General features: G+C 33.7%; 3 protein-coding genes across 5 annotated transcripts; all 3 read left to right on the plus strand.

Annotated features, from left to right (window-relative positions):
* Positions 1–12,793: 12,793 nt before the first annotated feature.
* On the plus strand, positions 12,794–73,087 carry LOC146534229 (uncharacterized). Its single transcript, XM_085192493.1, has 2 exons — positions 12,794–13,950; positions 71,090–73,087. The coding sequence occupies exons 1-2, from the start codon at positions 13,221–13,223 to the stop codon at positions 72,460–72,462; spliced, it is 2,103 nt and encodes a 700-aa protein (XP_085048619.1). The 5' UTR covers positions 12,794–13,220; the 3' UTR covers positions 72,463–73,087.
* On the plus strand, positions 40,258–41,371 carry LOC146534230 (uncharacterized). The gene has a single exon (XM_085192704.1). It carries the CDS (start codon positions 40,280–40,282, stop codon positions 41,369–41,371), a length of 1,092 nt encoding a protein of 363 aa, XP_085048830.1. The 5' UTR covers positions 40,258–40,279.
* A 25,180-nt stretch (positions 73,088–98,267) lies between the features above and the next one.
* Positions 98,268–132,808, plus strand: ich (zinc finger protein ichor). Of its 3 annotated transcripts, XM_085193174.1 has the most exons (4): positions 98,268–98,506; positions 98,919–98,955; positions 99,027–99,149; positions 129,620–132,808. In XM_085193174.1, the coding sequence occupies exon 4, from the start codon at positions 129,699–129,701 to the stop codon at positions 131,088–131,090; it is 1,392 nt and encodes a 463-aa protein (XP_085049300.1). In that variant the 5' UTR covers positions 98,268–98,506; positions 98,919–98,955; positions 99,027–99,149; positions 129,620–129,698; the 3' UTR covers positions 131,091–132,808. The 3 variants fall into 3 exon arrangements, with proteins under 3 accessions (XP_085049300.1, XP_085049297.1, XP_085049299.1); XM_085193171.1 differs by lacking the exon at positions 98,919–98,955; XM_085193173.1 differs by lacking the exon at positions 98,919–98,955 and having other exon boundaries at positions 98,283–98,355.
* Positions 132,809–144,179: the final 11,371 nt, after the last annotated feature.

Below are 144,179 nucleotides of genomic sequence, written 5' to 3' on the forward strand. Positions count from 1 at the left end.
CGCCAGGTCAATTATAAATAAAACATGTTTCCTCCTCGACTCTGACTTAACCAATGCAAATTTTTTCATCACCGACAATTAACTATCCACTAGATCAATCGGAAATCAAAATTAAATTACAAGAATTATTATTAAAAATTAATACCACATACTATTTCTATAGAATTATATTCATTTGTATCAATTTCAAAAAAAAAAAACAATTTTAATAGATTTTTGAATACATTTAGATTGCAATTAAAGATAACTAGTTTATGTTTCCGCTATACTTAACACATAAATCGATTAACGTGTTTGATGACGATAGTATTATCATTTGCAAGTTTATGTATGGAAATTTATCTACGCTATATATTAATATTGTAAAAATTTGTGAGTTGCTGTAGAGTTGGTTGGATTTAACACACTCATCTCAGGAAGTGCCGGTTTGAATTGTAAAATCATTTTTTATGCGAAAGTCCGTTTAGCGATTAATAGATGGCCATAAGGTATATGATGTCAATCGTTTGGCGCCGGTATCAGCATGAAGCTAAAAAAGACAAAATTATTTATTAGCCAGTTATTTATTTTGACGATATCAATAAGAAATTAATATAAAAAAGTAACTCTTACAACATGTTACAACTGCCGGCGAAAGCTATTGAAAGCCTATACTTCCTCATAGATCTTCAACCAATATTTATTACTCCGTAACTAAATCCCGGCGGATAACTAACCACACTGTATAAGTCTCAGCTACCAGTACATTTATTAAGCGACGATTTACTTTAGTTTAGTTCTTTTTCTCGAAATATATTAACGTCTCAAAGTAAACGCGGTTTTGGGTTCCATTCCTAGTCCCGATATTGAATCAATTAGATCCCTGCTTAAGCAGGACTAAAATGCGGCGTTAAGTTGCATCACGAATACAATACATTTTGAATCTTATCGTGCGGGAAAAAGAATGTATCTTTTTTGCTGTAAATATATTATACCTTAATGCCGTTATAATATGTACTTGATCATATAGAAAGATGGCTATGTTTCAGAAATATAAACATCTGTATAGCCAGTTAGGGATTTCGTTACTGACAAATCCCGAAAATTGGCCAACACAGTATCTTATAATTATGAGTATCCCACATAAGATAGGGTAGGCAGAGGGAACCTAGCGTTAAGAAATCGTTTCTCAATTCTAAAGACTCTTATAGCAAGTTAGCGCGCTTTTGGGTTCCGTTACCGCAATACCAGGATTCGCCGCAATTTGAAACAGAAGTATCTTAATGGGAACGGGGTATCTTAACATTAGGTTCCCAAAATAATTTTCCTATACAAACTCCCCAAAATATCTGTCCTCATATATTTAGCACAGACGGCACACGTACGTACATACATTATTCAATAGTGTATTAGCATGCGCGCGGTGGACGTGATTGCCTCATTACTATGCAATTGCGTACTACCGAATGTACAGAATGATATATAACATTATTTTAATGTATGATGGATTGTATTAATAGTTTTAGCTCAAATTTGACGAAAAACGGAGAACGGAGTATCTTAATAGTAAATTTTCTGTTTTTATTTGGTACAACTGGTAAAATCATTATTTTAGCTCAGTTGAGCGACACTCAACGTCTTGAAAATTGGGAACTCAACGCCGCGGTTTGTCTAATAAATTCTATATTTAATCTCAATAACAGACTGAGATATGAACTTGCTATCATCTACACTCAAATGCATAACAATTGCGTCAAAACGGCACCAACATAACAAGCTATTATCAATTTTATTATTATAACTATATAATTCAAATTACCTTAAAATGAAGGTATTAGATTAAATAAGGATTTAGATGCGTTATCATTATGTGTATTACAGTTTGCTCAGCGATGCATTAAGTGCATTAGCAAATACTGACATTGTACAGTTTCATAATTTAAGTTTGTTTTGCTAAGTAAACTTAACTTTAGTGTGTCGTTGTCGGTGGAATATTTATTGCGTATAATAATGGAATCAAATTTCACTTAAATATATATATTTTAATATTTCCTTGACTTGACTGTAACCGGTTTTATACCTATTTAGGGGCATTATCTATATTAATCTATATTAATTATCTATATTACTATTTTTATATAAAATACAAAGGGGGAGAAGCTGCACGGGGCCGCTAGAATTTAAATAAATTAAAATAAAAAATAAATAAAAGTTAAAATATTTTTAAATTTCAGCTTTGGTAAGTAGAAAACAAAGCGCTGAGCTCTGCCACTTAACTAACAATATCTCGGTAATTAGATAAAAATGAGGGAGGAAGGATTTTAACATTAAACTCCATCTTCCTTTGCAGGATTGAGGATCGAATCTAAAACCATTGCGCTTAAAGATAATAAAATAAATAAGGCTTAATAAAATTTTCTTTAATAGGTACGTACTATGTAATTATCCTGATCTAAAAATATAAATATGAGGAAAGTGGAATAAGAAGGAAGGAAATATGCACTGTAATTTATTAAATGAGTTGCATTGTGTTTTCTATTTGTATTTCATATTTATATGTTCCGCTTACTATGGCAGATTACGAAAATTTTAGATTATAAGAAAAAAATAGTATGCAATTAAAATACTGAATTGATCTCACTGAACAAATACTGAAATATGAACATAGAAATGTAAGTGGTTTTAAGTACAGTACTCCTAGTCTGTGCAATAAGTTACCTGAAAAGACTGTTTGTTTAAAGGTGCTAATCTCGGCAACTACTTTTTTTGATTGGAGTTTTATCTTTACCTTTAAGCGGCAAAATGAAAATACTAATTACCAGAGTTGGATTCAAATACAAAACCCTCGCTTTTATAGTCAAATTCTTATGAGAAAATATTCCATAGTACAACAATTTTAATCAAATCTTTATGTATATAAACCCACAAGCAGTTTGTTTATCCAGCTATGTCCCAACTATGTCAAGATAGCTTTTAATAATCTAATAGTACTCATAAAAGTGTATTGAAGAACTCAGTGTCCTTCAGACCACCTCTTCAGACGACACTCTTGGGAAATGACGTAAGCTTGACGTTCATGGGTTTTGCTTAAAATAACTCTTTTAATGTATTTTCTCAATATTTGTGGGTTATGGAGAGATGTTCTAGAGATTGGACTTGTAGACTTGTAAGGTAATATTAATTTCAACTTGTTAACACCGTTTACTTGAGAATAATTGTCTGGGTAGAGGACCGACAGACAGTGAACTGATCCTAAAAGGAGTCAGTTTGTTTTCTTTTAGGACACGGAATTAAAAAAGGAGAATTTAGTGTCCCATATTTATTGTTTCTCTATGTACAGTTGTTCTGTCTCAGTAAACGACACATGAATATTTTGACAAATATCTAGAAAACACATTAGGTATTTGAGGCCAGTCGTGGCGCAGGGGCGAAAAGCGTGACTGTAAACGTGACTGGTAGTGGAATCCATTTCCACTCAAAGAAATGAAATGCTTAAATATTTATTTAAGCTTATATTTTTATTTCTTCGCTCTGGTGTCAGGGCAAAGGGCGACGTCAACTTCCGCTACTCAACACGCAATGCCTCCAGAATTTGGCGGAAAGTGGGAAACGGAGTGTCTTAGCACTGGGTTCTCTCTGCGAACCCAGGTGTGTGCGGGATATAGCATGAAGGTGTTTTGATTTAATTTTAATTTGGTATTTATACAAAATACAATATCGTCGGACAGTAATTGCGATGGTAACAGGTTCGATTTCCTGTGGCAGTGAACTATTCTCATTTTCTTGGGCTGGTAACAAGACAAAGCGCCGCATTCTGTTATAATGAACAGACAGTCTATACATACGTATTATTAAATGTTTCTTAACTCTTACTTGAAATAACGTCGCTTCCAATAAAGGTGAAAGTAAATAAAAACTTTGATTTCCCAAGAGCTAGTGATTGGAGTCGCTATATCTTTGTGTAAATTTTGATCTAGCTTCGATATTCTCAAAGGTATTTGATATATTAATAATATATCATATAGGGTTGCGTAGAATACAGTAGTGTCTCCATATCAATAATTCATTTTTAGAGAAATATTTTTAAAATTGTCGGTGTGGGGGGAATGTGGAACTTAAAACTAGCTTCCCTCTGCCTATCCTGCTATATGCAGGTTACAGCGTGAAATATAAAATCATATATAATAATTTCCCCAGAAACCAGACCAAGCAACAGTTCCCAAAGTATTTTGTTTATAATTAAATTGTTTATTATGCTAAATTTATTTTTAGTCACGCCATATGTAGGCTAGCTGATACTCTGACGTCGGACATGACGTTCGTGAAACCAAATGTTCAGAATATGTATCGCCTCGAGTTATTACTTATAATAATAGTGTTGATATTATTCTATTTCTTATATTTAACCTTGAGTTATAAATTTTATAGTTTAACTCTAGAGTTCAAAAAGAAAATACATACTCGTATCTTTAGTAAGTATTTGTTTTATAAAGTACGAGGTACATATTTACTAGTTCAATACATTTTGTATTCAGTGGGTTATAGATGTAGAGAAATTAAAGAGATACAAATTTGAGGAAAATTATTATGTATGCGTAAATAGTATTCAAATCTAAACCAAAATTATACAATAAGGTATTGTTACAAACAAACTATCGGTTTCTATCAAAATAGAGCCCAAGTTTTTCAGAGACAAATAATAGTGTAGTTGAAGCGGGCGAAGCAGCGAGCGGGTCGCTAGTTAATTATATATCCATATATACCGTCAATCAAAGGTCAGTGCGGAGTTTTGACAATAGGGACGGAACGCAGGTGTTTCTTTGCTACGTACATCGGATGTATGACGCATTCAGTTTGCGACTTTTTAGCTCCTGTGACCTTAGACAATGAAATAGAAATAATACCATGGAGTAAATATAAAAAAAAAAAGTCTTAAAAATAGTAATGGTATAAAAAATATATTATTTAAGAAACAATCAAAAATATCAATCGTAAAAAAATGCTAAGAGACTCATAAACACACACGCACACACACATTGAAGAAATATCTATTAAAAATGGCCAATTTTTGAAGAATATTTTTTGAAGGTTTTTTAGTTTCACACTGTATCCCGCACCTGCAACCTGGGTACCTAGACATTCCATTAAGACACTTCCGTTGTCCACTTTCCGCCAAATTCTGGAGGTATTACATGTTATAAGCAGAGCAAAGCAAAGGTTCTAGAGGTGACATATGAAAAAATAAAAAATATCTGATTTCTTCGAAAGGGAATCAAAGCCACAACCCGTTGTATTTACAGCCACTGACTACATTAGGTTCCTTCTGGCAACACTGCTATATGAAGGACACAGCGTGAAGGTAATTTAAAAAAAGTCATATTTGTTGTTCTATGCGATATACGCATCTCTTCCACCTCCATATAGCGACGTCCCATTCAATATATTACTGACGCATTGTTATGTTTAGGTCGGTGCAACTTTATTAGGCCTAACTTTGTTGGCTTACACTGCTAATATTTTTTTAATCTATATATATATATAAAAGGTAACCGCTAATAGTAGAAACGTGAAATTTGGACAGATGTTTACTTTCGTTATCTGGACATCCACTAAGAAGGGATTTTGAAAAATTTTAACCCTAAAGAGGGGAAATAGGGGTTGAAAATTTGTATGGAAAAAAAATTAAATTGGCACCGATTTTTATAAAATTTGAAATTCAGACTCTTAAAAGTACGAGTATTTAATTGAACACGTGTTTCATGGTTTTCTTGAATTATTTCCCTAAGGGTGCAAACAAGGGGTTGAAAGTTTGTATGGAAACATCTTTAAAACGCCACCGATTATTATAAAATTTGAAATTTAGACTCTTAAAAATATTTAATTAATAATAATATGTGTTTCATGGTTTTCTAGAATTCACCCCCTAAGGATGCAAATAAGGAGTTGAAAGTTTGTATGGAAAAATATTTAAATCGCCACCGACTCTTAACACTAGAAGCGCCGCCGTTCCATTTTTGTCCCAAACGCAAGGTTGATTGTTTATAACTTTTTTGTTTGTTAATGTATGTAGATGAAACTTTTTGACTATTACCAATTTTACATCTTTATTTAATTAAAAATATAAATAATTTTATAGCAGTCATACTTTTTAAAAAAAAATGAGATTTACCTATAACTGCCGCTGGGTCATTTTTGTCCCGCAATTATTATTTTATTATTTGAGGGTATAATTTGACATATTTTCATGCCTCGGCGACGAGGTGGAGGTGAAAGGACGATGCGGGGGCGGAAAAAAATTGAATAGTAGATTTAGCAGTCAATACCTAAGTTTTTAGGGTTCTGTAGCTTTTAAGGGAAAAAAAAACCCTTATAAGATCATTTTTTGTCCATCCGGCTGTCTTTGCCTTTATCTCAGGAACGCTTGGAGAAATCGAGTTGATATTCATATGAGTATATGAATATCAACTATATGACGATCTACAGTCCCTTGATTTCCTGAAAAAGCACCCTTAAAAAAAGATATGACCATTTATATAGTAAAAAACGTATATTTCGACACTATAAAGGGAATCAAATTAATAAGGTACTTTCAGTTAACTTAGAATTATGAAATTTGGCGGTTAGCATCTACATGTAGTACTAGTACGGGAAAAAATCTGAAAACTATACATTTATGCATAAATCTTAAAAAATTATAGCCTGAAAAGTGTGGTAAAATTGGTGTCAATACTAAATTTTGCCGCTAGTTCAAGTGAGGTATCAGATGAAAGGATGACTAAGCTAGGCTTGAATTTCAGAAAAACACTCGATACCAAATGTGGGCAATTGTAGGGAAGGTGGAGGGAACCTGGGAACCTAGTGCTATGCACTCCGCTGGCATTTTCCGCCGAATTCTGGAGCCATTACTATGCAATGTTATAAATCATCTGTGATGTATCACTGATGAAGAATATATTAATGCATTACTTGGCCTAATAATAATATTAACTAATTTCAATAACTTATAATTTTGTAAGAGTAATTCAGTTAGTCGTCACGACCTTAGAACGTATTTGAAATATTTGATTCTTTCTTTGTGTTTGGTTTTTTGGTACTTTTATGTGTGTTAAAGAACAAAAATTGATTATTAAAGATGATCTACATATTTTACGAATTATTTTAATAACATTTTTTTGTATTATACCAAAAATGAACATAATAAGTAGAATGGGACAAATATGTCACGACGGCGGTTCAAGGGACCCCCTTCAATCTTCGGCACTTCTAGTGTTAAACCACCGACTCTTTTAGACTCTTAAAAATATTTCATTAAACACACGTTTCTTGGTTTATTAGAATTCACCCCTAAATACGCAAGCGAAGCTGCGCGCGTCCGCTAGTCGTTACATAAAAGGAGGGTATTGATTTTTATAATTAACAATATTAAGGTCGAATTAGAGGCCAGTAGTGGCGCAGGGACATAAAGTGTGACTGTAAACGCCACTGGATGTGAGTTCGATCCCCACTCGAAGAAATTAAATATTTATTTTAATTTATATTTCCATTACGCTTTGGTGTTGAGGCAAAGCGCGGTGTTGAGTTCAGCCACTCAACACGCAATGCCTCCAGGATTCAGCGGAAAATGGAAAACGGAGATGAGCACTCTGCTGTATGCGGGATACCGCGTGAAGCTGAAGGTCGAATTAATATTGATCTATATTTGTATATGAATTTTTAAACCAAAACAAAAATGTTTTTTTACGTCATTTTAATACTTGACGCAATAGTGACGTTTATATTGCTGAAGGCTAGTCGTGGCACAGTCGTCGCGTACAAGGTTGTGACTTTAAACGTGACGGGTTGTGAGTTCGATTCCTACCCCAGGAAATTAACTATTTAATATTTTCATTTTCTCGATCTGGTAACGAGGCAAAGCGCGACGTTTTATTCCGTTACTCAACACACAATACCTTCAGAATTCAACGGAAAGTGGGGAACTGAAGTACCTTTGTGGGAACGGAGTGTCTTGACAGGTTCCCAAGTTCCTTTTGCCTATTCAGTTGAACAGGATTCAGCAGTTGCGATTCCGTTGTCTATCGTTCACTCAGTAATGGATGACTTTTATATATATTGTTATAAATACACTAAAACACTATTATAATTTAACTTTTAACATGTAATACGTAATAGCATTTCCTCCTTTCATACAATAAGGAACATAGCTTCGATTCGCACCGGCTACATTACGATGTAAGCGCTAATTTGTGAAATGCCGCACCGGCGCGCGTCGTCGTCGTGCTAAATGTAGGAAGTGTCGTATTCTTGTACTGGATTGAGAAACATCGTTTAATGAACATGATTTTGTATGAGCTTATCTCATTCGTGGGTTATTAATATTTATTAAGAAAGCAGCTTTAAGCTTTTTCCTAGGGAATACAGTATTTAAACACTCTGTTCCCCATTTACCGACATAGCGTGTTGAGCGGTGCTATAACAATAAATAAAATAAGGCCGTCGTAACGTAGTGGCATAAACGTGCAACTTAAAGCCCAACGATAGTGGGTTCGATTCCCACTCGGGGGAATATAATTATCAAATGTTTTTTTGCTCGCTCTGGGAACGAGCCAAGCGCGTTACGCTCTATAACGCGTCATATCATGTTTTAACCTACTCGTAGCTTCCCTCTGCTACTGCTAACCCTTCTATTTGCGGGATATTGCGTGTAATTAAATAAACTAAAAAAAAACAACTTTAAAACAAAGTAATATGAAAATCCTAGTATTTGTAACAGCAAGAGCATCACAGCCTAGATCTCAGCTGACAGTTACCCATTGTTCTCTGACATTGTCTGTGTTCATTAACTCTTTAATACAATATTATTGTTTTCGATGTATTTTCTTAAGAAAACATGTAGAGCCGGTCGCGTCATGTGGGACGAGGTGGAATTCAATGGAATTATCTTTAAATAATAATGATCATATGATGCTGATAACCGGTTTGTATGGGTTTTTGATTTAAAAATAAAATTTAAGTGTTTAAGCCGTTGTTAAGCTTAATAATTAGTAAATTTGGAATGTGAATATATTTTTGCAGCTCTATCTTGGTACAGCGTCTGACCTTAGCAGCGACGGCTGTGGGTTCGATTCCTAGAATTAATTATAATTTCTTCGGTATTTCCGTCACTTCACACGTAATATATTGTAAACGTCACGTCACATATAATCTCAAAAAGTAGAGCGAAGTCTACATCACTTTAGAATTTCTAACAGTTACCATCGCATTTGCAAAAGCCGATAGTTAATCGTGAAAGAATCGTGTTTCAAAGTAGAGTTTTCACTTGCAGAGTGGGAAAATGAAAAATATCATTACTCAACTGGGGATCGAACCCACTACTGTTGCATTTTTGCCATTTTGACTGTCTCACCTGGATTATTACTATCAGTATCATTACTTACGTTTCTGTTTAATATAACTAACCAATTGTTTTTAACATAGACTGTGATAGAGACCCCTGATAGAGTCAACAGTACATAGATAACAGGAATATATGAGGAGGCGACACTAAATCAATCTAGCGCAGGCAACAAATCAAAATTAGTCTATTTCTAGAACTATAGAGACGCAATACTCTACGGGAGCGCTTCAATCACGATGTTGTCCACGTAGCTCTGGCGATAGTCCCTAGATATCACTCAGACATGCTTAAACACACGAAAATAACCTCTCTACCTTAAGGATATGTATTAGATTACTTTGAAGTAACGTTTTGGAGTATAAATCATATGTAAATCACTAAAAAGGACTCTATTATGATTAGGCAGAGTTCTATATCGATCAGCTCGACTCTACATCACATATATGTTGCAAAATAGATCCCGATACAATGTGAAACGTGACGGCTGCAAACATGATGTATGGTACAATAGCGCGGGACGTGCCGCGCGGTGACAGGTCAATTGTAAATATGACTCAAATGATAATGATATTGTAGAGCATTATGTTATATAGAGAATTATGCGTCAATAACGAAGTGGTATCTGTCCGTTTGAAGTAATTTCATCAAATTAAATAAGGATTTTGTAGGTTTGTTAGTACTTTAGTACACATACATAGTATTTCGTTTATAGGACGGTAGAGGGAGCCTAGTGTGGATATATTCGAGACATTGCGTGTTGAGTAGCGGAATTCACCGCCGCGTTTTGTCTAGGTATCAGAGCAAGGAGGCGATAATAATTAATTCACCCGAGTGGTATCTGATGGATTCTGCAGGCGCTAAAATATAAGTATATGGTATATCTATGAAAGACAAAGTGAAATAACAAAAGATACAATTTGGTCCGAGATCGATTTCCCCACTTCCTCGATAACACTAACCTACATTCGCGGTCTGAATTCAATTGATTTGATAAGAGATAACGGTAATGTTATAAGCCGTATTGGCGAATTAAACGTCGATGTATCCACAAAATATGCTTATCGGGACGTTTACATATGTAGGCTTGATTTAATTAAACAAAATTGTTCGAAATATGTGTTATATATATTTAGTATGTGTATTATATATATAGTAAGCCAGGTATGTTGAGCCAATCGTGTGTACAATTGTAAATGAATTTTTATTTCTTGGCTCTGGTAATGAGGCAAATCAAAAAAAAAAAACAAAAGAAAAAAATTATTATTATTACTTATAAGATTTAGTGTCAAGACACTCTGTTCTTAATTTTCAATATAAAATGCGAGAAAAAATGAAGAAAAACCGAAGTATTACATAAGGTTCTCTATAATTACTTTACTTGACGAAGGATATGCGTCACAGTAGATAAAACTAATATTACTTATAAATAAGTAATTGTTAATTAGTTCTATAAGATTTCTACGACAAACTTCACGCGAGATAAACAGTAAAGATACAAAACAAAAACTTTAGAATATAAAAGTGAGCTAACAGATTTATGGTAATCAGTAACCACAGGTGCAGGTGCTTTTCCTCGATGGTTTTGCCGTCGTGATGCGGTGGCACAGCGTGACTGTAAGCGTGACGGTCCTAGGTTTGATTTGTACTTGCAAGAATGAATTGAATCCATTCTTGCTGTGGTTTAGAGATAAAACATGGCATTGAGGTCCTCCTTATGGCACACATTATCTCTAAAATTGAACGGAAAGTTGGAAATAGAGACTTTGCCACGTTTACTCTGATATATACTTTTACATCTCTATCTATATAAAATTGGAATAGACATTGTTAACTTTTTCAATTAAAAAAAAGTTAACTTAGTTTTTGTATAAAATCTATATCTATAGATACCTACTAATGTTATACAGCTAAAGAATTTGGTTTGTTTGGTTGAACGCCCGATCTCAGGAAAAAATATTTGAGTGTAAAGGCTATACGTATGTATATAAGATCAATCATCGTTAAATTACCAGCGATCAGAATTTCAACTCTTACTCTCTCAGTTAAAAGCTGGTTATCTAATTATATTGTTATGCACTGATAAGATTTGTTACTAATAATATAATTGTAATAAGCTTAACTTTTTTATCACGTTTGGAAAAATGAGAAAATGAGACTGGAAAAAAAAATAAGACACAGACGAACGGACGGACAGACAGACCTACAGACCTTAAAACTGTTAAAGTATAGAAATTAAAGTGAAAACTATAATTGGTATATTGCCATGCATTATTACATTTGTAATAGTAATTACAGTACAGACAATCAATCATTCTTAATAATAAGTAATTATTATAAAAATATGATTATTAACTTAAAGATTCCTAGTTTTTGCTGTCATTAATTAGCTAGCCAGGTTGTGCCGGCGTTAAATATTATAATTGTTTTCTTTTTATTTAATACATAAATTATAATAATTATAATTAAAACCATCGTCACGCAAGGGTTTCGATTCCCACTCGGGGAAGAATAGATAATATTTTCATTTCCTCGCTCTGGTAGCGAGACAATTCGTGACGTTGAGGGAAAGCTCTGCCTGTCTTGCTATGTGCGGGATAGAGCTTGAGCCAATAAAAAAACATTCATTAAATTAATTCCTCGTGGCTGTCGTGGCGCAGTGGCATACACGTGACTGCAAACATGACATTGTGGGTTCGACTCCCTGCCTAGGAAATGAATTATTTTTTATTCATATTTTCAAATGAAAATGCATGTTACCGCAGTTACCAGTGCGGCGTTAAATTCGGCGGCTCCGGTTCCGAAGTGAGGAACGAACATAACACTAAGCTCCCTCTGCCTACCGTGCCTCTATCCTGCATACATAGAAGAAAAAAAATGTTTGTGACATAAGCAGAAGGTGTAAGACATTACGTTCTCGGATTTAAAATATATGCTGAGTAATGGGACCACTAATAATTTTCTAACAAGAGTAGGACGTCGTGCATCGGCACAGCCTCTGACTACACGCGACGGGTGTGGGCTCGATTATCACACCGAGCGATGAATTATTTTATTTCGTCGTTCTGATGATAAAACAAAACGCAGCGTTGAGTTTCGCCACTTTATTAAGTGTTTATGTCTCAAAAATTTGACAGAAACTGGAGAGTGTAGTGTCTTAACGATAGATTGCCATAAGAAGAAAATATTTGGACAAAAACCCGTAATAATTATAATTAGTCTTCAGACAGTTAAACCTAATAATGAAAACATAAGCATTTTCATAAAATACAAAATTTTAAACGAATCCGCGAAGCTAAACGTTTCGCAACCATTATAAATAGTTTACGATTATTTTTTCGACGTTTTTGCATAGAACATGACTTTTTGTATCGAGTAAGATTTTTTATTAAGCATTTTTATTTACAGGTCATCGCTGACAGTGGACTACTGGTAGAGTACCGGAGAGTATTACTTGCGCGGGCTAGAGCGGCCGGGTGCGCGCGCGCAGCTCCTACACGCCATACCCTCTCCGCGAGCCGCGCGAGGCGCACGCGTCGTTACACTACTTACTTTAGTTTCACCTGTATTTTTTTCAAATTCGAGTGTTTCTAATATTGCGATATCTATTCAAAGGATTTTTGTGAACGTTCTATTAACAAATTCTTTTAGAAATTAAAATAAAAATAGTGTTAAGTAAGTGCATTCCAAGCCGGTGTCGTTCTTTAGTGGACGGAGTGTGCTGTGTGTGTTGGCCAACTGGTTTAATGCTCTGTAACGTGAACTAGATAAATAAACAAGAATTATTATAGTGGAAATATGACACTTAAGTGAATGCAGAATGTAAATTTTGCATTTGGCAGCTAATTTTATGGTAAAAATGGCTCGAGGCATGTTGAGTGAAAACGAGCGCCATTGCTTGGACGCGGGCGCAAAAAGTCAGCCAGATCGTTTGCAAGATGCAGAAAAAACATTAGGTGATTGCAAATCTAACGGCCTGAGAGTTCGCTTCCTCGATGAAGAGGGGAAGACGGAAAGGACGGTCAGCACGGACGCGGTCGACTGCGCAGTATCACGAGTTAAGAAGATTCATATACTAAAAAACAGGAGTTCCAGCGAAACTAGCATACTCTTGAGAAATCCATCTCTATTTAAACGACGTGTGGGCTCAGGACGTCGGTACAGCGATGGCCAAACTGACACCCTTAACAATAATTCCATGAGCGAAAACTTGAATGGGAAGTCACAAACCGATTTAATGAAGACTGGAGACCAAACCAAAGAGAGTCAGAACTTCAGAAAGAACTGTAACGTGTACAGTGTTAATCAGGCGAAGACTTTGACTCCTGAACGGAAGAAGTTGCCATTGACTATCCCAAGATTGATAGCTCACCGAGAGTATGAGGGCAAGTCGATCCTCCCAGCTGAGGTTTGTTTGGCAGATGGAGCTTCTGGCAAGGATTTCACAGCTCGTGCTATAGACCGCCTTTCACGTGGCTTGGGCAAACTCCTTCGTCGTACCAACAGCGTCCGCATCAGCGAGCCGGACCCAGTATACAAAGTGGCATATCTCGGGAACGTGCTCACTGGATGGTCTAGAGGTAAGCTATCTATGTTTACACTGTGACTGTCATGTTGTGATAACAAATCGTTTAAATTAAACTCTATTTGACCTGAAGGGTCTTAAAAGGTTATCGAAACTGATATAGCTCGTTACGGAGATACGTTTCTACTTTGTAATATACATACATATAATTATTATTTTATTTGTAACAACCGTTTCATTATTCAATATATTAGAGACGTATAATAAATTAAAATAAAACTGTAATCTAGTGAAGTTATATAAGACACAAAGTGTTCTATTCTTACAAAGTGTACAGTGTGGTATTAAATGTAATATGTGCTGTGTGGAGGTTTCGTCAGAGGTGACCTAAGCGAGGTCCCCGTGCGCCACCTGTAACACTTGTTAGCATTTTATCATAGAGCATTGCAATAAAATCACGTTCTCAGCCAAACTAACGATAAACATACGATGATTGTTTAAAAATTTACTAATTTACACGTATTTTTGTTTCCTAATAAATAATAAATATTTGTATGACTCATACACGGAAACTTGATCCCGGATTGCCTGTTTTATAGTAATAAGGCACTGGCTTAGCAATTCAAAGTCAATAACCACTAGACTTTTCATTCTGTAGTAAGATATCTAGTTTTCGCGAATGTTGCACATTATAAATAAAAACACCTTCCAAGTGCGAGTCTGACTCGCGCAGAAGGAATTATTATCTGTAAAAATAACAAAAAAACCATGTTTATTGTATTGGGGACTCCCCCTCAATATTTATTTTATTTTTCATTTTAGTATTTATATATAGCGGCAACGGAAATACATTATCTGTGAAAATTTACACAATCTAACTATCACGGAGTCTTAATAATAAAGTTTTTTTGGTTACGACACCCTAAAAAGAGTTTTGCATACCAGAGTAGGCAACCTAGTGTTAAAACACTACGTTCCCCGCTTCCCATACCATTTTTTAAACATATGTTAAGTGGCGTAGACCAAAATCATATTATAACGTTACTAGAACGAGAAAACAAAATTGATTATTCCGAGGGGAAATCCAACTCACTCATCACGTTATAAACAAAACTATTTAAACCGTATTAATCGCGTATATTTTGTATACGCAAATTCAAAAGATACTCTACATCCCTACTTCAATGCTTCTAGTTACTATCTCTATGTTCTATGATTCAAGCTATTTACTCAGTGATTCAATTCAAATGATATCTTTAAATAAGCATTATATTATTTAGTCAAGAACTCGTGCTATAAACGAGATAGCCTGATCAAATATGAAATTGAAACTGAATTACCTTACTCTATCTTAACTTGTGTACGTATACATACGTATGTAAAGTTGATATTAAATTCGTTTTTAGGCTATTTTTACCGATTGAAAAGAAGGAGGTCATTATATTAAGGATCAGAAGGTCAGAAGTGTATGTATGTTGCTCCAGAAATTTCTCGGAATTTAAAAGTCATGTCGAGATGATACTTTTTAATTTGAATTAAATCTATTTTACCTTAAAGAACGGTTCAAGTATCGTAAAAATAAGTATCAGTTGAGATATACGTGTCGACTGCATTGAGAGGTATTTAAAGTCCTCTGGAAACCACATATTCATTCTCATAGAGTCATTGTTTCCTATAAAAAAATAAGGACGACGAAGAAATCAAACTTAATATATTGTTTTTTTAAAAGTTATTGTTATTACATCGTTCCTTGGAATAGAGTGCCATAAGGCTCAGGTTCCTTCTGCCTACCCTGTTATACGACAAATGTGAAAAATCTTTTTAAAATTAATTTAAAAAAAAAATACAACCGTTACCAATTTTTTTCCAATTACATTTCATAAACAAAAAATTATCAAATATTAACTTCTATTTGTAAAAGAATATCATAAATTTCGTGAAACCTTCACGCAGTTTGAGGGTTTAACTTAAAAGCAAAGGCCGTCTATGCGTAAGTAGTTCAAGGCGCCGCGAGTCGAGATTTGGATCTTAATGAATTGTATTTTAATCGATATAATATTATTGTATGTAGAGTGTCGAAATTGCAAGCCTTTCTACTGAATTAACTTAGTTAAATATTATTTTTATTAGGGTTTTATTTTTTTATGTAACTTAACGGTAAAGCGGGCAAAGAGAATGGAATGTCAGAACACTATTGATTGAAGAATAAATTTCTCTTTATATTATTAGTGGCAAAATCTAAACCTGTGCGGAAATAGAAAAAAACTCAAATGGGTATCCAACTTAAAAAATCGTATATAAGATGCAGTATTAGGTACATTTATGATAACAAGAAAATAATAAAATACCTAAACGTGAAGTCTTTGTTTTTATAGTATTTCTTATTAACAATAACTTACAATGTAGATGCAGGCAGGAAGGAAATATTTTAATGTTAAACTAACTAAAAAAAAGAAGGTAATCACATGGTGTTATTGAATTTGAATAATTTTAATTATTTTAATAATTGAATGATCTTTAAGCTTTCAAGTAAAGTAAATGTATGTTTGTTAGTAGACAGAATGTGGCGTTAGGTTCCTTATCCACTATCGATAATAAAACTTTTTTGAGTAAATATATATATATACGTAAATATGGCACAACGGTTGTGGATTCGATTTAGTTAATTAAAATGAATATTTTCTCGCTGGTAATAAGAGAAATCACGGCGTTGAACTCCGCTACTCACGGCACAATCTTGTAAATTGTGTGGCGCGTTTCCTTTGGGGGAGTATAATTTTAATAGGCCCCCAAAGGAATTTAGCAACACATTAAATTGATAATGAACGAAATGACAGCATTCCTTAGACTTTCATCGCATCCGTCACGCTATCATCGTTACACCAATCAACTTGTCGTTTTTGTGTCAACAGTTTTTATGACATATTTTATGTGTATTTGAATCGGCGAAATGAAATGTAAATTCAAATATTTGAGGTCTAGGAATGAACGAAAGTTTTTAGAAATCAAAAAATGTAGTTTACATTCATTAAATAAAATAAATCAAATTAAATCGTAGTTAAAAAGCAAAAAAATAATAATAAAGAAAACAATTTTTTTTTAATTTATTTTAGTTTCCAGCTAATTGAGATATTGCGTGTTGATTGGCGGAACTCAACGCCGCATTTTTTCTTGTTACCATAGCATAGTTAACTCATTCGACACAGTGAAAATAGAACCCAGAACCATAGCGCTTACAGGCACTGTGGCAGTGCGCCACGACGGTGATAAAGAATAGTTTTAGTACCGAGTTATTTAAAGAACCTTATCGCTCTATTATTATGATTAGCTTTGTTTCTTTCTATAAATACCAAATGACTTCATGTTTAGTTTAGTGTCTGTATAATAAAAATAAATAATAACTATGATATGATTATATTTTAACAATGAAATGCGGCGGTTATGGGTTCGATTCCCACTCGTGTGACTATATACCATTTTTCGCTATGTTTAAAAGACAAAGAAATTTAGAAATTTGTTGGCACGTAGAGAATGGAGTGTCTTAACACTAGGTTCTCACTGCCTATCCTGCTATATGCGGGATACGACGTGTTTCATAATTCTACAAAATTTCATTCATAATAAGCGCCAAAATTATCTTTAATTAACTACATTAGGTAATTAAACATAACTTTCTAGAATACAGTGTTTACAATTTACATCGATCACGTCAAACGAATTAATAAAGCGCAAGCATAATGCTATTAGGTCATGTGTGTCGCAACATTAGAGCATAATTATATTATCTAATATGCTATCTAACATACTAGTTTTCGCCTGCAACTTTGCTTGTGGACTGTTAGAAGTCGGTAGAAACGGAGAAATCCTCTCTCACTCTACGTTCCCTAACCTATCTATTTGTCAAATTTAAATTAGTCCAGTTGTTTTGTTTGTGCGTCGTCACTCAGTAACAGAAGCGTTTTCTATATAGATAGTATTGTATCTGTATGTACATACGAGTATTATTTGGTATATTCATCAATATCAATTTATTCCTCCAAGCGGGAATTGAACTAACAACCATTACGTTTACAGTCCGATGCTGTACCGCTGCCGTGGCATAAGCAACGACGACATCTTTGAGTTGCTATACAAAAATTAAACAAAATAATACCAAAAAAAATTACATATAAGGCCTTTTATGAAAAAAAATTCGAGCTCTCTAATTATTTAATTTCATAATAGGTAGTATACACAGAACAAAAGTTATATGATATTACAAAAACTGTAATATTATATCACGATGTAATAATCAAAGACTTCTCAATTATAATTAATTAATGTCTATTCATCTTTATATGCCTCTTAATAATTATGACACTATACAGTATAATTGTTTGACGCGGTATATTTTTTTACCTAAACACCCCTCGCATCGCAAGGTAGGTAGAGAGAATGTAGTGTCAAGACACTATGTTCTCTGCAAACTTTTTGTCTATTCTGAATAACTATAAATAACTATACTGTAGGAATAATGTCTCGAAAATTGGTCGGAAAGTAGAGAACAGAGTGACGAACACTGTTTACATTTGGCTCCTCTTTCTATCCTGCTATATGCGAGATATAGCGTGAAGTTATAATAATAATAAGTGTATATGTAAATACATGTGTGTTTACAATAGATAATATTTGGAAGATTCCACTTACGTCATAGAACCATTAAATATTCCCATTTATACATATTTATGGCGGGTGTTATCGCAATTTTTTAATATCCCAAGATTAAATAAGATAAGCTACTTGATAATATGACGGAGCATGCCTTATTTTAAGATGAGTAGCGATCACTAGGGGTCCGTAGTGGAATGGTAATAACCGGAATCTTCTTATAAAACCTTTTTCTGGACTCCAAAGCTGCAGGACTACACGATTAAAACTTAGTCTTTATATTTTTATAAAAACAATATTAGTGATATTTAGTTTATTACTATCATCTTCTATGTTCGGTACTACGGAACCATAAATAGTCCCGACTCGCACTTGGCTGTTTCTTATTTATCATTCTTTATATGTAGAGAGGAAACTTAATACAGAATATAAAGAGCAACACGCGTCACCGCCTCGTGTTAGATAAGGTTGTTTGACAAAAATATTTGGGCACTGCGGAGTGTAGACGATTGTTAAATTTTTGTCAAATTTTAACGCATTGGAGCTCATTCGTGAGCCCTTCTTTAGAACAATAAACGCGAAAGCTTTTAGATTCGATATCAACTCGAGGAATTATTATTAAATAATTTATTTTTTCTTTTTTGGCACTTCTAGGTTTTCTTTTAAATTTCACGTTGTGCATTTAGTAGTGTAGGTATGAACCTAACGTTAAGAGGTAAAGGCCTGGCGTGGAAATGAAAATCCATCCATTATTTCGAGTGGAAATCAAACCAATAAGCATCGCGCTTATGAATTAATATGAATATCAAGTAATTACAAAAAAAATGGATGAATAAATAAATTTCAATACTAAATATTATTATTATAAAACCAATACATGTTATATTATATTATTTAATTCCTTCATGTATATGACATACCAGACTAAACAAGTCTATTGGGTTCAAATGCCACTCAGTGGAATATTTCTAATGTATAACTTTCCCGGACTAGTTGTAAACACCAGAGTTATTTTCCATTATACATTATACTGAATTTCTTTTTGTTTAATTTGAGGTCGTTGTGACGCAGTGGCACAGGCGTGTGACTGTGAACGCGACGGTTGTGTGTTCAATTCTCGAGGGAAGGAATTATGTTCATTTTTATTAATTACATTAATTACATTCACTGTGCTTTTACAGCTCTAAGTTAAAATATACATATTGTTAAACTTAGTTTTGAAGTAATTGTTTAAATTACAATGAATACTAAAAAAATAATTTGTATGTAAATATCACGAAATTTATTACTTCCTTATTAAAATGGTTGGTATAAAAATCGATTCGATCATCGTCAAAATCGATATGGAACTGGTTACAAAAATAGAACTTCCTTTGTTGTCTCTATTTATAACTTATGAATACTGATCTACTGATTTAATTACCAAATGTACCTATAGAACGCAAAAAAAATATTGCCTATGTTCCTTAATTGTTATTAAATTATCACCTTATCCTTTATATAGGAGATTTCAGTAAAGTTAAGACACTCTGTTCAAAATTTTCTGCTCAATTTTCGACATATTGCATGTTGAATGGAGCTCAACACCGTAATTCGCCTTAACAAATCGGCCTTAACAAAAATGAAAATAATTTATTTTTCCGAGTGAGAATCAAACCTGATTGTATATTATATATTAGTATTATCTATAATTTATTATATTAAAATGTTCCTCATAGTGTAATGGTCGAGCATTAGATTATAATCGTGATGGTTATTGGTTCTATTCTTACTCGAAGGGAGGGGAATAAATATTTTTTCTCTACTCTGAAAACGAAAACGAAAAAAGCGTTTAGCGTTTACCCAAACAAATTCAACTTTATAATCTTATCTCACCCTAATCCTACTAATATTACAAACGTAAAAGTTTGTGAGAATAGATGTTTGTTCCATTTTTAACCAAAACTACTGAACGAATTTAGATGAAACTCTACTGCCATATAGCTTATACATCAGAAAAATACATAGGCTACAATTTATGTAATGATTTTATATAAAATGGCTATAATATAACAATAAGCTATTATTCGCTACGTAGAATCGTTATCGAGTGCATCAAGGACACTCGAGCTGGCCGGATGGAAGGCTTCCACGCTTAATTAGTGGTTAGTCGATCTGATTCGTCTTAGTTAGTATGACAGATTTGCTATGTTACAGACGTTTCAAATTGTTTTTCAAATAAAAAAACTTCCATATCTTTGTTTATTTAATGATTATTGAATACAATGAATTTTATAAAAATATTTTTGCTTTCAAACCTTATATAGATAAAAAATCACTTAACTCTTTCTTCTTTCTTTCTTATTGAATAAGTTAAAACTATTAAGCATGTGAATCTTTTAAAACAGTCACCTGTAGCGCGACCACCTGAGTCCCCTCTATAATACAACGGAAGTGCACTTAATATGCTTTGTCTCCTTCTCTCACACTATCTATCTCGCTTCCCCTATTTTAGAGATCGTTTGTCATAAAAAATACATATTTTATAGTATATTATTGTCCAATCCAATTTGTACTAATATTATAAAGGTGAAGTGTTTGTTTGGTTTAACGTACCAACTCAGGAACTACTGGTGGGAATTAAAGATATTTTTGAGTTAAATAGTCTAGAACATCGAGGCTATTAGTTAATAAAAAACTAAAAGTTATTACTAGGCTTTCCTTTTATAGGATTTATATATAATAATATATATGTTTATATATAAAAAAAAAGCCATATTTCATATCCAAAGCGTAAAATAGAACCACTATATTCATTCAAAGCTAACATCGACAAGTTTTTTTTTAACATTCCAACAGTCATTGTAGCGCTCCCACGACACGCTCTGTAGAGTACGCGGTTTTAAACGCCGCGTGTTGTGCCTTAGTACCTTGTGATAGAGTTCATTTTCATATAAACTATGTCTCTAAAGTGTTTGTCAATCTGGTTTCATGGTATTTGACAATGTACTAAAGAACTTAACGCCTTGATAGTATGGTTGAGAGGTTTTTTGTATTACGATGGTTGCGGGTTCAATTCGATTTGAATATTTTTTTTATATTTAAATTATTTCCTATAACTGACCTGGTTACACCAAATTATAATATGGTCATGCTTTAGAAGACACTGCATATAGAAAGAAGGGTAGACAGAGATGACCGAATGTCCACATTCCACGTGGATTCAACACATCATAATATATCGAGTGACGGAACTCCACGCCGCACGTTGTCTACTATACCAGAGCGGGAAAATAAAAATATTTCATTCTTCCAAGTGGGAATCGAATCTACAATCATCGCGTTTATACTACAAAATTTATACATACTGACCTTACTCTACCTAACTCAATAAACTTCTACAAATTTTTACTATGATATATTGAAAAGATTAATTCTATACTATAAACATTTCGTTAAGTATTAACAATAAAAAATTGTTTACAAGTAATCTTATGTTTAAATATATTATGTTAATTTATCATTTTTGCCAATTTATAATATTAATGCTTCTGTGAACAGTAAGCAAGTGCTATACTGATAAAATGTTTAATATTCATATATAAGGAGCTTCAAGGCAGAGAGAAAATAATGTTAAGACAATCTATTTCTCCTCTTTCGCCGAATTTCCGCGACGTTGCCTTTTGTGTGGCGCAAGTCGACGTCGCACTTTGCCTAAAAAAGTGGAGAAATGAATACATCAAAGTAAGCTATTGTAAATATTTTTACCCATCTTTCACATGATGTAAGATTGGCAGTGTGAAGAACTGTGTCACGTTTCTTGTCTACACACGTTCCGTCTCATTTTCGATACATTGCGTATAGGCTTAACGCTGCGTTATGTTCTATTTACCAGAGCGAGCAAACGAAACCTAGAAACCTGATGTCTAACTCAATCCCACGAAGAAGAATCGAATCTACAACCATCACAGTTTAAAATAAAACGGCCTTAGAGAGCTCTACATTTATTTAAAAATCAAACCACCATTACCCCGGCGCTACCCAAAACCAGTTTACGAACTGTTCATTCTAAAATAAAACATACTTCAAAGGCAGTGTGGTATAATTACGTCATAGCGCAACTAAATTTTATGTTGTTAGCTAAATGAGGTAGTACGTGGAGCACATGTGGCTAGTATTACATAACTAATTCTGTTAGTATTACTGCTTATACGTTTTATTTTAGGAGAGTAGAGAGTTTTTTTTTAGTTTCACCTGTATTCAGAATAACGCCGCGGTTGCTTTTGCTATCAGACTAGAGAAATGAAAAAAGAAAAAATTCCCCCGGGTGGGAATCGAGACGCCATGCCACTGAGCAACGATGGTCTCAGAATGGAATAAATTGTCACAAACACAATGTCTGTGTCTCATGTTCTGCTTACCCTGTTTTATGAGAAGAATTTTGGTAATCAATATTTAATCTATACTAATATAATAAAGCGGAAGAGTTTGTTTGTTTGTTTGTTTGAACGCTAAGATCTCTGGATCAACTGGTCCGATTTACTATGTTTTTGTTTTGTATGAAAGCTGCATTCTTCAGAAGTGCTATAGGCTATATAATATTACATTACACATATGTACTAATAAATTAAAATAGTTTCTAATTTGACATGCAATTTATTCTGCCATGTTAATAACAACCGTCGTTGCTAAGCACCGGTTTGCAAAGTTTCTTTGTTGTTTTAAGAAAACGTCACCCAAAATGAACTTATATTTTGATATTCATCCAATAATTTCATAAATATATTTAATAAATATTCTTATAGTTCAAGCAGGCGTAGCCGCGTCCGGGTCCACTAGTAAATTATATAATTATTATATTATTTCTTCTTTATATACTTAAGTAGTAAGTTAAGTAGTAATAACAAAGTAAATGAAAGACAATATATATTTAATATCCAGATGTTTTCTAGCAAATGTTTTGTTATATTATCGATTAATCGGTCAATAAACTTATTATATTATTTTATTTAAATAATATAATCAATTTTATAATATTAATAAAAAAATCTTTATGTATGAAGTCCCGCTACTTCATTTATTTATAATCTTTTATTTTAATGTGAGAATAACTATTTAAATATTCAAAATGTTTAAAAATGTACAATACATTGTTTGTATAAAAAATATATAATTATTTTTTTAAATGAACGCCGTTGTAGCGCCGTGTTACAGCGTCTTACTGTAAGAGCAATGCTTGTGGGTTTGATTCCCACTTGGGAAATGATTATATATACTTTCCCGTTCTGGGAGACGAAGCGCGGCGTTAGGTTCCGTCATTTAACTTTGCCTATCAAGACTGTACTATGTTAGTAGTCCACCTATATAAAATTTAAATGTATATATTTAAATACAGTTATGTTTAATTCATGAATTTATTACGACATATAGGGACATATGTATATGCACTTTTTAGTACAATTACATAATTATCTTAGTAAAGCCGGATGTTATATAACTGGTTGTAATTAGTTATTAGTTGATCTCAACCTTATAAGCAATATGCGGTAATAAAATATTATTTAACTTTTTTATTTATTATAACGTCTTAGAAACAAAAACATTTAAATTACCCCTTGTCTAATGATTGATATTGATAATATGTTTTTACTTTCACGCTGTATCCCGTATATACCATATTTAGAGGGAGCTTATTATCTAGACACCGCCGAACTTTCGAGACATTGGTGGAAGTCTTCTAGAGTTGGGAAATGAACATGATTTAAATATAATCATTACTCCGAATGGTAATCGAACTCATAAATGACGCGTTAAAAGTCAGACGATATTCCACTGCGCCACTAAAAGATGAAATAATTTCATTTAAACCATATGATCAAATAAAATGTAGAGTTGGTTTCTTCCTCTCAACACGTAATGTAGATTAAAAGTGAAGAATGTAGTGTCTTGACATTAAAATCTATAATTACAAGTGTTTATGTACTTGTATATATAACAATAATAAAGTGACAATTTGAAGGTCACACAAACATTTTTGTTATAAGTTTTGTTTGTTCCCTTCATATTTCAATATGCTTCCGCGTAATCGACATTGTGTAAAACTTTGATTAATTTTATTTTTTTATATAAAGTTATAAAATTCCTTCGTTTCGGCTGGTAGCACTGTAAAGGAGGATGTTCGCTAGTTCCCTCTTCCTACACTGCTATGTGCGGGGAACAGTTTCAAGATATAAAATATCTTTCTTCAATTTAAGGAAGCACTGACAGAGGATTTGTTGAATTTTCGTACAGGTTCGTGGACAAACGGCTATAGTATTGTAGGATATGGGTACCGTTATAGATATTTTCTTCGTTTTCGTTGTTGTTAGAAGTAGTTCTTCTTTATCGCCAGCGGGTTAGCCAGAGAGAATGCAGCGTTTAGCGCTACGGTCTTTGCATACCTGTATCGTTTCGTCACATATATGACTTATATGTTACGACTATATAATAGACGCCAAATTAATTAATAAAATTTTGAAGGTCAAGAAATGGAATAATATTCAAAAGGAAATAAGTAGGAAACTTTTTATTAGAAAATACAATTTCTTAGAACCGATGTTTTATCAATACTCAAATATAAACGAAGGTGAACTTATGTTCATGAATTATCTAGATCCTTATAGCTCTGGTTATGAATTAAAAATAAAAATTATATAATTTTTGCATTATTAAATTAATAAAAATTATAGAAGTAACGAATGCACTAGCAAAGATAGACCATCGTAGTGCAGTGGGACAGCATCTGGCTGTACCCAAATGCGATGGTCCTGGGTTCGATTGCCACTCAAGGGTATGTGGCGTTGAGTTCCACTTCTCAACATGCAATGTCTCGAAAATTGAGCGGATAATAGAGAAATGTCTCAACTGTGGGTTCTCTATACTAAATATGTACCAAAATAAAAAGCGATATTACATTATTTTGTTAAATAACTTTCATTAGTTATCCAAAGGTTGCAGCGAGCGTTGCAACTGCCTCTACCGACTCTAACTGTGCAACATGTTGTAATTGGTATTACTTTTGCAATTTTCAAGAAAACACCTTTTTATACTCCGAATGAAATTTGCTTTACGTTATGTACTCGATGGCGAATTAATTTGTGAAATATGCTTTATGTATCAAACAATATACGTAATACTGAGGCCAGTCGTGACGCGACGGGTTGTCAATTCTATTCCCACTCGAGGTAAGGAAATATATATTTTTAAGTCAATATACAAATGAGAAAGTACGTATATGTATAAGACGTATACATAATATTAAATTAATATTATTCTAGTAATAAAAATTAGAGAAATGTCTTAACTTCTGTTTGTGGGGGAAATAAAGCATTTTTTTTATTACACGTGATATCCCCTATACTGCTAAGCCTTTTTCGTGGTCTTGCGACGAAACAAATATATTAAATAATTCTTTTCTCCGTGTGGGAATCGAACCTGCAACCTTCGCGCTTACAGTCACCCTCTCTGCGCCTCGATGACCTGAACCTAGTACCTTAATATTTCTAAGTAATTATTTTAAAATAAAATGACCTTACGGTCTTTACAAGTATACCTAAATAGCAGTAACCGTTAAATTCGTTATGGCTGGGTTACCGCAGGACCATCCTTATCCAAATCTCATATCACTAAATATACATAAAAACGGGCATTTAATTACATAATTTTTTGGCATTTTTAATAAAATTTATGTAAATTTAAAAAATAAATCTGACAACATTTATTTCATTATTAAAATTTTTCTGTAGGTTAAAATAAAAAGCATTAATAATCTTAAAAACTAAGAATTTGAACTTAATTTATACACTTAGTACCTACATTCATTTATAGTATTTATTTTCACTCGGTTTTTCACAAGATGAAGCACGGTGTAGATTTTCGCAACTCAACACCGCAGTTTATCTCTGTTTGACCGGCGAGCGGAGATAGAAGTGTTTATACTCTTTCCTATCCTATATCTTATAAAACAAAGTCGCTTTTTGTGTCTGTCTGAACTTTCTAACTCTTCTTCTTCTAAACCACCCAACGGATTTGGATGCGGTTTTCACCATTAGGTCGAGTATTTCTCAGGGAAGGTTTATATATAGTTTATTATTTGTACATTCTTATGTAAATTAACATAAATACGATAAATGTGTATAAAGTCCTACCCGTTGAGACACTTTCGCGCATGCGCTGCTCTAATGGTAAGTACTACATGAAAATAATGTACTGCAGTATTGTTCTTCTTAATAAGATCTACAAAAAAGTCCGCGACGGCATATTGGTATATTTTAAGAATAACGTGTAGTGATCATATTTCTGTCTAAAAATAGTAATTTCAATATATTTTTTATTGTGAGGGATATTTTTCCGTAATGGTATTAATCCTTATCCTTTAAAATACTTTGTTAAATTTCTACGTTAAACGAAGATAAAATTTGCTTTTTAAACTATTTCGAAATTGCGAATAGTTTTAGAGAAAAACGCATTTAATTATTGACACATCACGCCGTTCACACATAAACTGCATCGAGTCAAGTTTCACTTATCCCTTACTCTCATCATATAAATAAGTATATTAGTTACGTTGGCCATTTAATGTAGATCAAAACTGTCTTTTCTGTTTTTCATTTTAATAAGTACTTTAGAAGTTGTTACAATATCTAAAAATCCTTGCTGCGAAACGCGCCTCGCGACGTTATGCTTATACAAGTGAGTCCGCCGCGGCCGCCTGCCTTACACGCATCGGTGGTTCAGTGGTAGAATGCTCGCCTGCCACGCGGGCAGCCCGGGTTCAATTCCCGGCCGATGCATTCTATTTAATTTTCGTCACAGGCAGCCACGTAGTGCTTTCTTTTCATCAGGGACAGAATACCCTCTTCAGCATTAACTACAAGCTCGAAAAAAAAACCCGCCTGCCTTTATAGCAACGAAGATTTAGATGCCAATGTCATTTAACTATCTAAAAGTAGTAATTTAAATATATTTTAATAAGTACTTGAAAAGATTAGTAGCACAGATTTAAAATTACGGTACCTACTAAAAATCCTTGCTCTGTAAAACAATTGGAAAATCCTTATTGAAACTACGAAAATGCGGGTTGCATTAGGGTTTAATTAATTTTCACATTATCTTAAGTCCTTTGCAAACATACATTATACGAATAATCCAGTAGTAAAAGCGGGCGAAGCCGCAATAGGGTCGCTAGTATCAAGAATAAAACGAAGTAAAAGAAAATATAATTATTACCCGGATTGAAGTCAAGGCCAATTAGTATTTTTATAATAACTGTGTGATTATTTTTATGTAATTCAATATTACAAGTATATTGAAGAACTATAAGAAGGTATTTAGTTCCACATCCTCATTAATAAATATATTTTTTAAAGTTTAATTTAATTTATAAAGTTATTAAGAATTGCCTGAATTTAATGTTTTCAAAATAATAATTACATAATAATGTGGCTTTTAATGATATGTAATTGGAATATTTATTTAATGAGGTGTGGGTAAGAATTTTAAGACACTCCGTTCCCCCACACAACGCTCAATTTTTAAGACATTACGTGTTAAGTGACGAAGCTCAACGCCGCCATTTGTTTTGTTAGATCGAGGAAATTAAAGTTCATTCCCACCGTGTGCATCATCGATCGAATATAACTAACTTACAGAAACCAGAAGTTTCTGGAAATTTTTATATATTCAACTTTATGATATAACCAATTTACTTTAATTACCCACAAACATAATAATTCTTATTAAATATTTATTAAATTAGGCTCTGAGGAACTTGTTTCTTTGAGAGACGAGTTTTATCATAGTATATTGGGCTTTTTTAACATAAGCTAATTTGGTTAAATGATCGATCTAGAATGATCTATTAATATTTTCCTATTGTGGCCTCTGCGTTATCCTGATGTATAGGCTATATAATTGTAAAATTTTAATCTAAACCGGTTTAGTAATTTTTGCGTGAAAATGGAACCAACCATGATCCATTCTCGCAATTTATATTAAAATATTACTTAGGTAGAATTAGTAGGAAAAACTGTCATTTTTATTATAAAATTTTAAGTACATGCACTTACATATACTCAATATGAGTACTCTGACATATCATAATACAGTAATACATTATTTTGTAAATTAAAATAAAGCAGTCGATAGTTTTACGTCGCAAGAATAAATAATAAAATACTTGTTTTTATACTGGTTGTTAAATTTATTGGAAATTAATGATTAAATCCTATAAATTAGTATAAATAAAAAAATATACATATATGTATAAAATATTTTTTGAAACTAAATGTCAATTTGCGTATTTTATTTGTGTTTATAACTGAGTACCACAGCGCACAATCGAAATGGTATAAGTTTCCTTTTAATTTTTTGTATTAACATCGATTTTTGTATAAACCAGTACACGTCACCCTTCCAAATTATAACTGACGGGCAGACAGACATGACGAATCCATAAAAGCTAAGTTAGAAGCCTTATCTACTTTAAAGAATTTTACAGATTATACATTTTTATCATAGGTACATATAAAATTAAATAAGACGTAGTTTTGTATAAATTCTCAAAAGTGGACTAACTTGAAATCGATACATCTGTATACCAATATACATAAATACTTGCCTCTCCCTTTAATGGTTATTTACATATTATTATAATAAGTTGATTATATAACGCCAATGTTTTCAATAATATAGTAAAGTTAAATAAATCTGTTAAATGATAATCTCAGGAAATACTGGTTCGGATTGATAAAAATTATTCTCGCATATAGAATATAGAAAATTATTCTCGCATATAGCAGGGTAGGCAGAGGGAACCTAGTGTTACACTCCGTTCTCATTAGGATATCTCCGCTGTGTTCTGGAGGCTTCGCGTGTTAAGCGGGACTCAACGCCGAGGTTTGCCTCGTTACCAGATCGAAGAAATGAATATATTAAATATTCTATTTCCTAGAATGGGGTTAAACCCACAACCTGTCTTGTTTATGGTCACACGCTGGTACGCCTGCGCCACGACTGGCATAATATATACAGAGGAAGTATACTTAATATTATATCAAAGTGTTCACATAACCACTTAGAGAACAGCAACTACCTCATAATAATAAATTAAAATAAATTATCTTAATTTTAAAAAGTAAATAACTTACAGTCACGTTTTACACGTCTTTAAATTTGAATATTTCTTAGACTTTGAACTTTAGAATGAACTATTTCATATAATTGTTGTTGTTAACTCAGCTTATTTAAAAGTAAAACACTTCGCGCTGCATCCTGCACATAGTAGGGTAGGCAAATTTAGTGTTATGTCATTTTATTTTTCATTTTTGGTCCAATTTTAGAGACATTTCACCGTTACCAGAGCGGAAACCTAATTATTAATTGCTGCTTTTTAAAACCCCATCTAAATAGTTCACCAAAAAATATTCTTCATCACTGACTGACCTACAAAGTAGCGTGTTCCGTACACAATGCCATATTATTTTGCTTTAAAACGACAATAGCAGTTTCCATAGCCCAGATGTCATACAGTACCAAAGGACACAAAGCTAAGGTTCGTCGTTTATTTTCGTTTAGCATTCGTTACAAAAATATGAAACTACGCGAAAAGTCTCCTTCAGAACACTCGCTTTTTGTTAATAAAATAAAATACAGCGTGCTCCCTTTTGTGGAAATGTAACGTGACCTGAATATAAGTAGAGAAGGATTTCACAATTTACATTTCATATCAGCTGTATAATGTAGAGAAATGTAGAGCAAGTAGTGTCGTGTCTCTTTATAATGGATTTAAGAACCTTAGACACCGATGTGGTGCAGTGGCACAGTAAACACGATGGTTGTGCGTTTGATTCCGAATAAAGTTTAGTTATAAGCAATTGAAAAACAATATTCTAATGAGTTAACAGACGTAGAATATACTCCTTTAAGCTATCAACTTGACTTAATTACCTTTAATTAATATCAGTTTAAAATTAAATTTAATTAATTAAATAAAATATAATGGACACTAGCACAGTATATCAGAATACTGAAAGGATGGAGGAAACGGAAATATTACAGACGTTTTTCGAGGGAACGAAACCTTCACGTATTGAGTGTGATACTTCCCAACTACGGTAACATTAAAAATAATAAAACAATAAAAATTAAAATAATCTTGTAGTGGCAAATGTAAATAGATTTAATTATAATTCTTTTATAACTGTGAGAAGACACTTTATATTCGTGTTTTTATTAAGCTGTTTTAACTAAAATATAATGATTCTGTCATGGCGCAATGGCACAAGCGTGTGACTGTTTACAATCATGAAAGTTTCGGGTTCGATTCCTAATCGAGGATATAAAATATTTTATATTTTCATTACTTCAGAATTCGACGAAAAATGTCGAATGAAGTGTGTTAATGGAAACGCGTCTAAATACTAGGCTCCCAGGTTCCCTCTACTTACCCTGCTATAGCAAAAAACTATTGTTACAATTAAAAGCGCTTAACACCATTAAATAAGGTGAGCTACATAATAAAACTACCATTAAGGCTGTACCCTCGTGGTAACCTTACTCGTAAGCCATGCGTGCCTATAATTAGATCAATGACCGAGTTTTGAATGGCTCTATAAATACGCTTCTATTATTATACGAACAGTCCTCGTATATTACATGTTTTGAAAAGATTTTAATAGTTCAGTGTTTTTGATTTAATTATATATTTTATTTTTATTGTATTTTATTATGATTATTATGAAATATAATATGTTTATTCAAGTTATTCCATAATGTCGTTCTATGGAAAATGCCAGACTATGAATGTTGTAGTTTCGCCCAATTTGGAAGAGAAGAAATTTGGGCGATAAGTAGGAAGCAGAGTGTCCTAACTGTAGGTTCCCTCTGTCTATCCCGTAATATGTGGAATATAGCATAAAAATGGAAAATAAATTTTTCCACCATTTTTTCCCGTAGCGAGGCCGTCGTGGCCTAGTAGAGCAGCTATAAACGCGGTGATGGTAGTTTCAATACATCGACTATCTTGACATTACGTTCTCTCTGCCTACCACGCTATATGTGGGATGCAACGAGGGACTAATATAAAAAAAATCCCCAACATTCAGGTAAAATTGTGCCATTGCGCTTTTATTATTTATTTTATGCTTATATTTATTATTATTCTCAAATGTCAAACTAATAGTAATATGTATATGTAAGTTTTGACCTGGTTTTAAATGGAAGAACTCAATGCAGCGCTTTGTCTTCCTAACAAACTTACTAAAAATGAAAATAAATCATTACCCTGACTGGTAATAGAACCCACAACCCACACATTTATAGTCGAGCGCTGTGCCGGTACTAGCCACGTAAAAAAATAACATTAAATTTCAATTTAAAATACATTATAATATAACAGGTCTTCAAAGCTTAAAAAGCAAACAATTAAGATAAACAATCGGTATATAATAAGGAGAGCAACGGGAACCTTGCAATTAGACCGTTATGCACTCTCGGGCGCACACTGTCGACTGCACACTGCAGGCTGTAGTGCAGTTATAATATCACTAATTAGCTGTTATAGACGCTTTGTGGAGTGGATTTGTTATATAGAGGTGGTAGTTGTAGGTTCGATTCACATTTGAGGGAATGTTTATAATAGAATTATTTTTGTTTCTAAATATATTGCGTGAAGATTCATAATGTATAGATAAGATGAAAAAGTTGAAATTTTATCAATATCCGTCCAATTAATGTTTATTTAGGTATGCACGTATTTATGAAGGTATGACATGTCTATAATATATAGGTAATTGATAAAATTAACATTAAAAATAGATATTTTAATTTCCATTCCTCCTCACCGAGGAAAATGAAAAACTGAGTGTCTTAACACTAGATTATTTATTAATTTACATAACGTACATTAAAGTAAACTTTACATAATCGCAGGTTAAGGGCACAGCATTGAGTAAATTGATTTATAAGTGTTTACGTCAGTCAATATCCGGTGGCATTATCATTCTAACACCAAGCTAAAAAACTCATAAACTTATATTAGTTCCTTTGATTTATCTGTCTGTGTTTGTGTTAATATTGTTTCTTATATTAATTATTTAGTTATTTAGTTTATCTGATAGTGTTTGATTGCACGCGATGGTATTAGATTCAATCTCCTTTTAGGGGAATGATTTATTTACATTATTTTAATTTCTTCACCCTGGTAAAGCAACACGTGGTTTTTAGTTTCGCCATTCGATACGCAATATCTCAAAAATTGAATGGAAGCACTAGGTTCACTCTACTTTCTTCGTTTTATGCGGGATATACGGAGAAAATGTCTTCAAAAGCGGAAAAAAATGTTTTTGTTTAAAATTTTTATTCCAAAATTGTGTATTATATATGAACATAATTATATAGAACTAATTGCAACCTTACGCCTTTAGTTATCTTAATTGGTTTTACAATTATCTTGTTTTGTTTAAGCTCATATCATTTGTTTTCTATAATTTTTTCTCACATTAAAATATTATGTAGTGATAAAAATTGCGGAAGTAATGATATGTCACAATTTATTGTCAATAACTATTATTTGTTAATGTTATGCATTTTATTATATTTTCTTTGTGTCCATCGCCCATTCAGACATTTAGTGTTTAACGCCGCGATTTGTCCCCATCAAAGAAAACTATTCATTCACCTAAATAAAAATCGAACTCAGAACGTCGACGCAACGGCCTTTATGAAATAATATTACAAATACCATTTCGTACGTACATTTCGTACCATTTCGTAACGCGTTACACCAACATAGGGTTTCAACATGTAACTATACACCGTGTTTCCCTTTTCCCTTCACTGGGCTCAATGGGCTAACTAACATCGTCCGTATGAGTTACTTACTCACGTTACTTAGTATATACGATATGTAAATTTCTTTCATTTTTTGACATTTGATGAGTATTGAGCAATAGAAATTGTGCCTTTTAATATATAATCGATCATTTACATTATTATCGATTAAAATATGTTTAAATTTTATATAAACGCTTTTTCTATTATAGTGGGGGCAGGGAAAGAGAAGTGTATAGACACTCCGTTTTTCGTTTTCTGAATTTTCTGATTATTTAGTGACGGATTTTTTTTCTGTATGTAGCAAGGTAGATAGATGTAGCTTTGTGTTAAGACACTACTCTTCCCACTACATTTCTCTCTATAATCCCTTCATTTCATTAAAAAACTTTTAAGTCAAGTAGCTTAGAAGTATCGTTAGCTAAGAAGTAATGTTTCAGAGAAACGGGGAAAGCTCTCAAGAAAGTTAATAAGAGATTAGTATGACCTACTTGTTCCTCAAAGTTTCGGTCTTGTAATTACTAGGGATTATGGATATTAGATACCGTCACCTCGTGGGGCAGTGATACAGTTTCTGCCTGTAAACGCAGTATTGGTAGTGAGTTCCATTTTCATTCGAGAGAGTCATTTATTTATTCTTATGGTTCACGCTGTATCTCGCGAATGACGCTGGTTAGAAAACGAACTGAATTTTGTAAGAGCGGCCTCATATAGTTTCATAATTTATTATTACAATCATTTCACCTTTTTTATTATGGTCCGACTATTACCCAACTAAACAATTTAAATAAAATAAATACATATTTTTTTATATTATGATAATATAATCAATTAGCAATCACTTTCCAAGGCACACAACTTTTTTCCATATTCACTCGTTTGTACGTAGAGCCCATCTCGGTCCTATACTGGCCACCAGCAAGGTCATCTTGTTTCATCTGGTGATATTTCATATGAAAAAAATCACTCTTGCTATATTTTTTACGACATTGACATATATTTTCAATTATATAGTGGTTCAAAATTACTTATAGATGAAGATATTTATAGGTTCAATTAAAATTTTGAAATGAAATACTTATATAAAAAAAAGTTGAGTTGAGTTTCGTATCTAAATAATAAAATTGGATGGAAAGCGAGTGTCAGTGTCTTAGATCTATGTTCTTCTGTAATTGAAAGAATCAACAAATTTAACAAGTGATATTGATAAGTGATAAGAAGAGAAAAAAAATACACATTTGATGTATGCATCATCAATACATTTGAGTCCCATATCCTTGAACAATAATCAGCTTAAATAGATACAAATTGACACAAAGTGTATTTGTATCTGCGTACGATTCAAATAAGTATTTTAAATGATGACATTTACGATGAGGACAATTGAAAATTGACGACATTAGGTACTCTTTCAGGATGAACGGAATATGATTATTTATATAAATACGTATTGTCGAGAAAATAAATATTTTTAAATAATGGCAACAGAAATCTATATAATCATAAAACTCTTATTTAGGAACCACAAACAATCCGCAACCGAATCTAGTGTCTGCATAGAAAATATTTATTTGGATATACTTTACGTCCAAAACGACAAACTATAAAACGCGGCGTTAAGTTCCGCTACTCAATACACAACGAGGAAAGATTTGCCATGTTTTGCGGGAAACAGATGGGAAGATGTAAAATGGTATTTTAACAAGTCTCGAAATTCCAAATGGAACGGGAAAAGAAGAAATCATAAAGTTCACCAAGTTTATAAACGAATCTATGTTATTTAGGCTGTTCCATTTAAGGTCTCTAAGTAGGTGTGTCTAAATTTAATTTAGAATAGCGAAATATGTCGTAACACTCCCACGGCTCAGTGCCAAAAATGGACAAGTAATCAATTATTTGGATACAAGTTCAAAGCGCTCCTTGAACTATTGAAACTTTAGATCGTGGATATTTCATGTGTTTGTTGCAAAACTTTCTTGATTTAAATAATTTATGTATTATACATATATTAGTACTAAGTTGGTGAATATTTATGAGGAACTTGTTTTTTAAGTTCACCTAATTTTTCTGTTTATTTTAGTTATAGAGACATAATAATATATTTTTTTAGTTGTAGGACAGGCAGAAGGAACCTAATGTTCCCGAATTTTCGACACCGCGTTTTAGGGTTTGCTACCAGAACTAGCAAATGAAAACAATTCGTTTTCCCGAATGGGAATCGAACCCAGTCCCGTCGTGTCAGACGAAAGATGAGCCACAACAGCCTAAGAACGAATGTAACATATACAATAACGTAAAATGTAAGAGTACATCGGAATGCGTCGTACTTTCACTTGGATCTCGAGGCTGAAGACACGCGTGAGCAACTTGCATTACTAAAACCATCCTTATAGCGGCCAAGTTAAGACGTCTTGCCAGGACACGGTAGCAGGTTCAAATTCTGATTGGTTTTTTAATAGTAGTCTAATGAATAATTAAGAATTAAGTAGCAATTAGCCACATAACATATCAACGGACTTCTTAATTTTAAAATATCATTATCATTAATGATAATGTAACTTTTTTTTTGTTAAAATTTTTGAAAATAGGCCGGTGCACAGGGGGAAAAGTGTCATAACACTAGGTTTCCTCCGCTTATCCTACTACATGCGTGATACAGCGTGAACCGTTCGATATCGTTACGTACAATTAACAAAATAAACAAAAGTAAAACTTACATAAGAAACAATACAAAATGTTTACAAAATTCGTTTAGTACAACTCTATTACCTATAGCAGTTTGCGCTTGCCGGTGACAGTAGGCTATATAGTACGTCCGTGACATTTTAATGATAACAGGTCTATTTTAGTGTTCGCACGAGCAAAAATATGTGTCGATATTCTTTTGTTTTTGGTTAAATAGTGGAAATTCCTTGAAATAGTTTCAAATAATCGAGGTCAGTTTTAGGGAGAATTTTGTAAAAAAGATAGAAATTATTAATATTATTTAGCTTCACGCGGTAATCTCGCGTATAACAGGGCACGCAGAGGAACTTAGTTTTAAGACATGCGTTTTCACTTTATGCCGAATTCTGGAGGCGAATTTAGTGATAAGACACTCTATGCTGACTCTATTTCTAGACATTACGTATTGACAGGCGGAACTCAACACTGCGCTTTGCCTCACGACTGACACGTTTACACTGAGAATATAGAAACTTTAAAACATAGTTGTGAGTGAAAATCGTACAATTTAAGTCCCAAAAGGAGTCTCTTACAAGCGATACATTCGATGCTTTCGCTTGAACTTTGACAAGTACTGGTTAGTTGCCTTTCACTCGCTTTACTTACTATATTCAATTTACTATCAAATATTATGTCTATAAGTACTCCAAGAGGCAAGTGGTTTTTATCATCAATTTTTCCACATATTCAGTACAGAATAAAATGTTTTCTCTACTTTCATTATACACTAAATTATATTTTTATTATAATGAAATAAACAAAATTGGCCAAGCGCGTTGAGTTCAGCTAATCAACAGGCGAAGTCTTGAAAGTCTAGGAAGTGGGGAAGAGAGTGTCTCTATGTACCTGTTCTATTCATAAATATTCAATAAAGCTTTTCGAATTCCTCTCTATAGCATTTCACAGTTTTATATTATTCAATGACATACAAAAATTTCATTTCTATTCTTCTTTTATGCTCATTTATATGAGTTCCAATATTTGTTAAATATAACGCTTATTAACAATTTCACATTGAATTAGATTCGCCGATAACGTTCTGATAAAGATCCTTGTTTATACTCACAAACGTACCTAGCCTCCTACTTTGTTTGCGCGAATTTGAAAAGTTTTTTTTAGCTTCACGCTGCAAAGATAACTTAAGGTAGGCAGAAGTGTATGTATCTCGAAAATTAAAAGCCAAATATCGAGATAATAATTCTTGATAAAAATGAGGTATGCATTATATGTGGTACTTGATATGGAAAAAACTTAAATAACGCAAACTAAAAAGCTTATTTACAAATGTAATTAGCTGACACGTCGCGCCGGCTAATTTATACAAAAACTAAATTGGTTTTCACAAAGTATCCATCATTTAAATCTCATTAATATCTAATTCTAACTTTACTTAGAACTTATTTAAAGTTAGAAATCCCACTTTCCATACTTAGTATTTATGAGGAAGACACTACGAGTACACGGTGCACGGGCACCCATCGTGTTGCAGTTTAGAGCAGTTAGTCAAACGAGCTTGTTCTTAATTCATTTGAATTTATAAATAATTTCATACTTTATGTCTCAGCGGACTAATTAATATTTTTGATCCTACTTGCTAGTATTCCTCTGAATGTGATTTAAAAAAGGCATATTCAAGCTCTATCCCGTATATAGCAAGGAAGGAAGAAAAACCACAGAGTTAAAACATTTTGTTCTTATTTATCGACCAATTATAGCGAGATTCATTGCTTGCCACGCATATTACATTTTAGGCCATAATGTGAATGTGTTTTTAAGCCATATCTAATGAACAAATACATATTCGTCTCTACTCCGCTACAGTGACTAAATTGAAATACGTTTAAATTCAACGAAACATTCATATGAACGAGGACAACTTAAGCCCGTATCAACGTTCAAATTTTTTCAATGAAATTTAAATATTTGTCTAAACCCATATTATAAGTATTTAGTAGTACTGGTATATTACTACTAATCTAACGAAGGTAGGCTATAAATATTATTTTGCAGCTTCACGCTTTTTCCCGCACTGCAGAGTAAGTAGGCAGAGAAACCCTAGTATAAATTTTTGAGACATTGCAGCAGCAACGCAGCGCCACGACAGACTCAGATTTTATGTTCAGCTTCACGTTGTATCCCGCTAATACACTCCGTTCCCCACTAGGATTTCCGTTCATTTCCGTTTCCAACTTTCCGTGGAATTCTCGAGACAATGCGTGTTGAGTGACGGAACTTACTTTGTCTCGTTATCAGAACGAAGAAATGAAAATATTACACATTTCATTACCCTGAGTGAAATTCGAACCCATAGCCGTTGCGTTTGCCACCTCGGCCTCAGTAAGCGTATAATAGTGTATAATATACGTAATATACTAAGTTATTATATTAAGATTCCATAGTTACATAACAGTGTTTCTAAATACATTGTTAGAACTCAAAGTGCAGGAATCCGAACCCGTTACTTTAACGGGAGCCGGAGTGTAACATTAGCTTCTTAATCGCTAGAACCAGCCGTCTAATAGTAGCTTAGCATATTATATTCTATTGAAAAGTAATAAGAAATTTATTTTAGTTATATAACTTGCTGTATCCCGCATATGGCAGGATAGGCAGAGGGACTTAGTGTTAAGACACTACACACTCCAGGCAGTGTGGAACTCAATGACAAGCGATATATTTATATTAATAGTAATACCCTCATATGCGAATCAAACCGTCAATCACAATCGTCGGGTTTTCACTGTATCGCTGCCAGGAAGGTCTCCTTATAAAGCCTTTATAATATTATATTAGCTTGACCCAAAATATAAATCGATATATAACAGGGAAAAAAATCTACTATTAGTATATTTAATAACTAGCGACCCTCTTGCGGCTTCGCCCGCTTTAACTACTGGATTATTCATGTAATGTATGTTTGCAAAGCACTTAAGATAATGTGAAAATTAATTAAACCCTAATGCAACCCGCATTTTTGTAGTTTCAATAAGGATTTTCCAATTGTTTTACACAGCAAGGAATTTTTAGTAGGTACCGTAATTTTAAATCTGTGCTACTAATCTTTTCAAGTACTTATTAAAATATATTTAAATGACTATTTTTAGATAGTTAAATGACTATTTTTAAACGGAAGAAATTATAAACAAAAGCCTACCTACTAATAACTACTACAAAAAATGTAAAACCAAATATATCGCGCTTAAATAATACATTCAACTCCAATTATCCAATACGTGCAAACGCATCTAACTAAATCTTCGTTGCTATAGAGGCAGCCGGGTTTTTTTTTTCGAGCTTGTGGCTAATGCTGAAGGGGGTATTCTGTCCCTGATGAAAAGCAAGCACGACGTGGCTGCCTGTGAGGAAAATTAAATAGAATGCATGGGCCGGGAATCGAACCCGGGCCGCCCGCGTGGCAGGCGAGCATTCTACCACTGAACCACCGATGCGTGTAAGACAGGCGGGCGCGGCGGACGCATGGCGAGTGGCGAGCCGTTTCGCAGCAAGGATTTTTTTTGATATTGTAACAACTTCTAAAGTACTTATTAAAATGAAAAACAGTAAAAGACAGTACATTAAATGGCCAACGTAACTAATGTACATATTTATATGCTGAGAGTAAGGGATAAGTGAAACTTGAGTAACATACAGCTGATGTGTCAACGGCGGGATGTGTCAACAATTAAATGCGTTTTTCTGTAAAACTATTCGCAATTTCGAAATATTGTAAAAAAGCAAATTTTATCTTCGTTAAACGTAGAAAATTAATAAAGTATTTTAAAGGATAAGGATTAATACCATTATAGAAAAATATCCCTCACAATAAAAAATATATTGAAATTATTATTTTTAGACAGAAATATGATCACTACACGTTATTCTTAAAAGATACGAATATGTTCTCGCGGACTTTTTTGTAGATCTTATTAAGAGGAACAATACTCAATTACATTTTTTTCATGTAGTACTTACCATTAGAGCAGCGCATGCGCGAAAGTGTCTCAACGGGTAGGACTTTATACACATTTATAGTATTTATGTTAATTTACATAAGAATGTACAAATAATAAACTATATATAAACCTTTTACGAAAAACACCCGACTTAATAACATAGTACGTCGCGTCGCGCTAGCGAACGGATCGTTAGTGGCTAACTCTGCGACGATGTCTGAAGTAAATGTGAATACGTTAAAGTGTGCGAACTGTAATATTGTGATAAGTGAATTATTATCATTTATACAAAATAAGATTTCTGTAATTGATAATGAAAGCTTAATAAGAATTTGTACGACTGCTTTTTCTGAAGAGGAGGTAGAATGTGCAAAAAAATTGCTATTTGCTTCTATTAAAACAAACCTGAAGAAGGTGTCAAGACGTAAAAATGGAAAATTACACAAAGATTTAGAGGATATGATATGTGTCTTCAAAGTTACAGAACCGGATTTAATCCCTATTTTTGTGGCTCGAGATCTACATAAATTACCGCCGGTTACCTTCGACCATGTCGATGTCACCAAATTATTGAGAGACCTGCTGGTTTTGCGGGCTGAAATAAACGAAATAAGAAATGGCTACGTTACTACGAAGCAACTAGATGAATTAAAATTGAATTTAGAAACAAATCCAACCCCGGCATCGTTATTAACGTGTAATATTAATACGAAAAAAAGAGGAGGGTATGTACTTGATAGTGAGCCTATCGGCCTTTTACCAGCTGAGTTCGAAACAAGAACGGAAAATCAAAACTCGGAGCGTACGGAGTCAACAAAGTATCGTTATCTCGCTCACGCTCATAAGGCGGACGTCGGAAATAAAGACAGTGCATGCATGCTCATGAATTCAACATTGATTGAAAACGTAATATGCACTGATATGATCGAGGCGGAGGCGCAAGCGGACTGCCATACGAATACGAATATAGAAATCAAACAACCCACGATGGCGGATGTTGCTAAAAAAGGAGAATGGAAAATGCAGAATGCAAAAACTAGTGAGTGGGTTACTGTTCAAAACAGAAGGTATAGGAATCGATTTGAGGGAAAAATAGGGAAAGCAGCTACGGACAATACCGAGAAGTTTAAAGCGGCTGAAGTTAAAATTCCGTTGTTTATTTCAAATGTAAACAAAGAGACCGCAGAAGAGGACATTTGTGAATATATTAAAAATAAAACGTCGGAAGTCGTTTCACTCGAAAAAATAAAAATGAAAAAGGAAAGACCGTACAATGCGTATAAAATACTTGTAAATAAAAAATAAATTGAAAATATTTTTGGATGATCAGATTTGGCCTGATGGTATCACATTCAGGCGTTTTATACGTTTTAAGTATAGAAAAGAAGAAGGAAATTCCTCTTCTCAGAACTAATAGGTACAAAAATGGATAATTCTTCAAAATTGAGTATAATAACATTTAATTGTAAAAATGTCAAGAGGTCATTGAACTGTGTGCGATCACTATGCATGACAGCTGACATTATATTGTTACAAGAAACATGGTTATATCCACATGATTTATGCTATCTAGAGAATATAGATCATGAATTCAGTTACACTGCAAAGTCTTCGGTGGACACATCAGCTGGTATTTGTAAAGGGAGACCTTTCGGAGGACTTGCAATATTGTGGAGAAAAAGTGCATTGAAGTGTGTGACTGTAGTGCAATGTGATAGTGATCGGATTTGTGCAATAAAAATAGTAGTAAATGATAAATGTTTTATGGTTATAAATACGTATATGCCGACGGATTGTAGTGAAAACCTTCCAGGTTTTACGAACTGTCTCAGTGAAATTATTTCCATAATACAATACAATAATACTGAATCTGTTTATGTGCTGGGGGATTTCAATGCGCACCCAGGTGAGACATTTTTTAAAGAACTTATTAGTTTTTGTACTGAGCAAGAATTGTTGTGTGCAGATACTAATCGCCTTGGCATCTCATCACAAACGTATACATACATAAGTGACTCGCATGGGTGTAAGCGGTGGCTAGATCACTGTCTTGTAACTCATTCGGCGGCAAGAACAGTTGTAAACATTAAAGTTATGCTTGATACATATTGGTCAGATCATTTTCCTTTGAAGTTAGAATGTGATATCAATGTAATTAGATCAAAAACCAATGTAATTAAGCTCGCAAATAGCGGCATCCGATGGGGGGAAAGAAATACTGAGGACATTGCAAGATACTCAGAACTATGTAATAACAGTTTAAAAAATGTTGAGTTTCCTGCACAATTTGAACAATGTGCGGACTATTTTTGTAATAACTTACAACATAAGTGTTTGTTGGATAAATTGTATAAAGATATTGTGTGTATATTAGGCGATGCTGCTTGTAAAAGTAGAACATTAAGAGACTGTAAAAGGAATTATAAGGGTATAAAAGGTTGGAACAAGCATGTTAAAGAACCTCACGCACAGGCCAGGGTTAAGTTTCAAATATGGATGTCGTACGGGCAACCCACTAGTGGGCGTATATTTGAGGAAATGAGGTTAAGTCGAAGGATATTTAAATCAAAATTAAAATGGTGCATTAAAAACCAAGATCAAATAGAGATGGATATTTTGGCCTCCTTATATACAGCAAAGAAATTTTCATCATTTTGGAAAGGAACTAGAAAACTAAATAATAGTCCAAGTCTTCCAGTCAGCGTGGAGGGTAGGAGTGACTATGCGGAGATAGCAAACTTATTTAGAGAACATTTTAAAATTATTTCACCTCTTGAATCTCAGACAGGAGTGAACGATGCTGAGTCTTGTCAGTCGGAATCCCCGGTAAGTTTCAATTGTAAAGAAATAAAAGATGCAATTAAAAATATGAAGAGAGGTAAATCTCCTGGACACGATGGACTCAGCATCGAGCACCTTCAAAATGCTGGTAAACATCTGCCAGGAGTGTTGACAATGTTCTTCAATCTCTGTATAGGACATTCTTACTTGCCACAGGAGATGTTGGACACAATAGTTGTACCTATTGTAAAAAACAGGACAGGGGACATAGCGGATAGGGGTAACTACCGGCCTATTTCATTAGCAACTGTGATAGCCAAGGTATTTGACAGCCTGCTCGACTCTCGCATCGGTGGATATGTACAATTACACGATTCACAGTTTGGTTTTCGGTCTAAGCAGTCCACTGAGAGTGCCATTTTTGCGCTGAAGCACGCTGTCAAATACTATACTGATAGGAAAACACCAGTGTATGCTTGTTTCCTGGACCTGTCAAAAGCCTTTGATCTGGTTTCTTATAATATCCTGTGGGAAAAGCTTCGCGGCAACGGCGTTCCTGCTTCACTAATATCTATATTGTCCATCTGGTATGATACTCAGAGAAATTTTATAAAATGGTCAAATTCTTTGTCTGAGCCATATAAACTTGATTGTGGAGTGAGGCAGGGAGGTCTCAGTTCACCGAGGCTTTTTAATATTTACATTAATGAATTACTTGTTAAACTCAGCAGCACACATGTTGGATGCCATATAGATGGTGAATGTGTAAATAATTTAAGTTATGCAGACGACATGGTGTTGCTGAGTCCCTCGATATGCGGAATTAGAAAGTTAATATCCATCTGTGAAGGATATGCTAAGCAGCATGGCCTAATATACAATCCTAAGAAAAGTGAGTTGTTAGTCTTTTTAGGCACAAATAAAAGTCCAACATGTGTTCCCCCTGTAGAACTCTGTGGAAAACTTGTAAATAGGGTAACTGAATTTAAATACCTGGGGCACATTGTTACGGAAAACTTAAAAGACGATAAAGACATGGAAAGAGAACGCAGGGCATTGGCTGTAAGGGCCAATATGCTGGCTCGAAGGTTTGCTGGTTGTTCATTACCTATTAAAATAGCACTATTTAAAGCTTACTGCCAAACATTTTACACCAGCGGCCTTTGGGCTAGTTGTACTCGAAGAGCAGCCCATATTCTTCGAGTTCAATATAATAATGCCTTCAGGGTGCTGTTGAAGCTCCCTTATCACTGTAGTGCATCAGGCATGTTTGCAGATGCTCACATAAGTGATTACTTTGCGATAATGCGCAAAAAGGTGGCATCTGTTATACAAAGGGTAAGGGCAAGCGCCAACAGCATCCTGAAGGTATTTGCAGATAGAGTGGATGGGCCCACAATAGGGAGATTTATTAGGTTACATGTGCAAAATTAGCTATGTGTTTTAAAAGTTATTATATTATTATGTATTATTATATTTATATTTGTTATCTTTTGTATTTTATTTTACTAACATAGTTCTTAAGTCATTGTACTAACCAGCTATGAGCCCATGTAGCTTGAGAATAAAAGATTTTTATTTTATTTTTATTTTATTTTATTTTTATTTTATTTTTATTTTTATTTTTATTTTTATTTTTATTTTTAATGGTGAAGACCGCATCAAAATCCGTTGGGTGGTTTAGAAGAAGAAGAGTTAGAAACAACAGACAGACACGAAAAGCGACTTTGTTTTATAAGATATAGGATACTAATTTGCTATACTATTGTTATGTTAATAATTTTTTTAGAAATGCCACTTCTGTTTTTAATTCCATTCTATGCACCAAGAACGCAGTAGGTTAATTCAAAGCTTAACTTTACATAGAATGCCCGCATTTACATTTATGCGAATATTTAAACTCTAACCTCGATCTAGGAATCATGAGCCAATGAACTGGAGATATCTTTGCTATTTCATATATATGTAGACTAGACTGTAAACGCGATGGTTGTGGGTTCGATTCCTCAATTGGGGGAACGAATCATTTTTATTTGTTTAATCTGGTGAGAACAGAAAGGGCAGCGTCTAGTTAAGGTAGGTACTACACACGTAATGTCTCAAAAATGAGGCGATGTGTGGGATTATATTTGTTTTATAAAAATATAAAAAGATTTTTTATGATATTAACTTTTTGCCAAATTAATTCTGTCTTTACATAAAGAGTCGCGGAACCTAACGCCGAACTTTATTTTATTAGATAAATGAAGATAATTTAGGTTTAGAATATCAATATAATCAAACATATATAAACGTGTCAACGACAGAATGAAGCGACAATTTTATTACAAAATTATTCAGAAACAAACATCTATAACATATTATTATATGTTATAAACTTCCTTAATAATTGTTATTTTATATAGGAATATAAAATATCAAATTACATTAACCGGTAAAACTAATCTATATATATAAAAGGACTTGTCCTCACTGACTGAGGTAAGACGCAGGCACAGCCGTAACCGATGATGATACAAACGTGAAATTTGGATAAAAGTTTACTTTCGTAATCTGGACATCCACTAAGAAGGGATTTTGAAAAATTTTAACCCTAAAGGGGGGAAATAGGGGTTCAAAGTTTGTATGGAAAAAAAATTAAATCGGCACCGATTTTTATAAAATTTGAAATTTAGATTTTTAAAAGTATTTAACTGAACACGTGTTTCATCGTTTTCTAGAATTTTCCCCCTAAGGGTGCAAATAAGGGGTTGAAAGTTTGTATGGGAAAATTCTTAAATCGCCACCGATTTTTATAAAATTTGATATTTAGACTCTTAAAAATATTTAATTGGACATAAGTTTCATGGTTTTCTAGAATTCACCCCCTAAGGGTGCAAATAAGGGGTTGAAAGTTTGTATGGAAAAATCTTTAAATCGCCACCGATTTTTATAAAATTTGAAATTTAGACTTAAAATATTTCATTGAACACATGTTTCATGGGTTATTATAATTCACCCTTAAATAGGCAAGCGAAGCTGCGCGCGTCCGCTAGTTACCTATAAAATGTAAGAAAATTTTATAATATATAAAATATATTTTTATATTACCATAATAATTATGAGAAAATATTTATTTGTGACTATCATTCGATTTGATAAAGAGTTTGAGGCCAGTTCGGCCCTGTGTATGTAAATGTGACAGTTTGTGGGTTCGATTCTTACTTGGGGAAATTAAATTATTGATAATATTTTCATATCTTGGTTCTGGTAAAGAGACAAAGCGTGGCTTGAATTCTGCCACTGAACATGTAATGCCTCCAGAATCCATTTCCCCGGGTGGGAAGCGAACCCATAAGCACCTTCTTCACAACTGGCTTCAAAAGCTTGCTTAAATATAAATAATGCTTTAAAATATAATGAAAGAAGAAACATTATTTATAAGTTAATTATTATCAACAATATTAATACCAAAAAAAACGTATCGCAGTCTGTAGGCAGCGAAGGACGCATTGTTATAGACTCGTTCGAAACCCGTTTTGAGAGTACAGTAAGTGGGTTGTTTACTTCATTAAATTAAATTCATTCATCTTGTATGGAGATGAAATGAATGATGATAAAAATATTAGCATTATTATAAGAATTTCGGAAAATAATTTTTAGTGCTGGCGAGCATACACTCCATACTACGGCCCTACGTGCCAACTTTCGGTGATTATTTAATTTTGAATATTTTCATTTCCACCTTCCGGTAATGAGGCAAACCGCGGCGTCTCTTTATTCGACGGAAAGTAGGAAACGGAAGTGTCTTAATGGGAATCAAGTGTCTCAACACTAGGTGTCCAGATTTCTCCTGTCTACTGTGCTATACGCAGGAGACAGAAAGCTAAAAAAAATAGAATCATCCTGCCACTGTACAAGTTCTTAGACCTTGTATCAGCTTGCCCACTTAAGTACTCATTAACTTCGGTCATCGACTCGTAAATAATACTTAGAACTGTATAATATGCACAATTTCATTTTAGCTGTTGCAATTTATCTCTGAGAAATATATTAGCATTGTTGTGTCTTTTTTATTTTTATTTTTGAGTCATTATGTGTTAGGTTACGGAACTTAGCGCCGTGATTTGTTGTGCTATCAGAGGGATAAAATTAAAATACTTCATTTTCAACAGGGAGAAGATATAGAAAAATTATAATATTTAATTGAACTTATATTTCCATGTAACGTGTCTTGCAACGTGACTCTACTAACCTATCACTAAATCACCTACTTGCTCCACAAAAAAAATCTTAAAGCTTAGTTAAATTAATATAAAAAATTATACTTAATTTAGCCAATATGGTACATACAATCATACTTTTTTATATACAATGATCTCATATATTTCCCATGGACTGTGAACTTTGCCACCAGCTAGGGATATTTAAATAAAATATATATATCCAAATAAGACGACGCGATAAGGCAAATAAGAGCGGTAGTAAACTATGTATGTGTTTGTTTAAGCTTATTATATTTAAGTTAATTAATATTTATTATGTAGGTACTTCTGTCGGTCGTAACTGAGTTGAAAACTGTGTTGAGAGTGTAAGCGTTATGATTATTGGCATGCAATATCTCGAAAACTATCAAAGGGAACCTACCTGGGTTGACTGCAGCATGAATTAAAGTTTATAAATAGTCTTTTCGCATACATTGGCATATGTAATTTCGTATAAACAAAATGCCCATTACGTCATTGATGCACCAGATCAGCGATATAATTCAAATGAAAACGAATTAAAAGCAACATAAAGATCTTTTCAAGACATTCAAAATGTGTATTTACGATTGGAAATTTAAGATTTGTTTAGTCTACAGACTTTAAATAAGGTTTTTAAATAAATACTTCATAAAATGCAGCTCCGCTCCCTGCACATTGCCTAATTTACGAGACATTGCGTGTTGAGTCGCGGAACCCAACGCTGCGTCAATTAAATTCTACAATATATATCTAATAGTAATATAGTAACCTACACGAAAGTACATCTGCATAGATTTCAGACTGAACTGCTTTAGAAATAAAAAATCTATGTTTTTAAAGAAAGCTTTATTCCTAAGTTGAGGCAATAATTGTTCTAAATTGTTTTGATTTCTTCAACCTGGCGTGGCTTATTGTGACGTCAAGTTCCGCACAATTAAAATAAAAAATTTACACATCGAATATAAAAAAGTATAGCTGTAGAACCTCTTCGTTTACTGACGTCGGTTAAACAACGCTACAATTATTATATACATTTAACCGATGCTATCTATAAATTGCATAGTTTATAAAGACACTTCTCATTCCGTAGGTATGTGACGATGACACTTCATTAATACCTGCACTTGACCAATTAAGGTCAAAAGGAAGTTAGTTCAGTGCTCGTGGAGAAAATTAACGCCTTCTTTAACGAATGCCGACCGCTAAGACGGTATCCTGATGTACTTACTTCTCTATTAAGCTTCTTAGAACTTCAAGATTGGGAGACCAAATTTAAGACTTAAGTGATGGAGATTAACACTATATTCTAGGTTTTTTCTGCAATTTTTGATATTTATTGTTTAGCTTTATGCTGTATCCTACATATCCCCCGCATTGGCGAATAAATTATCAGAAAATTATAAAAAAAATATGACATAAATATTTATACCTATTAGTAGGTACGTCAAAAAAGTTAAATCCATACAAAATGTTTACTCATGTTTTTTGTTATTTCCTTTTCAACAGAAAAGATAAATTAAGAGGCCAACTTAAGATATCAACAATAACAAAACAATTTAAAAAGATCATTATGTAATTAAGTTTTGTTTTTCTTATGTTTTTTTTATAATACCTGCCAAATGTTATTTTAATCTGTGCAAATATTACAATGTGGTATTAGTTTTAGTTTTACGTCATAGTTACGTGGGAGAGACAGAGATAGTAGATCTCTCTGTTCTTCTCTTACTTCCTATATCAACAATGAAATACGCAACATATAAATATATCAGGGAAGCAGATTATTTATTTGCCAGTTGTCAAAACCAGATGACGTTGCCTGTCACTCTGACGTGGCACCGATCGATGACAATCACATAAAACCAACCGCACGGACGTACGCTCAGTCGAGGCTCTACCACGGCTCGGAGCACTACTCGTGCTCCACCGCTGGCCAACCTCGACTACTTCAATTACAAATGTGGTTAAGACCTATTTGGAATTATACTGGGCTGGAGCAGTGAAAGGCGAGTGTTAGTACTGTAAAGGGACCCTTAAGCCTACAGTTGTGGTCACAAGTCCACGGCACTGCTCCAAGCTTCACGTCAAGAGTAAGATATCATTTCTTATAATTACCACGCCCGAATACCTAAGTCTAATTACAAGTACGCTGTCGGTCATATCTGTCTACATCAGAAGTGGAATCGGCCTCAACCACCTGATTCTCCGACAAATATAATATTATGAAAATCAAATTTCGAATCAAATGATTAGTTACGCCCGTTTTGGTAAGGATCAGGGTAGCAGCAGGTTCTCACTGCCTATCCCGCTATGCGGAAAAAAGCGTGAAGCTACTTTTCGAATCAAATTTCTTGCCGGCTCTTCTCAGCACCAGTGCCATCCAAGTCAGTAGCTCCCAAAACTGACAATACTGACATTCTCTTAATTGACAACATAAAAAATGATTGGACTAGCTTAACAAATAAAACTTTAACATCGTTTTGATTGAACCTACATTATATGTCTCAAAATGCAAACCCATCCCAATAATTTCTTACAATTTGTGTACTTTTTGAATAAACATAATAAAGAAATAATGTTTTTATAGTTTAAGTTCTGTTTAAACAATGACTGTCAGTTCTTGGGAAGCGCCACTGTCACATGAGAGTGACTCAAGGCAGGTGTTAGGGACAGTACTTATAAACTACATTACCGTACGTTTTATGGATCAAAGGTTATTGTAGACAATTAAAAGATTTAGACGTGACCTCAATATTATCTATAGTTTTAGTATTCCGCATGAAGCAGGGTAGGGTGGAAACTAGTGTTAAGGCACTCACGCACTGCTTAACTTTTGAGGATTTTTTTATTATTGCGTGTTGTGTGGCGAAACTCAACGCTGTGCTCTGTCATCTTACTCATAACAACATAAAATAAACTATAGATAATAAGGACAATCGAGGTGATGAACGTGCTGATTGTGGCTTCGATCTCCACTCAGGGGAACGAATTGTTTATTACTTGCTTTAGTAGCGGCGTTGAGTATCGCTACTCTACACATAATATCTCGAAATTTAGGGGGGAAAAGTGGAAACAAAGTGGCTTAAACAATCATATGGTTGAAGTCAAGCAAAACCTATACCTGGACATTAACTTAAAATAATTGAAAATGTTGTACCTATAATATTAAACCCAACACTAAATCAAAAATCATAGATGACAATCACGATTTAAAGCGGAGATGACGGCGCCCACTTCCTTCCTCGGGCAAATAGTCATTTCCATTATATAATGTAACCTTTTGTATTTATGTATGTCTTTATATGTTATATCGATTGTATCATAGGTTTTAGTATGCCAGGTCAGGTCTTGATCAGGTTTTTAAAAGATGACTTGGATTTTTTTTGATACCTCATGAGATATCTATAAAAAATATCTTAAGATATGACGTAGATTCTTGTTGCAAAATATTTAATTTACAACAATATATACTTAATAGTTATACCTACTGTTAAGCTCGGACCAGCTTCTGGGATTTGCGACCGCAGGTGTAGGTTTCAGGGACCTCTGTACAATGCGTACAATGATGATTCGTGAGTGACACTACGTACTTTACTAGACGAGACACTGCGTCTAGACGGAGACTTTTTATCCAAGCGACGAAATAAAAATAATCCGGTCTAAAATAATTCCAACATTACATATGTGGTTGTCGTACATGGTATCTCTATTTCCGGTTAACGTTTACTTTCAAACAGAATTATTTACTGGAAAGTACTAATTTGGCTTGCTAATACGGAGAAGGGAGCGTGACTTCAATACTAAAGAGTACTGGATTACACCAAATTCGGTTTCCAAGGTTGATACATACCTAAATAATTATATGTTTGTATTTTTGTTTTATTTGATTTAGCATCACGCTGTATTCCGCAGATAGCTGGGTAGACAGAGGGAACCTTGTGGTGGTTCCTTCAATTTTCAGGAATTCGAGTGGAAATCGGACTCTTAAAAATTGAGCTAACAGTCAGATTTGGTCCCACTATATAATAATTAATATCATCACTATCTACTTTTTGAGTTATTTCTGGATTAAAAAAATTATTTTAAAGAATTTTTAAGGGTTTTTAAGGATTAAAATTCCATTCAATGTTTATTGTTGCTTAAAATTTTTCCGCATTTTATCGGACTACTTAAGACGTAGACAAACATTATCTGAGATGAGTTTAATCCCCACTTCTTGCTTTCTCACTACTAAATCTTTAGCAAACGTAATAAAATAAAGCGTTAATCATCTTATAAAGTATATTTTGTTTAAGTCATCGCGGTGCAGCGTAAACGAGACAGTCGTGTGTTCGATTCTCATTCTATGGAATTACTTTTTTTATTTTTTTTGACTCTGGCAACTAGAAAAAACTGCAATGTCTGAAAAATTAGGTTCCCTCTGCCTATTTGAATCTTATTTTGTTCGTGGAATTGGAATTAATGCAAAGACACCTTGCTTTCCAATTTACGCCCTATGCAGAAACAGCGTGTTGAGTGACGTAACCTAACGCCACATTTCTTCTAGTCACATTAAAAAAAACATTAAAATCATGAAAATGTTAGCCTCCTCTTTATAACTAGTGTACATATGTATATATGCGATCTACCTATATTCTAATTACAGATGATCTTTGAACTCACGACCTTCGTGATGACAATTTGATGTAATTAACCAAAGTATGTGAGTCATGACGCCTTCCGTCCGGACTCATTTGGTTCAATTGAAATATTTTTTTTATAATTTTTGCATGCAACAGTTAATTAATATTGCGTTTTAATGAATGAATCTACTAATTTAGCTTTATACTTAAAAATTAAGGAAACGATTCCCTCTGCCTACCCTGTTGTTTATGCATGAATCTAAAAAAATACAAATATGTATTACAGTTCCTTCTGGAGAAACAGTGCTCCCCACAAACTCCCTTGCTAATAATCTGCGGAATGCAGCGTGAAACTAAAAATCTAAAAAAAAAGCTAAATTTCTACCTAAACTAATATTACTTTTATTACCTTTATAGCGTGAACGGTTGCTCAATCATTGCATAATAGTTAAGCAACCAAAAAATTAGCGTCACTGACCCGGTTAGCCGACCAAATAAATCAAACACTAAAAATTTGTGTTTACAATATGAGAGGCGACTTCGTCAAACTGTCACGTAATACCTACTTTTAGTAGTCTCTTTCATCAAATTAACTAATATTGCTATTTGAATAACTTATTTTTAGCACTTGCAATTTTTTTAAGGTTACCAAAGGCTTTTAAAGCTCAATCTATACCTACTAATATTATAAAGCCAAAGTCGGCTTGGTTGATACGTTAATCTCAGGAACTACTTACTGGTTTGAATTGTAATGGCCACGCGGAGGCTACTAGTATATATATATATATATATGTATATATGTATATGTTTTATTAGAATAATAAAGTTTTCGTTTATTTAAAAAGGTTTCTTCTCTATATTTAGATAGGGAAAAAGATTTCAAGTCAAGATTGGCGGAACTCAACGAACAGGTAAGATACCTTATGCCATAGCGGAGAAATGAAGATAATTAACTGATAAACGTAAATCTAACATATAACCATGGTATTTATAGTGAAAAAAATGAAAATGGTAAAAAATTGTAAAAACCTGATTAGAAACTTATTCAGTTTAATCGTCAGTTTTTCTAACAACACCATCTTAACAACGCGTGTGTTTATAAAAACTTGACTTTGACTTGACTTTGGAAAATACTTCGTTGAAAGAGTTGATGTGCGTTTGAAATATTTAAGTCTTGCGATTTGCGTATTCTTTTTTAATTTCGGCACGAGACATGAAAAAATACTACTCTTTATTTTAATGTATTATTATCAATTTAGTTTTCATTTATTTGAGTTTTGTCACCCAACACGCAGAATTTTAAAAATTGGGCGGGGTGAGGGGAATAGCGTCTAAACATTAAGCTCTCTCTGCCTATCCAACAAGGATACAACGTGGAAGTAAGAAAATTAAATCATAAAATTATCGAAAATTGAGCAATGAGTAAAGAATGGAGAATAAAGAATGCCATAACACTAGGTTCCCTCTGCCTAGCCTGATGTAAGCTAATAAAAAAAAGTAGTCCAAAACCATATATTAGCTAACTTCCGGTACACTCGTATATACAAAGCGATAATAGAACTAGCAACTAGGTAGGTATCCTAAATAAAAATTTACATAACTCCGCTGTGCAAGTGGTATTGCCAAATGTGAATTATTGCGATGTCGAAAGCGATTCGGGTCGTTGACCTGTTGTGTTGAGTTGTCTTATTTATGTTCAGATTACATTTTTTTTATTATAACGCTGTTTCCAACATCTAGCAAGTTAGGCAGATGGTACTAAGTACTAAGACACTCTGTTCCCATTAAGACACTTACGTTACATTCCCAATTAATATCGATGCATTGTGGCATTGCGTGTTGAGTGGAGTCGAGTGGAATTGAGTTTCCTCGATAGTTATTCGACTCCATTACTTTCCACATTCCAAATAAATTATATTATATAACTATTAAATTAAATATCTAGTTAAACCTAGATTGGTTTAAAAAAGTCCCCAACTAACACCTAATATAAAAATTGAGAAGCAGAGTGCTTTAACACTCGATTATCTCTGCCTAACTAAAAAAATAGTAATAGAGATATACATTTTTTTTTTAATCTGTAATGTGTGTGAATTTGATTCTTTTGTTTGTTTCCCTAATAAAATATAAATAAATAAATAAAATAAGAGGTCTGATTCGAATCCCTTTCGCGAGAAGGAGATATTTTCATCCTTTGGGCATTGATTTTCAAGACATTGCGTGTTGTGCAACTTAACACATGTCTTAACATTAGATTCCCTGTGCCTACCTTATTAGATGCGGGATGTAGCGTGAAACGAAAAATAAAATTATTTTTAGAAATGACATCTGGATGCATAAAATCTGAATATAAAATTAAAATGTATGTATGTTTTTATTGAAGTACTAAAATGTTTACTTGGCTATAACCGTATAACGATTTTATGTTAGAAACACCTATAACACGCTTTAGTAACACCCTCTATATAATCTAGTTAGTTAATTTATTAGAAATCTGACATTTTAGAGCTTATAGGAGATTTGTTTTATTTGAGGTAGTAATGTGATTGTGGCTTAGCGTGATTCTGTGAAACGTGACGCTTGTAGGTTCAATTCTCATTCGGTGTAATTGATTATAACTCACAAATCAATTCGATTCAAAATAATTCAAAAGTTGGGTGTTATGTAGAGTGCTTTAACTCTAAGTCCCCTCGGCCTATCCCGTTATATGTGGGATACAGCATGAAAAAATAAATCAAATTCAATTATACACTATAAATAAATGAATCTATTTATTTCTTTTAATTAGCAAGTTATTTTAATTATAAACGCAATCTTGCGTAATACATCCTTCCGCTTATTAAACTCCATAGTTTTTCCACTTTAACGCAATTTCTAATTTAATATGTATTTGTTTGTTCACAGGTAAATATGCGCGGTTGCCTTGAATCCTTCGTTGTGTAAGATATGTACTAGTTAAGGTAAAAATATTGTTATATTAGTTGTTAAATCTATGGTTTTAATGCATTATAATATTTTTTCCACAAGATGAAGTGCGGCGTTGAGTTCCGCCCCTGGACACGCAATAATTTGAGTTCAAGTCGAGAGTTGAGAACAAAGTGATTTACCAGGTTCGGTTCGAACCTTACCGGTACCTTTAGGTACGTCCGGTGTATATACATACGAGTATATATATCGTTATTAATTTAGGTAAACGACCTCCAAGGGGCGAGGGCCTCTAATTCCGAAATATTAATAAAATTACTGTAAAGAAATCAAGCTGTGAGCTAAAAATACTCGACAGTTTGTAAAGCGTATTTTGTGATATAATCGACTTTAAAAAATCATTTTAAGAACCGCTAAAGGTAGTTCACCTTAGGTGTTTAAAGGAACCTTAGGTTTCAATATTTTTTATTGTGTATAATTTGTAATTTATAAGGTGTTTATTTTTCGCTATAATCTCGTTTTCTTTTATTTTTGTTTTTAATATGTTAATCTCAGGCCAGTGGCCAGGTCACGCCAGTCTCACGGCACGGTGTGATTGTAAATGCGGCAGGTTGTCGGTTCGATTCCCATTCGAGCAAATACAATATTTAATATTTTATATATTTAATAATTTTAATATATAAGGCAAAGCGCGGCGTTGAGTTCCGCCAAGACTGGGTTCAAATTACTAATTATATATTCTAAAAAGCTTAAACATTCTCCTATCATTAATTTAATATTACATGAAATAAAATGTTTGATAAAATTTATCGAAAGCTTCTCACGACCTTTAAGCAACTAAGCTATACTATCTATCACCTAACTAAAGTTATCAACTATAATATTGCAAAATAGACTTTATTACATTAATCCTAGGTTCAATATCGCTGAAAATTGTTAATACTGCGTAGGCGCAAGTATTAGGCCTTATTAAACTACCTGTTGCCATTGTCCATTGGTGCTGAAATTCTTTATAAGGAATTCAAGTCCTTTAAATGATAATTTAGTAGGTCTCTATAAAATTTTAAAGCGATTTTCTATCGAATATTTTCTTTTGTTTCTTATGAAATATTTTAAGCAAATACATATTTTCTGTTGTTTCAATACTTCAATTGTAGATGGCGCTTTTAAGACCTAAGTAAGTGAATCTAATGGTTGTTGGTTCAATTTTCGTTTAATCATTTTTACCCAAAAGTTATAGTACTAATATAGTTTACTACTTTTTTTAATTCTATTTTTGTAGAAAAAAATGAGTTTTCGGATTTTATGGTTTATTTAGAGAACGAGAGAGAGAACGATCAGACAGATAGACTACAAATTGAACCTCAGGGAACCCTAAAAAAGAATAAAAAATATTTTTAGTTTTTTGTACAGAAATCGGACGTATCAATATGTACAGAATGCGTAAACCTTTTAAGCTATATAATATGTAATTGAAAATTGAATCAAAATCGGTCAAGACATTAAGGACAATTGAAAAGGTACACTTTGAATATGTTAATATAAATACATATTTTTCTTAAATAACACAAATTGTTAAGTGGAGTCACGATTTTGAATATTGGATTTGAACCCAAAATATTTTATGTTGTTAATAATCAATACTTATTTAATTTTAATATTTAATTCTTTTCACGTATTACAAAATTTAAAATTCGGCATCAGCTTAGTCGTGTCGTCGTCGTGTCGTAGCGACATTACGCGTGTGCGTGTGTTGTGCGTAATAGACACGACGGTTGTATGTTCGATTCCTACTCGAAGAAAAGAATTATTTTTATTTTTTCGCTCTACCAACAAAACAAATCGTTCCAAGTAACATGGAATATCTCGAAAATTGCGCTGAAAGTAGAAGAGGAAGGAGTCTAGAGTTAAGACTCTAGACTCCTTCCTCTTTCCCTTACCCAGCTATAGGCAAGAAACAACATGAATAATATCATATTTATAGGTAATCTAACCATTATAAAAGTCTCAGTTAAAACTAAGCAGAGTGAATCATCACTAACAATACTTTTCATAAAAACAAAAAAACCAAAGCCCCCCATACAGCTTCATGTAACTAGAAGATTTACGATCAATCCCCACAACAAAGGCCAGTAATATAGCAGTTAGCACTTATACTGATGAGATTAAATCGTAGAGTCGTTGACACGCCGCCCACGGCCCAGCTTTACGACTTCATATCATTGAAACTTACAATATGGTCACAAAAATATGGAAATATTGTGTAGAAATTAAAGGTCGTTTCACTATGGATGGCACGGTTTTGGGTTCGATTTTTACTTGGAGTAATTAATTACTTTTATTTCCTTGCTCTGGTAATAAGACAAAGCGTGACATTATGTTTTAGCACTGCAACTCGCAAAATTGGGATGTACGTGAGGAACACTCTCTGCCTAACTAATTGTAAGCGGGATACAGCATAAAGCTGAAAAATAAATGAAATTTCAGTATGATAGATAGAGCGGACGTAGAATCAAAATACTCCGTCCTCTTTCTACAAAATTTCGAGACATTACCCACTAAGTAACAAAAGTCAACGCTATGTCAAACCAAACACATTTTCACTACATACGAGTTCTTGCACATAATAGAGTAATCACACAGAAGCTTCACCTAAATTCAAGACATTGCACATTAAGTAGCGCAATTCAACGCCTTGACAGAGCAAGGTCATGAAAATAACTTACTCAGTGGAAATCGAACCTAAGACCATCATCTATTCAGTTAGACAGCTGTCACAGACTCAATTATGTTTTCTACTCCCAGGACTTGTCCACGAAACACAAATACGAAGTCACGAAAAGATGCTAATTTATTTACAATTCCACCATTTCAATAGGATTCGTGTCATTCTGATAATTATTTCAAGCACGTCCAAATAGCCGAGTGGATTTACTTAATGTCAACAAATGTTAAGTGATTTTTTAAATATTTACGAAGGTTTTTTTTTGGTGATATACGTAATATTTATATATAAATGGTATGAGGCAGTAGAGTTAGCAGCAGTGTGTTTTTGCACGCGTGCTTGCGGTGATAAGACGCTAGTGTTAAGACACTCCGCGCCTCACTAACGGCGTTTTGACTAACGGAATTTGATGCCCGGTTTTGCCTATCGATGCGGGAAAACGGTAAAATATATTTCTTCTCCGAGTGGGAAAACAAAATGCAACGTGCAATTGTTTGAAACATGCAATGCTCCTAAATTAAAGAGTTAAGCCTAAAACAAATGAAAATCCCATCAAAATCAATCCAGACATTTAAGTTAATAAAGTTAGACACACACATTACAATTTTCTATGTATATATATATGATATAAAGAACAAATTTTTGCATAATTCGATATGAAATTGTACAATCCAGTCACGATTTAGTAACGTAAGCCGACCTATAAATAATATCTTTAATTAATAACTCCTTATTTCTATATTTATAAGGTTGAAATTGCAATAGTATTTTAGTATGACAGTAACATGTTATAAAATTCAATCGACATACGACGTATCGTATCGCTGTCTAAAAGGTCGTCGCACCCATTTATGTCCAGCATAAGTTTTGAACTTGGATTAGATTTGACTTCGATTTAATATTTCTTTTAGTTTCACGCTGTATCCCGCATAAAACAGGTTAGACAGAGGGAATGGAGTGTTAAGAGTCCTGATTTTCCACCGCATTTTCGTACTGTGGTTTGAGTGGCGAAACTTGAACTTGAATTATTTCTTTGTCTTGCTACCAAAACAAGCAAATTAAAGTAATTCATTTTTCCGAATGGGAATCGAACCCATAACCGCCACGTTTACAGCCAGTCGCTGTGCCACGACGGTTACATGGCACTTATACAATATTTATGCCGATATCTGGGTTATTTTGTCTCACCGCTGTGCAGACAAAACTAACGTTACTTAACACGCAAGGTTTCGAAAATTGGGCAGTAAACGACGATCAGAGTGTTCCATCCCTAACTCTTCTCTGATTACCCTGCTATACCTGCGATATTACGGTATGAATGAGACATTAAATTACCCCAAAAAAAATATAATTAAATATAGAATACTATAATTGCTATAATATATAAAAATGATCCATTATTCGAGTATATTCGTGTTCGGGCCTTGAATTAAAACTGCTAACTACACGTTATTATGCAGATATTTAATGAACAAATTGTACGGATTCTTAACGGAGGCCACTTATTAACTGCAGTTTAATTTTCCATATTGGAGTGATGACTCGTTAAGTTGAAGGTCACTGGTTCAAAGCAACAAGAGGGAATACTTTTAAAGTTATTCCACCCATATTTTCTCTGGCCAAATGATAATTCTATCCAATTATTTTTTGGATAGCGAAATTTGTGCGGAAAAAGCGAAAAATTTTTTTTAAAAAGCCTAAACAAGGTGTAACAAATCTCTAACTAATTATCATTTAACTTACTTTAAGTCAGTGTATAAGTTTGTGTTTGTATATTTGCTCATTCTATTTCTAAGTCATCAGAGGATAAAACTATTAATATATAAATTTCCTGTATCATATAGTTTTTCCTCAAACTTCAATATTTATTGAACTGGTAACCTAATTGGATGTGAGTAAACAGTTCAACAGAGCGAGAAATCAATTTATTTTATTCCCTTTAATAGTGATCGAACCCGCAACCTGTAACCATGGCTTACAGTCGAACACTGCCCCGCAGCGCAACGATGGCCCTGAGTAATGTTTCAAAATCTATAATTTTATTAGTCTTTTACTTTATCTATACTAATATTATAAAGCTGAAGTTTGTGTATAGTTGAACGCGTTAATCTCAGGAACTACTGGCTCGCATTGAAAAAATCTTATTATTTTCATAGTCCGTTTATCGAGAAAGCCTATGCAATATATCTCCTCAATCGTTTCAAACCCACTGCAGTCCGAGTTATCTAGAATACTTTGAATTTGTCATACGTAAGTCTTAACTATTTTCATTCGACTACGCGGACGAAACCGCATGTACAAACTAGTTTTCCATAAATTGCGAATCTCCATTTTCTGAGGCGAGGAGGTGGTTGCTTATATTTACGTTCCATACATGCATAATGTATGCCTCGTCAACACATTAAGATATATTGAATCGCTAATGGATTCTAATATGTATATCATATATATACATATTTACTCTAGAAAAATCATTAGAAATACAACAGGTTTTGATTGAAAAATAAAAATAATGCTAAATAGGTCAGAATACATAATCAATGTGACGCGCTGTACCCAAAATTTCTATACTAAATGTTTCTAAAAGCCAGCCAAAAGATCTCGCTCTCGCTCTTCTAAGAGCCAGTGAGAGGGCGGCATTGAGCTTCGCCACTCAACACTCAATGTTTCAAAAATTGAGAAGTAGGTACGTAGCAAACAGAGTTTATATAATATATCTTTTAATTGCATTATATTTCTTACAAATAGGGAAATAAAATCAGCTTCACGCTGTTTCCCGCACACAGCAGGGTTGGTAGAGGGAACTTAGTGTGGACACTTCGCCCTATTCTAGAGGCAATGCGTGATGAGTGGCGGAACTCAACCCCGCTCTTTGCCTCGACACTATACTAGGGTGAAGAAAACTCTAAACTCTTGTTTTAGAAAAGTCGAGTGTGAGTGAGTGTCATTTAGTTTTTAATTATAACCAACTCTAGTTTTTATATAATTTAAGATATCAATAGATATAAGTGCATCAACTATAAAATACATATTTCATAGTAAATTAGGCAAAGATAGGAAGAACAGGCAAGTGGTTAAAAAGAGAAAAAATATGTTGAGTGACAGTCTCTAAACTTAACCATACAAAATACTGATATGCAATAAAAGAATATTAGAATTTTGTACTAAATTAAGCAAACAAAGAACACCTATATCATGCTAAAACAACTGATATACATACATAAATATTTTCAAATACTTCCTTCTGTAGATAAAACAGGATCTTAGAATAAATACCTACATATTATACAATTTAAGGCTTCCGTGGCGCAGCGGCACGTCGCGTCGTCTGGTTGTGGGTTCGATTCCACGAAGGGAATGAGTAATTTTCATTTCCTCGCTCTGGTAACAATTCCAATACTTAATTAAAGTTCCAACACTCAATAACTTGAAAATTAAGCAGAAACTGAGGATTTTTTGTAACACTGAGTACCCTCTGCCTAACCTGCTATATGCGTGATACAGCGTGAAGCTACCAAAACATATAGTTCTAACCTTTAATATATGACATTTAAAGTAGGTCAAGTGTAGAGGCACCTTCTATCACATTCATCTAACAAAAAGCTTTGTAGTTCTTAAGAGCTACTCTTGATTATGTGACAGAAATAGTTTTAGAAAATTGTGGTGTATCGGAACTATACCTGACTTTACATATATTAGTAGTGAAAATTCCAACAAAATCCAGGGGAAAAAATAAAAAGACCGGAAAGTTAAAAGCGGCGTGCCTTAACAATGGCCACTGCCATACATACCCTATCCTCTTATAGAGTTCTTGTTATTTCTCTTAGCTTTATCCCATATATAACAGGATAAGCAGAGGGAACCTAGTGTTCAAAACATTTCGTTCCCCCCTACATCACCCAATTTTCAAGGCATCGCGAGGCACTTAACGCCGCGCTTTGTCGAGACATTAGAACAAATAAAAATAATTAATTCCCCTTGAATTCCCCATAACTGTCGCGTTTACAGTCAAACCGCCCCACAACGACCTTCTAGTTAAGATAAATAAAAATAATAAAATAAGCTTACTTTCTTATAAACTTTCTATAATGGCGGATTCTCTAGCAAAAGGCAGAGTTGAAACAAAACGTTGCGTAATTTATAGCAGAATTAACAGTTGCATAATAAACAGACGGTTACGAGAACTTTGAGAATCTTTAGAACTATTATAATACTAGAGGACGCGCGCAGCTTCGCTCGCTTATTTAGGGGTGAATTCTAATAAACCACGAAACATGTGTTCAACGAAATATTTTTAAGAGTCTAAATTTCAAATTTAATAAAAATCCGTAGAGATATAAAGGTTTTTTCATACAAACATTCAACCCCTTTTTTGCACCTTTAGGGGGTGAATTCTAGAAAACCATGAAACACATGTTTAATTAAATATTTTTAAGAGTCTAAATTTCAAATTTTATAAATATCGGTGGCGATTTAAAGATTTTTCCATACAAACTTTCAACCCCTTATTGGCACCCTTAGGGGGTAAGTTCTAAAAAACCGTGAAACACGTGTTCAATTAAATGTTTTTAAGAGTCTGAATTTACAATTTTATAAATATCGGTGCCGATTTAATTTTTTTTCCATACAAACTTTCAACCCCCCATTCACCCCTTTAGGGTTAAAATTTTGCAAAATCCCTTCTTAGTGGATGTCCAGATTATGAAAGTAAACATCTGTCTAAATTTCACGTTTCTACGCACAGCGGTTACGGCTGTGTGTGCGTCTTACCTCAGTCAGTGAGGACAAGTCCTTTTATTATTATTAAACGGTTTTATTTAGCTCACCCCGTTTGTTTGTTTGGGTCAAATTTAGTAATTGAAATTTAACCCTCTTCCCGTTAACCGATTGATCTGAAATTTGGTATACGCCTTTGATTCTGGTGACAATACAATTATCCATATTCAATATTATTGTGAATCCAAGATGGCCGCCGCTACAAGATGGCGGACAACTTAGTTTTTTTCAATCCCATCAATATGGATATCAAATGAAAGGGCTTGTCAAGTAGAATTCAGTGGACTATACAAAATCAAAATCCAAGATGGCCGCCACTACAAGATGGCGGACAAGTTAGTTTTCTTCAATCCTATCAATACGGGTATCAAATGAAAGGGCTTGTCAAGCAGAATTCAGTGGACTATACAAAATCAAAATCCAAGATGGCCGCCGCTACAAGATGGCGGACAAGTTAGTTTTTTTCGATCCCATCAATATGGGTATCAAATGAAAGGGCTTGTCAAGTAGAATTCAGGGCACTATACAAAATCAAAATCAAAGATGGCCACTGCTACAAAATGGCGGATAATGTAGTTTTCAATCCCATCAATATGGGTATCAAAATAAAGGGCTTGGTAAGTATAATACAGTATACTATACACAATTACAATATGAATCTCCCACCTAAGTCAAGATCTGGTATCCTGTCGAGGACTGTGTGGCTATAGGGTGCCTAAAAATGATACGTCGCTAGGGGTACCACCCAAGGTAAAAGGTAAAAGCGCGCCGAGAACTGTATGGCACTAGGTGGATAAAAATGATATGTCGTTAGCGTTTTCCCCTCAAGATTCAGGCACATCTTGTTGTACATAGCCTTGCTCCTCTATTGGACCTCTGGGGGGTCGATCGTAACATTCTCCATTAACCTTGCAATAATGAGGCACTCAACGAATAGAATAGTAGGAGAAATAAAAACTAAAAACTTAAAAATAAAAAAGTAAAAAAAAAATTTTAAGTTAAACGGTTTTATATTGCAGATAAATGTACTAAAAAATAAAAAATAATTTCATGGAAATTATGATTACTAAAATAAAATCGTGGGGCACGTCCAATATCTACAATCGAAAGACATGGCATGAGACTTCACCCACCTAGTGGTAAGTAGCAAGTGTCCCCACGATTTTATTTTAGTAATCATAATTTCCATGAAATTATTTTTTATTTTTTAGTACATTTATCTGCAATATAAAACCGTTTAACTTAAAATTTTTTTTTTACTTTTTTATATATATAGATTACTAGCTAGGTGCTCGCTACTAGGTTTGAGTGGACTTAAAATCAAGTTTTTTCAGTTTCCGTATGAATTTTGAAAATCCCCTAATGTTCCCCTTTACTACCTAACCTCCATACATGTCAATTATTATTTTTTTAAGCCCAGTAGTTTCGTAAACTAGAGATCCAAACGTGGTTTCACGTGTTTAAACTTTTATTATATTATAATCGAAATATGCACATCAAACAAAACAGTTAACGCAAAACAAGTTATATTTTTTTTTCTATTTTATATCCTGCTATTGGAAATTTCAATGAGTTAAGAATTCTTTTTTAAATGAATAACAAAATAAATGAATATTCATAAATTCGCTAAATTTTTATTGTAAACATAACATACATACATATTTTTCGAAGTGTATTGAACTCACCTTGTTTAGCGTTTTTCACCTTAACCGATATGTACAATAGTGGTATCCTGTGAAACCAGGTACAGGTAATTCGATACCCGTTCAGGATTATTCTTTCTATTCTATATGTTTAGCTTTTAAGTTGTGTGGGAGAGTTTGTTGTGGCTCAACTGCATCTGCGTCTGTACTGAGGTTGTATAAGGGTGTAGGTTCGATTATCGGTCGAGGAAAAGATTTTAATTTTCTTTACTCAGGTGATAAAAGAAAGCGCGGATATGAATTCTGCCATTCAACACTCACGTCTTGACACTTAGGCGGAAATTGTATAACGGAGTGTTTCAACACTAGGTTCGTTCATAAACTACATAGCTTTCAACATAATTTCACTATTTCTGAAATTTCAATGCAATAACCACTACAATAAATATTTGAAAATATTTAAATAGAAACTCTTACCACAACTAGGAACTGAACCCACTGGTAGCATTTAGAAACTTTCCGACTGCACCATAGCGACGGTGACCTTAAACACTAAGTGCTAATATTTATAATTTATTTGTTATTTTCTTGTCCCAAAAACATCGATATGTGAAAGACACGCGTCATAAAACACGGAAGAGTAATAAGAATGTTGACGCCAACACTAGGTATATAAGGCCTAAAATTTAAATGATTTCTTAATATTTTGTATGTAGTTTTTTAATTGTTTCCTAGATTGTATTGCGGAATTGTTATTGTATTTTTTTTAAGTTATATATAAATCTCGATTATAGCCGAGTAGGCAGAGGGAACCTTTCCGTTACCCCAGTTTCTCCAGTCTCCCCGTTCCCCTCAACAGGATTTATGGAAGTCGACAAACTTAAACTAACTACAAATATAAATTGGAAATGGACTTTTTTAAGATATAATAAATTAATTTTCATTTAACCGGATCTTATCGTTTATTTGTTCTGTTCTTATCACTCACTCACTTTCAATCGTCTTTCTGTCAAATTTCTTAATTCTAGGTTTATTGTATTTCATTGGTTTAAATAAGAAGCTTAATTTTCTCTGAGCTTCAATGGACTGCCTAATATTTTTTATTTTTGTCAATAAAGTGATCCTATAGAGGTTGTTATTTTTTTCTGTTGAGCCACGGAATCCTAAAACAATACCCAACGTGGTTTTATAATCACTAACAAAGTACCGAACTATATATCTAAAAAAACATCTAAGTTAAAGATCCTTAGCCCATATATCTTATTATATGTTATATTATATATAAAAAATTAATACATTTATAATGATTTCCTGTTACAATTATGTAGAACATATTTCCTTACTTAATAATCGGTTAACGCTTAGCTGGTGAAAGTATCACCTACTTACATGGTGTAGTTGATATAGAAGCCCTTGTGTGACACACTGGATGTGATTAGCTATTTATTTTTAATATCTTGATAATAACTTTTACTTGGACTAACATAAAACACAAATATTTTTCAAAACGTAAAAAGAATTTGAATTTTATTTGTCAGAGTAACATTTTTATAGTAATTTGGTGGAACAATGACGTTATTTCACTTTAGTAAATACTAACTTTGACTTGCGATTTCGCCTCCGTGGACAAACCGAAATAAGTAAGAGTTATGTATGTCACATGACATATTCAAGTCAAGTGACCGCAAGTATAGTGAGTTACATCACAACGATTAACAAGATATAATATAGATTTTAAATTAATTCCTGGAGTTCCTGAGGTAACGGCCTTAGATTATACAAACTATATAATATTAGTATAGATTCTCATAATATTAATTGACATTTAGTGGACAACCAGTACTTTCATTGACCTGCTAAAACACTTGTTCTCTTAAGCGTAAACTCTTCAAAAGTCGAAGTAAAATGGTGCTAGTTATTAGAATCTAGACTCTTTTCATAACTGGAAATACTATTGGTTAATTAATTTATACTGTGTAGTTTTTTTTATTTTCCTGCTGTAGCATAAGAAGTTTCCAGGTTCCCTCTGCCCACCCTGCTATGTACTTATTTTGGCAACGAGGAATTCGCGGCGTTGCCGGAATGAGTTTTGCTACTCATCCATAATGCCTCGAGAATTCGACAGAAAGTGAGGAACGGAAATACCTTAATGGCAACAGGGATACCCAACGCAATCTTTTCTAATTATTCTGTGAACAATCTTATGGCCTCCCTCATGATGTGTTAACTAGTTAATAACTTATCATTTTAACTTTCTCGTCGAATACGATAAATCTCATTAAAATTGGTTAAGTTTATTAAACAGATAACAGACAGTTACTTTCACTTTTATTACTTAGTGTATGTTGATCTTCTTAAATAGATAGGTTAATGCTTGTTAAGTTCTATTTTAAAATGAAAATATATTCAGTTTCTTTATACAATATTCCATAACAAATATTGTTAATACTATGTCGAAAAATACATACTTAAAAATTACTTATTTCGAGTTGCGAAACTCAACGCCACGCTTTGTGTTGTTATTAAAGAAATCAAAATATTAAATATTTCATTCCCCCGAGTGGGATCGAACTCGCAACTCTTGCGCTTACACCCACACCCTTGTGCCACCTGGCCTTGACGGTCTCTTATATATAAAGTTAAAATAAAAATCCAGTTGCGGCTTCCTCTACGACAATTGTATACTTTCACTTTCATTGTTGATTACTGACGTTCAAAGACCTCTCACTGATACGTATCTCGGTCCACGTGTTATTTGCGGTCATTTTTAACTGACTAAAAAATCTTAAGAGGTCAAACTGCTATAAAACAAAAGATTTTTTAAATTATATTTTTAATGTTTTTTTTTTAATATTTTTAATGGCTTTTTTAGTTTATATTTAGGAGAGTGCAAAACCAAATGTCTCAGTCTAGGAATCAATTATTGTTATACTTTTACAGTAGCTTCGTGCTAATTCATACTATACAGAAATATAGAGACCTAGTGGTAAGGCACTCCGTTCCCCACGCATCTCCATGTTTCGAAGCATTGCGTGTTGAGTGGCGGAACTAACGCTGTGCTTTGTCTTGTTACCAGAGCGGGAAAATGAAAACTATTATTACTCCTGGACGGGAACGGAACCGCTGGACCTCTGCGCGGCAGCCTACTAATTATAAAGTTAATATACCTATTATATGTATAACGGAAAAACAGTTGACAAGTATATATTTTTATTATCGTTTAATTAAGGCCTTAGGTTCCGGATTCTCCAAACTCCTTAATTAATTCCATTATATCGATAGTCTCGATAGCTTCCTTCTGTAAAAATAATACTTGTTTATATCCAAATTACACATATTATTTTTGAGGCCAGACGTGGCGCAGGGGCGCAGTGTGGTGAACCCACTGGTTGTGGGTTCGACCTCCCACGAAGAAATTAAATATTTATGTTTTCATTCATGATTAAGATTACCCAAATCATGAAAATAACATAATGTATTAAATACAATTATGGATTTATTTATTAAAATAAAAAACTTTTCTTAAGCAAAGTAAGTTGTAAGTAACTCACAAGCAATACCTACTATTGACGGAACAGAGCACTTACACAAGCGGTCAGAACGTGATGTAACCGACTCTGAGACGACAAATACTTAGAAAGTGACCATACGGATTTGAAGCTGGGACACCGTTTACGGTAACCACGAGGGTTGTGGGCTTATTGCCTACTTCGAGGAATAAATTATCGGTTTGGTAACAAAACAAAGCGCGGCGTTAAATTTCGCCACTCAACACACAATGTCTCGAAACGGAGTGTCCTAACATTAGGTTTCCACTGCTAATGTATGTATGTGCTATGATGTAATACTTAAGATTAGACAATATTACTTGGACTTATCATTATATTTTTATTTCACTTATTCTAATTATTTTGGTATTTCTTACATAATAATTATTTTAAAATAATTTATACACATTCACCAGCTGGCGTAACCTTAATTCGCTGTTTGTACAACACCCAGAGCCGACAACGTCTATTTCTTAACTAAAAGAATCCTTCGAATGGGCTCGAGCCCATTACATGCAATACTAAATAAAAAACAGTTGCACAATCAATTTCACGCTGTATCCCGTATACAGCCTGGCAGGCAGAGGGAACCTAGTGTTAAGACACTCCGTTCCCCACTTTCCACCGAATTTTCAAGAAATCTTTAAGTAACATAGTTGATGGCTACACTATTTCTAAAGCAATTTTCTTATGCAATATGTACGAAATAGGGCCGAGTGTGTGACGGAAGTGTTTTATAACGTGTTCTGCTATTCGCTGGAAATCAATCATTTGTACGTTAGCCTTTCAGTCTTGAATGTAATCACTGGAAAGAATAAATATTGATACGTTAGTAGTTAGCGGCGTTGAGTTCCACCACTCAAAATGTCTTAACAGGTACTGTGTTCACTTCGCCTACTTTACGCCAGTGTCTTAAGGGAAAAGGAGTTTCTTAACACTAAGTTCTCACTACCCACTCTGCTATATGTATGTAGCTAAAACAAAGTGCGGAATAACACGGTAACAAAAATAAAAATGTATATGAAATAACTATAATATTTGCATTAACGTATTTAATATATGACTCTGTCAATTTTAATAAGATTAATATAATATAATAATTTATATCTTTTCTGGAAGTTACGTAAAAAATTAAAACACGTTAAGTAAGTGCAATTAAAATTAAGTGTATGTTCACAATAATGTATTTTTTATGACAAGTAGGTATTTTATGATCACTGTTATGAGTTTATGTATAGAAAAATACGTATTTTTTTAGCTTCACGCGGTATCCCGCATGTAGCGAGAGAGGTAAAGGAACCTAGTGTTAAGATCCTTCTTTAAACACGCACTGCCCTACTTTCGAGACATTACGTGTTGAGTATCTCAACTTAGCCCCGCGTTTCATCTATCAGTGCGAGAAGATTATAATAAATATAATCACTACTCCGAGTGAGAATCGAATCAATAATCGACAACATCGCGTCTACAGTCTAACGATGTCCCACTTAAAATGTAATATTCGGACTCTTCTTTATATAATCCTCTTTATTTCTAATTAACTTTGTTTTTATTCCTCAATTTTACTTCCTTTGTTTTTGTTTTATAGCTTCATGCTGTATCCGCACATAGCAGGGTAGACAGAGGGAATCTGGGAACCTAATATTAAGTTACTCGAACCTACTTAATAACATTTAATACAACTTACAGAAGTTCAGGGCTTAAATCATTCTACATCTAATTTAAATACAATTACACTTTTTTCCCAACTGTTATTTTTAACCGACTTCTGTAAGAAAAGGAGGTTATCAATTCGACTGTATTTTTTTTTTTTTTTTTTTTATGTTTGTTACCTCATAACTTTTGACTGGGTGAACCGATTTTGAAAATTTTTTTTTGTTTGAACGATGAAGCTTCCCGAATGGTCCCATTTTTTTTTGGTCCATGTCTGACAATGGTATCTATGAGAAAATCACATAAGTCTTAAATTTGCATTAGGTATGTGCGCGACAAATAGACGAATAACTCAATGTCGCTCCAACCGATTTTGATGATTCTTTTTTTATTTGAAAGGATACACTTCAAGGATAATTTGGTGAAAGTTTGGTTAGGTTCCGATTATGGGATCCGGTGAAAATTTAGAAAGTTTGTTTTTTTTTTGGTAAAAAATTGATTATATTGTAATAGTTACAAGCAAACTTTTTAAATTGATGTCAGAAGTGAGATTCCTGATCGTTGCATTTCTTTTTAACCAACCTCAAAAAAGGGAGATTCTCAATTCGCCCGAATACTTTTTATGTATGTTCTTGCCAATATACCAAAATGTAACTTTGCACAAAAATAATACCTAATTAAATAAAGGTTTACATAGGACAACCACAACCACTCGTTGACAACCACTACCACCACCATCACCACTCGCTTAAGAAGCATCATTTTAAGATCTACCCATCACTAAAAATCGTAAAATAAATTAATTTTTAACAAAAAGGAAAACCGACTTCTAACAACGAACTAAAAAGTGAAAAATAATTATATAAAGATTTTATAATTTTGAAGTCGGTGTCGAGTTAACGCTACAACACCTTTACTACAATATCTAATTACTAAGCCTGTTTGTTTTACTTGGCACCGACTTCAAAATTATAAAATCTTTATATAATTATTTTTCACTTTTTAGTTCGTTGTTAGAAGTCGGTTTTCCTTTTTGTTAAAAATTAATTTATATACATATAATTTAGCATTTACGTGTTAATAATTAAGATATGCTCGTACTATGTAGGTAACTTATTTTGAATGAATTTAAGACTAAATTCTGTATTTATTTTCATTTGTAATCATAATTTTGCATCCAAGATCAAACGATATGATAATGTTTTATTTTATCTAAAGTCACTTTACATTATTACTTAGCCAAAAAAACAATACTTTAAGCTTTAACAAATAACATTCTTCATTCACAAAAATGTAAATAAATTAAAAAACTTTTTTTAAATACATACATTAAATTACAACAAAACCAACTAAAATCTAAATATTCGTAATGTTCTTTAAAATGAGTCGAATCAAACCCAACCATCTCAAACTGCGTGACGATATCAAAAACACTTAAGCATATTAAAAAAATAGTCTTCACATTATGTATACCTTTCACCATAAACACGCCGCTTAGATAGTAAATCCATTATAATATTACTCTTCCTGGTAAAGAACAATCGGTTAATGTCAAACGTTGTTTACCTCCAAAACAAACAATCTCTGAGATTGATTTAAGATATGTAATATACTAGTTTGATAGGTATTGATACCGCGTGTTGCCCACACGTAGGCATCCCACGTGAATTCTTGGTCTAAATATTTGAAAAACAAGACATGTTTAGCATCACGCCGTATCCCGCATATAGCACGGTAAACAGTGGGGATCTGGTGTTAAGATATTCCTTTTTCTAATTTTCGCCTAATTGTCGACACAATCCATGTTGAGAGGTGGAGTTCAACGCCGAGTTTCGTCTTATTACCAGCGCGGGTAGATGAAGTAAAGTTATTCACTCGAGAGTCAAACGAACTCACTATCGTCACAAGGACGGTCTTTAACAAAATTCTTTTATATTGCTAACGACACTAACGACTAAGATCTTTATGTTGACATTATACATTAAGCCATCAAAATTCAATTAACATGTACTACTAATAACTATAAATTACATTCTCGGATAAATAGTCGTTAACGATTTTAATTATAAATATTTATTATTCTATTATACATACGAGTATACTTATAATGGTTTTCTTTTCTTGCAGGTGAAAGCTGCATAGAGAAGCCACTTGCTACACTCTGGCGCAATTATCAACAGTCCACCAAGCCAGATGTTGTGATGAAGTTATCAGTCACCAACTCCGGTCTCAAAGGGTTTACCAAAGAACACGGCCTCACAGAGTACTGGTCACACAGGATCACCTACTGTGCGAGCCCCCCACACTACCCCAAGTTATTTTGCTGGGTCTACCGCCACGAAGGCAAAAAGCTAAAACATGAACTACGTTGTCACGCTGTTCTCTGCACCAAAGAATCTGTATCAAAGAAAATAACTGAGGAGCTTCGAATTAAACTAAGGCAAGCTCTACTTGAATTTAAAAAGGACAGAATCTCTAAACAGAATGCAAGGCTAAGTTTGGCTAATAGTATCTACGACAATCCCAGCATGCCCCGCCGAAAGATACTTCTTAGTGTAGGGGCGATGAACTACAGGCCACCGCTGGAAAGATCTAAGTCAGCTCCCAAACTTGGCGCTATCGAGGAACTCTGCTCAGAGGAAGATGAAGAAGAAGCGGAAATGAACGCTAAAAAGGAATTATGTGAAGACTTCTCTACGTCACAAACTTTAGATAGACGGCGATTTGACAAATCTCCACGAAAAATGTCTTGCCCCGAAGGTGTAATGGATACGTTAGAAAATAGAGAGAAACAGGCGTCGACGGCTAAGCTGATCGACTTACTTGTAAATGAAAGTAAATTGAAAGCGCAAATCGAAAACGAAACTAGTCAAGATAACGACAAAATGGAATCAATATTGAAAACATTGGAATCTATTGAAGAGAATGTCGAGAAGGGCACATTGTGTCAGGAGAGAAAGAATTTGATGCTAGCACAAAGTAACTACCTCGTCACTGACAGCGACGACGGGTCTGTTTCTTCCGGATGCGAAACAGCAAGTACTGTGACCTCCTCTGATGCTGAACCGACGTCACTACCCTCGCAGTTCACTGAGGACATGCATAAAGAGATCGACAGCGACGAAGAAAGATGCTTCGAAAGAGAACACAATTATGAGAGCTCATCTTTGAGAACATATACAAATTCTTTGCAAGACTTCAACAGCGACGAAAGCACAGTTGCTTCAGACGAAGTGATTCCTGTGCCAATTGGCGAAAAGAATGCTTTCCGTCGACGCTCTACATATCCTCCTTTGGGAGGCGACAACATTCTTGCTTTCGAGGGCCAATTTGATAATATGATGGACAATTTAACAGATGTGGAAAGTCTCAACTCGAGCACAGAAACAGAAGTTTTCAAGAACACTGGCGACAACGACAGTGCTTGCAGCGACGAGTCCGGATATTCAGAATTTCTTGATGGAAAAGAGAGTATTATTGGAAACACTATTGTGGTTTAATTGAGAGAATATGACTTGAGATGGCCGCTTGGCACTTAATGGGATAATAATTTTTCAGTAAAATTTTGTAGTCTTAATTAGATTTCTTCATTTAGTTAGAAAGACTTCAGGCAGGCGACGGATGCACTTCGTGAAATTTAGAAACTTAAAATTTAAGTTAGGATGTACATACTCGTATATAACAGGGTACATAGCATTGTACTTCGCCCAGTTGATTTGCTTCATGTATATATTGTAATATAGGGTGTAAAATTTAATTTTACAATAGGAATTTGATATTTAAATATTGTTTATGTTATACAGACATTATACAGTTCAGGCATATATGGCTGGACGCGATATTTATAGGGTCAAACGGAATGTCTCTAAATTTGGCGAAAAATATAGAATGGAGTGTCTTATTATTCTGGTTATCCCGTAAAATGTGGGATATGCGTGAACATAGGTTATGTCTACATCTAGAGCTGTGTTTCATGATTACATATTTGTATACAGTTACATATAGCAACCACAGTGTTATTGATAGGTACTTACATTCCACGTTCTACACTATTCGGGTCACGCATTTCTGTAGTGAGGAAAATATATGTTTATTATTATTATTAAATAAATATTGCAAAATATATTTTGTTGTTTCATTTAAATTTAATAGTATTGTTAATAATTTGTATATCTTTTAATTAAAAAATTGACTGATATTTTCTCCTATTTTTATTTTTATGTTAAACAAAATAACATAAATTGGATCAAAAATGAAATAAAACGATACTGATGCTATGTAGCGCCATCTATTGAACAATGAGCTAAGTATTTAGTTTCTCTCCTTAACAGAATTAAGAAAGGTTAACTTCATGATTTTTCTCACATAGCAGGATAGGCAGAGAAAACCAAGTGTTAAGATACTCCGTTCCCCACGCAGAGATCATGGGATTAATCGTACTACTAAATTCGTACAATCGTACTACTAAATTGTACTATTAATCGTACAATGGTGAAAAAGACAATCTTATATTAAAGAAGTATTAAGTAAAAGTTTACTTTGACAACAGTTAACAAGGCAAAAAAGGCAGGGGGAACCTAGAGTTAAAACACTCCGTTTCCCACATTTCGCCGAATTCCGAAAGGCTTTATATACTGAGTGCCGAAACTCTACATCGCGCTTTGCCTCGACACTAGAGAAAAAAGTCAAGCACTTTTATATTTTAACTAAGGGATTACGGATTCATAGCTCTATACACATTTAAACAAATTATAAACATTGTTTATGCAAATAAATGATCATAAAGCTACCACCAGTTTGGAAGACCGTATGTACAGCTGGGAAGAAAGTCAACAACCTGGTGAGAGAGAGTGAGAAAGAGGTGAGTTGTCAGTCAGTAACTCAGTAACGGAAGATTTTTATATATATAAATTAAAGGTTATTCATAAAAAAATTAAATACCAAAATAAGTTCCTCTTTAAAAGGTTAATTTGAATGAATTAAAAAGTTTCATAATTATTTTAAAAGGTTAAGTATGTCACCATTGACATATTGGTAAAAGTCCAAACAAAATAACACTAGGAAAGTAACAGTTAGGTATACTGAAGACGTATTTAATTGGGGAACGGAGTGTTTTAACACTAGGTTCCTCCTATTATACTTACTAATGCTAATCAATACACAAAATTCATATTTTTAATTTCTTACATTCAAAATTCATTCAGTATAATTAATTGCCATTACTTTTAAAATTTAACAAGCATTCATTTAAATTAAGCTCTTTAAACAGCGTCAAAACAATTAATCTCGCGTTACGATAAGTTAAGTATAGTAAATATAACGTTCTCTCGAAGGTTGAAGTCTAAGAGAAACTTACTTTTTCTTATATTTGCCAAATGAATTTTTGAGGCCGTTGTAGCACTGGGACACAAGCGTGCGATGTGGGTTCGATTTTCGTTCGGGGAAATGAAATATTTAATGTTTTCATTTTCATCGCTCTGGTTACTATGAACTTTACTGAATTGCGCCACTCAACACGCAATGCCTCCGGAAATCGGCGGAAAGTGTGGAACGGAAGTGACTTAACACCAGGTTCCCTCTGCCTACCCTGCTATACGCGGTATTTGTTGGTGTAGCAAAGTAATGGTAACAACGATGGCGAAGAAACGAATTTTCGTAGCTTATTCCTCTATGAATAAAATCTACCTAAAGCAAGGAGGACATCGGGCCAGCGAGTGCCCTGCAAGATGGAGAGACGATTTGAAGAAGGTGCATGGAGGCTGTCTAAGGCCAGGACGTTCAGCGGACTGGACTGGAGTGCCAATAGCGATAATTATAAAAACGATTCTACTTTGAAATAATTTTACCTAGTAGATAAGTAAAAAAATGAATAATATGTAGCTCGGTTCTCCTAGAGGAGTATATGTATAGATACTGAGGGAACCTGGGAACCCAGTGATAACAGAATACGTTCCCATTCCATTCCCGCTTATACTACTATGTACGAGATACATATATATAAAAAATGCGTAAATATAAAAAAAATTGTATATTCAAATATATAGGTATAAATAATAGTATTAACCGTTCGAAAGTCCTAAACCTTTGTAAACCGAAATAGCATCTGCCCCATTTCGTTGGTTGCGTGCTCACCTGCGTAACTCTGCAGCCCCGTCAATAAAAACATGTTAGTTTGCGTCGCTATTAAATTTTATCCAATATTTACTTATAAAATTTAATTGCGCGCGACGCGACGTGGTCGTGGATTCGATTCCCACGAGGAGTAATGAATTATTTTCACTTCCTTGTTCTGATAACACGACACAGAGTAGCATTGAGATACGCTAGTCTCGGATATTGAATGGTGTTAGCAACGAAATGTCTTAACTTTAGGTTTCCTCTAACTACTACATGCGACATACACATGTGAAGCTTAAAAAAATATAGTAGGTATTAGTTTTAGCTAAATCAATAAAATAATTTATAGCAATTTTCTCGAACGACATTCTTTAAAATGGTATAATGGCCGATTGAAATAACACAAATATAGAATGTTAAGTAAAGTTTGCCAAAATACGTACAATAGTGAAAACGGCAATTAAATCGGTTTAGCCGTTTCTGAACGGAGTGAACAGAGACAAACAGAATGAAACGCAGAGACAAACAGACAAATATTTTAAAAGATCATTGCTTTTGTAACTGTTATGTTCAAAGTCAAAGTCAAAATATCTTTATTCCATAAAAATGCTTAACATTCACTTGGACATGTCATAAAAGATAAAAAAAAATGCAAAACAAAATAACCAAAAAAAAAATGTGCAATTTTGACTTGAAAAAAGCCCGTTCAAATGGTTGAGCTCATGAGAAGATACAGGCAAAGAAACTCATGGCCACTCTTTTTAAATGCCAACATTTGTTTTAAATCACAATTAACAATTTTAACTTAGAAATAGAGCAACTCATTTCCAAACATCTTTATCGCGAACATAATCTTTAACAGAGTAATAAGCTTTTTGGCAGAGCCTGTGCTTTACCACTTTTTTAAATTTGTTCAGTGATAAATTAACCACGTCGTTTGGAAGTTTGTTATAAAAGTGTATACTTTGACCTACGAATGAGTGAGACACTTTATGGAGCCTAGAGAAGGGCACAGCAAGCTTATTTTTATTTCTTAAATTATATTGATGGAGGTCACTGTTTTTATTAAATTTATTAATATTCTTATGCACATATACTAAGTTGTCGTAAATATATTGGGAGTGTAGTGTAAGGATGTTAAAGTCTTTGAATTTATTCCTTAGTGACTCCCGTGGACCCATTTTATAGACTGCTCGGACAGCCCATTTTTGGAGCACAAAAATGGTATCTATGTCAGCGGCACTACCCCAAAGTAATAGGCCGTAAGACATAATGCTATGAAAATAGCTGAAGTATACTAAACGCGCGGTGTCAACATCGGTAGGTTGACGAATCTTACGGACAGCATACGCTGCCGAACTAAGTCTACCAGATAAAGTTTCTATATGCGGACCCCATTGTAACTTAGCATCTAATGTTATACCTAAGAAAACAGTTTTATTAACTACTTTAAGTTCCTTATTGTTGATCAAAACCCTGGTTTCTACTTGTTGAACATTCTTAGTAAAGAACCTGATACATTTAGTTTTACTACTATTTAAAAGCAAGTTATTGGCACTAAACCAGTGTAATATCCTAGAAAGAGCATTGTTTACATCGTCAATTTCCAATTGCCGTCTATTAACCTTAAAAACTAAAGATGTATCATCTGCAAACAACACCATTTCACAGATATCTCTCATAAGGTGAGGTAAGTCATTAATGTACAAAAGGAACAAAAACGGACCCAGAATAGAGCCTTATGGCACCCCCAATGCTACAGGTGACCCGTGTGATAGTTTCCCGTTGACATTTACCTTTTGAATCCTATCACTTAAATAAGAAGTGAGAAGATCCAAAGCAATGCCTCTTATACCATAGTGGTGTAGCTTCCTGATAAGAGTTTTATGCTGCACACAATCAAATGCTTTGGATAAGTCACAAAACACCCCAAAGGTATCACGTGACTCCTCCCAAGCCGCGAATACACTCTCTAAAACCTTCCATGTGTGAAACCAAATTGACCTGTGTGCAGTAATTTATTTTTATTAAAATAAGTAAGAAGCTGACTGAGTATCAGCTTTTCAAAAATTTTACTAAACGTAGGTAGTACTGAAATCGGTCTGAAATTTGTGGGGTCTTGCGTACTACCTGATTTAAACAATGGAGTTATTTTACTATATTTCATCAAATCAGGAAACACTCCACAATCAATACATCTATTAAAAATTGTAACTAAATCAGGAATCAAAATATCAATTAAAGAATTTATGATATTAACTGAGACACCCCACAAGTCGGCTGTCTTTTTCATACTAATTGATTTGAAAGCTACACTAATGTCTGAATAATTTACATGACGGAAAACGAAACCATTATAAAATTCGGGAACATTGTCTTTAATTAACGATTCTGCAATAGTGGTGGAAGAACCTAAATCGTTTGTTAGACTGACTGGGAAAGTAGAGAAAAACTTTTCAAATGCAATGGCCACTTCCAAATCGGAATCAACAATGTGACCGTCAATATTAAGTTTAAAATTAGAATCTTTCACCCTAGTTCTCCCAGTCTCGGCATTAACAACCTTCCAAGTGGCTTCAATTTTATTATTACTATTTCTGATTTTTGTTTTAATAAATAAAGATTTAGCAATTTTGCAAACTCTTTTGAAAATTTTAGAGTAAGATTTTAAGTACTCTTTAAACTCTTCACCACTATTAAACTGTTTTTCATAATATAACATATACAGTGTCTCCCTACTCTTATAAATACCTGCTGTGGCCCAGTCTCCAAAGATAGGACTATCAGTAATTGTAATCTCTTTGGGAGTAAATATTGAATGAAATTTATTAATAAAAGAGTAAAAACAAGAATTGTACAAAGAATTGGGAGGTAAAGTTATATCTAAAACTAGTAAATTAGTTAGTAAACTAACTCTCATACGTTCCAAACGACTAGCTGTGACAGGTACAAAAGCAATTCTTTTCTTAGCCACCTGTTTTTTCTTACTATAGAATTCTACTAGCTGACCAGAGTGGTCAGAATCCAATTTATTAATAATGCTTTTGTAGCATGGAATAATGTCAGTAAATATGTTATCTATACAAGTACTAGTCGTAGGAGTTATTCTGGTTGGCTCCATAAATAAATTAACTTGTTGTAAACATTGTTCTTAAATGCCACCAATATTTTTTTCTTATATATCATTTCTTTCTTATATATCATGTACAGACACCGATACATTAGGATTTTATTATGAGTATAGATTAGTTCAAAGTTGTGTCACTGACACTCAAAACTCGTGATATCAGATATATAACGGTTACAAAAAATCACTAAAGATAATTCCGATCGAAGCGTGGAAATCGTTGGGCTCTCTTGGTGTGCTCATGCTTACTGACCTTTTTAACCATATCTTGAACACTGGTAAGATGCCGCATCAGTGGCGGCTTAGCTTTATTACCCCTATTTACAAGGGAAGGGGCAGTGTTCAAGATTGTGGTAGTTATAGGGGCATTAAGCTTATGAGTCATACCATGAAGCTCTTCGAGCGCATGATCGACCTCAGGCTCCGCCGAGAGTGTACTGTCTCTGAGTCTCAATATGAATTTCAGCCAGGATCGGGCACCATGGACGCCATTTTCGCCCTCAGAACTTTGATGGAGGCATACAGGGGAAAAAGGAGAGCTCTGCACGTGGCCTTTTTAGATCTGCAGAAGGCCTTTGACTGTGTGCCTCGTCAGTGTATCTGGTGGGCATTGCGATCCAAAGGGGGATCCTGAGGCCTATATTGAGATTATCAGGGGCATGTACCACGATTCCGCTTCTATGGTTAGGACTGCTGTTGGCGACACTAGACCCTTCCCGATTACAGTGGGGGTTCACCAGGGCTCGGCTCTTAGTCCGTTCTTATTCAATGTAGTGCTCGATACTGTCTCGGCTCACATCCAGGAGCCTCCATGGCTGATGATGTATGCCGACGACATAGCACTCATTGCCGAGAACCGACTGACGCTGGAGCGTAAAGTGAACCTCTGGAAGGGTACGCTTGAGAACGGCGGTCTTAAACTAAATGTGTCGAAGACAGAGTACATGGCCTGCGGGAGCCGGGACTCGAGCACCATCCTTATAGGTCCTGAGCCAGCCGTTAAGTCGGAGAAGTTCAGGTACCTTGGATCTGTTATGCACGAGTCTGGAGGCATCGACCACGATGTCCATGGCCGGATAAGCGCTGCCTGGGCCAAATGGCGGGAGGTCACTGGTGTGGTCTGCGACCGCAGGATACCGCCTAAGCTCAATGGGCTGATATACAAGAGCATCGTCCGACCGGTTCTTTTATACGGCAGCGAATGTTGGCCAGCACTATCTCGGCACACTCAGGAGCTTCACGTCACGGAAATGAAGATGCTGAGGTGGATGTGCGGCGTAACGCGGTCTGACCGCATACGCAACACATTCATTCGAGGTAGTCTTGGGGTCCGTGACGTAGCGGATAAGCTCCAAGAGCGTCGCTTGAGATGGTTTGGCCACGTTACGCGCCGGCCTAAGAACTATGTCAGACGCAAGTGCCAATGGTCTAACCACCGAGGACGCAAAAGATCGTGCAAAGTGGAGTAGGTTAAGTAGGAAGGCAGACCCTGGTAATAGCCGGGATTAATGCCAGGAAGAAGAAGACAAAAAATCACTAAATGATATTAAATATCTTAAAATGATAAAGGAAAATGTGATATTCGTATAGCAGAGCAAAATCAAGAATATTTCTCAAAAAATAACTGTCACCTTTGTCCCTCAAAGATTTTTTATTTTTATTTATAACTTATATATTACTGTAAAAAGTAAAACGAGAGGGAAGCGGGGGGTTTTCCTTCTATAAGTAAAGTGTTAAGGAAAAAATCCATATTAAGGCGTTATATCGCAGAATAGTCAGAGGGAACCTACGTCGTAGGCCGTGCCACGATATGTGTTATTACCAGAGCGAGGAGACGAAAATAAGAGACCTAGAGTAAGAATCGAACCCGCAACCGCCGCATTTACAGTCACACGCTGTTCCGCTACGCTACGGCTTTTTTAATTTTCTCAGTATTAAAATGACTATAATACCTGCGATAACAATAAAACATAATTGAATTATTGACATCTGGTTTTATAAAAATAGTTTTACCGTTCAAAAACAAGAAACTTGTTAGAAGTTCCGTCCCAACTCAAAGTTCCATTTATATTTATGTCATCATTGTTTCGTTTTAATAAGTAAATATTTATCTTAATTTTATATTTTAGTAGTATAGCAGTACAGCGTTTGACAGTTGTGGATTCGATTCCTCCGATTTCCGGAAAAAAAAATCAAATCAGCTTCACGCACACAGCGGGGTAGACAGAGGCAACCTAGTGTTAAGACACTCCGTCTCACACTTTCCGCCGAATCTTTCGAGACATTGAGTAGCGGAACTCAACGCGGGGCTTTTGCCTTAGTGCCAGAGGGAAGAAATGAATGAGTGAAAATAATTAATTTCTTACAGACGCACCCTTGTGTGCCCCTGTGCCACTACGGCCTCCAATCGAGGGAAAAAATATTATCACTTATTTCCTCGCCTTGGTGAAGAGAGAAATGGAGTGTCTTAGCACAAAGTTCCCTCTGCCTACCCTACTATATGTGAGGTGCATCGTATTTCACTTTATTTAATAAGGAAAAACAAAAAATATTTTTATATTCTAGAAAATTTTAGCATATGAAATGTATTAAGCTCTCAAACAAGCTTATCAACCAGTATACCTAAAGTACTGGTTTAAAATACCAGTTTTAAATGTTATTCAATTTGAATACAGCTTTTTAGCGAAATATTTATACGTATTTTATTGCATTGTTTAAGTAAAGTACTGAATTGACGTTGCCATATTTAATATTAATTTACTTGTTCTTGTAAGACTGCGCGGCGTTGAGCTCCGGATGATATTATCGAAATTGAGCGGAAGGTGGAGAACGTAGTAGTGTTAGTACGAGATTATCTTTGCCTACCCTGCTAGCCAAGCTGTAGGATGTAGCGGAGAAACACGACGTTTGTGGGTTCGACTCCCACACGAGGAAATGATTATATTTAAGTTATGTTCATCTCCCCGCTCTGGTAGGTAAAGGCACGGCACACCACGACTTCACTCGCGATTTCTCGAAAATTGGCCGGGAAAGTGAGGTAATGAGGCATTCCCCTGCCTACCCTACTATACGGGAAAAAGCGTGAACCTGCTATGCTATAAACGTACGTATGTATATGTACATGTACGTCTGTATGTACAATTTATCCAATTACAGGGTCTCCTATAATTGATTAATCTCTTAATGCCATGGACCAAGGGAGGGGTCTCCCGCTTGTCCGACCGTACTCGAAAGGTCGAGGTCGTTTTAATAAATTATTGAATACCGCATAATTGACCTCTCTCGGTGAAGTCCTTTAAACTGCATTTCCATAAGATATCATGAGAGTTTTTTTAAGTTATATTTCTTATCTGTATATATAAAATCGAAAGGTCACTCACTCATCACGAAATCTCAGAAACTACATGTGCTAGGAATCTGAAATTTTGCATAGGAGTTACTTATAGGACGTAGGTGCTCGCTAAGACGGGAATTTGCAATAATCGACTTCTAAAGGCTTGTTTTTGGGGTTGAAAGTTTGTATGAAACTTCGTTACTACAAATGCTAGGAGTCTCAAATTTTGCATCGACGTCACTTATAGGACGTAGGTACTCATGGCGATAAAAATTAATAGTAACGTAGTTCACGCAAGCGAAGCTGCGGGCGGGCCGCTAGTCCTCTTTATAGTAAGGAAGGCAGAGAGAACCTAGTGTCACGGCACTTCATTCTCCACTAGCCACCCGAAATCCGAATGGTAGCATGTCAAGTGGCTAAACTCAATGCCGCACTCTGTCTAACCTCACCTAACTAGTCTTTGCCACTTTGGTGGAAAGTGGGTAGCAGAAATATCTTAAAAGCGGTGGAGTATCTCACGCACTAGGCTCCCAGGTTCCCTGCTTAACCTGCTACGTGCGTGAAAAAAATATAATATACAAAAATCTATATATATAAAAGGACTTGTCCTCACTGACTGAGGTAAGACGCACGCACAGCCGTAACCGCTAATGATAGAAACGTGAAATTTAGACAAATGTTTACTTTTGTAATCTGGACATCCACTAAGAAGGGATTTTGAAAAATTTTAACCCTAAAGGGGTGAAATAGGGGTTGAAAGTTAGTATGGACAAAAATTTTAATCGGCACCGATTCTTATAAAATTTGAAATTCAGACCTTAAAAGTATTAAATTGAACACGTGTTTCATGGTTTTCTAGAATTATTTCCATAAGGGTGCAAATAAGGGTTGAAAGTTTGTATGGAAAAATTCTTTAAAACGCCACCGATTTTTATAAAATTTGAAATTGAGACTCTTAAAAATATTTCATTGAACACATGTTTCATGGTTTATTAGAATTCACCCCTAAATACGTAAGCGAAGCTGCGCGCGTCCGTTGGTTATATATAAAATTCCTATTCAACTTGTATTTATTCTATTAATTCTATATACTAATCGTTTCAACACGAACGCTCTCATATTACATTACTGAAAACTCACATTTTATTATCACTTCTTTATAAAATATATAAATGACCAATTTGTAGCATTACGATAATACAGCTAATATAATTGTACAGACGCGTGCTATCATGTTTGTATACGTAAGTAAATGTCAAAATTTAATGGATATATTACACTTATATTTTATTAAGATTTTTGGCTGTAATTACAACGGTAGTAGATTCGATTCTCACTCAAAGGGATTGTAAGTAATTGAATTGATGATGAATTTTGTCAATGGACTTTGTTTTTAAGGCTTCTTTTACAATTCAAGTCTATCGAGGACCACGAGAAATATGTCTACCCTAAGAGTATCACTTACTAAAATTATCATCATATTTTTTAAATTTCTGAGGAGTAGCAAATAAAAATAAATAGTTTCGTAAAGCCTGCCAGACGTGGGTATATTTTTATTTCAAAGTTTTATGAATTTGTAATGATTCTAGAAGTTCAATATGCAAAAGAGTTAATTTGCTATCATCAATATAAAAAAAAGATAAAGAATGTCAAAGAAAAAACAAGGAAGCTTAAACGATACCTTAACTGACTCGTACCATAACCAATACCTTTTTTGACTTAAAATTAATATTATGTATATCGTTTGCACAAATAATTATTATACCAATTCTAATTTTTAAAGCATCATGATGTTTTATTTAACATATCCTTAATGCTTGAATGTAAATAACCAAATATTATTGTTAATATACATATACTAGTTGTGGCTCGCAACTCTACGTGAAATGCATAACAAATTTTGGAAAATCCTCTGTAAGTGTTCTCCACTTCCCTAGTTTATATTTGGCCAAATTTACCCATAAAATGTGACACATATAGTCACTATCTTGTGTCATAGATAACCTTAGTAATTTCTATTTGACTACGAAAGGGAAGTCGCAGATACAAGCTAGTATTTTCAAGTTATGTTAAAACATAAAGAAAATGACGTCAAAGATCTGCCAATATCATCTAAACTTCGCAATTATTTGCGTTGGACTAGAGGACTTCGAAACTGTCCACAAAGCAGAAGAAGAAAGTTATTTGTACACGTCCATATAAACCTGAAAAAGTTATAGTAAAAATACTATTTTTGTACATAATATTAAAAGTGGTAGTTGTGGGTTCGACCCCCACTAGGATTGATGACTATATTTTTATTTCCTGGTAATGAACCCTTCAGTGCACTATTTAGTTCGTATAGCCAGAGTGTCGGGAAAAGTACCGAGTAAGGAACGGAGTATCATTACATTAAATTACTCCTGGAAACAATGCTACATGCGAGATACAGCGTGAAACTGAAAATAATCAGATACTATAATAACTACCTAAATATATAGATAATATCTGTACATATCCTCTCAAATGATCTTTAGTACGGTGGTAGGGAGAACCAAACAAAACACGCGCCACAGGGGGCCTTACTCTTATACGCGTCCTTCTCGCAATATCATCGACACTGTTCTTTAAACTCATTTGAGTTCAAAAGGTATTAAAGTACTGAAAGTATAATTATTGTTAATGATAATAAAAATAATAGTATAAAAAACGTTGTATTGAGTTATTAAGTTGATCTCGACACCTATCTATATAGATCTCATATTCTATTGTGAGAGTTGAGAACGATGAATTACTGAACATTTAACTTGTCTCTCATTTCACATTTATGTGTTTATGGGATTATATATACTAACAAGAGTTAAACGTATTTCCCCTACATTATTGATTCAGGTGGATTGCCCTACTCGTATCGTAGAATACGTAAACTGAAGAGTTCGATAGTTCCTTGGCCGGGCGTCGAACCAGGTCGTCGCTATGGACACAGCGGCACAACATTGAGTCACAATGCTATTTTATAATTACTAAATTACATAGAATCCCGTTTTATTTCCGTTTATAGAAATGTCAAGTCCTCTCATATTTTTTTGTAGTTTTATGCTGTATCCTTGTCGCGTTTACAGTCGTACGCTTGTACCCTTGCCCTACGGCCTACGATTGGACCCATTTTTATACATTTCTATATTTTAGAAAAGATGAGAAGAGAAGAGGTAGAGAACCATTTTTATGTAATTAATAAAATAAGCAAAAAGAATTATCTATCGTTTCTCATTTTCTCTCTCTGGTAATGAGGCAAAGCGCGGCCTAGAGATCTCGGCGGAAAATGGTAAATGGAAATATCTTAACACTATTCCCAGGTCCCCTTTGTCTACCCATTAAATTGTTAATAACCTATATTACCAACCCACCTACTCGTAACTACGTAAAAGTAATCTAATCCATCTATCTAACGGTTTTAAAAACACTAGGTATAGTGTCATTTCTGACAATCATAACATAATATACCAAAATTAGTACAGAGATGGAATTAATAAAGATAATACAGCGGATTCACGGTTTTCGCTCATTTTGTGTGAAATTTTGTAGGTTTTTGGATATTAACGGTTATGAAATCTGCGTAGTATTGAGAAACATATATTTTAGCTTCATGGTGTATCTCGTACATAGCAGGGGGAACCTTTAAAACTAGTGTTAAGACACTTTGATCCTATTAAGACACTTCCGCTCCCCACTTTCCACCGAATTCTAGAGGCATTGCATATTAAGGTACGGTATCGTTCTGTATGAAGTTAAAACGCGACAATTAGGAGTTCCGCCACTTTATAAACAATATCTCCAAAATAAGGTGGTGCGTGATGAACAGAGCATCTTACTCTGGATCTTTCCTACCTACTCTACTTTATGCGGGATACAGCGTGAAAAGAAACATACTTTTAACGCCATCTCTTAGGCTGTAATTGAATTATATAAATAGTATACAAACAAAGCACGAGTAAAATATTATATTATCCATATTAAAAATATTTATACAGCTATCTAAGATAATAAATAATTAAGAATATATATATTTGATTGATTAGTAAATTTATCTTTATTTATAAGTATTATTCAAATTTTCATAGTGCTAGTGCTGCCATCTAGTATAGGATAGAAACAGTTCAAATGTTACTTGACTTTGACTATAGGTGGCGTTATTAATGATGTAGCTTATTTCTCATAGGTGTCGCTTTAAGTGTTTAAAAGTAGCGACAAAATTTATGCTTAGAGAATATTTTTTTAAAAAAGCTTTTTGTTAAAATCATTTAAGTTATTAAAATAACTGTAAAAATAAAAAGGTAATTTATGATTTGAAATAATATTAATTTGATAAATAATATTAGTTTAACGGGGAAATTTGAATATAAAATAAAATATTAAAAATTGCGAATTATATGTGTAGAAGGGTGAATGTCAAGTGAAAAACTTATATATTAATTGATAACTTAAATTTATACTTAAATACTAATTGATAATAAATGGTTGTGGGGCAGAGGCACATGTGTTGCACATTTCGTACTGCAGAGAAGATAATTACTAACTTATAGACAAAAACGTTAAAGTCCGTTATTGCTATTAAATATAATCAGGTTCAATATAAAATTTATCTCTGACTATGTATGAGGTGGGATGCTTGTGTATTCGATGGAAAATAATTAGTGTGGCGTTGAGTTCCGGTCCAACATGAATTCGAGCGTAGCGGAGAACAGAGTATCTTGACACTAATAGAGTATCTTGCCTACACATATAAATGTTTGATACAGCCCGAAGCTGGCTGTTGTTAATGATGAGTGTTAAGACACTATGTCTTCAACGCACCATTCTAGATTTCGAAATATTGCGTATCGAGTAGCAGAACTGAGCCCCTTGCGGGGATCGAGCCCACGACCGTTTTGTTTCGCTGGAACATTTCAACACGACTATTAAAATAAAACAATAATAAAATACATTTCATTTAGTTAGCACAACGCAAGGAATTTAAATTCACTACGATCAAGTTCCATTCTTTTCTATTACTTAAAAAAATACAAGAAGCATATTTTTTCTATAGTAAAGCGTTAAAAAAATAAACAATAAACTAGCAACGCCACCTGACATAAATTCATCTAAACTGGAATTCACGCAGATCGGTGATTCTTAGAAACTACCAAATTGCGTTATACTCTTAGCTTTAAGTTGACAAATGCCGTTTATTGAACGTGATAGGAGGTTCAAATTCTACAGGGAAAAATGTAGCAGTAGAAAATATAATAATACTTTTAAAAAAGCCAAATTATATGTATTTCTACGGAAAGTGAATTTCAATTTTCGCCCAATTCTAGATTCTAGAGGCATTGCGTGTTGAGTGGTGGAACTCAACGCCGCGCTTTCGACCTAAAAAGTTAATTTAAAATATTGTTATTTTACGTAATACCTATGTATTGTAATTGTATTATCTATTGAAGATTATTTAAGATTGTTTGACTTATGCACTAGCAAGGTATATTTTTTTACATAAAATAGGTATATTACGAGTATATTATTGAGGCAGTCGTGACGCGGCAAGCTGCGACTAAAAACGCGAGAGTTGTGGGTTAGATTCCCTCTCGGGGGAAAGAAATATTTAATATTTTCAATTCTTTGCTCTGGTAATGCTCTCAACATGTTCAAAGGAATATTAACTTACAGCATGACGCTGTATCAAGCTTGCGTGCGGTCGCACGTCAGGTCTCTCTCTCTCTCTCTCTGCTTAACCCGTTAACCAGAGAGATCTGACGTGCGTCAAATCTTAAGAATCGTACTTCAGTCTCCGCTACCGTAGAGCGTGTAAAATTCACTTTAAATTGATCTCGACTTCGCTCTAACTCTAAATACTGTGCAATAGACATTATAAAAAAATATACATTTTAAATTCTTTGAAGTTTTGTACTAAGAAGCGATTAGTTCTAGTTTTTAGTTCGTGTAATAAATCTTAAATGAAACGTCGGTAGCGACAGGTTGTATAAAGGAACAGTCAAAGACAAGGTGGGTAGGCTCTACTTGTACACAGTAGCCTGTAGAGGTAAATATTTTGGGTGACGATTGTTTGAGCACTTTACCTCAGCAGGTGTTTTTTTTTTAATTTATTGTTTTTTTTTAACTTTAGTTTTGTGCAATTCGTTGCATGGAGTACAACACGTACAGTGAAGATAAGGAAAGCTAAAAATTTTGACAAATAGTAATATTTATTTCCATACATTTGTTGTTGTAATCTTTCTAGATGTTATTTCTTATATAGTGTAAGTTTTAACCGACATAAAATAAAAAACCGCACCTATAGGAATATGAGAAATAATCTCTTAGTAGGTACTCACTTACACTGCCTAACCTGCGTAAATTTCAGGTTTCTAAGTCCAGTAATTTCGAAAAATAAATCACCATATTACAAAAATATTTATATTTACTTACATATTGTCGTATCCGAGTTAAGCATTGTGTGATTAATCACGACCCTCGAGGCAATAAATTTCCACCAACCCTGGTAAGGAAAGGCGACGACTTTCAAGACATAACATGGAATATCTCGAATTTGAACTAAGTGTCCCAACACTACATCCTCCCAGGTCCCAGCTATATAAAAAAAAGTTTCTTGTAATAGAAAAAAAGGCTTTTAAAAGCATTCTTATAAAAGCTCGATCACAAAATGAGCCGTCTCTCACAGTGCTATGAATAAGCAGGTGTCGCCCACGTACCATTGTTAAGTTACGCAAACTATTTATATATTGTTCTAAGAATTAACTTTTTTTTTCTATAATTTGCTACCGTGTCAGCTTTATTGTTCTATGCGAGACAATGAGAGCTTTAAGCTTAATTGTTTTTTTTATGTATGTATATTCCTGATATTATTGATGAGGGTGTCGTAGCTCAGTCGTAGCTCAGTGGTATGGTGGTAGTGGTGGTGGTGGCTCGATAGATGTGGACGTGACGGTTAAGGTTTCGATTCCAACTCTTAGGAATTAATTATTTAATATTTTTATATTCTGGCTCTGATAACAAGACAAAGCGCGGCAATGAGGAGCGTTTATTATTTTATTTTTTTTAAAATATGATTTTTTATTTAATGTAATTAAAATTGATTTATAGCGCTTTACAATTTTTAAAGCGATACTGTTACTCATAACAAGTCACTCGCTTGTGCCCTCTATTTCATTAGAATATATAAAAAATAATAATAAATCACTACGTACCCCCACCCCGTGGCGCACGGTACGAAGTGGGCCGCGTAACCTCCTCCACAACTAGAGCGACTCGCTCGTACAATTCGACATCCGTAACACTTTGGAAGGCACACTTCTGAGACTTCGTTTGTATTTTGTATACACTTTGCCTTTGTTTTTGTCTTTCTTTTTTTTTTCAAGTAAATGTCTTTAAAAATGGACGTGAATTTGAAATTTTACTAACTACCTTTATATGTATCTGAATATATGAATACTTCCACATAATGTGAAATAGAAGGAAAATTATTAATTATTATTTGAATTAGCTAAAAATAGTGGGCAAATAATTTTTTTCTTCATCTCAGGCAGTAACCAGCACAAAGAGGGGAACTTAGGAACCGAGTGTTAGGACATTCTGTTCCCACTTTCGGTCGCCAACGGTACTTTGTGTTATGCCAAACCCTCCATCATTTTGAGAAATAGAAACTAACCAAAGAATATACTTCAATGCATAAATTAAATTAAACATTTAAAATTTAAAAAACTCTTAAAAATAAACAAACAACTAATTGTTATTTTCAAACTGATGAACATATTTCCTTAGCAGAATAAGAAAAGAATATATTAAGACATTCCGTTGCCCATATACCGCTCAATTTGGCGCCATATTCGAGTGACGAAATTCAGCACCGGAATTTCCTCTTGTTACAAGAACGACTAAATGAAAATAATATTTATTTCCCAGAGTGGGAAGCGAACCTAGAACCATTGTGCTTACAGTGAGTCCTAATGGTTATGATCATTGAAATAAATTATTAACAATGACACATTTTTTTCTTATTTTTTCTGCTTCACGCTGCATCCTGCATATAGCAAGAAAGACAGAGAAGTGCTTGTCGCGCTTTTGGATTTGTACCAGAGAGTAGAAATGAAAATATTAATAAATAATAATTCTCACAAGTGCGAATCTAACCCGTCGTTTTAAATTCACAAGCTACGCCACGACGAATAACACGTGCGTCTTAAAAAATAATTTAATTTCTTTGTTCTATAATTGCTGTACATTCAAAAACCTAAAACAATAATCTATACATTTTTGACATTTAGAGAAGAAACAAAAATAATCGACCTTTCTCTAAACAAAGAGATGTACATTATTATTTTATATTGTTTTTTAAGTCACCAAGTGTTTTACCAAAAAATGTTCACGCTTCAATCAGAAACATGTGTTGGACTAATATGTTTGTTTGTTTGTGTGCACTTTACTGCTAAACTAGTATTTGCTGTACAATGACTTATTTTAACGCTTCATTTATGGTAATTTAGAGTTTTAATATATTGAGTGTAAAAATAATAGACGTTTTTGTTAGTGACGAACAAAATAAGAAAATTGGTGCTTAAAATGAATATTATTGCATTACTGACTATATTACTCCGTTTTTCATTTTTATCTACTTAGTTATATTGAACGTGTGGTGGGAAACACAGTGTCTTACCACTAGGTTCCCTCTACCTACTCTGCTATTGCGTGGGTCGAATTTCCACTCAAAGCAATGAATTACCTAAATTTCCATGCTCTGGCAAGACAATTTGGGTTCTTAACACGTAATGATTCGGCTGAAAAATTAATAATGGAGACATCTTGAGACAAGGATCTTTATGCCTACCCTGCGCCAAGCTATTAAAAAAATAATAGTATTGGAAAACAATTGCACTTTGATCATTTAGCCATTTATGTACAAATAAGATTAAACTAATACTAAATGACTAAAAAAGATTAAACTCTATCTATCTAAACTTATCCTATTGTGTATTAATTAACCGCTACGTCGCTGTAATATATTCAGCGTCTAATAAAGTAATTGTCTGAATCGCTGTCTAGCGAGCGACAAACATTCCATAGCGCGTGTGCGTCCAAGCGAGACTCCTATTTAGAATCTACATACATTATTAACTTTATCTTGTATTGTATTTAGAAATAATCATAATTTGAAGTATTATTAGAATATTTAATTACAAGTATATGTAGATTTTTTCTTTTTTTTTCAGTTTCATCCTTATGCTTAGACGGGTAAAGAAAACTTAGTGTTAAGGTACTCCGTTAATTAATTTTTGCAAAGTTTTTCAAGGCATTGCATGTTCATGTACCAGAGCACAGAAATAAAAATTATTTAATTTTAAATACCATTGTGAAAATTAACCTCAACACATCTCGTTTTCAGCCAACGTCATCCCATTACGCTACTGGTATAAATAAAAAGTAACATAAATATCATAAAAGGTAGCCAGAATTAGTTCCACACCAACCTGTCGACAAATATCTAAACAATATCGTTGTATTGAAAACCCCCAAATAACCCCAATAAAGTACTTGCGAACGCATCTTTTATTTGTTTACTTTATAGCACCTGCAATTTAGGGCCGTGGCGAAAGACCAATCGACTTACACCGTTAATAACTCTACTTACTAAAGTATTATTGCAATTTGTTTTCAAAATATCAATCTTATTTCTCGGTAATACTGTTGTTTAAAGTGCATTGAATAAATTCGTTGTCAGATTAGTCTATATATTAGAAATCAATGAATTTTGAACTCTATTGTCGTGTGATAGAGTTGTTTTTATTTGTACAGTGTGCCGCCAAAGTAAGAAGTACAAAAAAGGCTTTTTTTGTGTTTTTGTATCAGTCATTTAAGCGAAGCGACCGTAACAACAATATTTAACTTATGTCGGTCTTGGAATGGTAAAGTGAAGAGAGTAGTCAATGTGTGGGATGTTTCGTGAACAATAAGTATCGGTTTGACTCTATGTTACTTGTTCCTCATCATTTTTAATAGCGTTAAAAGATTTCTTTACTTTTTTTTATTATTATGATGGAAAGAGATGAAAAAAAAAATAAGAAATAAGGTTAATTTTACATCATATTATTGAAAAATTCAAAAAATAAGTTAGATGTTCTATATACTCGTATCTGTATACAAAATTTTTCCGTTAGTAAGTAATATTAAATAGAATGAAAATAACTTACAGCTAGAGTTATAAGGGGGGACGCAGATATTTACTATATAAATTTCTCGGGGATGTAGGTAAGAAGAAATTTTTAAATTCCTAAAGGATTGAGCAAAAAACGGCAGTTTACATTTTGTACAATTTCATATAATTTTGGGCCAATTGAAATAATTATATTAATTTATTACAATGATTTAGACATTAAATTAAAAACCTCAGATAAATATAATTTCAATATTAAAATTAATTATGTCTGGAAGAAGACGGAACGCGTTGAAATCTTTAACAGGTAACTCTGCCACTACCTATTATGCATTTTTATGAATATACCTTAAAAGAAAAAAATGACAATATAAATAAAAAAAAATGAACTTGTTCTAAATTAAACTTACATAAGATTCGTTGCATATCGAAATTGAGATTTTCGCATTGACTTTGCTCACAATAGAGATAGATATTCCATTGAATTTTTTACGATCATAATACATAATTCGAATTTAAAAGAATTAATTATATTTGAAAGGAGAAAATTTCTTATTGAAAAATATTTTAAGTATATTTTAAAATTTTCCCTATCTTCATATCTAATAAGCAGGCTGCTCAGTCCTTAATAGTTTTAGCGTTAAGTTATAAATCAAACTTGAACTTGAAACACCTTGTACAGCGATGGAGTCGGTGCAGTAGGTCATCTTATATCTATTTATAATAAACGTAAACTGATTTACTCAAAGGGACAGTTTTAAAATACTTTTATTAGGCTGACTTGGAACAATGTACTTAATAAAATCTAAGAAACTGAATTTGACACACTTCCAAATTTTTATTACCTTGGAGCTTGGCTGGCTTGAACTGGCTTAGATGACGATATAATAACGTGATTTCAGCGATCTGATGATAACTGGTCTTCACGGGTTACTAATAACTACCCGAGTTAAGGCTAATTTATATTGGTGCGCATGTAAGTGCATGTAAGTGCGTATTTTTAGTTATTTTTAAATTATACCTTAAATAAAAGCTATTTAAAACTTTAGTTCCGTATTGCAAAGTAGAAGGAATAAGCCTAGTGATGACATCCCCTTCTTCATTTGCCGCCCACTTTTGAATGAATGGTGGAACTTAATTACTTTTCTACTTTGTCTACCAGCGTGGGGACATATATTTATTTTCCTTAGAGATGATCGAACCTATAATCGTCGCATATACAATCAAACATTACGTACTTACAAATGGCAGAAACGCTAATATTCTAAGTTAAATGTTATAAATTCATGTCATAAGTCGGCCCCGCGCACCGCCGCGCCGGCCCGGCACCCCCGCGCCGTCCCGGCACCGGCCCGGCACCGGCCACACTGTAACGGTGTAGCACGTTTTTCTACCGAAATGCCGGAATGTGGCCCACAATAACGAGATAGATGAAGATATTTTAAAGATAATTGCAATTTTACTTAAAAAATTGTTTAACTTAAAAAGTTAAATCTAGTTGAAGCTAAGTAAGTGGATAATGAAAATACTTTTTTACAAAATTTTGGTACTTATACGTGTATATGACGAACATTGTTTACGTCGGTTTTGGATTCGGTCCCCATTTAAAGGAATGATTATATTTAATCTATTTTCACTTTCCGGCGTTGGTAGACGAAATTCCACGTAGAGTTTAGCCACTCCACACTCAATGTCTCCAAAATTCGGGATAACGTAGAAATGGAAATGTCTTAACATTAAGTTATGTATATTATTCACATATTTGATATTGCCGACCGTGCCACACGGGAAAAAGCATGAAGTTACTTTTTTTACAAAAAAAGAACTGGTGGTAGGTTGTGGCACTCTTCTTTCTTCTAAAAGACTCTATCGTTGCTAGATTTCCATTGCGACTTATTCCAAATGTTAATGAAGAGTGAAAAAAACATTATCGTCATGATAATGATTCATTATTAAAATAGAGCCGCCCAAGTCCACCAGTGCAGTATAATATAGTACATATCTATCAAAATATAATACAATTTCTATAATTATAGCTAACGATAATTCTTTTCTTAGTTTTGAACTATATTCACATTTATCTGACTAGGCCGCCCACATTTTCCTTTTTCATATTTTCCGCCCAGCTTTCGAAACATTGCCTATTAAGTGCTAGAACTCTCTCTCTCTCTCTCTCTTACTTTTTAAATATAACGTAATTTCACATTCACTTCCAGAAAATAATGGGCTCAGATCAACACAGTTCAGTAGCTCTACATAATACGAGAATAACTGCAAAAAAATCTTATTAATATTTCAATCTATGAAATATTGTGCAATATCTAAACGCGGATAACGGTTCAGTTTTTGACCGTTTCTTTTGACATCGTATATAGAAGTGGTTTTTAAAGTTAGGTAGGTATAAGTTATCTTCTTAGAAGAATTTTATTAACATGAGATAGTGTTTTTTGCCAAGATGGTGTATGGTAACGCAGTGTAACAGTAGAGACTAAACACGATCGTTGTGGGATCGACTCTCATTTGAGGGAATGATTATTTTCATCTGGGCACGTGTGGCCGTTGTGGGTAACGCAACGGGTTATGGGCTCGATTCCTTCTCAAAAAAATTAAGTGTTCAATATTTACGTTTTCCCCCGGATTCTGGAGGCATTGCTTTGTGGACCGAAATGGAACCGGAACGGACTGTCTTGACATTAAATTTCCTCCTTTGGTTTTCTTCGCGCTTAACTAACTAAAAGGAGGAAACGGTAGCTTATGAGTTAAACTTGTATTTGTTTTTACTAAATACAATAAAAAGAAACTATTCAGAAGCCGTTATATATAAAACTTCTCATTATTCTATAACAAATATGTGAATAATATACATATATTATGTTCTAAAACATCATACATAATTCATATCTATTAATTGACAATGCTTCATTCAAACGGATTTACAAGCTCTTTTGAATAAATAATAGTATTAAGTGGTTGTAACGTCATAAATCTAACACTGAAACAGTTTGAAATTAAACTCATTGTGAGATAACGACACGATGATAAAGAAATAAAAAGCAGAACAAAGAAAAATCTGAAATGTATGTCACTGGGACGAATCATTAGATGCCGAATTCGATGAGACACGCCGTGTGGGCTGAGTGAAGAGTTGAGGCGAATAGTATATAGGATATTAAAAAACGCTTCACGCTTTTTAGCGTATAGCAAGGTGGACAGGGGGAACCTAATGTGAAGGCACTACGTTCGTCGTTTGAATCTACAATACCATTTTGGACATAACGACAAAGACTAAAATTATTTACATTAAGTAGTTTTCTGCAATCTAGTTATTAAAGCAGACGGTAAAACTAACTCCCTATTATAACAAAACACTTACCATTAAATAATATGAACCGAATCCGCTATCGCTTATAACTTACAACCCAATGATCCGTTGTATAAGAAACCGATTCGCAAACCATCCATCTCTGTAATGACGGACTACTGTAGACGTGTCTGGGGGCTGGTACAACGGTGCTCGTGCCTGTGGGCCTACATATGATGAATCAGTTAAAGATATTAGCAGATATTAGATTAGAGTATTAAATTATAATTATAGTTTAGGATATGTATATTATTATATATTGTACTTGTATTAAAAAAATATATCGATGGCTTCTTATAATTGTTCTAAAGCTTTAAGCTTAGAGTTTGAGGTCATCGTGGTGGTGTTAATCACTAGGAGCAATGAACTATATAAAAATGTTACTTCTTCGTTCTGGTAGCAAGAAGAAGCTTTTATTTCCACTACTCAACTCGCAATATCTCGATAATTCTGGGAATCTTTACACTAAGTTCCCAGATTCCCTCTTCTTATCCTGCTATGTTCAGGATACAGCTCGAGGCTAAGAAAAAAAAAATCATTCTTGTTAATATTAATTAATACAATTATTTATTTATTATTCCAATTTCACTTCAAAAATTAAAATGGAGAAATTTAGAATTTTCAAAATATAGAAATTTTGACTGTATCAAACTTTCTTATAGTTTTTACTATATCTTTTATATTTAAAGAGCTTTTTTTTTTTTTAATTACAATATCTGATGTAAAAATTAGATATACACTAAAAAATTTCGTACATATTACATAAGTCGAAAGATATCAAAAGTATTTTACTTAAAGCAGCTTCGCGCCGAATGTAATCTTGAGATTTAGGTTTATCCCGGTGAACACAGAACTCGGCACCCATATGAATCTACGATTCTTTAGTCATATTCGGGGATATCGAGAACAACCAATTTGCCTATTACTTGAGCAAGGCTATATCACGTTAATCGTTTCGAGAACCCACTATACCTGCGGTCTACTGAGATTACTTTGGGCACTTGTATCTGACGTAGGCCATACGCAGCTCTTATTTGGCCTCGAAGGCGAAGTTGTTGATAAAAATAATGTTAAAAAATGAATTTACAATTTTATAGTAAAATACTAGATAAATATACCGCTAATAGAAATTCACAGACAAAATTCAAATATAGATAATAAAATTTGAAATAAAGAAAGTATACTTTTATGAAATAAACCGTATGACTTTCCAATATTATAATAAAATATTCATGTAAAATTTTAATCGACGAGTCACGTTTAAACATAGCTAAATGTCTCAAATCGGTATTTACGAGAAATTGTGAAGGAGGAAGTCGCGGCGTAGTGGAACGCATCTGACTGTAAGCGCGACGGTTGTGGGTTTGGTTCTCACTCAAAGGTATGAAATTATTAATATTTTCATTTTTTCGCTCCGGTTTCGCTCAACAGGCAATGACTATTTGGCGAAAATAGGGGGAACAGAAGTGTTTAAATGGGAACGGAATGTCTTGACAATAGGTTCCCTCTGCCCACTCTTTGTGCGGGATACATCGTGAGGGTACTAAAAACATCCGCATCCGCATCCGCTTAAATTTTGACACTGCGTCATGACTGGTCTGCATTAATTGAATTAGTATATAGTTTAAACATTAAGATATTTATCAGGTGCCAACTTTGCTTAGTTTTTCTTCATTTCTTCACAAAAATGCTTAAATACAAATTTATAATACAAACTAATATAAATTTTCAAAGGCACTCATAGCGCAGTTAACTTTTCAGTCAGTATTCAAAAGTGCTTTTATAGTTTATTTGAATAAAGAATATTTTGAATTTGAATTTGAAAGTTCACTTCGATCTCTACATTTTGTTTAATTTTGAAAAACTGAATTTTGGAAGGCGAAACATAATACTTCGATTCGTCTTATCGCATAAAGCATGGTAGACAGATAGAACCTATGATTAAGACACTCCATTCTCCACTTTCCGCCAAATTTTTGAGACAGTTCATATTCAGTAGTGGAAGTCGCTCTTATTTCTATTTCTCTGAATAATTCAATAAAAGTTGTGAGTTTCATTAACAAATGGAACTTGCAACCGTCACGTTTACATGCGTACTCTGCACCACGACGGGTAAATATACTTATAAGTGCATATAGTTTTAAGCTCCAATTTTTCCACTATTAATAAAATCTTACAACGAAGAGGACCTCGTAAGGGCCCGTAAAGAAAACCAACGAGTGTCCTACTTTAGAGTTGACTTACAACCGACTTTACACTCTTATCGATGTAAAGTCGACTCTATAATATAATAGTAGAGATTATAATACGAGAAAGTACGTTTTTGTAGGTCTGTAGGCCTGTGTGTGCCTGTGTGAGTGTTGTGCGCTGGTGTGGCGTGCGTATACGCATCGGTGATAGTATTGCGCAGGGGTGCTCAGGGAAAAGAGAAATGCGTCGCTTTTTTTAATACGGTTTTTTATAATTTATTTATACGTATGCAGAAGAAACAAAGGAGTGACATTTCGTTTCTTTTTTATGAATGTGGGGAAGCTTAGTTGGTCAAAAAAAATATTTAAGAGTTAATTATTTAGAGTTTGACAAAATATGAAAAATATTTGTTTTTTACACGAAATTAATAAACGCTACTTACTCATTTTTACATTTATTAACAAGGAAAAAATGTAAATTTAATAACTTAAGTACGGTAAAACAGCTTATTTGCTTTAATTGTCGGTAAATGTTTCAAGTAAATTACTGTTATTGATTATGCAATACGTTACTATCATATGATTTTGTATAAATTAACGAACAGAATTGTAAAGACACGGTTGGTTAACTATACTCGCAGTCAAGTTATATTAGTTTCATATAAAATCTTACATATATAAATATTATTTTTGTTCGTAGTTATGGGTTCGGTTCCCATTTCGGGGAAATATTAATGTATAAAAAAATAAATTTATATTGTTTAGACAAATGTAGAGCCTTGCGTTGGTGGAATCTTTACTATCCAGAATACAAAATCTCTAAATGAGAGGGAATTAGAGGACAGAGTGTCTTAACACTACATGCCTACCTTTCAAAATTATTTTGTTAACAATAAATAATAAAGCAATTAAATGTTATCACTATGACTTACGGGCCGTACTTTGGTACCATCATGGCCAGTGGTGGTAAAATTTTGGTGGGAGTGAGTGGGGTGCGCTTGCGCAGGCAGTCGGTCGACTAACCGCGGCGTATGCGCCCGCCTTACCGGTGTGTAGTGAAGTGCTCGCCCACCACGCCACAGTGTGTACGTTACTATCCTTAGCCAACCGGAACCGGAAATGTCATTGGCATAAATAAAAAAAAATAAAAAAGTGACGGTGCTCTATGTGAATCCGAATGAAAAGTGGACTTGGACCTTTTTACTTCGGTCTCGTTTTCTCCTTTCTCTATCCTTTGTAAATATATAATTGAATATTTTTTTTAGTTAATTTTAGTTTTTTTTTCGTTTGTATTTTATTGCATTTTGTATCGATCTTTTATTTTTGCCAATCGCATCTCTTTTTTCTGTTGTTATTTTTCTCTGTTATCTCCTTCTCTAACCGCATGCCATGATTTTCACCATAAATCGTTGGTTTTTGGGTTGATAACTAGAAGGTCGCTCGACAGGTTTTTTTACAGTTTTAACGGTGACGCGGTGACACGAATTACAATCTTTTGTTATTTTAACATTTAACTATTTTACTAAGTCACAAAATTTAACTTTAAATTTAGTTTAGTCATTAATTCAACTTTAGTCAATAACTAATTCAAATAGGCTTCTAACATTTTGCTTGTTATTATCTGCCTTGTATTTTACATACACTTCAGAGTTATTTTTCACCTATTCCGTTTAAATAATCGTTAGGTGAGTATCGTATAAACCGAACGGCAACTAGTTGTTTGGGTATATAGTTAAATACAACGTCTTTTTTCTAGTCTCCTGCCTAAACTCTGAACAGAGGACTGTGAAGTGGATATCTTGTGCTGGACTCAGTGTAACATGTTGTGCTGGATTTGACAAGAATTATACTACGCGACGGTCTTGTATTAATATAATAAGTGAGTATATTTATTATATATTTATTATATATTTATAATTATGCACAGGCGGCACAGGGGTACAAGCGTCTGTAAACACGACGGTTGGGGGTTGGATTTCTATTGGCGGGAATGAAATATTTAATATTTTCGTCATTCTGGTAACGAGTCAAAGCGCAACGTTAACTCCCGCCATTCAACAGGATTTTATTTTGGCGTATATTTGGCATTTTCCATCGGTCGGCTAAAAATGTTGTGTTTTTGAAAAAGGAATTATATTAAATTGACAACTGTTAATTGTTTGTTTATATATGTATATTTATTAATGATACAATTTGAAGCGAGTTAATTTTGTTTTTTTTTAATATGGTTCATAAAAATAATCATTTTTTTTTAGATTTTCATATATATGTTTAACAGATGACATGCTAATATTATGTTTAATGTTTAATGCTACAGTGACTTAATTAATACAATGTATTCTCAAATGGGAAGACTAATTAAAATTGTTATTAAAATATTTTTAATACTTATTTAAATAAAAATAGTCTTTTCAAAATTTTTGGTAAAATTTTATATTATTGATTGCAGCAAATTGTTAATAATTATTATAAAACAATTTAACAATTCATATAAGCAAATTTTAAAATACAAAAATTCTAATATGACTATACTTGAATTACTATATCTATTTCTACATACGAGTATAAACATATATAATATACCGTTCTGAATGTTTAGGATATTTCGATACGGTTGTCGACCCACGGCACAGGTGAGCGACCTGTTATAGCCAAACCAGTCAGGACCCAAATTAATACGATAAGACTGAATTGCTAAACGCTACTTACAATTTTTTGATTATTTTTCAACTATACTGACTCTACTATTGAAGATATTATTTTAAATAGTAAAATTTTAAAATTTTATGTATTTTTTTTTTATTTCTTACACTGGATTGAATAGAATTTTAATTCGTGACTATAAAATAGATCAGACATTTTTCTTTAAATTATTAGCATTATTGTGCTAATTACTTCTAGATTTTAATAAAGCAATTTTTATAATAGTTTTGCCTATATAGGCATTTTATATAAATTGTGCGGCGTTAAGTTTCGCTGTTCAACACGCAATGCATCCAGAATTTGGTGGAAAGTAGGGGACGGAGTGTTTTAATACTATGTTCCCAGGGTCCATCTGCCTATACTGTCATATGCGGATGCAGAGTGAAGCTAGAGTAGAATAAAATTAGAAGAATAGTGACTACAATAGCTATAAATTAACACTCCTGGATATCATCTAAATCATTGACTTGAATTATATTTAGTTATGTTTAAACAACGCTACTGGTATTTAGTGCTGATTTTACTTATTTTGATTATATACCAAGGACGCAAGAATTGTCCATCCGTCCGTAGTGGTCCGTGTCCACTCTATAAAACTCTAGTGTCCACCCCAAAATTCAAGGCCTCGACGTTATTTCAAAGCTAGTCAAGATCTCCCTGGAAAATATTTTTGACACGCCCATGCTTTTCAAACATAACATACACAGCACGCAAAGCGAAAATAGAGATAAATTCCCATATGGTTACAGACAGGACTTTTTTAGAACATACTACTTGTAACTTTTCTTAAGCGGAGATATTACTTAGGTATCAATAATATTGTTAAAATCATTTATTTTGTGCCGGTATTATTTATAAATCTCATTTTTTTTTCTATACAAGTAATTTTCCAAAATCAATTGACTATAGATTGTATTTTTTCGAATGGACTTTATTGCTGTTGATCCAGACTGGTCTTGACGGCGTCACCGGGCCGGAAATTGACTCTAGAATTATATTCACGAATATTCTTTCTGTAAATCAAAATTAAAAATTCAGGCGCTTAACTTTTAGCTCTAAGGCTTACATTACTGTAAAACTAAACAATCTAAGGTCACGATGACACACAATCCTTCAGATTTGTGACCTCATTAAGTTGTGTATGAGTCAGATAAGAAGCACGTTGTGAGGCAACGCTAAGTAGTAGGCGGCACACGGAAGGCGTGTTCAGAAAGAGACAAATTATATTACTCTTTATATAAGTTAGTTATATCATAGACTAGTCGTCGTCCGCAGCTTTGTTTGCGTCGACTGTAAGACATAAAATGGAAAATGCAATTTTGTATGAATTTCAAGAAATTCTGTGCGTTGTATATCAGTCACGCTGGAAGCTAAAAACAGCACACACACACAAGTGTGTTATACTTAATTATGGTAGACATTCATCTCGTTTGAAAACGCCTCATAAATCTTAGTGCCGTTTCAAATTAATTAAATTATCATAATCCGTTGGTCCGACCCAGAAGCGCTGCCATATCTCACTGTATAAAATGTCGGTCAGTTCGTGACCAGCGACTCATAATTAGATGTTGAAGGAAAAATTAAATATTATCTGTGCTCTAATTAAAACGGGCTTACTCTACCAGCCGTGGCACGCTGCAGTAGAGTCTCTACTTTTGATGTACAGATTTGATTAAGTATGCATAATTGTTTTAAATACATACTCGGTGATTTGTTTAAGCGGTTATTTTTTTGCTGGCTCATGTTTTTTCTAAAAACCAGGGGAGATAGAGAAAACCTACTGTTAAAACCCTCCGTTTCTCAATTTTCGGGATAATGTGTGATAAAATGCGGAACTCGCCTCGGAAAATGCGCCACGTTTTGTTTTACAACCAGAAAGAGGAGAAAGAGGAGATAAAAGTAATTCATTGCCTCGAATAGAAATTGAACTCACTATCGTCGTGTTTGCAGTAATAAGTTCGGTCACTTGTGTGATACATTGATGATTTATAAAGCGTGTTTTAAGAAAATAATAAAATATAATTGCTTTTACAATTTTTATATAAGAAAATTGTCCGGTGTTTTATTTGCGGTATTGTAATTTAACAATAAATCTGTATCCAATATCCATATATTCATTAAATTTTCACCATAATAAATAAATAAGTTCTACTGTATGCGGGAAGCCAAAAAAAATTGTATTATACTTTACAATAATTGTTTAGTTTTTATTGCTATATGAAATGGAGTATAATTTTAAATCACATTATTAATCGCAGTTTATAAGTCCTATATTAATAGTATATCAACTAATTGATCCATCTCTTTATAATAATTATTAATAAATGAACAGTTTGAAGTATAAAAATGATTAAAAAATTATTTAAATAATCTGTTCTAGAGTGATAGTAAGAAAAATATATTATCCGAATTGATAAGAACCTTCTTTAACAAAAACCGCTTAAATAGCAAGTAATTGTAAGCCGTCGTAGCACAGTGGCTTACCATCTGACTGCAAACGTGACGGTTCGATTCCCACTCGGAGGAATTAAGTATTTTCATTTTCATTTACTGGTTATGCAAAAAAAACATAGCGTGGTGTTGAATACCGCCACACGCCCATGTTTCGGAAATTAAGACATTAATTACCCAACTTGCACAAGCAACCACCACAAGCAACTTAAACAAAAACTACCCAACATAAAACAAAAAAGCGACGTTAGCATCCCAACAAGGCTAGTGCATTAGAAACGCCTAGACCCAGTGGCTAGGTCTAAGTGACACACATTCACAACTTTCACTCGCTGGCAGCGAGCATGATGCGGCAATGACCACGCGACGGTAATGTCAAGTGCGTTGTGTTTTCACTTCTGTGGATCTACTGTTGACGTACGAGTATGTACGAGTATGTACGTATCGATTTGTGGTATTGCTGGATTTAGTTTTGGGTTTTTAGGTTCGATTTCTGTGGTACTGAGTTCGTATTTTTGAAAGATTTGTAGTATTTTTGAGCGCCGTATTGCTTAATTTTGCTTAGTTTTTTGTTTTAGTTTTATAGTTTTTTTTGTCATTTTTTTGTTTACTAGATAATAGTTTATTACATTGTGCATAAAGAAAATAAGAAATCTTTAACTGTTAAAACACAGTATACTTTATTAAGCAGCCTTTAAAGTAATTATATAAAATTAATGTAATTTATTTAATGTTAATTGGTTGAATATTCGAAATATCTTCCTCAAATAAATAAATTTACAAATAAATAAATCCCAACTTTTTTTAGTAAAAACATTATACAAATGAATACAAAGAAATTTTAAATCATTTGTCAAACATACTTAAGGTCAAATAAAATTTAGTAATTTAGAACTAACACAGGTATTTCCGATTCATCCAAGGAGAGAGGTTGGTCCATTGCTTGATGAATCATTGGTTTTGTAACGCGTCAATACTCATCTCCGCGTCGGGCAGAGGTTACAATAATTAGGATTTTTAAGTAAAGTGAATAAGAAATATCCGTTTTACATAGAGGTCAAATAAATGCTCAGACTTTATCTATCGGTATATTTCTACTAAAGATGTAAAGCTGAGAAGTTTGTTTGATTTATGACTATGCGGGCAAAGCAACAGTGAAATACTGGTATATGTCATAGTTATTAAATTTCCCTTAATCTAAATATTAAAAATTTTAACAAGTATGGCAATATTATATAAAAGCGACTAAGTGCGAGTCAAATTCGTGCATGCAGGGTTCCATAGCATTAAAATAATAATAAATAAATCTATAAACATTGCAAAAAAATCATGTCAATAATACGGTAGCCTATGGGCTACTATACTATGGTATAGTATAGTATAGAGGCAACTGAAATACATCATCTGTGAATATTGCGATAGTCTAACTATCACGATTCAAGAGATACGGCCTGATGTCAGACGGATAGACAGACAGACAGCGAACTTCTAATAATAGGGTCCCATTTTACTCGTTGTGTACAGAACCCTAAAAACAATAGCTATGCTCATTTTCATAATTAGAAAAAGATTAACTATTATAAAAATTATAAAGTTTTCCGCCGTAGAGACTGCAATAGCATAGTCGACATATGGCTAATAAATACTTGACGATTATAAATCTAAAAATAATATAATTATATAAAATAGTAATCTCAATATAGTTTATATGATTAAATAGATTTTTTCAGTTCAATAACTTGTAGAAGACCAACACTGTAACTACTCGCCAAGGCGGCTCACGCAACGCGACGGGCATTGCCCACCGCGCCGCCGGAGAAATCGGTCAGCTGACAACCTTTCTTGTACTTGAATGGATACCAGACCAGAGTGCATAGAATATATACAATATATACATATACGAGATATATAACGCGAGAAATAATCTATTTGTATGTTTGTCTTCATATGACTTTATAAGACGCGTTTTTGTTAATGTAGAGACATTTGCGAAAAGTTAAATTGTTAGTTTACGTGTAAATGTTATATTTTTCTTCATTATTCAGCAGAAAGTGGAGAAAAAAGTGTTTACTACGAAGTTCCCTCTGCCTAAGCTGCTATTTGCAGGATAAAATATGAAGTTAAAATGAAAAGTTATATTTTTTTGTAAGGTGAATTCTAAATGAAACTGAAAATCTGAAAATAAAAAAATATATATGGAAATATATTTATTTTTAAATTAATTTTCCATAATAAAATAAAAAAAAAAAATCAACATTGAAACCTATTGATCTATAAATAGACAATAATTGTTAGTAAGTAGTTCGAGTGGTCTTAAAGTAAATTATACTTTATGTCATAGTAATACGGTCTGGAGTAGAATAGCAAGTATGCAAGTTGAGAGCACGGTGTCATGTTGGCGAAGAGAAAGCCGCAGCAAGATCCGTTTAGATCTATACCTGGTATACTTGTGGAGGAAAATTGTCATACATACATATACGCGACGTACCTCGTACACTTTTCTTGCAATGTTATTTCCAGTTCTAAGGCTTTAAATTGCACAATATATTTATATATTTCATTTTGTATGGTTTCGTACGAAATCTCATATAGATAGATAGATATAATGGTCTTCATGTGAATTGAAATTTTTCTGAAAAATTTATGTCCAAATATCCAAAGAGAAGGGTTCCAAAAGGTTAAATAATTTAATTTAAGTAATTTGTATTGAAATAAGTAAAAAAATTAACACTGGCAAAAAAGACAAGACTTTAATAGATATAAAATTTTAAGTTACTTATACATCGTGGTGCATTGAGACAGTGTCTGTAAATGCGTTGATTGTGTATTCAATCTCTTCGAAGAAACTGATTATTTTCACTTTAGGGTCGCGGTGAGCACGCGCGGCGTTCAGTTCTGCTTAACATGATATGTGTCATGAATTTTGGACGTTACTCTGAGAGCAGAGTGCCACTGAGTTCTTAATGCTATTTTAATATACGATACCTCATTGATATTCAATATTTAAATCTCCATATGCTAAGTTATCATTTTTTCTGGAAGCTTGCACAATTCGGAGCGCGTTGAATTCTAATGTACGTGACCCATTTTTGTTGTTAAATTTTTTCCTGAGATATTTTGTTTTTTTTACTTATCTGGGTTAGGTTAGGTCAGTATCTGTTTTGAAACTACCTTAATATATTACTTCGGTCTTTTTGACATTTTAAATGTAAAATGGTTATCTAGCAACGAACAGACTTATTTTAGAAAATGTAAGCTGAAAAAACACATTATAATTTTGACAAACAAATATTTAAACTATCATACGATCTTAAAAATTCATTCATTTCATTCATTCATTCTATTTCATTTATTCTTAATATTTACGCTTAAGCATTGTTTAAAATTATATACATATAATTAAAATAGAGCAGTTATCTGAGAGTTATAGACTGTTTAAGTAAGCAGTTTTATATATTGAAATATAATTATTTAAATTCTTATAAATATTCAAAATTTTCATACAAAAAAAGAAAAAAGAAACTGCCGAATTACAATAAATAACTTGACACTATCACGAAAGGGTTATTATAAGACATAAAGGAGGCACATGACGTGAACAATGCCGTCTTTATATTTTTGGTAGCATGTGCGCCCAAAAATTCGTATAGAGTGGAAGACTTTCTCTGACAGATGTCGAACCCTTCAATCAGTCAATATTTGAATTCAATTTGGTGAAAAAAAATGAACATATGTTTCTTATGGTGGGAATATTCTGTGTACCTGCTTATAAACATACTTTATACTTTGTTGCGAGTTTGTACTTTTTATGTAATGAATAGGCCAGTCGTGGCTCAGCGATTGGTAGCGTCAAGGTTGTGGGTACGATTCCCACTTGAGGAAATGAAAATGAAAGAATTTGAGCACGGCGTTAAGTTTTACCACTCAATAAGGAATATTTCGAATTCCGGAAGTGGAGGACGAAATATCTTACCACCATGTTCCTGATGTATAGAGAAAATCATGAAACTGCTTATGTAAAATCGCTCATTACTATAAAGTAATGAGCGATTTTAATAGCAAAGCAATATATAAATATTGAGTATGTATTAAGAAAGTTTTCGTTTTAATTTAGGATAATTGAAAAAAAAAAACAATTTAAAGACTTAATTGAATTTTGATTTTTAAATGTAGGCCTATTTATAGCTAGAGCTAAGTAAACCCAAAGCACAACAATCTTAAATTTTTTTTTTTCTTAGGATTAAATTTTTACATTTTTAGCTTTTCCTGAAACCATTATATTCATAAAAATATATGAAATAAGAAAACGCACACCTCAACGTTTTTTTCTGAGTCCCTCACAGTATCTCTTACCTGTCGGACCCGAAAACTATTTATCACGTACAATCAATTATGTCACACCCAAAATGGTTTCAAACCTATACTCGAGCTGTTTTGACATATAACAGATTAATAGCTTTCAACACTTTAATTTTAATGGAAATTAATGATTTTATCTGTAAAAAGTATGGCATTAAAATTTAAGATGGACGTTTTTAACATATTCAATATTTAATTCCACATTTATTCAATTTCCACTGTGAGAACTTTCCACACTGAGAATGAATTAAAATGGTGGGGGGGGGGGGGTGTGTGAGTATAAAAAATAAGATTTAGGTCTTTATTTTTTCGCCATTCAGTAAAATTAAGGTATTATTATAATTAAAATATCAATGTCGATTAAAAAGCTAGACTTTCCTTTCTTCTCTCTGGTGTCAAGGCAAAGCGCGGCGTTGAGTTACGCCACTCAACACGCATTGCCTTATTAAATTACATGGTACTTTATTACCCACCCTACCCTAGTAACCTATAATCGAACACGTGCACTATTAAAACGATTTCCTTCCGGAAGTAAACAAAGGGTGCATGGGAACTGGGCGGTTGTATTTGAGATGTACCATCTGATTAAGAGGTAGTTTTTTTGAGTTAAGATTTTTTTTGGCTTACGCTATATCCATATACAGCAGAGCATAGGAACCTAGCGTTAAGACACTCCGTTCCTCATTTTGTGTTTATCATTTTATATTTACTTATCTTTAAGGGTCAAATTACAATTTGTTCTTAAATAATAATATATTCTTAGTGCCATTTTCTTCTTCATTTATATTTGTAGAAGTAAAATTAAAATATTTATATTTCATATTTTTCTTGTCAAATAGACTCTCTATTTTAATCGAGAGACTGCTTATAGTTATAATATAGACAGATTTTTTATTTTCGCTGGTTCTTTTTATAAAATTCAGTTCAGAGTTTCGTTTCAGAGAAAGATTCAACAAAAGTGTCACTCTAACTTTCTCCTCCTCCTCACTCCTTTCTTCTTTCACACCTTCTTCACATTTTCTATAGAGTATTTTCTAATCTAGTAGTATTTTCTAAATATAAATATTCCCCCCACAAATTTGAACCTATAACTACCGTTTAATCAACAACAACTTATATAATAAATATAATCCCACACGCCGTATGTCAATGTACGTAAAAGGCCTTGTACGGTCGCCGATGGCTTTACGTAACCAAAGCCAAGGTTCTTTAGTTAATAAGTCGACGACTTTCCGTTCATTTGTTGATTATAGTATGGTTATTTTTAGCATTTTAAATATATCGTTTTTTAGCTTCTCCAAAATATATTTTAGACTCATTGCCGCGCTTTGCCTTGTTATCAAAGTGAGGAGATAAAAAAGTAAACAAAACATCTCCCCGAGCGAGAATCGAACTTAAAACCGTCGCGTTTATAATCAGCCACTAAATTTTCTTTATATATATATAAATTTATATATAAAAAACAGCCTTTCCAAGGCACCATTAGAAAAGAACACCGCTATAAGAGCGAGCAGGACGGAAAGGGCAACGTCCTGATTTGTCAATAAACTTGACCCACATTTCATTGAGAGCGAGTCTCGAAGGAATCTCTGGTAAGGCTGAGATTACACTTGATTAAATAAGGGTTTTTGTATGAGTTTTTTTTATTATTTTAATGTGTTTTGTCGTTTCCTATTTAGTGTGGTCTTAGCTTTATTTTCAAAGGATTTTTTTTTAATAATTTAAATTATTACGGAATCAGTAATATATTTCATATATTTTAAAAGATTTAAGTTACTGAAATGAAAGTTCTTGATCAAATTAGATAACTTTTAGCTAATAAACACTACTGGCTTTGCCTATTCCATAAAAGATCATTAAAAATGTATAAATTTAAAAGGCCGTCGTAGTGCAGCGTCACCACATCTGACTGATGAACAAAGAAATGAAAAAAGAACCATGATTGTAGGTTTGATTCCCACTAGGGGGTATCAATAATTTTGCTTTTTTTGCTGTAATAAGCCAACTGTGGCATTAAATTCCGCAATCCAACACTAAATGTTTGTAAAATTATTCCGTGAGAAGTGTTTTGACACTAAGTTCCCCCCACTTATGCTGCTATACGCGGGATAGAGCGTGAAACTAAAACAAATACAAACAATTCAATACATTTAACACGCTTTACAATCCCCACTACAAAGGTCCTTGTCCACCATAACGGGAAACGCGTCTCGCTCGCTGAGCGGGATCGTTCAAATTAGACGTAATTGTATAGATACGATGTATGTCCATTTTTTACTTTAAATTATGATTTATTTTAACTGTAAAGCTAAAAATATTAATACCTCAGCGTGTCACACGCTGTTGTGAGTTCAATTTCCACTCGGAGGAATGAATTATTTGCATTTCCTTGCTCTGGTTACAAAATAAAACGTTGAGTTTCTCCACTCAACAAGCAATATTGGATAATTGATTGAAAGATGGAGAACTCTCTGCCTTCCCCGCTTTAAGCGGGATACAGCGTAGAACTAAAAGATAATTAAAAAGTTAACTAGAAGTTCGATAATTATATAGCGAGGTAAGGTTACATGAGAGGGCCGGCCCTCCGAAATCCTCTATTTGTTGTGCTCCTTGTCGGTAATAACGGTACAAGAGTACTTTGGTACCATACAATGATTTTAACGCTCATTTCTTTAAAATCATCCATTTCTTTAAAGTTATTAATTTCTTTATAAAAATAATTTCGTATAATGAAAAAGTATGTTCGGAAATATGCTTTAAGCTGTATCATAAATTATTAAGTCACTTTGTAATTTTCTATTCCTTATGAATGAACAAACGTAACTCAAAATATATTTTATGGAGAATTAGACAAAGTCAAAGTCAAATTCAATACAAAGTCAGAGAAAAAATCAATTTTCTAAGTCCAGAAGTTTCGTCAGTGACTCTGTCATCCACTAAGTAACGGAGAGTTCTATAGGTAATCCCTATATAGATGGTTATTTACAAGAAAAAAATCGATTTTCTAAGTAATGTTCTTTATTAAAGGCAGTATATATTTATATTCATATATATAATTAATTAGGAAAAAGAAAAGTCTTTCCAAACTTTATCACTTAATTTTCTTTATTAATAACAATTAAAATACCTCCCAAAATCATATTTAAACCCGCTACCATTTACACTAATCTCCATTATATTTCTACTTTCTATAATACCCTGCGGGCGTCACCACGCAGCTCACGTTGAGTGTCGGGCATTGAACGTCCTTGGTGCTACGTCACTTACGTGCTTACTGTACTGTACAGTGCGGTCGGCGAGTCGTGGCCGCGGTGACGTTAGCTACAGATGCCTTCACTAATTTAATTATACAATTTTATTTTTTCATAGAATGTTTCCTATGTTTGATTATTTTGATTCAGAAAACCGAACTTCAGACAAGACTCGCCCAAAACTTGTTGACCGTACTGTACTGTACTGTAATTTGTAAATAATATAAACGGGCAGAATATGTCTGGAATGAAATTGTCGGTTCAATTCTAATTTGGTTGGAATATTTTTCATTTATTTCAATTAACAGTTATATTTGAGGTATATTTTTTCGGTTTCACGCTGTATCCCGCACATAGCAGGGTAGTGAGAAGAAACCTGGAAATTTAGTGTTGCGACACTCCGTTCCCATTAAGACACATCCGTTCCCCAATTTCCACCGAATTAAACTAAAAAAAAATATTATTTAGAAAGCTTAAGAGTAACTTGTTATATTATATGTAGAATTGAATAGTTGCGTCTAGTTCTGAGCTTAGAAGAAAAATAACTAGTAATTTGGAATTTATTGTCAGTAAATTATTTTCTCGATCTGGCAACAAGACAAATCGCGGCGTTAAATTACACCACTTCAAACGCAACGTCTCAAACGTCGGGAACGGAAGCCCAAACACTATGCCCCTACCACCTAACCTGCTAAATGCGGGATACACCGTGAAACTATTTCTATATTGAAACTTAACTAAAAACTCAAAAATAGTCAACAACGAGGCTTGTTGGCGCTCGCCCAAGCGTGTACCCAGTTAGCCACTACGTCACGTAACTGTATAGCACGTGGGCACCGACCAGTGCTTGTGTGTAATTATATACGATCATATATTAAACTGTATATCAAATACAGGGTTACTTATATAGCTAGCTTCACGCATTTAGTGGCACACTCATAAGTAGTGCTGAGACACTCCATTCTTTAATTTGTGTTCAACTTTCGAGATTTTGCGCGCTTTGTTTAGCAGTTTGAAACAATATAATTTGCAATTTTCTCTGAAATAGTCTCCTATAAACAACTCAATTCAAGTCTTAATATCGCTGTCCTAAATATAATAACGGTGCAGGCGTTCGTTCGTGTAAACTAGACAGACAGACCGACGGGGCTAGTTAATTCTGTAATGTACTATACATTAATTTTCTTTGAAATTGAAGTTAATTTTATAGTCTATTATTTTTAAATATATTATTTTATTATACTTTACCTATATGCACAGTGGCAGGACTTCTGACTGTTAACGCGAAGATTGTTGGTTCTAATTCGAGGAAATGAAGTATTTTCATTGCCTCGCTTTAGTAACAAGACAGAGAATGCTCTTTGGAAAACTTCTGTTCTCTTCTCTCTATCCTATAAAAAGATATAAATTTAAAGTAGTGACTCAATTTTCTGTCTAAATTCAATAGTTTCAACGACTTACGAAATGATTCAGGTTCAAAATTTTGTAAGAAACTAAACGGCTATTGCATTTAATGCTCTATTAAACATTGCAAATGTGTTTTTTATTTTCGTCTAAAATTGTCACGACATCTATTAGATATTATTAAATGTACTAATTTAATTATTATACAGACTGATTTTTGAAATATTTTTATATAAGGAGCATTACTTTTTTAGGTTATGTAAAGGATTATGAGATTATTTGAAACATTTTATCAAGTATAGTTATATCAAGGCCTTGCCATAGCTGTACCGCGCCTGTAAAGGCGACAATTGTAGATTCGATTAATTAATTATTTTCGATAAATTAATTATTTTCTTTCTTTCACTCTGGTAAGACAGCGCTGCTTTGCTTCCACAATTTAATATGCAATATTTCGAATTTAGGCAAAAATAGAGCGGAGAGTCTATTTTTCCTTTTTCCTGCCAACTCTACAGTATACGGGATAAGATGTGAAAGTAAAAAAAAAGGAAAAAAATGTTATATAACCCAAAGAACTCTTTAGACTCACATGTGTAAACGTACAGAAACGTAAACCCAAAATATATATCCACATTTTTAATAATTTTCCGTAACTTTTGGTTGAAATGGCTTAAAACAATTGCAATATTATCTAGTGCGTGTAAATGTTACTAATTTGCCACTTTTTTGGTAACGCGAATAGGTCAAGAGTACAAAGCATAGAGTTAATGGCAGAGCATCACGTACCTCGCTTGGAAAGGAGGTTTCGCGGCCGCGAGGGAAAGAGGACTCAAAAAGTGAAACGCACAAGAAATACTGTAGAAGCGGTTAATTTTAGTTCGCATGACATCAATAAATGCCTTTTTGTGTTATTTTTTGGACTGAATCGTTGTTTGTTTGTTGGTAGGTGTAGGTTTGATGGGTGGTTGTGCTTATTTTATATGTGCCTTTATTAGACTAACATGATGATACGAAACCATGACAATCTTATGTACAATCTGGAGACCCTCTTCTGTGTCTAAGGAATGTAGAAAAGAAGGATATTTACTTTAAAGTTTGTCTTTCTCATCTTCTTTTAATAGTTAATCTATATTAACAAATTATTAACACTGTCCAATTCGGACAACTTTCACCAATATAAATTGTGACAGCTAAAAATTTTAATTTAGGACTCTACATAATGAATCATACTAAAAGTAAATCTTATAATTTTATAATGTGAAAAGAAAGTGTTTTTCCTGTAACATATATAACGCAAATATTTTTAAATCTACGTCATTTCGTTAATGTTATTAAAAAATTAACTTTCCTCTCGATGTGTCACGATTGCGGATCAGGTTGCAAAGTCGGTTCAGGATGTTTACCAAATGTGACCTACATATGCCTTGGTATTTCAGAGAAGCCAAATAAGGTGTTTTTTTAGTTTCAAGCTATACCTACTATATGCTAGGAAGACAGAGGGAATTCTGTGCTTAATCACTCCGTCCCCACTTTACGCCCAATTTTCAGAACATTGTGTGTTCAGTGGAGGAGTTGAACTCTACATGATATATAACGACATCGTTATTTCCAATTCTTCAATTTGATAAATATACCAAATCGAGCAATTGGAGATAATTCATGAGAATGAGAATCGAACTCAAAGATGTCGCGTTTTAAAGCCAAAGGCTATAAAGAATTTTAAAATAGTATTTGTATGAGTCACATCATCTTGGATATTTTTTTAAATTTTTACCAAATAATGGCGTCATCTTTACTTTTGCGCTGGAATGAACGTTGCCGAAACATATTGCGATATAAGGATTGTGCCACTATGTCCTTCCAGCAGGACTTCTTCGAAAATAGGACTGAAAGTGGGAAATGGAGTAACTCGACTCTCAACACTATGTTCCCTCCGTTTTCTCCAGCTACCCCGCTAGGAATACAGCGTGAAACTAAGTTTAGTTTATACTGTTTTCCGTATGTTCACGGCAGGCAGAGGGAACCTATTATTAAGAAACTCCGTTCCCATCAGGACACTTTTCACCGAATTCTGGAGCCATTGCGTCTTAAGTGGCAAAACTTTGCCTCATTACCAAGATGAGGAAATGGAAAATATTTTTAAACGAAATTAAAATGTTCATGTCTTCTAGTGAGAAACCAAACCCAGTGTCGTCGCCTTTGTAGTTACACGCTTGTGTCAATAATAATAATGATAGTTATTTATTTGAAACCCTAAGAAAGTAGACCCATCTGTCTATATAAAAAAAATAATGTTATTAATTTCTAACGTATTTATTTTAAACACATAGAAAATTGGCAAATGCAGAAACTTATTCACGAAATATCACAAGCCGCGGGCAAAATTGAAATTACTTTTTGCAATAACTCATAACATAAAATTTTAAGCTACCTCGCTATAATAAATAATTTGGATTTTTTTATTAAAATATGAGGCCATCCCGTCATGGCGCAGGGGCACAAGCGTATGGCAGCAAACTTAATGGTTGTGGGTTCAATTTCCATTTGGAAGAATAAAATATTTAGTATTTTAATTTCTTTAAGGCAAAGCGCGACGTTGAGTTCCGCCACTTAGCACACAATATCTCAATTCAATGGAAAGTAGGGAACGGAAGTATCTTAAATGGAGTGGAGTGTCTTAACACTCCGTCCCCACATTCAATCTGCCTACCTGCGTGGTAGCAACCTGCGTGGCGCAGTGACACAGCTTCTGTAAAAGCAACCAAAACGCGGGGTTGAGTTTCACTACTTCACAGGTTGTATTCCTAATTCGAACAGAATTCAGAAGTGTTTTAACATTAACTTAACTCTGCCTATCCTTCTAAATGAGGGATGCGGCGTGAAACTTAAAAAAATATGAAAACAATAAATGTTAAGTTTTAACCATCTCAAGAGATTGAGATAGGCGCTGTATCAGGTTTGAGAAAAATGTATTGAGGTCAGTGTACCGTTAGCGGGACATAAACTTGTTCCTTTTCGACAGGACTGCTATAGAGTTGTACGAGTATATACGTATAGGTACAAACACTTGCAAGAGAGATGAATATTCAAAATTTTGTAATTTGTTACCTTCGACGATCGTGGATTCGAAATCCACTAGGGGGATGAAATATCTCCTCCCTCTCCTTCCTCAAATTGCTGCGTTGAGTTCCGACCTCAACACACAATGTCTCGAAAGCTTGGTGCAGGCGGCGGCGATCCCCACTCCCAAAGTTAGAATCGAATCCAGAACCATCACGTTTGCAGTGTGTATATTCTATAGATAATATTTAACAAAACTGTTTAATTTAAAAAGTAAAGTGGGCCAAATTTGTGGGATATAGCGTTATATCAATTGTATAGTAAATAGTTATACAATGGAATTTGATTGCACTTGTATTGGGCCTATACAGTACACACTATATGACACTCTTTCTTCAACCGTTATCATTTGCGCCAAATAAAAATCATTAGTTGACTATTGTCATATAAATTTTTCGATATTTATATTTATTTTTTACATTGTCGCGGTATAGTAGAGTCATTTTATATTTTGCCCGTTTTCAAAATTAGTTAAAGTTGAAATGATTTCAATATTTTTTATGGTAGAATAGATTTTTTTTGCTTCACGCTGTATCCTACACATACGGAACAACGATATTAAGCGTTAAGACACTCCGTTCCCATTAAGACACTTTCGTGTACGACTTCCTTAGAAAAGCTTGGACGATCTATATAAATTTATTTATACTATAACTATATAGATTTACTTATTTTTATACATGAAATGGTAATAGAAGTTAATGAATGCTAAAAGTTAGAAATACTATATAAGTATTTTCGTCGTATATTTTATGTTGTATAGATAGAGATAAACTACACTCTACAGTTAAATTCGTTTATTTGCATTTTAACACGCTTTTATTAGGTTGAATGGAATTTGACCCACTTGTAATAATTATATTTTTATCAGACTCGACTATTAAGTTCTTTAGGCACTACAATAATATGGTATCACCCAGCTATTGTGATGATGGATCCAGGACCTGGCCCCGTCCTGGCTCCATCATCAGAACAGCAGAAACTTCAGAGGAATTTCAGAGATCACTAGTAAACCACTCGAATTTGGGCTCATATAATTTATATCTCCAAATACAGAACTTATCGCACGCTTGTGTTGTTTTTGCTATATATTCTGATATACGTAGTGGATAAGGTATAAATAACTTTTTTATCTAAAACATTTTTTTTACGATTCGAACTAGTACTCCCTAAACTAAACAAACTCTCTTTCTCTCTCTTTCTCTTTCAAAATATTCGTATAAATACAAAAAGGTTATAGGAATAAGGCTGCTTAAGAATGCTAAAAAATAATGTAGATTTTGTATGAAATTACTTGTCTATTTCACTATAAAACTCATAAAATCTGTTCATATACATATATACATATATGTATGTATACATGTACGTATGTCCTACTATAAATAGGTACTTCAACAGTGACGTGTGACAGGTGACACGTATAGCGGCCAGCGAGCCTATCGACCGCATTTTTGTAGCACGAATTCTTTATAACGTCCAAATCGTCGTTTTGATTTATAATAATTGCGTAGGGACCGTCCGACTGTAAATGCGGTAGACCCACAAGGGTTCGATCTCCGTTTGGAAGAATAGTTGTATTAATTTATTCATTCATTTTCCCGCTCTGGTAGACGAAGGTTGCGTTTAGTTTCGCCATTCAACACGCAATATCTCAAAGAGCGACTGGGCTGGTCTGTGCGTGAGCAACGGAATGTCTGTGCAGCTAAAAATATAATAATTTGTGATGCTTTAGATTTGTTGTTGAAATGATTCACTGAAACTGTCTGTAAGAAAAAAGGTTTTATTATTTTATTGTTATATATTTTTATATAAAAGCTAATATAATACACGTTATATTACTTTGAATATATTAACGCGCTTGAGGACGTCGTAGCGCAGGAACTAAAAATCTTATTAGATTGCGTTAACTTTAGTACGGAAAATCGAAAATCCTATTTCTTGTTGGAATTTCGAAAAAATCTGTATTAGTGCTCCCCTACCCTGCTCAATCTCCATGCCAAATTTAATTTTATTAAGTCTAGTAGATTCGTCTGTGTGTTGTCTCGCTAGTTACTCAGTAACAGAAAAATTTATAACATAAAGAAGATAGCTTTCTTTGTAGCAAAGTGAAATAGTGTTGTATAATTATTATTATTACGCAAAATCAGCTTGAACCCGGCAGGTGCGGACGAACCGAAATGTCAACAGCGAGTGCCGAAGTTCGAAAAATAACCGTAATCTCTTTATACTTTAAAAATAAACACATTTTGATACTACAACTGTCGTAAATTTAAAAAGTATCTATTGAATTTAATGAATATAATATATTCTGTATGCGCAACAATTTTAGTAAGTGATTGCCACTTAGAAGAAGAAATTGTTTTCATTGCTTTGCTCTGGTAGCGCAGCGATGAGCTCTGTCACTTAACTGTTTCGGAAATTGGGTGCGGGATACAGCGTGAAGCCATTAACTTATTTATTTATATTTCCCTTTAATTGTAACTGTAAACTATCGATAATGATAGATTGAACCAACCACGACTAATTTCTGACGGGCTCTGCCAAGTACAGAGTACGTTATCTGCACACCCATCGACTTCTGATTGAAGTGACGTTGCTTAACACAACTAATTTATAAGATGTCAGTAAACTATATTATTTATTTCTTATATATATTATTATATAAAAAATATAAACATAAGATAATCGTACAGTTAAATATTTTTTAAGACACCTTTTTATAAGCCTTGACATCAGGCAGGTGCTTTACTTGTATAAAGCGATAAACAAATGTCTAACCTAAAATTAAAATTTAAATACATATGCATATCTATAGAACTATATATAAAGTTTGGCTATGGCGAGAGAATGAGTAACGAAAGAAGAGCAAATAAGATTTCTAGAGCAAGAGTGATTGGTAATAGAGACAGGGGGATACTTTAATTGAACTTCGAGAATTCAGTATCAATGATGCTGGAGGAAGATCATATAAAAAGCATGGGTAATCTCCAGGGGACATGTATGTGAGGGTCGATGACAGAGAACAAGGCGACAGACAGACATGCAGAGACCGTAGCTTTTGGCTGTCCGTTCTCTCCGGCCATGTCACTGGGATAAATAATGTAGCTAAAAACTGCTATAGATGCTAGGTATGATAAACATCTAAATAATATTACCTTAGTGATTTAGCTTAGGCTCCTGCACCAAGAAGGCGTCTATGATGGAACTTGTTTCAGCGTTTAACATTTCGCTTAATGAAGTTGTGTTTTTTGTCTTGTCTTGAAACGGTAATATAATCATCATCACCCCATCAATCGCCATTTACATAGATATCAAATTTAAAGCTATCATTCAACAAACTGTACTTAATTATCAATTATCATAAGTAGTTTAGGTATCGCGTAACGGTCAGTTCGCGAAATCACCGTTAGCGATTACATTTAATTGCCAGAGCAAATGTACTGCAAATTTCGGCATTGTTCTCACGATTAAACCTAGAGTATAGAGATTTTGTTAATTTTATGCACTTTTTTATATTCAGGTTTAAAAAGACACAAAATTAGAATTTCTGATCTATTAATAGGAATAAGAATAAAAAAGTCATACATTATTATAATATTTATTTCATATGTATGTTATTCCGTACATTTAACATAATTGTTAGACTCCAACTCCAAAACTTTTTTAAAATTTCATATTAAATGATAAACACATTTTATTTAATCTCAATAACATTTTTTAAGATTTTCATCAACAAATACTTAAACATACAAAATTAAATACACAAAAGTATATAGATCTTACAAATAACTGTTATAAACTCAATTTACATACATTTAAACACAGTGTTTCCATAGAGAGTGGTTATCGTAGGCGACTTGGGTATTATCTACAGCCTTCTAATATGGCTCATAAAGCAGAAAGCTCTTACAGTTCGACCTAGAAACGATGACAGCCACTTAGCTCTACAGTACTAGAGCCAAGTATAAACAATAGGCAAATATTATAATGAAATGATAATTCCTTTAGATTCATGCAGGAAAAGTATGAAGACAGTTCCTACCTTATAGACCTAATTTTTAAAATATTGTTAAGTGGCGAAGTTTAACACTGCGCTTTGTCTTTGTATTAATGGGGATAGTCAAAGTCACCCTTTGCTGTCTATAAAAAAAGTCTTTTAAACGGAATTAAAATCCACTACGTTCTCAATCATCATACACATTTCAACTTTAATAAAGTGACCTTTTTTTCATCAAACCAATGGCATCTAAAATTTATCTAAATTTCTAAATTATTCATAACATCAATAACAAAATAACACCTAAATTAAAAAAACACGCACACACACTCAAAAACCGACTCTACATCCAATCAAAGCGATGCGAAAACACATTTTTTAAGCACATTAACGCCTGACCCACTAACCAAACAAGATAATTAGCAAAGTGATGAAGTCCGAGATCACATCTCAATCCACAGCATCCACAAAAAACTAGAGTCTTCTCTACAGTCGACCCACATAAACGGCCGACGACGGCCGACAGTTTTTTACTATGACTAATGAGTACTTAATTATTCGTGTCATATTAAATCAGATAAAAGTGTTATGATAGATGAATTGATCGATAGCATTTGAATCAATTTTTGCCTGAGGCCTTTTATAAGTTGTTTAGCATTTTAAATTGATAGAGTCATCGTAATTGATTCGATTCCCAATACGAGGAATAAATTATTTTCATTTCCTTTCCGACGGGTAGAAGAAATTATCAAAAGTTGAGTGGCGGAGCTTAACGCCTCGCTTTGCCTTGTTACCAGAGCTTGTAAATTAAAACAATTTATTTGCCTAAATGAAAATCGAACCGGCAACCGTCCCATTTACAGTACAACGCTATAATATATTTATATGGGTATATAATAAACTCTTTATACAGGTGAGATATCGCTGAGAAAATCGACCTACTATTACATTGATATCGAATACATCTTTATTACTCGTACGTTAGATGAAGGTTCCTGTTAAGAAACTAGGACTAACGCTTAATCTACAATGGTGGCCTGCTTAATTATATATAGGTTTAATATAGTAGCACTTATATGTTCGGAAATATAAATCCAATGTTATAAAGCTATAGAATTTGGTTGGATGCGCGAATCTCTCTCTCGGAACTTTTTTTTTTGTGTTTGATAGCTCTTTTATATTTAAGCAATTTCCCTTTTTATTAAGTTTTATATTCAAATATCATTATACATTTTAAGATTAATTTAATGCTTAAAGAATTTCTCCATAAATATTTTTTAAGACTATTTTTTGAAAATTAAAACCTTAAATTAAAGAAAAATAAGGTATTAATAATTAAATCTAAGCTATATTTTCACTTTAATAATAATACTTACGGTAAGAGTTACTTTGGGCACTTAGAATATCTAATATGTTATACACAACTCTTAAATATTTCGTATGGGACGATGCCATATAAAAAAGCTTGTATTAAGCTTATAGCATTTATTAATATTACGACAACATACATGTTTTAGTATATAATAAATATTTCATTAAAGCAAAACATAAATAAGCTCAACGTAGAATAACACTAAGTACCAACTTGCAGTATCGCGTTGATGTCTTCTGTACTAACGATATTGACTTCATCACGGCTAACGGGCCGAGCTTCTTGACATAGCTTATGTATGATTTTTTTTAAATATTTTTGTTAACATTTTTAAACTTATATTTTTTTGTGCAAATAGATGAGTTTTAAGATTGTCTGTCTCGTCTGCTTGAGAATGTAAAATTCCATGTCTAAAGTATAATCCAAAAATCTTTATATTTTATACTCGCAATGGGCTTATTTTCTCACTTTAAATCTATCTATTGTAGCACCATTAGTCTAGTTTGTTAAACTTATGATTGCAATATAATAAATTTCTATTTTAATAGAAAATATACTTTAATCGGACTGTAAACGAGACTGTTGTGAATTCGACTCCCACTCGGGGGAATGAATTATTTTCATTTTCTAACTCTACCAGAGTTAGGCAAGGCGCGGAGATAAGTTTTGCCATATAACACACAAAAATACACACAAAAATAGACATAACATTAAGTTTCCTCCGACTACCCTGCTATATATAGAATACTGCTTGAACTTTTTATATTGACTATAGTACATGTTATACGATTCACTTTTAACAGATGTAGGTTTCAATTAACTAAAGTCATGACATTGAAATATACACCACTTTTACTTTGCAAATAGAAAACGGTCGAAGCTTGACTCTTATTACAGAGTGATAAAGCTCATCTTAGTATACCAAATATGATATTGACAACTTTTACATTTCGCACGCTAGCGCTAATATGATTTTTCTTTTGGACAATTTTCTACGCAGATTTTGGTATTGCGTGTTAGTGAAGTGTCACTAGAGAGGCTTATATAACGTTTTTGTAGAGGTGTTAATAATCTATATATAAAATTGTTGTGTTCTTGTTGTATCCCGCATAAAGCAGGGAAACCTAGATGTTTCTATCTTCTATCTATCTTCTATATAGAGCAAATCTAGTGATAAAACATTTCGTTCCCCTGGCACCGACCAAATTTTTGATTATTTTTGGGTTTTGGTACCAGAGCTAGGGCATGAAACTCTTTCTCCCGAGTGGAAATCGAACCCACCATGCATTTATAGTTAGACATTGTCCCATTACACCACGGTGCGATAATTCATCAATATTAATAAAAAAATGTTATCTGATTCAATTTATTAAGTTAAATGCATTCTTACATTCAATATATCATCGGTGTAAATTAAAAATAAAAATTTGTATCACGTTTTAAAAAATACGCGCGCGTTTTATCGTACTCTATCGAATATATAATAAATTAAATTATAGTTCCACCTGGCGGAGAAAGACAAGTGTTTTTAGTAGTATGTAAATTGCTAGTGGCTTCGCCCGGGAAGAAAATATTTTTTTATATTTTCCTTTTTGGCGGGTAAATATGTAATACAAAAATGTTTTTTATGATACCGCATTACAAACCTTTGATATACTTGACTTTAAAAGGATTATAATCAATAAATAACAATATTTGTACATATTGCACAAAAAACTATCCGAAGAAGAAACCAATGAACTAAAATCAAAAATTTGTAAATAGAGATGGTCAATCCAACAAAAAAGAATCTATCTCGATGGCGGTACCCCCAAGGTCCCGGGGTCGACGGCCCGTCCCGTTATTCCCGGGTAATCCCGTAAAAAAGGACGATGACCGCTCAAACCGCTTTTTTACCTTTATTATATTTTGGAGAAGCGGTTTTTTCTGGCTCTTTTGCTTACCTATATAATAGTTCTTTTCATAGATTTACTTTGTAGTTTCCGCTGTTGTGTAATAGAATAATGTATTTTTAAGCGATTTGTTACCTAAATTTAGTTTACTCGTTATTTGTAAAACACACTAAAATCAACTTATAATAATAATAATTTAATTAATTATTTGCATTAATTTAATCATATTGCATTATTATATTATTGCATGTAAAACATTGGTGAATTTTCCCATTTAGTAAAGTCACTTATAGTTAAGTGGTAGGTCAACTACCCTAATAATATTTATATACAAGTATTTAGTTACAAATATGTCCCTAAGCTAGTTTTGAACCTACGACCGAGTGCAATCAATAAACTGCCCGTTTCTTTTATTAGCATTTACAGTATACAACTATTTACCAATTATTTTACAAGTAATGTTATTTCTATGGTAATGAACACCACACCAAGGCCGTGGAATGAGCACCCTCATTTGCATACACATGTATGGAACGAATTAACCTAATGTCAGTCAAGCCTAATGCAGTTAGTTTAGTTTAGTTTGACCATTATTCATAGTCATCTTATTTTTTTAACTCTACACTGTATCCTGTACATAGCAGGATAGGCCAAGGGAACCTGGGAACCTAGTGTTAAAATACTTCGTTCCTATTGAGACATTTCTGTTTCCTACTTTCCGCCGTATTCTGGAGGCATTGCGTATTGAGTGGTGGAACTCAACGCCAGGTGTGATGTCGATTCCTAGTTAAACCCTCAGAAGAGTTGTCATCGGAGTCCACCATTTGATATTAATTTTATCGCTAGCGTGGTGGCCAGAAAGAATCTTTAGAGTATTTGCTTGCCTCTTTTATCATAAATCTGACTCATCGATACTGTGGTTTTGAAGGTCAGGGTAAATGGTAAAATCACCCCCATTTAAAATACGATGTTTCCAAAATGTATAGAATAGGATATTAGAGCAACCTATCACAAAATCCTCTCTGCCCACCTTGCAAGAAATGGGAACTACATATTTTTTTAAAACAATTGAACTAATAAACGTGTTTGTAACGGTTCTATTACTTGCCGGGGGCTTATACATTGTTTTCTTTATCTTTATGCAAATCGGCCAGTCGCTATATAGTTTTAAAGGGTAGTAGTAAAGTATAGGTAGTGTTTGAAGACGCCGTCACTCACAAATATTTATTCCCTAGTTTTATTGTTTTATTGAACGTGCTGTTACTGTTATGGTAATATTAGAAATGTGCTCTTTTGGAAATCTCAGTATAAGAAAATATACATATTTATTTCAATAATTTAAAATATACTAGTCTTCGCCTGCAACATTTCAATGTTTGTGTGGACTTTAAGAATACAATGGGAATTTCTAAAAATCCATTCTATCTATATACCAAATTTCAACGATCTAAATCTAATAACTTCTTCTGTCAGTCACTTTTTATCGTTACATAGATATATTGCGTTTCCCTGTCAAAGTTACAATTTAAAAAATCTTTAAATTAGACGTAAATGGCTTTTTTTAAATTTGAATAAATCTTAAGGAAAATTCCGGAGAAATTTACCGTATCTACTACTTGATTGTTGCTATATTAATATTAAGAAATAATAAATAAATAAATATAGATAATTTAGCGTTTTTATTTCATATTATTCAAATCGGAATTAATACTGTAACTGTAGACACGAAACAGTTTTGGGTTCGATTGCCATTCGAAGAAATGAAATATTGTATATTTTCATTTCCTTGATCTGGTAACGAGGCCAAGCGCGGCGTTAAAATCTGCCACTCAACACTCAATGCCTCCAGCCTTAATGGAAACAGCGTAAATAGCGTACACAAGGTTCCTAAGTTCCCTCTGCTTGCCCCACTATAAAGTGCAAAGCTTAAAAATACCATTACGATAAAACCAAAAGCTTGTTGCACAACACCAGGTTCTCTCTGTGCCCACCTTGACACGTAGGGTACGCACGTAGAGCAAATCTGAAAATCAACGTTATCAGTCGTCATCGCAACTCTTGCGCCGCAAGTCGTAATTCCGGCAAAATTTGGCAAATACAAATTAAATATTCACTAAAAAAATACTGGCTGTAGTGTATTATAAAGTGCCGTTAATATTTATCTACTAAATTAAATTAAAATTTTCGTTACCGTTAGAGTGTCTCGTTACCGTCAATAAAACCTAGGTAGCAGTGTTTCAGGCCCTAACGGTAACGCTTTATATTAGGCAATTAGGATCACAGGCACCGACCGACAGATCATTTTACGTTGAATATTTTAGTTTTTGGAGCTCTACAAATAAGAGCTATTTCTGTAAAAATATGATTTTTATTGGTGCTCTATTGTTTTTGGGATGAGGCAAAATGAGGACTTCAATCGTTGTTGAGTGTCAGTCAAGATCAGTTGTGTCAGTGTGGAATGGAAGTTAAGTTTTAATAAGTGACTAAAGTGTTGTGTTCCTAATAATTTGGAAATAATTCAGGTAATTTCAGCACTAACTCTTCGTACAATTTAAGTTAAGAATTTTAAATTTAACTGCGTTCAATAACTGTCATTTTTTAAAATAAATATTTAAACAGTGATTTAAAACAAGTTTTTCACTAATTAGTGTTTAAATTTAAATTTAGCGGATATTTGTCTAACGGTAATGAAGACCAGACGTATCGTCGCCATTTAAATATCTTCTTTAATTTATTTAAATTCTTTAAATTCTAACGCTACAACCTGCTTTAATCATGACTTACATTAAGATACTCCATTCTCTAGTTTCCACCGAACTTTCAAGATATAATATGTAGAGTCGTGAAACTCACCGCCGAGCTTTTCCTTGATACCAGAACGAGGAAATGTAAATGATTAATTCCTCCTAGTGGCAATCGGACCTAATTTTTTTTTTTATTTATTAATTATTCTATTAAGGGAGATTTTAACTCACTATCATTGCGAGTAGTCAATAATGTTTTCACGAAACTGCGTCAGTATTCATTATACAATAAAATATCAAAATAATAAATAAAAAATATTTTTACCATCTTAAAAAATGATAATATTATTAGAATGAATATCAAGAATATTTAACAGTCAGTCAAGTGTGACGAGAAAATGAAGTAGGCGAAAACAGTAAGCTGTTTATTTTGTATGTACTTATAAAAAACAGGCTCTAGTCTTGTTATCTAAACATATTTTATGAAAGAAAACGTAAGAAAAACTACAGATATTTTTTACCATTACTAATATTATTTACAAGATTTAATTTTATTTTTAACATTATGTATACTTTTATATAATTTATAAGTAACTAATATTAAATATAATATTACCTATTTCTTAATATAATTTTGACACCGTCGTGGCGGCGCATAAAAATGCGGCATTTATAGCTTCGATTCTTACTTGGGGAAATTATTTATTATAATTTCCTCGTTATGGTAACAAGACAAAGCGTGGCATTGAGTTCAGCTAATTAATACGCAATTGCTCGAAACGTTGGAAGACAAGAAAAGAACGGAGTGACCCTCTGTCTATCCTGCTATAACCATGATACAGTGTAAAACTTTAAATATTTTAGGTTTACGCTTAAAACAGTTATTTAAAAAAAAATTAAAGTGGTGGTCATGTAGAGTTTTTATATAGCGGGTCACGATGCACAAATTAACACGCTACAATACACATAACCATAGAAAGAACATTCTTCGCCATATAAGACTTCAACGCGTAATCCAAAAATTTCTCAGCGACGCTACCAAAAGAAATGTGCCAACCGCTTAAAAAAATCCTATCACGATTTTAATTTTTGGGCCAACCCACACTCCCGCATCGAAAATTTGTCGCCCAAAGATCGAGACAGCGAATAGCATAAACGTGAAACAAACGAGAGTGTATGAGACAGAGAAACAGGGCCGGCTAACGGTATTCACACGGAAGTATGTCAGTAGCGTAAATCGAGCTCCAATAATGGAAGGTCGTAACTTGAGCTTTATGTATGGGAAATGCAACCTTGACCGAACGTGATAGAGTTGCAAATTGAATGCGAATGATTTAGTTTTCGATTTTCACGGTGCTGATTCACTATAATGGCACAGTCAGTTTAGATGTAACCTACCTCAAGGCTAGGATGATGGTATATAGGACATAAAAATTATCTAGACCTTGTAAGAATCGTTATTTTGATATTTTTATCAACAACTAAAGGATTCAAAAATTTTTTTTTTCATAAATATATGAATAAATCGATACACTGGTCCCTCTGGTGTTACATGTTCAATACGCTCATTTATTTACACACACATTTTAACTCGTCATTTTCCATAAAAAAACTTTTTTCAATAACGGTGTACGAATAAATAAAAAAAAAACATCAATTAGGTTAATTTAGATATTAATCTATAATAAACGTAAAATTTCGATAAAAAAATAATTTATGAATTAAATCGAGTACAAACATATCAGTCGATTGAAGCTCTACGATAAGATAAATAAAAGATTTCAACGGGATCGCAACGAGGTTAAGTGGCGGTACGAGATAAAATGTGTATAATAATAATATTGTTATTAGCTTCCACTGACGGTCGTGTTACTTGACTTTGAAGAATATACAGGCAACTCTAGAATTTTAAAAATTTAATATAATTTAGAGTAATTTATGATGGAAATACAATGAGGATATTTTGTTTCATTATACTTTGTTGACTTAGGTCAACAACTACTTAGAAAGTGATATAGTGCAAATATAAAGATTACCTTGAACGGAACACATTTATGCTCAACCGCCTAATGTGTTTTAATAATAAGATATAAACGGAGAACGGAATGATGAATCACAAACTTATCTCTATGGAACTTAATAAAACATTTCTTTAAGACAAAAAACCAGCAAATAGTGGACCAAGTAGGTTAAAATTCTGCGACACTAGATTGTTTTGCCGAGATGCTAAACTTTCACTTCTGCCCACCGGAGCAGATAATGTGGCGAATACTTTCCCATAAATTCGGAACATCATCGATTATTTATATCGATTCTCGAGAAAATATGCATTTCGCTTTTCTCTTGCATTACTTTATTGCATATAAAAAATATAATTGTGCAACGATAAGAAATAATTAAGAATTTTAATAATAATACATCCAAATAAGTGAAATGACTGTTTAATTACAACACACAATGATTCGAAAGTTGGCAAAAATTGTGGAATGGAGTGTTTTAACACTAGATTCTCTTTGTCTACACTATTAAATTTGTTATACGAGATAGCGTCAAACTAAAAAAAACATGATAAAAATGATATTTCTCTCTCTCTACTCGATTTTTTGGTTAACCGCCATCTAGTGACGAAATTAAGTGTTATAGTGCCAATAAAATTGTCAGATCAGCAAGAGAGCGCTGTACAAGTTTTGAATTAAAAAAAATATTTAGTAAATATACAAAGTCTGTACTTTTTAGGTGTTTTTTAGATTTACCTCTATGTTGTTTATTTTTGAATAAGTATAAATAATTTATAAGAAAAATAGACAAAAATAACATTTTGTTACGATTTTATTAGATTTAAGATGTAACAATTGTCTTAATAAATCTGAGATCCTTCTGCTCCAAACTTATTCCTTACATGAGAGCGCGAATATTATGAACTTATTACAAACTACACAAGATCATTCTCATTCCCAATAACACAAAACGCGATCATTAACGCCTTTGTCACCTGCAGTCTACAGTCTACTGCAGTCACGTTCGATCGAAATACTCAGCTTTTTTATTGAAATTGCGTAAATTGCCACGGGCCAACGACCCGCGCAATACTTAACGAACTGATTTACGAAAAACACCAAGGCCAAGCTGAAGCGAGACAAATCTTTATTATAATTCAACATTTTTTACTCCGATTCTTGCAAATTGTTGCGTGCCGCTGTCTCAGTTTAGCAACAATGTGCGTGTTACCGATACACATACAATAAATACTTACTGAGCAATAATCTATTAACTATTCAAAGAAATTTGTCATTATGTTACATTATGGTCGAAATTATATTGTTTTTTTTTGTTTAAATTTCACAAAATTTTTGTTATGTCTGAATGGGAGTTTGTAGTTTTGTTGTTATTTAAGTAATGTTGGTTGAAAGAGTCTGATTTAAGTTGATTGATTTTATTATTTAGTTCGTTTTACCCGACGGCGCGACACAAAGATATATAACTTTTTATATTTTTCAGTCTGTATACATATGTATGTTCATATACCATGTATATATATACTTATGTATGTTCTCGACCTATTCTTGAACCAATTAAATGTTCCCAAAAAGCCCTTTAAAATTAAAAAGGTCGCGCCTGTCAATATTTTTGTTTTGCAAAAAACATGACTTGAAAAATATTATTCAGTATTACTGTTGACAAAATTAGACACTATTTGGCTTGCTTTTTAGTTTTGATGCAATCGGCTCTTTTGGATTTTTATCATATTTTTTCTCAAAGTATTTGCCGAATAATTTATAAATTTTCTATAGCAACTTGTTTTCATATACAAATACAGATATAAAGATTGGGATAATCATATCAAGAGTATACTGTATACTCGTAGAAGTCATTGTTAGTAAGTGAACTTCTTCATAAAACTCTTGATATAACATCGTTCTCCATGAACGAATCTAATCTATTTAGTTTACATTCAATACGTTTGTAATATAAATTTAAGCTTTAAAGTTTTTATATGAAACTAAATTCTAAGTCTTCCTAACATATTTATCTTTAGGACAGCTCTAAATAGAGGAAACACAGTGATGAGGCACTCCGTTATCCACTTTCCACTGTTTTCGATATGTTGTGTATTAAGTAACGTGACTCAACGCCGCGCTTTACCGCGCTTTACCTTTACTTTATACGTTACCAGAACGAGAAAATAAAAATAGCTATCTATAGTTCTAAATATAATTTTATCCACTGAATGGACATCGAACTCACAACAGTCGTGTTTACAATCATACGCTGTTCCACTGGGCCACGACGGTATAACATATTAAAATCATACTGTTCCACACTGGAACACCGAGTTAATACAAATTCATGATTATTTTGCGTTACAAAGAACACGGTCAGCCAACTCGAATAACTCGGTTAATTGTGCATGTTTAGATATTAATTTGATCGCTGGATGCATCGCGCATAATGCTATCCGCCCGTCATCGCCGGCTTCCTGCTCAATTAGGTCATTAAACATTTGAATACCATCTTAATTATTATATTCTTCTCAAGTATAATCTTACATTTTTCTACATTTTTTGCCTTTAGAAATTGTCGTGACACAACTGCATAATGTCTGCCCATAAATGTGACAGTTGTGGGTTCGATTCCTTTTCGGAGTAATTAATTAATTTCATTTTCTCGCTTTGGTAATAAGATTGTGCCTGGGAAACAGAGTGTCGTGACAGGTTTTCTCTGCCTAGCCAGCTATGTTCGGGATAAAGCATGGAGCTGTAGATAAAAAAGATTTTCCTTAAGTCAAACAGTTACAACACAATCACACCTTCCCTCAATACACAGTTAAATTATTCTATGACAAAATATGAATTGTAAAATTGTAGTATTTTGCAAGGGAACGACGCAAAGCGGCTAGTATGCGAACGAAATAAAAATAGTCACTATCGTAGCAACACCGATAGCTAGTGAAGCGGAGCGGCGCGCGCCGGCTAAATGGAAACGATTATTTATCGATATCTCGATTTCGTATTCGAGTAACCTACATAAATTACAACATATTCATTTTTTTTTCCAGACATAGCGGCAGGGTGGCGGCGTCCAAGTATGGCGGTGGCGGGGTGTCTCTCGGCAGCGGCGTGGCGGTGAGGCGCGGCATGAAGTGCACGGGCGTGGCGGGCGGCGGGCCCGGCGGCGACGAGCTGTTGCTCAGTGCCTGCTGGCTCGATCCCAAGCTGGACGCCTCTTCGCCTCCTTGCCACGAGCTCCTCGACTCTCTTCTCACCCCTGCTCCTCTCGCTGAGCTTAAACCTTTACCCCCATTCACCGGTTACACCGGGCACCTCTCAATCAACGGCATCTCCGGTCACCACTTCCATGCCATTGCACAACGTCTTCCTGAAGAAAATAATAATTACCCTACCCAAAGTGGATACGGAGGCGACCATGATGTGGTCTCCTCGTCGACGTGCGCCGCCGACTCTGAACCTCCTGACTTAGAAGATGTTAAACCTTTTCCTTTAGACGCTTTAGATACAAAATTATTTCCTGAAACGTCTGTTGCGGCTGACTCATGCGCGAAATCATGCTCGCCGCCCACAAAATTATTTGATGACAACAACAAGCAAGATTCGGTTATAAGCTCAATAGAAGATATTGCCGCTATTATTGGATCTGCAATTGCCGACACCACGGTTCCATCCCAGCCTGAAGATCCAGAAAGAAATGACTCTAGAGATAGCTGGATGGACATAGATGCGTGGATAGCTGGAGCATACAGTCAGCACGGTGATAAAATTGTACCTCAAGACTTGTCTGAATTCGGTCTTCCAGGGTCTCCGCCCCCCTCACAATCGAGTCACCAATCCAGTATAGATTTTCCTTGTAAGCCTAGCCAGGACTTTACGAAGACGCAAGAATTTCTTCAAAAGAATTTGGGTCAAGCTGGGACGACACTACAGTCGCTGCTGTCTCAAAGTTGCTATATGCCACTACTTCAAAATAGATTACAAAATGGTCCACCGGTTAAACAAGAGGCACCAAGTTCAACAAGTTACGGCATGGACGTGATATCTACATCTTCGCCTCCTGGAAACGCTGTATCGACGACGGACGGTGTCAGTGGCTTGCTCAACGGTCGATATGCGCCACATTATGCTCTCAGCTTGAAACCAGACGGCCTGTGTAGCCCCGATAGGTTATTAGGCTATCCACACGCACATACAACAACGATTACTACTTCAAACAAAAGCAAGCGAAGTCGAGCGAAGGCAAAACAAGGCAATAACGGTGGAAACTTACACGGGAGTTCACTAGCATTCGCATCAGCCACATCCGCGGAGCTAAGTGGTTTACTTGGAAAAGAGAAGCCGGTGCATCGCTGCGGCATCTGCAACAGAGGCTTCTTAAATAAATCCAATATCAAAGTGCATCTACGCACTCACACGGGCGAAAAACCTTTCCGCTGTGATGTTTGTGCAAAAGCCTTTAGACAAAAGGCCCATTTAATAAAACATCAGCAGATCCACAAAAGAATTGGGCGGGACTAGGAACCTGGAGCCCGCCAGCTCGAAGCATTTCTGTAGCTAGTAATGGTGTGTGTGGTCGATGAAGGACGGCGTGTAAGAATCTCATGTAGGCTATTGTATATTTTGTACTCGTATGTATTGGCGTGTTTTAACTTAGTTAAGGGCGTTCACGTATTATAACCCTCTAGAATAACACTCCTCCTAAGGACAAGTGCAATGTTAACTAGTTTTAAGCTCTTCAGATTTAATTTCGATGTAGATAGTGTTTATAATTTGTTAGCATTTTTAAGTTTCATTCATTCCATTCCAGTATGTTAATGTAGTTATATACAAATGTTTCCCCTTACTTTGCTTGATAATGACAGTTCAAACTGCCCAACTTTGGCTTTCTTTATTTCCCTTTTTATCTCGTTTGTGTGGATGCTTACTCTGATTACCTATTTATAGTCAAATATGATATTATTTAGGTTCGTTGCATAGGTATAATAAATTAGGTACTTGTATATTACAAAATGACGAAGCAAACGAGGCTAACAAATAACAGTGAATGTTACATTTTTATATAATTTTAATTATTAATTATAATAATTATTCTTTGAAGGGCCAGAAATTTCATACAGATATGATATGAACACATGACTGAAATTTTCAACATTAATAGAATATTTTGAACAAAACAATTTAAATATTTTTGGCGTTCATTAATATCTTAATTCTAAAAACATAAAAATTAATTAAAGGAATAAATTGCTAATTTGTCAATAAAATCTGAAAGAAAATTGGATTAATATCCTTATTATACACAAGAAAATCCTTGTTTAAAAATAAATATAAGTAATATATACGAAAAATCCTTCGCACGCTAGCGGAACTGGCTGCGTCCGGGAAGCGGATGGAGAAAAACTTAGCCCGATGTTTTAATGTTCTAATAACTGCGATCCGCTCTTGCGCAATATACTATTTAGGGCAAATAAGCAAATAGCATCACGTTATACCTAAGGACAGACTAACATACATTTTCAATGACTAATTGTATCAAACAAGATATGAATGTGCGACTATTATAGTCTTCGTTGACTGAAATAATTCTGGATTAAAAACTTTCAAAATTTTGTGCCTCAAGATTAAGTTCATAATTATTTATTCAAAATATATATTTTTTAATTTTTCAATTCAAAAAGATTCAAATATTATTTTACAAAGTTCCATGACAAACATCACGTTCAATCACAATTTAAAGTTTCCCTACATTCCTAATTTATACAGATTTATTCAAATAATTCGCGTCTACAGATAACCGGTGTCCGCGGTACGGACGCCCGCGGCGCTACGGCGTCGCGCACTGTGGGATAAACGCGCGTTTGTGAAACGCGGTTAAAAACGCTCATTTATTAGTTAGTATATATTATTGGTTATATTGAGATTACAGTTCGGGAGGTCAAGTGTTTCACGCGCGGCGTTTCCTACAGCTTTTGTGGACCAATAAAGTACCTTTTTAGTGTTAAGTTTAGTTCTAAGTATTTATTTTTAACTGTAATTTTGTAAATCCTGGTGTCGAATGACGTTGTGTACTATCGAATGAAATGAAACACTGCCCTTTTCATAAATTATATATTATTCGCATGATAGTGCACTTCTAGTAGTTAGCATAAATGTTATATTTTCGAGAGGTTTTTTTAATAACTTAAGTAAATTGTAAATTAATGTAAAATAAATGGAGATTTTTTTGTTAATGATAACACGTAGTTTTTCTCCTTCTCCCTCTCTCTTTTAAAAAAGAAATTTAGTAAAGTACATGCAAGTGGAAAACGTTGATTCTTTCAAGTGGGTCAATAGATATCAGCAAACAAAGGTGCGAAGTGAAAGATCGTCTAAGATTCTCAGCGTGGTTCCCGCGTCTCGTCGTGTCGGAAGAAAGTCGGATGCGAAAATGTCCATAATGTACGGCAAATTGCCATCTCGCGACAGGTGCAGGGCGCATAGAGAAAACTACGGCACGCACGCGCGTAGCGTCAGAACAAAACTAATATGTGACATACATTATATATATAACGAAAGAGTTATTTGAAGCAAAATATTTTTTAAGGTTACTAAATTTAAAAGCATATTTTATATAACAATACAACATTATAAATTATTACTAATAATTTTTGATAGCTTTGTGTAGCTAAATAAAATTGAGAACAATAATTTATTTGTTGCGACTAACTCTTATTTTTTTTATTTGATTACGCTAAGTTATGAAATGTTTCTTGGTCTGTTGCTCCATTGCAAAGTAATTACTTTTGATGTTGATTGGACACGGAACTAATTGTCAATCTATTTATGTAATTTGTTTGCAAATTAATAAGAATAAACTGAGTATAAAATATATATCGAAGCCGTTATGGAGCAGCTGGCAGTTATTACGATGGTCCCGGGTTTGACTCGTACTAGGGGAATAAATTATTTTTATGCACTCGTTCTGGTAACAGGATAATGATCGGCGTTGAATTCTGCAACTCTGCACACAATGTCTTAGAAATTGGGCGGAAAGTGGAGAACGGAGTTTGTTATCACTAGGTCTCCTCTGCTATACGCAGGATACAGAGTAATACAAAAAATAAATTTGTAACTTTGAGATATAAAAAATTATAAGAAAAAAAATTAAATGAATATAATAATTACATTTTAATTTGGCCTTTCAATTATTTAAATTTCCAATATAATAAAAAATAATAAAATAATATCAAAAAACAACTTTTTCAAAAGTGGACAACGGTGTGACTTTGTTAGGAAGGTTTTATCTGCCTTCTTCACAAAAATACACTATCAAATATATGCTTAAATATTTAAAAGAATAATATATAAATAAAACTAATAAAAATCAACATACATTTCTTTTGCTGACGGTCCTCGTCGCGCGAGATTCTTTCTCCAACCCACTTACTGTGATTTCACCGAGCGACGCCGCTTGTATGCGACGTACTCGTACAACTTAACTTGCAATGTTGTTTACACAAAAACCTAATATAATACTTAATATTTTACTTTAAAGTAAATAGAATTATATCTTTTTCTATTGACGTTAAAGATTATTTATACTTATATACATTTATATATTTTAGACGGTTGTGGGTTCGATCCTCATTCGGGGGAATGGATTATTATTTCTTATTATTTTCATTTCTTTGCTCTGGCACCAAGGCAAAAAGCCCGGCGTTGACCGCCACTCAATATGCAATGCGTCAAAAAATTTGGCAGAAAGTAGATATTTAAAATTTCACACTGCTATAAAAAATCACCGGCACAAAACCTAATTTTATTCAAATAAACATTAGATTAGAATCTAGTACCATTGATTGCAATTAGCAACAGAACTGTACCACAAGTGACCTTAAGAAATAACAGTCATTTTTTCATTTCAAAAGAACATAACTCTACGGAAGTCCACTAAATATTACAAAAAAGGAAATAAATATAAAATACAGGTATTTATTTATATCATTGTAGTAAAATACTAGTTCAAAAATTTTTCATTGCATTACACACGCAAGCTTATTAAGCATTCGGCAGCTGGTACTACTTATTTGGATAATACTCATTTATTGTTAAATTTTAAGTAAAAAAGGACAAGGTAGTCGTGAGTTCAAGTTTCATCTAAAGCTAGGTTTCTCCTGCGGCCTCTAAGGTTAGGTAAGGACAGAGCAAGGAAATATAAATAATTTATTCCCCCGAATGGAAATCGAACCCGCAGCCGTCATTTCTGCAACCTTTTTAACATATCAAAGTATCTTAAAACAACAAAATAAGTAATAACCCACATATACCTACATACATATGAAAATAAAGAAAAACTTAAGTGAAATTTGACCTTTAACATGTAACGGTGCGAATTAATCTCATATATACGCTATCATAATCGTTGAATTTTATCACAATGGGACTTACAATGACAATTCAATAGTAAAAAGACCTCTTTCTCATACAATTATACATTAAGTTCATGTTTATAGACCATTAAAATGCTAAATGCTCGCTAAAGTAATTTCACATGATTTTAGCAAAAATTCTTGTTTGAGACTAACATTTTAATTATTTTAATAAACCTATTTTTTATACATTCTAAAAGATTTTTTTAATAGAAATATATGAAAATTAAACTAAGCAGTTTAAGTAGAAAGTAGTAGTAGTAGCGTCGGTTGACGCAGCGGTAGTGGGTTCGATTCCAGCTCAGGAGAATAAATCATTTTTATTTGTTCGCTCTGGTGAAAATACAACGCAGTACAGTCGCTCTATGTCTTAAAAATTTGGCAGAAAATGTGAAATAGTGTCTTTACATATGTTATAAGGGGAATCATCGTGAAGCGAAAAAGCTTCTGAAAGTGAGAAATACAAAAAAAAAAAAAACATTTGAAAATATAACACACACTCAAAAAAAGACTCAAATTGTTAACCTTCAATGAACTGTATTTGCCATTATTAAATATATATAAAATTTTTAAGTAATATTAAATTTTTAAGTAATATTGTTGATAATTATACAAGACTAGCGGACCCATGAAACATGTGTTCAATTAAATACTTTTAAAAATCTAAATTTCAAATTTTATAAAAATCGGTGCCGATTTAAATTTTTTTCGATACAAACTACAAACTTTCAACCCCTATTTCGCCCCTTTAGGGTTAAAATTTTTCAAAATCCCTTCTTAGTGGATGTCCAGATTACGAAAGTAAACATCTGTCCAAATTTCACGTTTCTACTCACAGCGGTTACGGCTGTGCGTGCGTCTTACCTCAGTCAGTGAGGACAAGTCCTTTTATATATATAGATAAGATCCATTGGGGCCGGTCGTGGCGCGGGGCCACAAACGTGGGAGTATAAACTTGACAGGTTTTTTGATTGATTTCCTCTTTTTGGTAGCGAAGCAAATCGCGGCGTTGAGTTCCGCCACTCAACACGCAATGCCTCCAGAATTGGTGGAATGTATGTAAATGAGAACGGAGTGTCTTAACACTAGTTCCCAGGTTCCATCTGTTTTCCTATGTGTGGGATGCTGCGTGAAGCTAAAAAATACCTTATATAGATGCAGGTGAACTAATAAAAACTTTTTTTAAATAATTGTTTTGAGAACACTGCATTTCTCCATTGTGTTTAAGGTTAATTGCATGTTATATAACAGAACATAGCGTCGCGCCTTGCTTTATCAAAATGGGGAATAAAAATAACAATTTGAAATAATCATTTCCCCCAAATAGGTATCAAACCCACAGGCGCAACTTACAGCCACTGTGCTATAGCGTTACGCTTGCCTCAATCTATATCTATCTTTTGGTTCGAATTTAAGAAATATTTTAGTAATTATTTTATAGAGGAAAGCTATAGTATATTGCGTCAAACAAATCCTTTGATGTAACCCACTGTACCTGCGACCACCTGAGATTGTCACTGGCCAAGTATAAAAGAATGAAGAATACTATACGAAATACAGGTAAAACTACAAAAAAACACTTGTCCAAACTACCTTAAGGCTAAGAAACGTGAAATTTCATTAGCCCCGATAAATCGTGCATCGGTGTCGTCGACCCATTTAAAGAACTGGTATCAATGAAAGGTCACGCCGACCTTTAGTGAAATGCCGCCCTTCATTCTTGAACTTGGCTTACGAGCTGAGGCGGAGACTGAAAGCTAATAATTATAAATATTAGATAGATATTGTATGAATTCGCTAACAATTTTGCTTTATTTGTATGATTTATCAAGTAGGTACTTGTAATATTTTTGATAGAAATACCTGATGGCTATGGATTCGATTTCCGTATAGAGAAATTATTATATTTAATTTCATTTTCTCACTCCTGTAGACCAGCGAGTGTGATAGTGTTTAGTTACACCACTCAACAACGTCTCGAAAGTTGCGTGGAGAGTGGGGTGCCGAGTATGGTAACACTAGGTTCCCTACACTGCTATGCAAGAATGAGCGTGAACATGCTTATCTACCTCAAAAATATACAATTTTTTTTAGTAAATACGAAATAACTCTTTAATTTGACCCTACACGAGGTACGAGCAAAATTCACCTTGCCCTTCGCTCTTGAACTTGCGCGTGAGTTTTATATTTCATTAAAATTGGGTGCTTTCTTGTTATAATTGCCTATTTACCAGTTGTAATGTCTATATAATGTTTTTTTTTTAAATTATTTTCGTCGCATTTTGTGGATTAAGTGGAGAAAACGTGGTGGTAAATTACTCTGTTCTCCACTATTTGTCGTTTTAGAGGCGAAGAGAGTGGCAGCTTTGCGCTATGTTTCGCATATAGCAACGATAACAACCTAGTCACAGGATACTCCGGTCTCTACATTTGAATTTGAATTGGACCTTCATAGATAAGTGTTAAACACTCTGTTCTACAGACATCGCAACATTTTCGATTGCATGTTCAGTGGTGGTACTCTACGCTGCGCTTTGTATTATTACCATAGAGAGGAAATGAAAATACTTCATTCCCCAAGTGGAAATCGAATCCAGAACCGCCGTTTTTCGACACACGTTGCGCCACGACAGCCTAAATTAGGATTTGAAGTCAGAACTATCGACTTTAGTCTGGCACTTCCCAAAACACTTATTTATACTAACTTATTATTACAAATAGTCTACAATGTAAACAAAACGGAATTTTCCTAGTTTTACTATTACATTTCCAAAGGTAATTAAATAAACATGTCGCCTTGCCCTTAAACTTTACTTACTATTCACGACTTCGTATCGCTAAGACATATACTTACAGCGGAAAATTTCTTTTATAATAATAATACATACGAACCTCTATGCAACCTTAATGTGTGATTGTAAACGGGACGATTGTGGGTTCGATTTCCACTCGGGGTAATGAGTTATTTTCGCTTTGATATCAAACGTAACGTAACAACGTAATACTATAGAAAATATATAATTTTCTTTGCCTTCCTTGCTATATGCAGGATACAGCATAAAAGTAAAAATAATATTCTTTAATTTTTTATTGATTTGAAAAAAAACGTTTTCTCACCTTCATTTATAATTAGGTATTAATTCCCCCGAATAGAAATCGAAGCCACTACCATCCAATTCAATATATATACTTTCCATAACAGTTTATCCTTGAATCTTGTAATTTGTACCACTAAATCGTGGGTTTTAGGTTAGTATGATTAATAGCTCATTTCGACGAACCATCAACGTGGTGATGGGGTAATGGAAATATAATTATAGCTTATATCATTGGCGGAGATTAACGAATTCTCCGTTACCACCATCTGTCCCACTGACAGGGCTGGTTGTGATACTTCTAGGCTATGTCCTAGTTGTATATTGAAGTTAGGCATGATTATTAATGTTTCTGAGGTTAATTGTAGCGCAGATTCGATTCCCACTCGGGGAAATGAAATATTTTATATTTTGTATCAAAAATTGCGGGAAAACTCACCTGTTGAATTTCGGATTGAGCACTTAAACTCTATTCAATTCGGAATCTAATTTGCTAATATTTTTATAATAAATATTGTCGTCTTTAGATACGAAGCCATCTCAATGCAGTGGGACAGAGTCCGTGGGTTCAATTTCCACTGACAAGACAAAGTGTGGCGGTGAGTACCCCATTGTCTCTAAATCGTCCGAAAACGAAATAGAGAACGGAGTGCCTTGACACTGGGTCCTCTCTATCCACTTTACTACAGCCCTGCCCTGACACAAAGTGAAACAGGGAAAAAAATATATATGAAGAACATTTTAAAATATTATAAAGTAATAAATATAGTATTCATGTTATATTCTAAGTTACGATGTCAGTTGTAGAGTAGTGGATTACACTTTACTAGGACTTCTTAGACGGTTGAAGTCGTAAACTAAATATTTTATTAGATACGGTCAGATTGTATAGAGGCCAGACGTGGCGCAGGGGCACAAGCCCACGACTGTAAACCCGGCAGGTTGTGGATTCGAATCCCACTCGAGAAAATAAATATATAATGACGTGGCAAAGCGCGGCGTTGAGTTTCCCCACTCTACCACTCTACTAGATGGTCAATTAAATAAGCCTAAAGAAATTAGTAACACTTCCTCGAGTGTTATTAAATTATTTAGACTTATCGTTGCACGCGTATGCCCCTGTGCCATGACTGACCTCACTTTCCACCAAATTTTCTAGACATTTCGATTTGAGTGGCGAAACTCAACGTCGCACTCTGTCCAGATATAAGAATGAGGAAATAAAACTAATTTACTACTCTAAATAGAATTCGGATTCCACGACCATTGCGTTTACAGTCACACGTTGTGCCACTGTGCTACAATGGCCTTTAAAAAGTAAAACATATACCCACCTATATATTATTGCACTACATACATCAAATAACAAGATAACATTGAAATATTAGCTAAATTCACTATAATTTTCATCATTGTTAAGTATAGATATAAAGTGCGTCCCACGCGCACCCGCCAGCCATATAAGAGGAAATTCAGCGACATTATACCCATAATGCTACAATTTACGCGTTGTGGGTTTACCGTTATTTTATATAATTTACTATATGAATAGCAAATCTTGTATATTATGTCAAAATATAAATAGTCTTTGTTTAGTTGATTCTTTAGTTTTTCAATCTATATATCTAGAATCATATAGTAACGGCGTCTTCGCATAGAAGATATATGAGAAAATAAATTATTGGAGCTACTTATCAATATAAAAGAATTTAAAACAACACATAATAATATATAAGCCGCAAGCGTTAGGAATATATTATCTTCCGTTACTGGGTGACGCACAGCCTATACTAAAAAAACACTAAATAATTATTCTATGGAAAGAAGACAATTATAATTAAAAACTAAAGTTAAGCAATTACAGTTATAGTTTAAGATTTAAAACGTAAAACGGGCGAAACGTGAAAAACGGAGTGTATTTACAACAAATTCACACTGCCTACCCTGTTACATGCATACACGTGTATATTAACACGGGATACAGAGTAAAACTAAAAATATTTAAAAAAAGAACATATTGAATAACTCAGCCTCTCCTGCAACTTGCGGGATACAGCGTGAAGCTAAAAAAAATTAAAGTTAACCTTAACGCTATGTCGGAAGTGGCACGCGCGCTACTGACCCACTTTCCATAGCGCTGTCCCGCTCTCGCATCTCAACGTGCTTCCGCCTGCATGGTCAAGGTTATATCTTGGTGGGAGATAGATTTTGATGAGATTTTGACGATTTTCTTCCCTTAACAAATGTTTTTTAACGTTTTTAGGTTCTTTGTAGATTTGGATAATGGGAGAAAGAATATTATTTAAAAAATATTCTAGCGACAAAATGTTGTACAGGACATAGTAAAACATCATTGTAAGATTATCTATATATTTGTGGCTTTTATAATTAATGGACGAGTGGACGAGGACAGGCTAATGATGATGATGATAATTAATATTGAATAACTAGAATTCTGCCACTTGGTACACAATGTCCCAAGAATCGGAGAGAATTGGAAAACTGAGATTTAATTCTAGGTTCCCTTTGTCTTTTCTACTGTATATTGATTTATTTATCGTACTTACTAATTTCTAATAATTATTAATCGGACCAATTTCAGGATTTAAGGTCAACGGAAAGTACAATTTATGAAACTTCAGTAAATCTTAATATTTGTTACTAATTTTAGCTTGATGCCTTCACGCGATCTTGAAATAAATGGTCTTGACAGACGGACATCAAAATTATTCTATAAAGGTTCCGTTTTGACATTTTGAGGTACAGAACCTTAAAAATTCAAAATTGCAATACAAAATACTAAATATTTAAGTTTAAAGCAGCGCATTTTTCTAGATTAATAAACGCTACGCCACGACCTCATATCTTAAAAAAATATCCAAAAAATATTATAAATAAAAAAAATTTTAAGTAAAAAAGTTAAGTAGGTATTATATGGCATCACGGCCTCGCTGAACACGTCGGGACATGTTTATAGGCACGTCGTCGTATAAAATACCGCTAGGTTCGCCAAAAATTTCTTCTCAAAAAAGATTAAAGACGACCCATATTACACCTTGAGTCATTCGTTGCTAAATATTATGCAAAGTTTTAGAATAACTTTGAAAACTGTTATTTTTATTACATTTTCCATTCGATTCTCTTTACCTATACCTTCTTCATTTTCATGTCATGTGACATAGAAGTGTCAATTTTTTTTTATGAAAAAGATAAGGAAAACGAGCGTACGCGTCACCTGATGTTAACTGGCAAGTGATCAGTGACCCCGTGCAAAACCAGAGGGGTTACAGGTGCGTTGCCGGTCTTTACGTAAAATAAATACCTTCACCCTATGTATCTCACATACTCTGCGTGCTATGCTGCTATATGCAAGGTATACGTACATATACAGTATACTTAGGGGGAAAATTCCCACATCTCTCACAGTTATACATGGTGTTGAGTGGGGGAACTTATCGCCGCGCTTAATCTTTTTAGCACAACCATCCAGAGTTAGATACTGTATGTCTGTGCCAAGGATAAGAAATGTATAATGTTTAATTTTATTGGGGAGGGCTAAAACTAAATAATTACGAAATATCTTTTTTTTAATATTTTATAAATAGTGTGTGAACGCATTATTTCGCATATGAAAATGTATAAAAAACAGACGACGATGCAGAGTAAGGCTCCTTATTCATAAGTAATTTTATTTTTTTTAGCTTCCCGGTGTATCCTGCACACAGCAAGATGCAAAGAAGGAACCTGATCCAATGATCCTGATCCTGGAAGTGGCAGAACTTAACATGGCGCTTTGAATCGTTACCGAGGAGATGAAAATGGGCAATAATAAAAAACTTACGAAGACATTTCAGTACAAAAATATGAAATGACAGGAATAAAATATAATTGTGATGTAGGGTAAGGCAACATCTCTGCGTGAGGATTGGTGACAGAAATAAATCATTCCACCGAATGGGAATCGAACTCACAGCCGTGGCGCCAAACAGAAAATAAGTTTTCAAAGATATTTCTATTGAATTGAATAATTCCCTTCATTGGAAATCGAATTTACAACGTTCGCGCCAGATAAAAAAAGTTGATAAAGACATTTTAATATGACAGATAGAAAGATGTAACTAATTGTAATCACCACCTATTAATAGCCAAAACTCAAGGCCCTGCTTAGCCTAATTACCAAGAGCAAGAATCAAACCCACTACCGTCACGTTTACATTCAATTGTTTCTATTTAAATAGGGGAAAAAAAAGTAAATAAATCGTAATATAACATGACAGATAGTAAAATAAAATATAACGTGATGTAGAGTAAGGCATTACCGCGTAGTGATGTCGCACGGCGCTCGGTGGGGGGAGGGGGGGGAGGGATAGAAAAGTAAAAGTCTAACTGTACCCGCATTCGCTCTCGCCACTGACACACTTAGCTTTTGTGTTTGCTGAATTTTTGCGAGTAACGGTTCTGACTTTAAATATTTTGAACTAGTTATATTTTTTGGTCATCCTTGTGGTTTGATGACTCTATCGCGGTGTAACTGGCGTGACGATCAAATGCGGTAGTTGTGGGTTCCTTTTCGTTGAATTGATTAGTAAACTAAAAAAATACTAACATAAATAAGTTGTAACAAGAGTATAATAGTTTCAAGGCGCAGGTTCAAATCCCGCTAACTTTAATAAGCATTCCACCTGTCTAAGTGGAGAGCAGAATGGTTATTCCTTTGAATAACCATTCTGCTCTCCACTCCACTCCACGTTTATTTTCAGATTGTCTTGTAAAGTTCGGGATATACGAGAAGAAACAAATGAAACAATAAAATAATATAGAATATCTGCAAGAAACAACGTAATCGTAGAATCATAAACTGTTGTTTAGTTTTTCCATGTTACCTGCATGCTTTCATATTTTCTATGTTTTATAGAACCTCTACGAAACTACTACGAACTTAGTGTTAAGACATACCGTTCCCATAAAGATACTTCCGTTCCCCATTTTCCGTCAAATCCTGGAGGCATTACGTTGTGGGTGGCGGAACACAACGCCGCACTTTACTTCGTTACCAGAGGGAAAAAATGATTATATTAAATATTTTATTTCCTCGAGTAGGAATCAAACTTACCACCTGTCATGCCTGATTTTTAAATTATATTTTATTAAAATAAAATATAATATTATAGATAAATTACTTGTAATTAAACAATGCTTTGTACTAATAATACAGTTTTTATATTTTACTACTTTGTAAGTACCTTTGTTATTAAAAAATATAATAATTACAGACTAAATGAACATGCAAGAAAATAATTGTTGAAAGGAAATGGAAATTACTGCTCGCTTATGTTTTAATTAATGAAAAAGGAACTGTAAATCCTTAAAAAAATATTACAACTTCAAATATATGATTAAAAACTAGTTTCCAAATGAAAGAATTAAATTTAAAGAATGTTGTGGCTTCCACACTAGGGATAAAGCGAAAAAAATAAAAAATATATTATATATGTAAAAAACTGTTATAATAAAATTAAGCAATATGTTTTTTAGCTTCAGTCAAGACATTGCGTGTTTATTGGTGGAACTCAACTTGCCTTATTAGAACGGAAAAATAAAATTAATTCGTTGCCCTGAGGGGAACTAAACACATTTCATGTACGTCTCAATATATTTCATTTTATCATTTATGCTTAAAAATATAAAAAAGATCTCTAACTGAAAATCGAACCCACTAGTACTGCGCATAAGGCATTTTCCATTTGCTTTAAAGACTTTTCTAGGAATAAAATGTGTTTTCCGATATAAAGCAATTTTAAATTGCTCGCCCATCCTCAATATAGAATGGAAACTGAATATATGTGATACGAGTTAGACTGGATCAACTTGTTTAGACACAGGGCTGTCACATGTAAAGGTTTAAAAATTATCCTGTAAATGAAAAAGTAAAAATATATTTTATATTTAAATATTCACATTTGATCGAATCGAAATAAAATACTATTAGTTTTGTTCTTTTTTCAACTTCACTAAGGACTTGTCCTCACTGACTGAGGTAAGACGCACGCACAGCCGTAACCGCTGAACGTAGAAACGTGAAATTTGGACAGATGTTTACTTTC

This window comes from Heliconius melpomene, chromosome 11 (assembly GCF_056956725.1).
Source record: "Heliconius melpomene rosina isolate 202511_hmr_F chromosome 11, ASM5695672v1, whole genome shotgun sequence".
In the NCBI taxonomy this organism is placed as follows: domain Eukaryota; kingdom Metazoa; phylum Arthropoda; class Insecta; order Lepidoptera; family Nymphalidae; genus Heliconius; species Heliconius melpomene.

Coding starts and splice junctions, on each gene's coding strand:
- LOC146534229 (XM_085192493.1), top strand. CDS start 13,221: ATGGTAAAAATGGCTCGAGGCATGTTGAGTGAAAACGAGCGCCATTGC. Junction 13,951..71,089: donor GCTCACTGGATGGTCTAGAG/GTAAGCTATCTA, acceptor CTTTTCTTGCAG/GTGAAAGCTGCATAGAGAAG.
- LOC146534230 (XM_085192704.1), top strand. CDS start 40,280: ATGTCTGAAGTAAATGTGAATACGTTAAAGTGTGCGAACTGTAATATT.
- ich (XM_085193174.1), top strand. CDS start 129,699: ATGAAGTGCACGGGCGTGGCGGGCGGCGGGCCCGGCGGCGACGAGCTG.